General features: G+C 42.7%; 4 protein-coding genes across 5 annotated transcripts; 3 read left to right on the top strand and 1 right to left on the bottom strand.

Annotated features, from left to right (window-relative positions):
* The first annotated feature begins 27,682 nt into the window (after positions 1-27,682).
* On the top strand, positions 27,683-28,465 carry LRRC3C (leucine rich repeat containing 3C). The gene has a single exon (XM_065422789.1). It carries the CDS (start codon positions 27,683-27,685, stop codon positions 28,463-28,465), a length of 783 nt encoding a protein of 260 aa, XP_065278861.1.
* A 15,857-nt stretch (positions 28,466-44,322) lies between these two features.
* On the top strand, positions 44,323-59,185 carry LOC135894679 (gasdermin-A2-like). The gene is made up of 10 exons (XM_065422815.1): positions 44,323-44,533; positions 45,246-45,420; positions 47,519-47,687; positions 48,892-48,994; positions 50,100-50,129; positions 50,925-50,957; positions 51,515-51,654; positions 53,146-53,323; positions 55,359-55,432; positions 58,955-59,185. The coding sequence occupies exons 1-10, from the start codon at positions 44,323-44,325 to the stop codon at positions 59,183-59,185; spliced, it is 1,344 nt and encodes a 447-aa protein (XP_065278887.1).
* A 7,958-nt stretch (positions 59,186-67,143) lies between these two features.
* ZPBP2 (zona pellucida binding protein 2) lies at positions 67,144-78,966 on the bottom strand. The gene is made up of 6 exons (XM_065422767.1): positions 78,888-78,966; positions 77,602-77,763; positions 76,419-76,637; positions 71,613-71,698; positions 70,289-70,466; positions 67,144-67,241 (listed from the first exon to the last, which is right to left on the bottom strand). The coding sequence occupies exons 1-6, from the start codon at positions 78,964-78,966 to the stop codon at positions 67,144-67,146; spliced, it is 822 nt and encodes a 273-aa protein (XP_065278839.1).
* Positions 78,967-100,580: 21,614 nt separating this feature from the next.
* Positions 100,581-137,850, top strand: IKZF3 (IKAROS family zinc finger 3). Of its 2 annotated transcripts, XM_065422470.1 has the most exons (7): positions 100,581-100,620; positions 101,708-101,818; positions 117,720-117,980; positions 118,711-118,878; positions 121,410-121,530; positions 130,338-130,450; positions 136,715-137,850. In XM_065422470.1, exons 1-7 carry the CDS (start codon positions 100,581-100,583, stop codon positions 137,416-137,418), a joined length of 1,518 nt encoding a protein of 505 aa, XP_065278542.1. In that variant the 3' UTR covers positions 137,419-137,850. The 2 variants fall into 2 exon arrangements, with proteins under 2 accessions (XP_065278542.1, XP_065278543.1); XM_065422471.1 differs by lacking the exon at positions 100,581-100,620 and having other exon boundaries at positions 101,779-101,818; positions 121,410-121,526; positions 130,334-130,450.
* Positions 137,851-144,179: the final 6,329 nt, after the last annotated feature.

A 144,179-nucleotide genomic window follows, 5' to 3' on the forward strand; every position in this document is an offset into this window, starting at 1 on the left:
CACACTTCCCCATGTCCCCGTCCCCACCTCCTCCCCAGAGGTTGCCATTTCTGCCGCTGCTTGCAGTCTGGGTCAATAGGTTGCTATATTTAGCAGCGGCGCTGCAGCGAGAAGTCTCATCATCAGCTATTTTTAACCGGCTGCGGCCCCGTTTCTGTGCAGAGCGAAGGTCTGTGCTGGGATGGTATCGCCCGGCAGGCTCGCACCGGGGGCTGATTGATCTTCTGGCAGCTGCCGGGGGCTTCGTGGAGCCCGTAACGAGGCTGCCAAGTGGCCATCGAGGAAAATAAATAACTATAATGAACTGTGACTAGCGGAGTGAAAGCCCTCGGCACTAGCAGGGCCGTGTGGATGTACAGCAATGGCTAGTGCTCTCCAGGCCTCAGAGAGCCAGGGCTCCATGCTGCCATGCAGGACGCCGGGGTTCCGTGCTATTGTCTCTCCCTGTGCCGGGGTAACAGTGCCACAGAGTCCCCACGGAGAGGGCAGAAAGACAGCCGGTCTTGCATGGCAGCTCCCCCGGGGGGCAAGGCAGGAGCAGTGCTCCTGGGATGTAAAGGGAGCCCCATCTCTCCCTGGAGAAGGGGCGGGAGAGAAGGACAAACCCTCTGTTCAGGGCCAGGATCCATCGCCCTCAGTTTAAGGAGGGCTGGCCCGCACACAGCGATTGCCCCCTGCCCTGCAGGCTCCTGCATCGCTGCTGGCTGCCCAGTGCAGAGCAGAGGGATTCCCCACCGGACAGACGTCACCCTGGGGGAGGAATCGGGGCAGCGCTGAACTCTGACTCCCCCCTCCCCAGCCTGCCCAGGGCAGAGGAAGCAGCTGGCTCCCCAAGGCCTCCCCCTTTGCCAGGCTTAGCGCTCTGCACTCGATTGCATGAGAGAGCGGCATTAGCTCTGCCTCGCCAGCTTGCCTGCACTGGGGTCCAGGCCATCACACCTTGGGACTCATTCGGTGCGGCTGCTGCTGTCCTTAGCAGATCAAATTTTGGCTCCTGCTGCCCAGTGGGAACAGGGCCGGGGGCTGGGGGCCGGTTCTCGGGATGGTTCACTCCTTGCAGGCTGGAGATTAACTTCTTGGTCAGTAACAATAGGGCTGAGGAGGACAAAGGGGAGAGTGATGCAACACGTGGCCTGTAGCCGCACCAGCCCTCACACGCTAAGCTGGGCCAAGCGTGGTCAGCACTTGGATGGGAGCCCTGTGAGGGAATCCCAGCCATCTGCAGGAAGACATGGCAGGGGTCCGGCTCTGGATGCTCTTCCCGCTGAGCCCAGTGGGTGCCACCTCTCCAGTATGGTGTTAAATTGCGGTCCTGGCTACCTGCCCTGGCCTAGGGCAGTCCCCCCAAACCAGGGAGGGGTATGTGTTGTTCTGGTGCTCTGGCCTGATTCCAGCTGAGGTCATTGACATTGTATTCCGTGGTTTCAGTTGGGTATGGGATTCTTCCTCACTTCCTGTTCTAAACAGTAGTCGTTGCTGCATTCTCCCCAGAAGTGGCTGCATTCCAGTGGCAGATCCTTGTATCTTGGTCTGTCTATAACTAGATATCTCATCTGTCTGTCCCTAGCTCCCTGTGCTGCTCTGTCTTTAGCGATCTATCACGAGTATAATGCACCCATCACCATGGCATCTAGGCTCCCAGTTCTCCTAACTGCCCTAGGATCCCATCAGCTATGCTGCTGTCGTTTCCCCTAGGGCACTGAGCTGGATGAATTCTGTTAGCCAGCTGAAATGGAGGATATTGCTTTCGGGAGCCGTTCCCAGCCCCTCTCCATCTCGTCTGGAATGGCACCGGGGATCAACGTCAGCGTTTGGGTGCAGACGGGTGCCTAGCGACAACCAGGTCCCACAGCCACCCTTTGCCTTGGCTCGTTCATCTTGCAGGGGAATAATGTGAAAGATTGAGCCACTTGGTCCTTATATTTAGCAGGGGATTTGGGGCCCGGGGAATTGCTAAGCTAAACAAAGTTGTCTAATACCATCTCTCTGTCTCCATGGGTGATTCTCTGCCCTTGGACATATCAATCTAAGGGGCATGAGCTTCTCCTAGCAGTGCCGGTAGAAGGCATGGAGAAGCCTGCAGCAGTTGGATCTGTGGTGATACAAGATTGATTCTGCAGGTGCCTCGGTGTCAGGGTGAAGCCAGTCTTGGGTGATGGGCCCGGAACAAGAGTCAGCGGGAGGGGAGGCCCCTCCGGACCCACGATTGGGACAGACCCAGAAAGAGTGAGGCAAAGCTGCTCTTTGGAAACAGCAGCATGGTCAGGGAGCAGCATGATGCAGGGAACAAGGCACTGGACTGGGAGTCAGGACACTGGGGTTTTAGTTCCACCTCTGCCACCGACCTTGGGAGAGTCTCCGTACCTCAGTTTCTCCCTCTGTAAAATGTGGCTGAAGGCACTGAGCTCTGCCAATGACCAGTGTGTCCCTGCTGTAGGGAATAGCAGCCCGTGCCCTGCTGTGGTTTGACACTGGAGGAAACCCTTTGTCATGCTATGTGGGGTGGCACCATTGGCAGAAACCTACTTCCCTGGCTGCTGACATTAGCAACACCCAGAAACCAAGGAGGGATTTCTGCTTCCAGAATTAATTTTGTGCCTGTTTAGAAGACATGGGGGCTGGAGATCCCAGGTGCAGCAAGGGATGGAGAGAGGGTGAGGGAGGGGCCAGACTCGCCCCTTTTCCCTGAGCACAGGAACTCGGGTTGCTAATAAATGAGGAGCAATGAGTTCCCAGCAACCCCGCCCCCACTCCTAGCACCAGCCTTACGAGCACCATGAAATGAGATGCATTATTCTCTCTCCAGTGGGACAGACTGAAATGTCCCTAAGGCATCTTGCCTGCAGCTAGCGAATATTTCCCAGCAAAGGGGAAACGGAGCCAAAGCCCCTGGCTTTGACTGATCCCCCTGCTCCCGCCCAGCCCTCCCAGAACTTGAAGCTGCTCATATGGCAGACGGTTTTCCTCCTCCAGGACGAGGTGCAATTGATGGCTCCTTCTAATGGATACATGACCAGCCTGGGTCGTGCCAGTGCCTGGCTGGTAGTGTCCTGCGTCGGACTGGCCACGGTCAGCTTTATAGGGAGCTGCATTACACGGCGCAGTAGGGGGTGATGGGAGGACCCGCCTCCAGGGACAACTGTCCACAAATCAAATCTCAACACGGGACCTTCCCTGTGGGTCATTAGACAGGAGAGACTAATAAGGAGCCTGCAGGGAACGTCCCCATGCGGGGCCAGTGTGGCCAGGCCCACCTTCCTATGCCAGGACTAGGGGCATGAGGACACTGAATAGCAATAACGAAGGAGCTAGGGATTAGGGCTGAGGGGCATCCGTGCAGCTGTGTGTGGGGACTGAGCGAAGTCTGGGCAGTGCCGTCACTTTCACGGGCACCAACAATTTCCAGTTATTTCACTGAAAGGCCTTATTTGGAAGGGAAAAATCCCCAGGAAAGCAACCTAAGGGCTGGAAGGGTGCAGCCGTCCTGTCCAATTGGCAGTTAGGGCCTCCTGCAGGAATAGGGGTGGAGCAGAGAGTCCCCGGAGGCATCACGAAACCCAGGCCCTGCCTAACCCTGGGCACACGCAGGCTGGGGGTCACACTGTATTCGGTGCGCTACGCTGCCACAGATGCTGCTGCGGCATTCGAGCCCTCTCATGAGGCAGCAAGGCGACGGCGCTCAGGGATGCCCACGGGGGAGCCGTTCACTTGCTCCACGTGCACACGCTGCTCCTGCGATAGGGCCGCTTCCAGCTGGCTGCAGACCTGCTTGGAATAAACATTGCTCCTGAATGAGACAAACCCAGCGAGGGAGCGCGGGGAAGGTGACGGATGGCCGCCTCGCTTAACCGTCAAGGGCAGGTGGGGGTGGAGAGCGGGTCGGCACGGAGGCTGCTGCAAAGAAAGGTCGTTCAACCCCCCCCCCTTCTCTGGCTGGAACTAATGGGGCACTGGAGTGGTTGCAGGTGGAAGAAGAATGACCACAGAGAAATACCCCAAAGGTGCAGTGTGGTGCAACCGATAAAGCAGTGAGTGGGGCGTCAGGACTCCTGGCTTTTATTCCTGGCTCTGCCACCATCCTGCTAGGTGACCTTGGGCAAGTCCCTTCCCTTTGCTGTGCCTCAGTTTCTCCTCCCACCCTCTGTCTATTTAGACCATGAGCTCTCTCATTGCGTGTCTGTGCAGTGACCAGCTCAATGGGGTCTCTAGCTGCTGCCATAATCACAGTAGAGCAGCGGGTTTGCCAGGGGGTGAGAGAGAGTCTCAATCACAAGAACTCCCCCCCGTCTAGCAGCAAACACTCCCCAGTTCCCAGGCAACAGCAGCCCTGTGGCCCCCATGATGAGCTCTCAGCAGGGGAACTCTGGGCATCTCAGAAGCACACACTTTCGCCCGTTGCCAGGAGACCAGGGATTAGCATGGGGAGATCAAAAACTGTTTGTGCCTACTGACAGCCACCCCCCCTCCCCACTTCCCCACCTCCCTGGAAATGGGCCAAGCATGCTAAAAATAGCCAGGCTCTCAGTGGGACTGTGGGGAATAGAGGGAAATCCTAATGAGATTCTGCTGAGGAAACACCTGGGCCTTTAATTGCTCCATTTTTCATCTGTCTAAACAAAAAGAGAGTTGATTTGTATGATCCTGGACCCAGGCCACTGCCAGATGGAGCCTCTCTGCTCCGTATCCCAGGTATGTCCATGGAGATGCACCTGTATCACTGCTCTGTATCCCAGGTATGTCTGTGTAGATGTACCTGCCTCATTGCTTGTATCCCAGGTACCTCCCAAAGCACTTTGTTCTGAGGTATTCTCGAGTGGAGACTCCACTGCAGGGACATTTCCTTCCTCCAGTCCCTGGAGTCAGGGATATATTCTGACTCTGAAGCCCCTAAACTCCCTCCTCTCTGTCTTGGCTCAATTGTCCCAAGGCGCAAAGCCCTTCTCCTCTGCAGCTCTGGATTCCAGCCTGTTTGCTGACCACATGTTAGAGCAGCGACCTGTTCTGGCCTGCTCCTTTTGGCTGAGAAATCTAGACCCACCTTCATCGCCTCAGAGGCTGAAGGGTCGTTTATTTCTTCCAGGACAGCTTCTTGTGAACATTCCCAAATGCTCTTAGATCGCAAGGATCTTAAATGAACAAGGCTCATTAGGGAAGAGGAAGAGAGGTTTATATTGAAACAACACAGCTGACAGAGAGACTGGAGGGACCTCATCACCTTTTCTTCATACACAGCTGGGTTTTTTTGGTTTTTCTTGCAAGTGTCAGTTTTTGTTCTTCTTAACTGAGCCAAGATCCAGGCTGGTCACCTGGTAAATAGTTTATCGTTTTAGTGGAGCTAAAGGAAAGGAATATAAATACACAAAGCGTACAATGTGGTTTTGGAGCCGCATAAAGACAATCTAGTTACTGGGCTTCATTTCACCCCCAATCTACAGTGAATGTTCACCATGCCAGGCTCTGTAAGGGCATAGTCCAGGGAGCATTCTGCCGATGTCATCGCCCAGCTGCTGGGATTGTCCTGACAAGCTCCATAACATTTCCTTTTTGTCTTTTTCTCTGTGCGTGATGATTTGGGAGGGGAGGATGGTCTAGTGGTTACCGCAGGGGCCTGGGAATCAGGACTCCTACATTCCGTTCCTGGCTCTGGACAGGGAGTCGCATCTGGTGGTTAGCCCAAGGGGAATATGGGTCAGGACTCCTGAGTCCTATCTCTGGCTCTGGAGAGGAACCACGTCTGGTGGAGGAGTTCCCTGTAAGATTCCCTGGCTGTGTTTTCAGCTCTGGGAGGGGAGCTGTTGCTCTGGGCTTTGAAGGGCTTGCCCTATACATTTTGCAGGATGGAATATAACCTGACTGCAGGGACATATGTTTAATTCATTCCCTGATCTGCTTTATTTATAGCACAAAGTGGCCCAGCGACGCATCGAAATCATTCGCCGGTGGCATGGACAGATGGAGGAGCTGGGTTCACATTCCCCCGCAGTGACACTTCTGACAATGGGCAACGCTTCTGCAATTGGCTCTTTCTCCTTGGCAGAGGGGATGAGCAGGACGCTCGGTTCTCAGCAGCCTGGCTCCCATCAATGGCTGTCGTTCTCCAGGGTTCTGAAAACCGTGGTGCGTTGAGGGCTTGCACACTCACTGGGGTTCGGGGAGAAAATGCTTTGGGTTAGAATGGACTAGCTGTAAGTGAAGCCAGAGGGAGTGTTGCCTAGCAGTTACAGCAGCAGGACGACGCCTGGGTTCTACTCGTGTCTACGCTGCACACTCAGCTCGGGGCTGTGGGGCTTGGTGTTTCCCAGCCCACGCTTGGGCGTCCACACAGCATTGTAAACCTGTGTTAACCATGGCTGGACCTGGGCCTCACGGCCGTGCTCACACATCCTCACTGCACTACACAGAACTCCTGACTCGGGTCTGTGGCTTGAGCGGCGTCCACACTGCAGAATGACAGGGCTTGGACCTGAGTCAGGGCAGAACTCGGCTCTGACCACCCTCCCCCCCAGCAGGGTTCTAGACCTGCGTCCTTAGTGCTTGCTGACCCAAGCCTGACTGATTTGTGTGTGGATGGAAGGCGGTTTCAGATCTAGCTTGAGTCAGAGCCCAGGCTTAGTGTGCAGTGTAGCCATACCCTTGGTGACCTCGAGCAAGTCACATGCCTGCTTGGTGCCTCAGTTTCCCCACCTGTAAATCAGGGATAACAATACTGCCCTGTCTCAGAAGGGAGTTACTGAATCAATATGTGCAAAATGCTCCCAGACCCCGTGTGGGGCGGTGGGAAAGGAAAGTATTGTCACGACAGGTTCCTATTGAAAAGAGGAGATGTCACAACCGAACCTGGGGTGTCACATGATCTGGTGGGATTCACCCTCCCCTGGGCCAAGTCAAGGGATATCCTTGCCCAAACCATTCCCCGTGTGTCGCTACACAATGCATCCCTAAGGCCTGGCCTGGACTAGGAATTCCTGGAAGGGATTGTTGATGATGCTATAGTCACTTGTCTGCTGGTCATTTATTATTTGTATTACCATGTCACCTAGGGGACCTAGTCCTGGAGCACGACCCCATCGTGCAAGGTGCTGTACAAACACAGAACAAACAGATTGTAAGCCGCTTTGGGGCAGGGACCATCTAAATATTAGGCCTTATAGCTTTGTATTTGTTGGTCAGATTGGAAAGTTAATTGCCAATATGGGGGAGAATTCCCTTTCCAACACCTAATGGTCTCAGAAGAGCTCACATCTCACTGCTCAGACATGCACAAGTATGTGTCTATGTGTCACGCTGGCTCCTGTGCTAGAGCAGAGAAAACGCCTTGCAAAGGAGATACCACGCCCCTTCCGCTGCTGCATACGACCACGACTCTTCATGGGCAGCTGGGGCGGGGGGGGGACTGGCCCTTCAAGAGGGTTAGGGCTCAGCCTCACCTGATCCAGGTGTAGCCCAGCTCCCCCCGTGAAGGGCATGAGTCCAGGGGCCACGTGACGGGAGCATGCGACTCAGAACCAGGCCCTGCTGGGAGATATAAAGGGCAGCCTGAGATCAGCTAGACAGTGAGATCTGTGGGAGATGGGGTCTGGCCTAGTTGTTGGGTTTACGTTGAGCTGTTTTGATCTGGAGAAATCACTCACCCCTGAAGCAAAGGGACTGAAATCCTGCTGTCTGGGGAGTTGGCCCAGCTATCTTACACAGCCGTAAAGTCGGATTTACTGTAAAGGCCGTGCAATGAGAAGGATGGTCTATCAGCTGTATCTTAACTATGTTTATCCATAAACTCCAATAGACCCAATACCATGGACTGTAAAAGAAAACCCCTGTATTATTAAATGGGTGCACAGGGCGCTGGCTGTACCTTAGGTGACCTGCCACAGACAAATAGCCCACAGAGTCTGCCGTGGAAAGGCATACTAGGAGCAATACAATAGAGAACAAACACGGCCGCCGTGTTGCTGAATAGGGGCTGTATTATCAGCTGTATTTGGAGGAACAGGAGCTGCTCGCTGGGAGCAGGTGTATAATAACAAGGTACTTATTCAGAAAAAAATCACTCCCCTCCTTCCCACATGTCCACATTGTAAAGAGAGCTAAAACCCCTCAACTCCTCACATATGCTGAGACTTAGTTTCTGTTCTCAGCAGCCAAAACTCAGCCCTCGAGAGCTATTTAATGACGATGGGCTGGGTCCTCGGCTGGTGGAGACTGGTGCGGTGCTGTTGACTTTGGTGGAGCTGCGTGAGTTTACACCGGCCGGGGGTCTGTCCCCCTACATGTGCTGTATCCCTAAGTACAAAGAGCACCACATGCACATTCCTTTCTAATGCCTCTCTCATGGGAGATGAAGGAAAACAACCAAGAACCCACGTAAAGTCTCCAGACAGGAGCACTGTCACATATGGCTTCCTTGCAACAGGGAGCAGCGGCTGGAAGCCAGGGAGAGATCTGAGGGGTGGATGGAGATTCTCAGTCTTTTCCATACCAGGACTCCACCCCTTCTCCTGAGGATCCCCCCCTTCCCCCAGTAGCTGGGATCCCCATCCTATTAACAATCTGGAACCCACACAAGGGTTGTCTCTCCTCGACAGTTTAACCTTCCTGGGCTTAGAACCCATGATTTAGACTTTAGAGGGAATAGCTACATATGCTGAAATGCACAGCTCAGTCTATACCAGACTCCTAGGAGACAGCCCTTGATTATCCCCCCAAAGGTATTGGGCTAAATTCATTCCTGGTGTGTAACGCCATTGAAATCCGTGTGGATTCAGACACACGTGACCCAGTTTTGCCCACTCTTAGGCATACTCATAGGAGTGATGACTTGTCCACAAAAACCTTCCTGGAAAGTGAATGATTGGGGGTGAGTAGGAGCAGTTTATGCACTCAAGGTCATCAATCAGAGTGTCATATGATCCAGATGTCATCCAATGAGGGAGCAGAAGCCTTGCCACATGACTCAGCTGCGGTGAACTGCAAACAGGTCAATCATCAAATGCCGACGACTTCACTGCATTGCCTATAACTGCCTTTAAAAGAGAACTGGATAAATTCATGGTGGTTAAGTCCATTAATGGCTATTAGCCAGGATGGGTAAGGAATGGTGTCCCTAGCCTCTGTTTGTCAGAGGATGGAGATGGATGGCAGGAGAGAGATCACTTGATCATTGCCTGTTAGGTTCACTCCTCTGGGGCACCTGGCATTGGCCACTGTCGGTAGACAGGATACTGGGCTAGATGGACCTTTGGTCTGACCCGATATGGCCGTTCTTATGTTCTTATGAGTGCTGGCACCAAACAGTTTGTGGGAGACTCCGGAGCTGGAACGGATGTGTGACAATTATGCATCAGAAAAAGTGACCAGCGAACTAGCTGTGATCTGCGCACAAGAGCTGAAGACGATCTCATTTCCACCAGCTCTAACACTGAGCTATTCCTTCCTATTGCCTGTTTCCACTGGTGTAATTTATCGAGCGTTTAGGAGCAGGCAAATGAAGGCAATAAACCAAAGAACGCTTGTGATCATTTTTTATTTCCTCTCTGTTTATCACTAGGCTGGCGGATTTGGGAAGGGAGGGTGAGGCTGTTATTATTTCAACCCATTTTGATTTTACCAGCTGGGGGGTTTCTCTGTAGGGGATATGGCTGTGGCAGATGGAAAAAGAGAGCAGTAGGGGGAGGAAGGGATGGAAAAGTCTCTGGTAAATCCCTAAGGTAGGAAGGAGTGGTTGTTTTTTTTCTCTTCCAACAAGCAACAAGCTAATGAAACATTTGGATGCCTCACTGTGGAAGTGGGCCCTGAGGTCTCTCTTGAGTGGGACTTGGCATGTGATCCAGGCAGCAGCATCTTGGCTGGTTTTCTGTCTGTCAGACAGTGGAGCCAGCTCACGAGCCAGTGCATCAAAAAACTCCACCAGCAGCACCAGCAAGATTTCAGTCTCTTTTATTCAGGGATGAGTCTCAATTCTCCAAAACAGTTCAGCATAAGCCCGGTCCTTTCCCCTGCCCTTGGGTCTCCTATAGGAGACTATCAGCTCCCTGTATGGCTCAGTCCCAATTTGTGATCATTAAAATTGCTATGACACTTGCATCATTTTCTTAAGGAGCAGGGTTCTTATCTGATAAGATACCTACCCTGTTAATTACACCTGGCTCCCTAAATCCCTCTAAGTCATTTCAGCTGAGCTGGTTGGAAAACTTTCATCAAAAAGTTCTCTTTTCCATGCAAAAGAAAAAAAAAGAACCATTTTGCACAAAACTCTTCACAAAAGAAGATTTTGCCTGTGTTCCAACTGGCTACTTGCCGCCCCAAGCGGCGAAGCCAAAAACAAAACAAAACAAAAGATAAAGTCGCGATTGGCGGCACTTCGGCGGCAGCTCTACCGCGCCACTTCATTCTTTGGCGGCAATTCGGCGGCGGGTCCTTCCCTCCGAGAGGGAGTGAGGGACCCGCTGCCGAAGACCCGGATGTGCCGCCCCTTTCCATTGGCCGCCCCAAGCACCTGCTTCCTCTACTGGTGCCTGGAGCTGGCCCTGGCCATTTACATGCCAAACTAAGTGGCCAGATCTCCAAAAAAGCTCAGCAATTTGGATATTTTTAAGGGGATGGAGCGGGACCATTCCCCCACTTACATATGGAACTGCAAACCTGACCAGAAGTGAAATCTGGGCATGAGTGCTTCAGAATATCTGGCCCGAGGTGCCCAATTCGTCACTGCCCTCCACTTTGCATATTCACATACACCAGTGCAAAGCAGATGCTACATGCTACCAATCTGACTTGGTATAATTTTATACGCCCTTCACCCTGGTGTACATGGTAACACGAGTGGAAGGACATTGGAGAACTGGGCCCCTGACAATTTGAGTTGTGGACTGCTTCAACGCTGCCTTGTGGTGCTGGGGGAACCAATCCATCTCTCTCTCCATCTATAGCTATGCTGTCTCCATCCCTTCCCTGCAAGCAGGCTGTGGGCCGAGCTGGACCAAAACTTTGGAAATGGACCACTCAGGTCCCGATTCAGCAAAGCACTTGAGCACGAGCTATAATTCCCATTGAAAGCCTTAGGCTGATTCTCACATCACGGAGTATCCTGTGATTTCTACTCTGCAGGATAATGCCGATGACTTCACGGCATTGACTCCAAAAGAACACAAGAAAGGCCAGACTGGGTCAGACCAAAGGTCCATCTAGCCCAGTGTCCTGTCTACCGCCAGTGGCCAATGCCAGGTGCCCCAGAGGGAATGAACTGAACGGGGAATCATCAAGTGATCCATCCCCTGTCGCCCATTCCCAGCTTCTGGGAAGCCTAGATCTGAATCCTAAATCACCCTGCGTTTGGCTGGAGACCAAGCTCAGGTTTGTTGGAAAGCTTCCCAGGGTCAGATCTGTAAAGGTCGGGAGGTCCCCAAAGATGCAGATAGGCAACTTGAAAATCCCACCAGATACCTATCTGCTAAGGCTGTAGAGCAGCCTCATTAATCTCTAAGTGGTCTCGGTGCCACTAGACCTATCTGCATCTTTAGGGCACCTAAAAATAGTTTACAAATCTGGCTGATGGAGCCTGGCATGATGGCGAAGTCCGTCTTTCTGCCCTGGCTTTGTGTTTCTCTCCACTGCCTGGCTCCTTCCCTTCGCTGTAATGAAGCAGACAGGTTCACCGCCATTTGCTTTTCCTCTTTGGAGGCGCATCTACCTGACACCTCTCAGACTCAGAGCCCGGCGCATTGCTGTACCGACCCTGATCAGGTGGCCTGGCAAGGCTCGGGTTTCTTGCCGAGTAAATGATACGTGAACGCCAAGCTGCTGGAGGGGGGAGGGTTACAGATGTCACCCTGACCAGTTTCACAGCTTCGCCAGTTAGAGACAAGGGAATGGAGCCTGAAAGGGGCCTGGCTCTTGAGCCTGTTAGAGTGCAGCAGAGAACGTCCCTTCTTTCCCTACAACACGTATTCCAGTCGTGTTCCCACAGAGCTCTGCCAACACCCCTCAATCCTGCCCCATAGTCCCACCACTCTCCCAGCCTTGGGCTCCTGCCCCACAGCCCGCCCCCGCTCTCTCACCCCTGGGAGCTCCCCCACGCCACAGTTCTGTCAGCATCCCTCTGTCTGGACCTCTACAAACAAACCAAACCAACAAAAACGATATTTTATATATTAGGGCAAAATAGCATCAAAGATCGTGACGCTGCAGTAAGTATTGACCCGTGAATGTCCAGGCTGATTTACCGCCCAAGGGAAGAGTGCGGAGCTGGTTTTGAACGTCACATTTCACTGGGGCTCTCAGGCTGATAAGGCGGGGATCAGACCACTAGGGCAGAGTGAGGGGACTGCATGAGGGGCTCAGCCAGTCTCTCATGGCCCCCCGGCCACCAAAAGGCCTCTCCCTTCAGTAGCAGCATCCCCGAGTTGTGCTCGGGGATGGGCTGTGAGTTGGGAGGTGGACCCTACGGATGAACGTTCCCACACGCAGGGCAGTCACACTGTATTGCTTTCAGTGAGGGAGCCCAGGGTTGTGCTCTGTAGATGGATGGCTGTTCCCAGCAGAATGGCAGCACCCTCTGGGGGAGGAGTAGACTCCTTTACTGCCCTCACTTCGGCACACCTTCGGGTGTCCTTGGCAGTTTGGAAGGGACTGCGAGTGCGGTGTCTTCAGCTAAAGTAAACGACTCGGCATCCAGCTCCCTGCGGCTCCTGTGAAACCCCCAGCCAATGTTCTGAGGACTGGAGGCTGCAAAAGAGAAGTGGGGAGGATGCTAACCAGGGTAGGGGAGTCCAAGGCCATCCGTGGGGGCAATGGGGCAGTGTCAGGCACGCAGCAAAGCTACAAGCTCAGCACAGCAGATCTCCCTGGGCACCTGAGTTCTTGCAAAATGCTCCCCTCCGTGTGTAAACCCTGCTGCTCCCTTCGCTGGAATGCAGATAAAACCTTCCCACCCCAGCTGTTTCCTCACCCTGCCTGGCATGAGGCTGCCAAGGCCATGATTCCCACTGACATTGCTGAGCACACGGCCTGCCCCTGCCAGCAGGCTCTGGTGCTCAGGGCCTCGCTTTTACATAAGGCTGCTCTAAGCCCCTTCTTCCATAAGGGGCACTCCTCCACCCTGCTGCCCAAACCTGCCCCCATGCCAAGGGTAGCGTGGGGGGAGGCCCCCAGCCCAGGCATTGCCAGTGACGTGCCTGCCAGCTGGTGAGCACACACGGCATTGCTGTCGCCCCTCAGTGGAACCCACCTCGGCCGCCCCGATGGCACCTTGTGCTACCTGAGCAGCAGCTCAGTCAGGACCCAACAGGCTGGACCTAGGAGTCCGTATCTCTTCAGCTGCGCTGATGGGAACTGGTCCCGCTGCCCTGTGCATGAGGCCAGCTCAAGGCCCAGCCAAGAGGAAACGTTAGGAAACAATCAGGGGAGGCTTCATGTCGGCGAGTGTAGGAGCTACCTCGGTGGCCTGGAGCCAGGCAAAGACCGCAAGTGCTTCGCATTCAGTGGGGTTACACGCAGGGTGAATTTGGTCCCAAGGGAGACAGGAATGTGGTGGGTAACTCAGGGTGGAAGCTTATCTGTGTGCCTTGCTGGAAGCTGGGTGGGGTTATTTTAACTCAGTGCTTGCAGGGGAAGAGGGGACCCTGATTTCTGCTGATACCAGGACCTGCTGAGCTCATTTCTCCTTCTCTAGGGATCTCTGTTCGGGTCTTAAGCAACTTCCCACCCCACCCCAGAGCAAAGGGCAGGAAGGTGGGAAATGACAAGCCGTGGCGGGAGAGTTTAGAGCAGACACCATCACCATTTTAGAGACAAACATTGCTCAGATTGTGAGAAGGAAGGGTCTGCATCTCGTACAGCTCCAAGCACTCTGCCAGCACATCACAATCCATCTCTAGTAATCAAGAGATACTGGCTCGGTTAAAGGATGTTCAAAACAGAATGCAGGTCCCAGTGTGTCGCCAGCAGGTGGCTCAGCAGGGAGTGGTGTCAAGTCACTGCTTGGCATAATGCCCTGAGCAGGGCGGCCAAGCCAAGGCGTCTCGGCTGTTCCTGTGCAGGCTATGAAGCCCGTGCAGCAAAGTGGCTGTACAAAGCCGCCCCCAGGATCCGCTCTCTGTGTTTGAACCAACTAGGCCTTTGTCTACACTGGGGTTTTAACCTGTACTGTGCAAGCCCCCAGTGTAGACACAACTGAATCAGTTGCACCTTACAGCATGGCTACAAATCAGCAGTACGGGGGCTAAAATCCCAGCATAGACAAGGGGTAACTCACATTTCCAAAAAGCTTTTAGCTCTGATTTGCTGGGGCGGGTGGTGGCAGGGTTTGTAATATGCCCTTGTGAGTTTCACAGTCTCTGTTTCACACCCCATACTTGGGTTAATAACCACACGTTACCTTTCTGCAGTGACTGGTATCCATGCATTCCCAGGGAGCCCACAAACTCTCATTCATTGCCTTTGCAGCCCTTCTGCGAGGTGGGTATGATCACCCCACCCCACCCCTTTTACACATGGGAAAATTGAAGCAGGGAGAGACAAAATGGCTTCCCTGCAGCCACAAGTTGAGTTGGCACCAGAACCCATGAGTCTTGACTCCCAATTCTGCCTCCCCTTTCATACTAGACCCCACTTCTTTCCCAGAGCTGGGAATAGAACCCAGGAGTCCTGACTCCCAGTCTGCCCCCCTCAGCCCTAAACCTTCCCAGAGGTGAGTCGAGAACCCAGGAGTCCTGGATTCCCAGTCTGCCCCTCTGGCTCTCAGCACTAGACCTTCCCAGAGCTGGGAATAGAACCCAGGAGTCTTGACCCCCAATAACTGGGTAACACTCCCTCCATGCTGCGATGAATGCAGCAGGGGCCTCCAGGACAACTCGAGTAACCCTGGGGGAGAGCGTGACGACATCTGAGAGCATGTAGGAAAAAGCACCGTGGTGGCCTGGGAGCCAGTTTGCAGCAGCAGGCGACAATCCACCTGCCTCTGAGTCAGACTCCTCTGAGGAGCCTGCAGTGGAATAAACAGAGCACACCAGGCCGCCCGTTGCTACGTAGGAGAGCAGCCAGAATCACAGGAACAATGACGGCCTGGAGTCACCGCAATGCAACTAATGGGACCCGTAACACCCACCAGGCACCAGGAGGCTAATGAGGCTAATTAGCCCCATCATTAGATTTGGCTTCCGGTGCTAAATAAAACACCCAGGACTAGGCTGTCAGCATCATTACTGCTTTAATTCTGAGGCCAGAGCAGGCTGCACATGGCCGTGCATTTCCTCTGATGCTTAGGGGTGGGTCTGTTACCAAGCAGGCTGCTGGGCTCCGTCTGTCTCACCGTGCCTTGTCCTGTCTGCACTGCAGATCAGCCCCCCCAGGGAAAGAGGAGCCACAAGCAGATGAGACACTGCAGGGGGGGGGGGGGCAGTGCCAGTGACTTCTCCTCTCTAATGCACCTGGTTCCTGCCAGTGCCCAGGAGCCCAGAGTTTGCCCCCTCCTCTGTGCGATGGCCTCACATCCTTCTTTGGTGCCAACGGGACAGCTGTCGTAACAAGTCAGTGCCCACTAGCAACTGCATGGTTCTCACTGTGTCACATCCAGTGACTTCTTAGAGCTTTGCAGCAAGAGCAAGGCTAGAACTCAGCTCTTCTTGATCCAAAAGCACAATCCCCTAAAAGCTAAAGGAAAATCTCTGTTAGCCGTACAGGGCCTATGACACACAGGGGAGAGGTTCTGATTCCATCCAGTAGAGGGCAATGGGGGGACTAATGTTCAGAGCTGCTCAATGCAATGCAGCTCCCACTGCGTGTCTTTAAAATAAACATGCACTTTCTCTCTTTAGTTCTCTAGGCAGTCATGTTGCATCATCAGATGGTCCTGGCTGCAGGAGTTTTATTTTTTTTTTAGATGAGTTGGGGAGAATGGAAATGCATGATTAAATTTTTTTGCTCCCTGCAACGAAAGGCAAATGAAGAATTTAAGATCGTCCTTAAACCAAGCCAAGCTCACACAGCTCATCAAATGCCCCTCCCTTGCTCCCAGGAATGGGAAAGGATCTGGACAAGATTAGCAGTGACCTAAGGGAAGTCACTCCAGTGCCTTTCACTCTGAAGTTAAGGGACTTCAACTAGCAAAGCAGCCCACAGTGGCTGCAAATTCTGGGTGCTTGTAGTATCCCACATGGCCCTTAATTCCTTCTAATGAGAAGAGAGTTTTCTCCTAAATCAAAAGGGATGAGAAAAAAATCTGTATATCTGAACTTTACCAATAAGCATCATCTCAGTCCAAAGGTTTGGGGGGAAATTGAGAGTTCCCGGAATCCTTTTTTCACCAGCTAGTAAACATAATAAAATAATAATAAAAAATAACTCCAAGCAAATAGGTGGGATTTCATAATGATATTGATCAATAATGATCACACTCAGTAGTCAATTGCAGGATGCCTAGAGTAACTTCATTTTACCTAGGGAGGTGGTGGAATCTCCTTCCTTAGTGGTTTTTAAGGCCCGGCTTGACAAAGCCCTGGCTGGGATAATTTAGTTGGGGATTGGTCCTGCTTTGAGCAGGGGGTTGGACTAGATGACCTCCCGAGGTCCCTTCCAACCCTGATATTCTATGATTCTATGATGCAGGGCCTATTTGGGGTGGTACCAGGGATATAACCAGTCACACTGGCACCCAGTCCTATATGTGCAGACTTTTTTTTAAAGTCCCACAGGACTCTTGGGAGCTATATGGCCAGAGATCCATACTGGAGACTACTGATCTACCAGTCTCCCTCCACCCCCAGGTGTCCCTACACCTGGGCCATGTGGCCAAGCAAGTCCAAGCTCAGCAGTTTGTGTCAGAGGCTGTCAGCACATCAGGGACTGGAGAGCAACACAAAGGAAGGACCTTCCATGTGGAAGATAAAGAACAAACCTACAGGCACCGCAGAGGCCCTCGTGAGTGCAGGAGCTTCCCCAAGGGCTGACCCTGCACGCCTGGGTGTGTTTGCCAAACAAGAAATGACACTGAAGGGCTAAAAGGAAAATGCAGATGGACACAGGTGCAGTCTGCAAGGAGATGCTGGGCATGCATGGAGAAGCAGCTGGCTCCGTCATGGGGTTGTTATTCGGTCAAAGGTTAAGGATCTGCTGTAGCAATGTGACTATGCTTCACCTGGCAATGGCGCAGAGCTGCCTGTGGGATCACAAAGGAACTGGCAGGCAGGCCTCTCTCTAGCTGGAATGATTTATTTTTTATAGGTCTGTCTATTGACCTACCCGCCCACCCCATACGCATCCCTCTATCCCTCATGCACTCATCACTGTGATATCTGGGCACTTACACAAATATTTGAAGCTAAATTCAGTCTGAACAACTGCCTTCTCCACTTTCCCTTTGGTTGTGGCATTATGACATCAGCTGGGTCTGTGGATGTGCCCGGCATTTTGTGGTTCTTGTTGTTATCCTTTATTCCCATGGCTCAGCTCCAGGGAATTATACACTGGATGTTTTCTCCCAACATGGTTAGTGCAAGACGACTTTGGCAGAGAAGGAAATGTCTTGTCTTTCTTTCTGAAGGCGGGACAATCTGGGCTTGTTCTGTCTGCTAGTGGAATGGATTTCCATGGTGAGGTGGCCTCTTGCTGTGTCCACCCTGCTCCCAGAGCACTGCCCTCAGGTGATGAGATTTGATCACAGACAGCAAGTCAATGAAACCAGAGGCAGAGGAGGTCAATGGAGAAGATGGTGCACCAACCAGGGGCCAGACTGAAGGAAGGCATAGTGTGTGCTAGCTGAGTGTGGCTTATTCATTATGGTAGACTTCTTGCTTAGTGTGTAAATTGTCCTGGGGTCCAATGCCACGCAAGCCCTCATAGCACCTGTGAAGGTTATGGTTGTTATGTCCACAGCTTACACCCAGAGAGAAGTTAGATTAAAAACATAAAAGACTCTTGCTGAAAGCTTGCAATGTAACACCACTTCATTGCTTAGAATTCAGAACAATAACACAAGGGAACCCAAAACAGAAAGAGACAAAGCAGGCTACTCTTGAAAGCAGAGAGGCGCAGCTCACCCCACTGTTCTGTAGACTGACTATCTGATGACTGACTAATCTTAGGCTTCCTGCAAGCAGGACCAAGAAAACCCCCTGAAATTTGAAGTGATAGCCTACAATTTTAACAGTTTTAAACACACTACAATGGTACTGTTATCCCTTTGAGCTGAGTGAGGTTTTGCAGGGTTGCTGCCATTAGGATGAGAAATTGGTAGTATGAGTCTGGTCTACTCTTGGTGTAATTTTTTTTTATAAAAAACGTACACAAAGTCCTGTTTCCCTGAACACAATAGGAACAAACAGCAGCAGGCCATTTCCTAGTCCCCAAGTCTGCCCCTCCAGCAATCTCTGTGCCCAAGAAGCTCTGTCTTTCTGCTTCCTCTCAAGGGCATGCTCAGAACTCCTTGTCCCTGACTTTCTGCCTCCAGCACGTGCCAATTGCATCCAATATGCTACTGGCTGCGTTTGCAACTTTGGAAACCCTGCAGTTCACATGGCTTAGCTCTGACCTAATGTGGCTTAGTCTTTGGGCAGTCGCCTCCACTGTTTGCCACTCTCTTTGCTACATAAAGGGGCTTGATTGCGCCTTCTGTTGATCCTGAAAGAGAGTGCTCGACCACCCACTGGCTTTAATGAGATCTGGTTGTTTTTGGATCCAAGACTCCACTGGTAGCAGCTATTAGCACCTTCCAGCATCACACCAACTCCAAGGCTTGGCAGAGGGAGGACAGTCTTGTGGTTAAAGCACAGCACAGGCGCTAAGGACACCTGCATTCATTTCTAGGCTCTTCCCTACATTTCTTGCGTGACCCTGGTCAAGCCACTTATGGGCTGATTTTCAGAAGTTCTCAGCATTCATCAATGCCCTTGCAGTCTACGGGAGATGCAAGTACTCAGCACCTTTGAGAATGAGGCCAGTCGTTCTGAGCCCGAGTTCCCCATCTGTACAATGGCGAAAATAACATTTATTTTCTCCCACCCTTTGTCAGACTTGTGTGGACAGAGCACTAGGCCGGGACTCAGGTTACCTGGGACTCAGGAGACTCCCAGCTCTGCCACTGGCCTGCAGGGTGACCTTGAACAAGTCATTTCCCTGCTCTGTGCCTCGGTTTCCCCATCTCTAAAATGGTGATAATGACACTGAGCTCCTTTGCAAAGTGCTTGGAGATCTATGGATGAAAAGTGCTGCATAAGAGCTAGGTATTATCATTATCATGTAGGGCAGGGACTGTCTCTCACTGTGTGTCTGTGCAGCGCCCAGCCTACAGGTCCTCTAGGTGCTACCAGAACCCAACTAATAAATAATGGTGAGATGAGGGAACGAGGTGGAAACCGAGAGCTAAAAGTTTCACGAGATGGGATGGAGTGAGTCCTCGAAGGACCCCTAAAGCACGGAAGGAACCGAAACCCCTGGCCTTGAGGAAATCAAATACCAATATTATTTTAGTTATTTATATTGCAGGAGTGGCCAGGAGCCCCAGTCACAGACCAGGATCCAGTTGTGCTGGGTGCTGTACAAACACAGAACAAAAAGACAGTCCCTGCTGCCCTCAAAGATAGATTATATGAATCTAAGGCTATGTCTACCCTACACTACAGATTTCTGCCACCGTAGCTATGTCCGTCAAGGGTGTTAACGAGGCGTGTGCTCCAAATGTAGATGCAGTTATACCAGCAATACTGTGCTTTTCCCAATATAGCTTGTTTCATTCAGCGGGGGTGAAATAAACTACCAGTAAAAGCATCCACACTTACTGATATGGTAAACCTAAATATAGATGATCGGTAGGGAAACTTTTCTTTCTTTATTCTAAGAGCAGCTATATCAACACTGATATGAAGCCAGTTAAATCCACCATCCATCTTGGGTCTTTCCTGACTTCCCCACTTTAGAAAGGGTTGAAAGCAGATCTCCATAGCTGAATGGGAAAATAAGGAAGCAGACAAAGCCTGTTCTCTGCATCTTACAACAACTCCTCTGATCCTCAGGGTTACTCTGCATTGCTCTTGGTACAGATCTTTTTTTTTTTTTTTAAGAAATGTTTAACCCACCTAATCCTCTGCTACCTCTGCCTCCCATCATTGGAGGATAGGTAGCTAAAATCTCCATCTAATCCATTTGCCAGTATACAGGGGCCAGATATCTGGATAGATCTCTGAGAAAAGGGGTGTTGAGTTGACTCTGCTAAAATGAACCCTGCAGCTACTGTCTGAGTGCTTTGCTTCGCCAAAAACTAATGGGCTTTTCCCCCTGGTTGCATGGAGACACACACACTCTCTCTCTCTCTCCAGGCGGAGTTTTCAGTCCCCTGAGGACGGATAGCATTCTCCGGCGAGGAAAAATCCACCGGTTTTTCTCTCTCACACACATACAGAGTCTCAGATAGATACGCACACCCCCAGCATCTGGGCACCTGCTTCTTTCCCTCTAGCATCTGTAGCTTTGCCTGCGATTTCTTTATATAACGGTGCTGAGCCGGAAGGGTTATTTTTTTATCGCTCCTCTTTCTTTGCACATCTGGCTGCACCTTGCAGCCCCCACCCCCTCCTCATGAGCTGGAATAGAGACCTATTTCCAAAGATCAGGATCCCCCAGCTTTCAGCCTGCTTCCAGTTCGGAGACACCTAAGCCAAGGAGGGGTACCGTAAAAACAGGAGCTGCTGTGATGCCTGCTTTTGTCGAAATCGTAGCTGGTTTCTTTCTTTTTCTGTCTCTTTTCCCTCTCCAGTTCCAGGACTTTGAGTAGATGCAGAAAGATGCAACTGACAAAAGGTGAGTCAATTTCACTTGGCGCGGTTAATGCAATAGGGTAAGAGATGAGGCTTCGGGGTTGCCTCAGACATGCTCAAACCAAGAAGGAAAGAAAGAACGAGACAACATTAGATTGGTTCAGGAAAAAAGCGTGATGGCCAGATTCTGCTCTGGGTTGCACAGGTGTAAATCCGGAGTGACTTCCCTAACTTCCTAGTTACACTGATCAGAATCCGGCCCTGTGATCAGTCATCCGGCAGAACCCTCTCAAGATCTTATTTCACGAGTTCCTATACAAGGTAAAACCGAAGAATTAGGTAGAAACCTGCTTGGCTGCTTTGACCTTCTGAGAACGGCTTTGAAAATGAAAGGCGGCGGGAGGGGTGGGGAGTGGGGGGCAGGGAGAAACATGTTTCAAATCAAAAGCGAAAGGTAAAAAAAAGAGAAGGGGGGGGGAAGTCTGCTGATTGATACAAACAAATAACTGGACTCGGGGGAGGGAAGAAGTTGTGTGTGTTAAGTTTAGATCAGCTGCTCTCTGAGTCTCAGTATTCGGAAATCAGATGAAATCTTAGCTTACCCAAGAGAGGGGAGTTGAGTGTTGTACGTACATCCAGACCCCAGGAGGTGCAATTTTAAATATATCCCAGGTTAACCTGCTGGCGGATTTGCTTTCTCCTCACTGCAAGCAGGGAGGGGTCTTCCTCTTCTGCCCTAACTTTCATTGAGGGGGGGGGAGGGGGGGATCCCGTTCATACATTCTCAGGGTTTCTTTTCCCCAGAGCTTCAAGACTTCACTGTATTAGGTCCGGAGCAGATCTGACGCCCTCTTCTGGTGATGGGGAAAATGGCATCGTCTTTCCTGAGCAGCTAGAGGGCTTGAATAGTCAGGAAAGATGAGAGAGTAATTTTTCTTCTTGTCATTTATTCGAAAGGTGGAAAATCCCCAGATCACAGAGCTGTTGTGATTTATTCCAGCACCCATGCGTATGTTAGACACTCTCAGTACAGAAACACAATCCCTGCCCAAGAGAATTTGCAGTCTTTCTGTCTCCCTGTCTCCAGAGTAAATTGTGCCTTGTCAGGGTGCTGTCCCCCCTCAGCTGTATAGTCCAGCGATGCTCCCCACTCCCCCAACCATGCTCCCTGCGCTGCCGTTGTGTTTTCGGTCTAACTTTACATGGTAAGTCCCTGGAGGAGCCTCGACTTTCTGTTCCATGCACATCTAAGGCGGTAATAAATGCTGCTGATCATATGATAATAGTGGGACAGTTTCTTTCTCTCTCCTATTAGTGGGATTGACTGCTGGCAACGATCTGCTTGCTTGAAAGGCGGGAGGTGGGAGGGGCGGGGGACACAACTTCCCTGGTTCATCTCAGGAAATTCAAGAGCAAACTGCCTGATAAAACATACAGAAGTATTGTTCCACTTATCCTGCAGAAGGTTTTCTGATCTGCAAGGTGATTTCCACTGAATATCACTGGGTGGCTGTAGAAAAGCAATTTTCTTCCTGAAGGGCAGTGGAATATTAAGGCAGCAGGTATTGCAGTTATATTTGTTTTACATTAAATAATATTTTCTTTCTTTCTTTCTTTCTTTCTTTCTTTCTTTCTTTCTTTCTTTCTTTCTTTCTTTCTTTCTTTCTTTCTTTCTTTCTTTCTTTCTTTCTCTCAGCCAGAGAAGGGTTAATGCAAAAGTGATTCAGCATGTCTATTACACTACCCCTTTCTGCCTGTTTTCACTGCTCACAAGGGTGAGGGGGGGGGGAAGGATTTGACTTCATTTGAACACTGGACAGATTGGGGATTTCAGGAATAATTCACAGGTGCACCTCACTGCTGGATGTGCAGCGATACGCTTTGCAACTCATCGGAATATATGCCTTGTTTGGTCTCCGTGCTCTGTCTGGCTGCAGCTATCAGGAGATAAAGGGCTCCTCACCAACACGAGACAGTCAGTGTTTGGGGTTACCAGGTCTCCTCTATTTTCCATATTCACTTCACATTCCCCAGCTAAAATATCCCACTGGGCAGTATCCCCTTCTTCTACCAAAGACGTCTGGATGTGTCCCCTTCTGAACCTGTCAATGGTCCTCTGACCACTCGAATGATGCTGAATGCTCCTCTCCCGTGCAAACCTAGGAATGAGGGCCAAAGTTAGAGGGGAAGGATGGTGCAGTGGTTCAGATATTAGCCTAGGACTTTGAAAACCTGCATGCAAGTCCTTGCTCTGCCACAGACTTTCTGTGTGACCTTGGACAAGTCACTTAGCTTCTCTTGGCCTCCGTTCTCCCTCTGCAGAATGCAGATAATAGCCCTGCCCTCCCTCACAGAGATGTGATGAGACTAAATACATGAAAAATTGTGAGGTGCTGAGATGCCATGGTAATGAGGGCCAAAGAAGGCTCTTAGATGCTGTTGCTAGGTTGTTTGGTCAGTCCCAGAGAAGAGGGAGCTGCAGTCATATCATCAGAGATCATTAAATAGCAACTGGCTAAGTAAGAACTAATATGTCAAGAGATGAGTTTTCAATACTGGTATTTAAAAACACCTGCTGCTGCTTCGTGGCCTCCACCACTGCAAATAGTGCTGGTGCCTTTCTTCAGGGGAGCTGCCATTTTACAGAGGTTTCCCAGCAGGAGCCCCGTAAAGCTGCACTGCAGCCTGAGACAGGCACTGAGAAACCCAAACCCATCCAAACAGCATGTCTGTGGGGGATGATTATCAACATGCAGGTTTCAGATTCACATTTAAATGTAGAAGCTCAGAACTGGCGTGGGGTGTGGCTGGAAGATACCTAAGCATTGCCAGTTAATTATTAATCACCATCTTTGCCATCAGGAGGCATTGTACATCCACACAATGCTGTTTCCTTTAAGATTGCAGGAATGAAAACTGGGATGAAAGTTTCATTGATCATTGCTAAAAAAAAAAATCATGCAAGCAAAAAACAATGAAGCAGCATATAGGTGAATGCAAGTGCTGAATGTCTGTCGCCTACTTTGAGATCCCTTGGGCTAAGCTACTCTATAATATCTAGACATTTACATTTCATAGACGTTTAGACTTGGGTTGACAGCCCTGGAGACTAGTCATCCTAAAAACAGGAGAAGTCCAGGCAGAGAGTCTGCAAACTTCCACATGTGGCCCCATTACTGAGCTGGCGAACTTATCATGTCTAGATAATACGTAGTCCTGCCTCATTGCAGGGGGCTGGATCAGATAACCTATCGAGGTCCCTTCTAGTGCTACATTTCTATGATTCTATGATGGAAGTACCAGCAACACTGACAATTCTGATGATGGGGTTTGCTGTATAGACAACTCTCCAGGCAGAAATTGAGTCGAGAACCCCAGCTGGAACAATTCACCAAAGATTGTGGTGGATTCTCCATCACTGGCAATTTTTAAATCAAGACTGGAAGTTTTGCTAAAAGATCTGCTCTCGTTCTAACAGGAATTATTCTGGGGGAGTTTTCTGACCTGTGTTATACAGGAGATCAGACTAGATGATCACAGTGCTCCTGTCTGGCCTTAGAATCTCTGAATCTCTGCAGTGAAGAGAGTTGTTTGCACAGCCCATTCGTTCCTTGGCGTCCCTCCCGAGGCTGCCAATAAGGGGCCAGTTGTGGTGGTGGATTTCATAATGGGGACCCTCTGCCCAATGGGAACACCAAGCTGCTTTTGCACAAATCTCTGAGCAGGCATCAGGGGTTAAAAATCCTCACTCACGACCAAGCTGGGATGGATTCGAACCAGTGAAATTCTCTATAGCCCAACACCAGTTCACCGAGCCATCTGGTACCATGATAACAATAAACTGCTTGGATAGATTCTGTATCCCTTCCACGCGGCAATTAGCCCTCCGTGGGTGGGCAAGTGGGAAGAGGGAGCAGAGCTTACTGCTTAGTGTGAAGTGCGCAGCTACCACTAGACCGGGGAGCGAGGGCACTACGTTGGTTCATGGCAGGGCAAATCATGCAGAATAAAGGGTGGGAAGGAATGAGGTGAGAGTACAGGGCTAGCATCCGGTCTGCGTCTGCAACCTTTCAGGGATCAGAAATACCGTATGCCCCTCACCCCTCCACAAGCCCCTGTCTCCACTGGAAGTTCCAGATGGATTCTGGTTAATCAGCCAGAATTCTTCCAAGAGTTCGTTTAGTAACATGTCTTTTCCTCAGCCCCACCCCAGTACAGCCAGTGGCCTAGAAGCACTGGGCCCTTATCACCTAGGGAAATTTCTCAGCCTTAACACTGCCACTGTCCGCACAAACTCCTTGCTGAATACATCCCTGTCTGTAGCATTTGCTTCCAGCTTGGAAGTCTGGTTTGCATTTGTCTGCTTGTTTTTGCAGACCAGGTTTCCCCTTGCCATTCTGCTGCTGCAGGTTTTAGCAAAACCTCTGTAAAAGGCAGCCAGCTCTGGGAGCAGCAGGGTATAGATCTTGAGGGGCCTGTATCTGGAAGAGATCAACTCACCAGGCAGCCCACATCAGCTTTTCAAAGCGTGCCTCACTCCTTGCCCCATTTGAACCATTCTTGGGGGACCCCCCCCCGTGTTTTTAAATTCAGTGACTATGTGGGCACCCTTTCGTGTAGGTTCCTTTAATCATGGGATGAATCAGGCAACAGTTTCTGTGTCTCATTTGGATTGTTAGTGCTGGTGTGATATCGAAGTTGCTGTCAGGCTCAAAAATATGAGGGCTCTTTCTGTGCAGCGTGGAGGCTGGTGTTGACAGGCTGGTAGATTTCACAGAGCGACCCTTATCTGCTGTATCCACCCTGGGAACATATTTGCAAGTTCTGCTCAAGCAAGTTTCCTTTTTCTGTTTTTGTTTCTCCCTTGCTGACGTTCTTCCCTTTTGGAATAAAGAGCTGGATGGAGAATGCGATTACAGCACTTCGTGGGGGCCACCCAAACTTGGTGACACAACGGGATGTATTGGCCAAAAGCCAGCCTTCCCAGTGTGTGAACCAGCTGGGTTGGGGTCAAAGGCAACCTGGAAGCTAATTTTTGCTAGGACCAGGATCAAAAGCAAATGCACCCACCGAAGTATTTGCTTATGCTTGCATCTTCCTGGAGAGATGAATGGAAATTGCTTGTTTGAGTTTGTTGGCATTAAAAACCTCGGAAAGGTCAGCTGCAAGCTCCCCCAGCAGGGTGATAGCAGCCCTGTAGATGAATCTTTGTACCCCCAAATCAATTTGTAAGAGACCACATAATTAAAGAGCAACAGACAAATCCTGGACAACTCTGGGGGCCAATTTTGCTTCTGTCTCAAGTATTTCTGCATTCTGGTCCCCTTGTAGTCTCTATTAAGAGGATGATTGCCTGAACACAGGACTTTGCCGCTGCTGCTTATTCCCCACCTGGAGTCCCAGGGTGAAATCCTGGCCCCACTGACGCCAGTGGTAAAACTCACATTGATTTCAGTGGGGTCAGGATTTTACCCCGGCTTTGGCTCAGGCTTAATCCTGTAAATTCTTTGTAGCATCGGCAGCTTGTGAAGAGGAGATGTGCGTCCACTGAGCTGTGCAAATGTACTCAGCAGGGGGCTAATCCAATCTCGGTGAAGTTTTGCCATTGATTTCAATGGGAAGCATCATAAGAACATAAGAACGGCCGTTCTGGGTCAGACCAAAGGTCCATCCAGGCCAGTATCCTGTCTACCGACAGAGGCCAATGCCACGTGCCCCAGAGGGAGTGAACCTAACAGGTAATGATCAAGTGATCTCTCTCCTGCCATCCATCTCCACCCTCTGACAAACAGAGGCTAGGGACACCATTCCTTACCCATCCTGGCTAATAGCCATTAATGGACTTAACCTCCATGAATTTATCCAGTTCTCTTTTAATCCCTGTTATAGTCCTAGCCTTCACAACCTCCTCAGGCAAGGAGTTCCACAAGTTGTGCCCCTATGTGCAGATGCATTCAGTCACCATGCAGTGCAGTGCAAAGCACTATGCATGTAGGTTCACTAGACTCAGAAGGGGGTGTGCTGGAGGAGCAGACACTGGGCACGCCTGGGGCAACGGTGTTGAGCCTTTATCCATATTATGGAAATGAGAAATGAAATACCCATTTTTGGGCCAAAACTGGTGCTCTTCCTAGGGCCAGGAAGGAGTACAGCTCAGGAGCACTGGCCTTTCAGGGAGGTGAACAGCCCTGATTCTCCTGCCTCTCTCTGCTCCCAGGCATCACTGTCATTTCCACGGCAACCTGCTAGGATGTCCCAGTTCTGACCTGGTTCTGTGGATAGGGCATGGGACTAGGAGGGCAAGACGACCTTAGCTTCTAGAGTCAGCTCTGCCACTCATCTGCCTTTTGCGGGCCAGGACTGTCCTTTTGTTGTATGTTTGTACAATGCCTAGCACAAGGGGGTCTGGGCCAGCGACTGAGACTGCTCAGCATCACAGTAATACACATCGATAATAATAAATATGATCTTGGGCAAGTCGCGTCACTTCTCTGTGCTTCGGTGAGATGGGGATCTCCAGACAGAAGTTGCTGGGTGTGGCTGTTATTCAGGTAAAGGGCTTGGAAATGCAGACCACAGATCCAGGTTGGAGAGCCATGCCCTACAATACATGCACACGCTACTTTTTCAGTGGCTCGAGTTCTGGGCCTGGACACTTCTGATGTGTCAAGGACAGATCTCCATGTCGGAAGCCATAATTAATCTGTTGTGTAACAGGAAGGGGTGCTTGGGTACTACAGTGGTGGGTGCTGTTATGAGACACCAGTTGGAGAGAATAAAGGACTGGGATCACATAAAAGCCACACTGTTTCTCCCTGCCTAGCATGTTTTATATTTTCCCCTTGCTATCTCTTACTCAGATACGATGAATCCAGCGGCCCGCTTGAGAGAGAGACACAGCTGATAAGCAAGTGGCCATGTGATTATGCAGACACCCCACCATGCCTCTAGTAGACTGGTTCCTCCGCCACTCGGTTACCATGTGGCTGCTGCTCCAGAGCTTTGTTCTGATGACCTTTTGTTTCCATTCGGCCACTACCTTTCCCAAGGGCTGCTACCACGCAGAAGAGGACGGTTACAAAACCTTCCGGTGCAGCAACGCTCAACTCACAGAGGTCCCTAAGGACATACCCAACGACACTAACAAGCTCTACCTGGATTTCAACCAGATTGCCTTCCTCCCCGTTGACGCCTTTCGGAACTTGCCGGTCCTGCTGGAGCTGGATCTGTCTCACAATGCCATCATCAGGATAGAAAGTGGGGCTTTCCGGGGCTTGTCGGAGCACTTGCATTCCCTGGATTTGTCCTCAAACAAGCTGGTGTCAGTCAATAAGGATGTCTTTAGCAATCTGAAGGCCAAGGTCAATCTCTCCAGCAACCCTTGGCTGTGCGACTGCAGGCTCCAGGAGCTGATCAGGACAGTGGACCTGGTTGCTGGGTCCTCTGGGAGCATCGTCTGCGACTCCTCTGCTAAGGAGGAGCACGTTGGCAAGCCCTTCCTCCAAGTGGTCACAGACATGGACTTCTGCAGCGTTTACAAAAAGACCACGGACATAGCCATGCTGGTCACCATGTTCGGCTGGTTCGCCATGGTGATCTCGTACCTGGTCTACTATGTCCGGCAGAACCAAGAAGATGCCCGTCGGCACCTTGAGTACCTGAAGTCCTTGCCCAGCAAGCAGAGGAAGTCAGAAGAGTCCTCCACCATCAGCACCATGGTGTGACTGAAAAACCGCTCCCTCCTGCCCCAACCCCAGCAAACGTAGGACCCCTGGAGGAGTTCGTGGAAAGACCCCTGCTGAGTTTCATGGGTATTCAATCAGCTCCATAGACACACAAAGGCTGAAGAGGCTGTTAGTTAACAACAACAAAATTAGTTTTGCTCTTTGGAAAATAGACAGATAGTTTCAGGAGACCCAGATCCGCGTGTTCAGAACAAAACAGGAGCAAAGAAGGCTTGGGCTCTATCCACAATTCTGCAGAACAAGTGCCAACAGGGCTGTAATCTAGAGCAATTAGTGAGGGCTCAGCGGCGCCACAAGGGATTTGGGCATCTGTTTATTGTGTTGAACAACAGAGGGAAAAGAACAAAAAACCAGTGTGTCTCCTCAAGCATACAGTAATTACTCAGATGATTCCCCTTTCAGACGTTAAACTTAATTTAAAAATAATTTTATATACTTTACAGGAATCCATTAAGGTGTTAAAAAAATCAGTGGTTCAGACACTCTCTGTCTACTTCCTTCACTCTCAGGAAGGGATGTTTCCAGCAACCCCAAGAAGACACCGCAGAGTCTCAGAGAACAGTGTTGTACCCTTACTATATGGTCCTCCTGGCTTTTGAGGAATATTGGGAATACTGGGTATGACGTCAAACTAAAGAGATTAAAGCAAATCCCAACTGCTGGAGGGTGGTATGAGCAAATTCCCCCCATAGGATCTTGAGTTAAAGTTCTACCCAGAATACCTGCCCCTTCTTCCATCAAAGGACCAGTAAGGTCAGTGGGAGCTGAAGCTGCTCTGCACCTCATAAATTTGGTCCCTAACAGAGATATGAGGCAGAAAGGGATTTTATCATTAGAGATGGATGAGTCTGTGAGGATCAAATAAAATCCATCTCCCTGCCCCTAAAATATCCCCGTTTTAGAAACAAATCTGAAATGAGCTTTTTGAGGTTCTGAAATGTTTACTTCACTTCTGCTCGCCGGGACTAGAAATGTCAAAATGCCACCAGGCGAGCCATCCTCAGAGTTTTTCCAACCACAACAGCACATGCTGAGAGAGCCCGTCCCCATGAGATTGTCCACAGACCTGGAGGGTCCCCTGTGGGGTCTCAGTCATAGGTAGGATACAGAATATACACATAGCAGGTCCAGCCACTGGATGGAGGACTCTGTGAATTGGTAAAGTCCTGCTCCCGTGTGTCTCTCCTCCACTGGCACATGCAAAGGAAGGGACACACCTTGTGGCATGAGAGAATCTTTTCATTTGCAGTCAGGGTTCCAAACCAGAGATGTGACTAGCATTCAATGGCCGAGCCTCAAATCTTACTCCCCTGCCCCAACCACGTGAACTGATTTATAATGTATTTTGGGGGTAGGCTCTCTGTAGCTTAAACATTTACAAGACAGCCTGCTTCGGCCCAAACCACTCAGCTGGCTCCATATGTAGAACCCTTTGGGTCTCCCAGTGGATACTGGTCATGGCCAGAAGGCATTGCCTTGAAGTGGGGAGATTCCTCACCATCTTGTATCTAATTGCCTCCAGAAGAGAGGACTTTGGTCATCATGTTTACTTTAGGACTCACAAGTTTGTCGACCTATCACTGTGACATGTTGGGAGAAAAAAGGATGTGGTGGGTTAGAGTGAAGCCACAACTAAGTTTCTTTTTCTTTCTTTCTCTCTTTCTTTCTTTCCTCTGTTGGCAAGTGGCCTCATCCCTCACACTCAGAAAAAAAAACCCAACATCTCTTCTCTATGTTTCCAGTATTGGGGCATAGAACCCCCCCAGCCCCATGTTCAGAAACAATATTTGAATATCTAATAATTAGAGAGGGGCCTGATCCACTACGTTTTGGAACTTGATTGGACTATCTCCAAAGTTTGGGGCGGGGGTTTGGATCAGAGGTTTGGGATGGCCTTTGATGGAGGACAGCTGCAAAGTTTGAATCAAGATTCAGCTGCTGTTTAAAGAAAGAAAAGCCAACTGGAACCAGAATCTTAAAATTTAACAGCTGGATCTACCTCTGGCCCAGGAGGAAAAGGCTGTAAAGCTGTTTTGTTTTGTTGCATCCAGTCTAAACGGACTAAAGGTAAATTGCCTTAATCTGTCAAGGTCATGCAGGGCCACCCAGAGGATTCAGGGGGCCTGGGGCAAAGCAATTTTGGGGGCCCCTTCCATAAAAAAAAGTTGCAATACTATAGAATACTATATTCTCGTGGGGGCCCCTGTGGGACCCGGGGCAAATTGCCCCACTTGCCCCCCTCGGGCGGCCCTGAGGTCATGAACCAAAGCTCTTTGAACTCAATCTTTGCTTTGATTTGAGTGGGTTTTGGATCAGGCCCCAAGTCTCTCTCCTTGCTTGTGTAATGGTTCTGACAGCAACCAACCATTATATTATATATTAGAGATGACCCTACTGCAGCAAAACCTGGATTCAGATCCTAATGATGAACTGAACTCTCACAACATTTTGGGGGTGTTTAGATGTTGGGTCTAGGTTCAGGCCCCTCCCTGACAAGCATGAGACCAAATTATCCAGAATCATCAAAAATAACATTTGAGTACTGGGGAAGGGGAAGTTGGTGAAATCTCCAAATGATCTGAAAGAGATATAGATGTGGGAAGCAGCGAAAGTTCACTTGGTGCTCGTGAGAAAATCTGATGTCCCATGCACAAATGCCTTCAGAGCTGCTCAGATATATTCAGAAGTGCCTACTTTCCAAACATCTGCAGGGTTCCTGCATCACGCACAAACACCTTTTGACTCTGTCTGATGCCACTTTTGTGCATTGACAATAAAGATCGTTTAACAAGTTTTCCCTTTACAAATCTATCTGATGTGCTGGAAAATGGAAGGCTGAAAGCAGCTAATTCAATGACCTGGGTTGTCCAGATGTCCACATTAAAACCAAATGTGAATTAATGAACTGCATATTTCCCCCCCGCCATCAACCCCATGTGCCCCTGACATCTATGCTCTGTAACAAAAGTCCAGTAGAATTGTGATCTTCTGGGATGCCAGGTTTAAAACATGGTGGTCAGGGCATGCTCACTGTGTGGGATTATGTCTTGATAACATCTGACCAAATGATGTGCTTAAACAGACTGTTCATGTTCTTACTTTATATGAGAATAAAGTTGACTTTTACTTTGGAGGTTGTGTCCCTCATCTGAACGGTATGAAATGTTGCTCTCATGACAATTATTCCACCTGACCGGCTAGGCCAGGATTGGAGCTAGACATTTCAATGCTTTAGGTGCAGTGTAGACATAGTGCTGGGATCATCCCTAAAGGGGAAGACTTTCCCACTCCCCTGGATGGGGAGGAAAGTTGTGGGCTGGAGCTATCCCTAAAAAGTCACCGCCCTCGGTAGCTGCCTAAGTGGTTTGACCCTTATTGAGCAGAGAAAGAAATAATAAGAACCCATGGCTGGAAGCAGAAGCCAGACACATTGAAATTAGAAATAAGACAAATTTGGAACAAACTCTGAAGGGAAGTGGTGGATTCTCCATCTCTTGAAAGTCTTCAAATCAAGACCAGATGCCTTTCTGGAAGATGTTTAGCCAAACATAAGTTATTGGGCTCAATACAGTGTAACTGGGTAAAATTCTGTAGCCTGTGTTATACAGGTTGTCAGACTAAGTGAACTAATGGTACCTTCTGGCCTTAAACTCTATGAATCTGTGCATCTTACATCCAGTCCTGGTCTCAGCACTTTATCCCTATCAGGACAAAAGCAAAAGGTTCTTATGTTTTAACATCAGTGTCACAGTTTTGGTGACCGGAGGTCATTCCACTACCAACCCTTGAGAGCAAGACATGGTGATGGTGCCGTTTACAATTGTGATTTCCAGGAAAGACATGGCAAGATTTGTTAAATTTGCTTTTGTTGTTATTTCTGTTTTAAAGGAAAAAATGAAAACCTGCCTCGGGATGGAAGGAGATGTGGAAGTATGATCTGATCTACTATGGCAACTCCTACACTCCTTGGAGCTTCTCTTCCCAGGGCCACTATCTAACCCCATCCACTTCCTAAGAGGCATTACAATCCAGTGCAGGATTTGCATGTGGCCGGTGAAAAATCCCAGTGAGCAAGCCGTGCACTCATGTCAGACACTGAAAGGGAATTTTCTCAGTCAGTTCATCCATTTGACATAAATAGTAGAGGAAGTTGGACTGGATTTTTTTATGTCCTCATGGAATCCAGTCTGGTTAGAGCCCCTGGGAAGACAAAATCCTGAACTGCATTTCTTTGCCTGCCTGGAATGTACTAGATACTTCCCCTATATAGAAAGCTGGGGCAGGAAGCTCTAAGCATCCCTTGAAGTTGTTTACTGCCTATGTTTGCAATAACAAATGAGTCACTAATTTTTCCGTGATCTGGTGATGGAGATAAATGGAAACCTTTTCAATTACCTGGTGGTGTGTATGCCACAGCTGACTTTGTGACCTTAGAATTCACAGCTAATTGGCTTCTTTTTGAAGTGCCACACCTGCTGCTTCGGCGGCATTGTTGACAAAAGAAGGAAAAAAGATGAACAAGTCTACTAAAAGGCCCCGTAGAGATCGCAATGATTAACACACCCACAGGATTTCAGGGAGGCTGAACAACAGTCGTTGCTTTTACCATATCTTTTTATACACCACTGTACCTTTTGCGACACCATCGGGACCCATGGGCAACTTGCCACGAAGTCAAGGGCAACACCATTTACTTGTATATTGACATCATTTTAAGTACCACATATAAAATATATAAAATTATATTTGCTTGCACTTCTATCTTCCTTGGGAGGGCTGAAAAAGAGCTCTGTAGATCACTGTAAAGAATACCTTTCCCTCTAGAGTGTTTACACCTTTCCAGTAGCTATAGACATTTGCCACGTTTCCCCACCATTTAGCTGTTGTTTAGACAAGTCATAACTTCCTAACTTTTTAAATCTTTCCTCATTCAACTTTCCTAATCATTTCTGGAGCTCTTCTCTGAGCTCCTTCCATTTTTTTTGGTCAACGTTCTGTTTGGCACTGAAGCGCCCTGACTGAATACAAGATTCCAGGAACTTTCCCATTCAAAAGTGACGCTGTGAGTTAATGCTGCTGTAGAGGATTGTGTTTTGGGTGTGTGGGATAAACAGTAAGGATATAGTGGAAGCTGGGAAGAACCAGAGAGAGCTTAGTAGCATTTATACATGCCCAGTGGTTATTCCACAGCATATGCTGCACGGTATAAGCTGATAGCCTGCTGTGGGAATTGAGGAAGGAGCTTCCCCCCCAACTCATAATGGCCAGAACCAAAGTCAGTGGGAGTCTTTTCATCTGCTTCAATGACATTTGGATCCAGCCCAATTGACCTGGTGTATCTGGGGCCTGAAGAACTGTTTAATGCAGAATACTGGACTATGGGTATGTCTACATAACAAAAAAAACCCCTCCAAAACAACCCAGAGTCTCAGAGCCTGGGTTTGACCAGGCAATGCTCTGTCCCTGTTCTCAGATGCCCCAGAGACTGCTCAGACCCACTTTTTTTTAAGAGTTCAGTTTGTATTTTATTCTAAACCCTTCTACCACCACCAGTATAGTGCAACATCACAGTTTTACATCCATGCATCTTTCACCCCCTTTTTACTAGGGCCCTGGTAGAAAAGAGATCTCCCTAGGGAAGCTCTTTCATTCTAGACTCAGATAGCCCTGTCCTCCCCCATAATACTGCCTTCCTGGTTTTTATCAGGTTAGCCAGCTGAGGGCTAATTAGTTCATTACCTCCCCATCCTCTCCTTCTGATTACCTAATTATTCAATCAGCCCTCACTGGGAGAACTAATTGAGGCTACCCTGATCAGAGGGTGAACCCACCTGTCAGGTCTCAGCACTCTGCCACACCAGGTTAACTGACTTGGGCTCCCAGGGCTCATGCTACAAGGCTAAAAAGAGCAGTGTAGACTTGTACTATGCTGGAGCTGGGTTCTGAAAGCCAGTGAGTGGGGTGGGTCTGAGCATGGGAATGGCTACCCTGCAATTTTTAGCCTCAAAGAGCAAACCTGAGTCAGTTGTCCCAGCCTGGCAACTTGCTTCTGTGGGTTTTTTGTTTTTTTTGCAGTGTAGACTTACCATATACAGACAGCAGCATTCTCGGTCCCTGCCAGACCTTTGGAAGATGGAGGCCCAAATTCAGAAGATCTGTCCATATTTTAATAAACCCTCCTTCTATTCATTTAATTTAAAACTAGCAGCCAGAACTTGCTTGTGTGTGTGTGTGTGTGTGTGTGTGTGTGTGTATATATATATATATATATATATATATATATATATATATATATATATATTCTTATAGTTTAAGTATTTGGTTTATTGAAGTAGGTTTATAAATGTATATTAAAAATAAGTTGGTCTGTAATGCAAGAGACCTACAGGACATATCCTGTATGGTAAGCTAAAGCAAAGTTAGAATATCTATATTAAGACCTTTTACTCAGAAAGCAAAGTTAATCTTTATCTTGTTTATCCTATACCCAAATAGATAAAGTACCTATGCCCTTTTATTTAGACCAATAGACAATGGAGAATGGCATAGGGTTTTTTTCAGTGTTGTACCCACAAACTTAACAGATACCCCATAGGCTAGTATGTATGTGCGTATTGATGACAGGTATGTACGCACATCAGTCTCTTGTGGTGTAAGTGTACTCGAACACTTCTGTGGGTGAGGAATGAAATCTGGACATAAGAGGAAGGATTTCTGGCATTTGCCCTATAAAAGAGGTAACCCACCTCAATAAAGTACTCCGTTTCTCACTTTACTCCATCTCCATTCTCACTTTACTCTATTCTCACTTACTTCCTCCACTCTGTTTACGATGACTGCTATTATTAGTAGGCTATACTTGTTCTTCTTAAACTTTAAGTTTCAAAGGAACTAGGCTAAGCTTGGTTTCCCTAAGTTTTATTCTTAGTTTGTTTATTAGGTTTTGATTTAAGTTTGTTAGTCAAGTAAACCCTAATTTAGTTTTGATAGCTCTTAGCATTTTCTAAGCACTGCATCCCTCACTCAAGAATTGAAAAACCTGAACCGCAAGGCTGTTCCTGTGTCTCTTACCACCAGGTTATCAAGGAAGGGTGTAAGTATGTTAACCAAAGCTTTGTTGCATATAATACTATATTATCATATGTATCTTTTGAATAGCAGTAATGCAATTGTAACTTTGTAACTCTGGGTATTTTACCATTTACTTACTATTATTAATTTTAATAAAAAGTCTTTAAGGCTATATCTGTCTCAGTGTGAGCTTCCTGTCATACCCCCAAGGGTCCTTTATAAATTTTGTGGAGCCTGATTCAGGACAAGAACTTTTATCTTCTGATCAAACAGATTGGCAAGCCTAAAACCCATACTAATTAATATTGATGATTATAATTATTAATAGTATTATTAAAATCAAATAAAATTAAATTAATACATTAAATTTCCATATTATCCAAATTAATATTATCAGTACATCCTAAATCAGGCTACAGACTGCTGAGCCAGCCAGGAGTCTCGGAGTGCGTGACAGGATTTTTCAGGGATTCCAGGCATCCTTAGACCCCTGAGAATCTCACCTGAGACATAAGTAAAGAGTTAAAGTTACAGAGAGTTGAAGAGCAAGTTTTGTGTGTCTTGCTAACTCACTCTTAAGAACACAAGAACCTGATTTCCTGTGGCTGCAGCTTGGCAGCAAGCCCAGTTTTTCCATTCTGTATTGTCGTTTAACTTAAAGTTTTAACTTATAAGTTTTGAATTTAATCTTGCAAGATAAAGTAATGATATTATTTAATGGGGCTTTGTTGGAGGTTGAAGTTGTAACAAATGGTACCAATAAGATATAAGCAGTAGCATCGGGACAGATGACCCACACTAAGTGGTGGCGGGGGAGTTGATAAATATATGTATTAATTGCCGCCAAGAGGCCGCAATAACTCAGAACTTGTATAGTTCTTCAGTCCCCACAACTCTCCCGGGCTGCACCTCTGATCCATCTGCCTCAGTTCCCCAGCTGTTTGGCAGGTCCCGACAGAGGGAAAAGACCTCTCGATCAGCTACGAGCCATCAAGGGAAGAGAGGGGAACGCGCCCCCAACCCCTCTATCATTTACTTGGGACTTATTGAACTAGGTGGAAAACCAGTTTGGGGTATTATTTCCTGTTGTTTCTGTGAAGGGACGCCTTCAGTTACAAAGTAAAGCAACAAAGTGTTCATGATAGTTTATTACATAAGCTAGTGAAGTGTTAGAATTCAAATGAGTTCTATGTTATGTGTTAAGGTGAGTGGAGCAAGGGCAAGAGTAGAGTCTGTTGGACTTGCTCGCAGTATGGCTTTAGAAAACTTTGCCAGAAAATACATTCAGGAACATGGAGGAAATTTAGAACAGCTAAGGAATAGCAAGATGATATCTAAGCATTGTAACCCAGGCAGTTTTGTAAATGATGTATTTAATGTAGAAACGAAGCAGAAAAAAAAGAGAGGCTAAACTGGTGAAGAAAATAGCTGTTAAATGTCTGCTCGTAGCTTATACTTCATTGGGAAAGCAATTAAATAAAAAAAAATTAGTTACTCAGGAAAGCCCAGCAAACTTTGGATGCCAGCTTAAAATCGCTGGACGGCTATAAATCAGACCGTGGTCGGCTGTTAAAAAGAATTAGAGAGTTGAAAAAGATGTGTTAAAGGAGGATAAAGAATCGGTTCCCATCCCTATTCACATGGTGGAACCGACGGAGATAAAAAAAATCTGCAGGGCCAATTACTAGAAGTAGGGCAAGAGAGTTAGCTCAGGCTGATACAGTACCTTTAGGAGCGAAGTTGAAGATTGGGTCTGAGGACCCACCGGGAGAGTCAAAAGAGGAAGTTAGCAGTGCAGAAGCTACCAGCAGTCTGCTGGTAGAAAGGAAGTCTCAGGGTGGCACCACAGGAGGCGGAGTTGAGTGTCCTCATAGAGGAAGCAAGTAGTGAAGTAAAGGATGAGGTGAGCAGAGCAAAAGGGGAGAAATATCCTCTCCTCTGTTAGTGTCCGCCCCTGATAGTAAAGATGGAGTGCCTTTAGAAAATGTAATTGTTCAGGGACTAAAAAATGTGGTGTCACAAGTGACATGGGTAGCTAGTGCCTGTGATGTAGTAATCTCTAGGTTACAACAGAGATACAACAACCAAGGGTTACATGGCATCATATAGATCAGGAGATCCAGCCCCTTTGGGTGGACATTTATTAACATTTGGGCAATCATTAACATTGCCTAGGTTCCTAAAATTTCGTGAACCCTCTACACCCCCCAGGGTATTCCTGTTGCAATACTTCAGGAACCACAAGCTAATCGCACTGTGAGGATTGAGGAACCCCCAGGGTTAGGCCAAGGTGTTCCTAAATTCCCTAGGTACCATCGTTGGCAAAATAACCCTAACCCACGTAGTAACCCTGGACCTTTGAGTGGGTGTGCCCCTCGACAGGGGTTATGCGTTTGAATCCCATATAGGGGCCCGGGACCGTGTTCCTTTCTTTTCAGATGCTGCACAGAACAATTCACGCCTGCAGAGACCCAAGTCAAAGATGAGGACTCAGTTGTAATGACGTTTAAGCAGACGCTTAAGGCTCAATGATGGGATATTTGGAAACTCCGAGCCCGTGTGAATGAGCTAATGATGGAAGGTCAAGGCCCGGCACCCTTGAACCATCCAGTGGCCTCAGTTGACCCATTTCCTTCTCTCCGGTGGACAGCCTCCGGAGAGATAGAAGGAAAATCTGTAGATATTTGTCTGCATACTCTACAAATTACTTGGCATAATGCCAATTGGCCCCGAGTATTAGTCATAGCCCCTTTAGGCAGCGATGCAAGAGGGAGACCCACAGTATCTGCAGTGATAGGGAGCCGCCACAGGAATTTTATTATAGATACTGGGGCAGCAATTAGTATTATCCATGTTAAGGATCCTAGATCCTCAAAGCACTTGCAACTTTTGCAAGTAATCAGGTTGTTACCACACTTCCCAATCTGTACCCATTGAAGTACAGATAGGTCACCTAAGAAAGGTTCATACCTTTGTATTGATAAAATTAGCAAAGCCAAGGAATTGCCTATTGAAACGGATTTCCTATACAAACAGGGATGCGTTCTTGATTTGGGTGACCAATTGTTGTGTGTTACCGTAGAACAGGAAAAGGATGACTCAACAGTAATCATGCCTAAGTGTGGCATGGTATCTCCAGTGGAGAACTCTGAACCTGAGGGGTATGATTTAAACAAAATAGTGGCTAATCATCCAGACCAACCTGAGTTACAGGCGTTCCTTCACAAGCATGTAGATGCCTTTGCTAATGTATGGCAGTCACTATTGTTGTAAAAGGAGGAGATATATCAGCCCAAAAACAATATCCTTACCCAGAACAAGCAAACTCATACATAGAAAAGACTATCAAGTCTTTATTGACATAGGGAGTGCTGCGTAAATGTACTTCCACTGCCAATTCTCCTATTTGGCCTGTAAAGAAACCAAATGGTTCTTGGCATTTCACAATAAATTATAGACGCCTGAATCAGGTCACACCCACTTGTGCCCCTACAGTGGCCAGAATGCCAAATCTAATCAAGTCCTTTGATCCAAAGGCTGTGTGGTTTACTGTCCTTGACATCAGTAATCAGCTTTTGGACACTATCATTGGCACGCATTTCACGGTACCATTTTGCGTTTAGTTTCCAGGGAGTCTTGTAAAACTTTAACAAAAAACAGAGAGAGAATACTTGGAAAGTTAAAAACCAAGTAATGTTATTTATGTTGTTGTTGTATAAATCACCAGAACATGGGCTGTGTAACTGATGAATTGGACCCTTCCGAATCATCGATAAACTCAGTTTAATAGTGTATAAGATTAAAATAACTGGAGACAGAATCTCTACAGCCAGACTGAGCAACAGGCAGACAGCAATGGTGGCGATTTCAAATCCTCCCTTAGAAATAGGGTGACAAGATGTCCCGATTTTATAGGGACAGTCCTGATTTTTGGGTCTTTTTCTTATATAGGCTCCTATTACCCCCCATCCCGATTTTTCACATTTGCTGTCTGGTCGCCCTACTTAGAAAACATTGCCTCTGTCTGTTTCCAATGCCTCCCACAAAGCTGATAACATAACTTTAACATCATAGGCAGGAAAAGCTGGTTAGTTTCCTTTGGGGTAGTCCTCATGACATTTAGAGAATGCAAATACCCCTATCCTTCATGCTGGTAGAGCCCTGCTCCCTGGCCCAAAAACCCTACCTACCCTACTTTTCTGGATCATTGTTGGCATTCTGCTTTCTGTTAAGAGGATGGAGCTTTTAGAAATAAGATCCCCTAATCCCAGGTTGTCACCTAGTGGTAACCCTACCTTAGCTTTGAATTAATTAACACACAGCAGTTAAGTTTCTGCAGACAGGAAACCATGCGCAGGATCAGAATAATTCAGGTCACTTAGAGGTTTGAAATTAGATAGGCAGCTCTCGCAGAAGCAGGGGGTGGGAAGGTGAGCCAGACAGATCAGCAGCATTTGTTTAATTTGTTCTAATTGTAGTTGGCCTACAACAACTGGACTGAATAAATTCTATACCCTGGAGGGGACCATAGCTTGGGGGGACTCTCCCATGTGTTAACACCACACAGTGGCATGCTTGTTTATTTATTTATTGTTAGTAGTGCCCTAGCAACTATCACTGCAGTGATGTTGTTCACAGCAGAACTATTGGGCTACAGAAGGGGGAACTGGGATCCTCATTTTTAATGGGACTGAGGTGCATCTTCTGAAGCTGGATATAAGTGAGCATTGGCCCACAGAGGGGAGCCAGTCTCTGTGATGCTATTCTCCCTCTCTTTGCCTCTAAACACTTATACTATGCTCATCCGTGCAGTGGCATCTGAACTACCCACAGACAGAGTATGTGTATATATATATATATATATATATATATGGCTTCTTTCTTCAGTGTCTTTGACTTTGCCTCTAAGCAATTCTTCTCTCAGACTGGTGCCCACAGGCACTGCTGGACCCCAGGGAGGCAGCTGTAAGGTTACAGTCATTGATATTCCCCTCTCAGAAAGTGAGTATGCCAGCTATCACCAGCAGTTCCTCTGTACCGTACCTAGCTCTAGCTATGACATCTATTCAGAACTGTTAACTATAGGCCCAGGAAACCATTTGTTTTCCCCCTTTGCAATTTGTATACATAGAGGATTCATTCTGGTTTCAGCCACATATGCCCAATGCATTGCATGGGGCGGTGGGATAGCTCAGTGGTTTGGCATTGACCTGCTAAACCCAGGGTTGTGAGTTCAATCCTTGAGGGGGGCCATTTCGGGAACTGGGGTGAAAAAACAAAACAAAAACAACTATCTGGGGATTTGTCTTGCTTTGAGCAATGGGTTGGACTAGATGATCACCTGAGGTCCCTTCCAACCCTGATATTCTATGACTGCATCTGATCGGTATACAAAGGATGGAAAATGGGGCAGATTTTGAAAGGTATGCAGATAGCCACATAATGGGATATTCAAAGCTCCTAGGTACCTAATTCACATCCCAATCAATGGGAGTTAGGCCCTGACATTAGGGTTACCATAATCTGGTTTTTCCCGGACATGCCCGGCTTTTTGGTCCTCTAATCCCCATCCGGGGGGAATTTCCAAAAAGCCGAACATGTCCAGGAAAATACTCCCAGCTTTGCTGGCATCCCTGCCCCAGTCCCAGGCTTACCTTAGAGTGGGCTCCAGCAGGCTGCGAGCTGCAGGCGGATTCCCCCCAGCGGCAGCGGCTGCTGCTGCTCTGAGACGCCTCAGCTCTGTGCAGCTGAAGAGCCGAGCTGCCAGAGCGCTACCGGCTTCACGGTTTGCCGGGCAGCCTCCAGACCCTACGCCCCCAGCCAGGCGCTTCCCCAGCGCAGCAGCAGCCGGAGCCCGGGAGGGGAAGCGCCCGGCTGGGGGCGCAGGGTCTGGAGGTCTGGGGGCTGCCTGGCAAACCGTGAAGCCGGTAGCGCTCGGGCAGCTCGGCTCTTCAGCCGCACAGAGCTGAGGTGTCTGGGAGCACCATCATGGAGTTTCTCATTTATGTTTTCTCAGTGACTTTTCCAGCTCATGTTTGCTCAGCTTATAAGTCAAAATTCATTTTTCTCCTAGCTCCACAGATCCAACCTAGGCTGTGAAAATTTGTTCAATCTGCCTCATATGGTAGAACATGTAATAAAGATTCTGCAGGTGGAGTTTAGGTGAAAAGATTGTTGATGATCTGAACTAGGGTCTCCACAGGTTAAAAGCCAGTTCACTGTATCACTGAGTTCCCCTTTATTTATTGCTGTTGTCTCATTTCTTTAAACCAAAATCTCCTGGAGAGTTCTTGGGAATTGTTCTTTTAAAAACACATTTATGGCTAATGGTAAGTGGATGTGCATTTATCCTGCAGTGCAAACGCATGCTTCTGTAGTATCTTCGGTTCCTCTTGATATCTAATCCGCTTCTTTGGCAAAGTAAATAATAAGAGACACTCTTACAAATCAGATTAAGCTTCCAGTCCCTTTTTAAAAGGATGGGAGATCAATACCATTACCAAAGCCATTAAACAGTCCTTAACATTTCAGCTGTGCTCTGTGTACAGTAAGAGAGCAGAGAGGTACTTCTACTATTATACAGACCTACACCTTCACTGTACGGGCGTGCTATATGCTGCCTCCACCCGTCCCCCTCCGATGTGACTGACTGTGCCCAGTATCGGAGAAACAGGGTTGGTGATGAACTAAGAAGCCTTTCACCCTTTGGTTTCTGGTTCAGGTCACTAGTATTGTCCATTTTTAGGCTGAAACCTGTGAATATGGCACCAGGATGGCCTGAGAGAGCTCCAGGTTCAAGACAATGCTTTTGCCTTATTCAGAGTTAATTTTTTATCCCAGATCACACTAAATCAGGAAGAGAAGGAACTTGAACCTGGGTTTCCCACATCACAGGGCAGTGTTCTGTCTAAGCACCAGACTATGGTGCTTCCTATATGCATCCGAAGAAGTGGGTTGTAGCCCACGAAAGCTTATGCTCTAATAAATTTGTTAGTCTCTTAAATCTAAAGCAAGCAGCAGAGGTGACTTTTTCACTCTGTTAAGCTTGAAACTATAGTGACCAGAGCTGACCCCACAGTGGTGCAATACCATATTACAAAATTCACTTTAAATAAAATAAAAGGCTACAGTCACGTGGAGAAAATAACAAGTGAAGCAATCCAGTGCCAGTAAACTACTTCCCTTTGTGGGGAAGCACAGCCTAGAACGTAAAGCAAGTCACTGCTTGGTGATTTCAATTTCAGTGGCAGAAGTTCGCTGGTGGGAACGTATTGTACAGTCTGGTGCCATCACACGTCTCCTTTCCTCACAGTTAAGACCATTGGGAACTATCTCCATATAGAGGACAAGTGAGGCGTGAGAGTCCAGGTACGTCATATTTTTTAAACATACTGACAGAAATCTCCTTTTCATTCCCATTTTCAATATCTGTGTTTTCAGTCCTGGGACTCTCATCCACCTCTGCCAATGCATCTCAGTCCTGATTCCTTCCCACACTCCACCCTGCTATTCCAGTCCTGGGCTCTCTGCACAGCTCTCTGCTGGTGCTCCTCAATCCTTCCTGACTCACCTCTTCCTTGCTATTCCAGTCCTGGGCCCCCTACATACAGCCCTATCAATGCATCTCAATCCTGACCTGCAGCCCCTTGCTATTCCAGCTCTGGGCCCTGCTCCCGTATCAGTGTGCCTTGGTCCCAATCTGCAGCACCACCTACTTATTCCAACCTATGCCAGTCCCGGGCTTCTCCTGAGCAGGCACTGCCAGACATGCCACATTTTGCAGGAAATAGTTAATTTGCAGGAGGTGGACAAAAAAGAAAATCAACTATGGACTCCGACAAGACCACGATATACATTACTTGTATAGCTAGTCCAGCCTGAACCCAAATTTCCATAGGAAATCATGTGTCACGTATCGCTCTTCAAACAGCAGTGTTAACAACTCTCATTATATTTGGTGGGTTTTCTTTAAGGCTGCAGTTAAGTAACTACCTGAAAGGGGTTTCCAAAGAGGATGGAGCTCAGCTGTTCTCAGTGGTACCACATGACAGAACAAGGAGCTATGGTCTCAAGTTGCAGTGGGGGAGGTTTAGGTTGGATATTAGGAAACACTATTTCACTGGGAGGGTGGTGAAGCACTGGAATGGGTTACCTAGGGAGGTGGTGGAATCTCCTTCCTTAGAGGTTTTTAAGGCCCGGCTTGACAAAGCCTTGGCTGGGATGATTTAGTTGGGGTTGGTCCTGCTTTGAGTAGGGGTTGGACTAGATGACCTCCTGAGGTCTCTTCCAACCCTAATCTTCTATGATTTCAGAAGCTCTTCCTATGGAATGTAAGTAATAACAATGACAATAATAATAGATCACATTTATATTGAGCCTGTCAGACAAAGATTACAAACCACTATGTAGACATTAAATAACCTTCAGAACACTCCTGTGAGCGAGGTAATGTATTGATTATATTATCTATTTAGAATGTAAACTCCTTGGGCAGGGACTGTCTCTTACTATATGTATGTACAATGCCTAGCACAATGGAGTCTTGATCACAGCTGATGCCTTTAGGTCCTGCCATAATACAGACAATAACTAATAGCCTTCTTTGTAAAGTGCTTTGCAATCTACAGATCATAAGAGATGAGCAGGATTATTATGTTAATTTCATGTATTCCAATCATTTACCTTCAACAGATGGTCCATTGTTAACCCATCAGCTACCTCCTTCTGTCCCATCTTTAACCAGATTTGGCTACAAGTGGCTGGAAATGTTTGCTAGAGCGGCCAAGCAGCTCACAAAAGAGCTGGACTCTGACGGGAGGCTCATTCCTATATCCAGCTTGGCTAGTGCCAATAGTTACAGACCCTTCGCTTTGGTCATGAAGGAACAGTCCAGGCTGCCTTGGCAACCCAGAAAATATCTCGCCACCTCCTACAAACTTACAGACGTATTTAAAGAAGGAACAACTATGGATGCAGGTATGACTTGAATTCAGACGTAAAGGGCTGCCAAGTGATCACCAGTTATTTTGGGAAAGGGTCAACTAATCAGGGCTGCCCAGAGGATTCAGGGGGCCTGGGGCAAAGCAATTTCAGGGGCCCTTCCATAAAAAAAAAGTTGCAATACTATATTCTCGTGGGGGCCACTGTGGGGCCCCGGGCAAATTGCCCCACTTGCCCCCCCCAGGCGGCCCTGCGACTAATAACTGTGCCCCTCTATAGCATCTTCCATTCAAGGATCCCAAGTGCTTTACAAACAGTAGTTCATTAAGCCCTCGCAACCCTCCTGGGAGGTACACTAGGTAAGTATTTTTTATATTGTTTCCTCTGATGGGTAAACTAAGCCACAAGGAAACAAGCACAAGATCACACAGTGGGTTAATCTCAGAGCCTGGATTAGAACTCAGGAGATCCAAGCTCTTCAGTCTTATGTTCTGACTGACCACTAGACCTCACAGGTCACTCACAAATCCCTGCCTGGATTTTGGTGCTCACCTGCAGTGTACACTGGGTCGACTCCAACTTCCCTGGGAGAGACTAGTTTCCAGCCATCTAAGAAAGCAGTGGTTTTGTTGGGTATATTGAGGGTTCGTGGAAAGCCACCGGTGAGAGCATGAGGTAAAGCTTAAAGAAACAAGTACAAATAAGAGTTTCTGCAATAAACGAAACCTGATTAAGTTTGTTTCCCAAGAGGTGCAATATGATGATGTGTTACAATACTCCGAGACCACAGACTGGCAAGTAGGAGGAGAGGTCAGCCTTCCCTTTCAGATCACTGAGGTGGACGTTGGTGGCTCAGGGAAGAGTTCATTCTCTGTGTCTCAGATATCCGTGAGAAAAGCCTACGTGGTTGAAAAAGGGCAGTGGTGAGTATGGATTTTTATTTTACCTCTTCTGGGAGTGACTTGCCTTTGCATTCCTTGAGATCTACTTCCCACAGTCAGGCACTGTTACAATAATGGACTTGCAAACTGACTAATTGTGAGCTCAACGGTCAAAAGTGAGTGAAAGTTTATAAAATGTCACAATGACCTGTTGCAACAAATGTTGATGGGAAAGATACAAAAGGGAGACAGACAGACTGAATTATTACAAACAAAATGGCCTACTAATATAATTCAAGGAGTATGCAAATATTAAACCTGATAAACAACGGAAGTGTGAGACCAGAAATCAATAAACCAAAATGGGTGTGTAAAAAATTAGGCCTAATTATGAATGAAATAATGAGGGTGAGGGGCTATTCCACCCACCACTCCCATTTTGGGGTCCTTAAAAGACTTTGGGGGAAAATCTAAAGATGTTTCACAACTGCTGTCTGGGAGACGGGTGGACAGAAGAAGTGAGCTTTACCATCATGGTTGTCACCTCCACCATCTCCTGGGAACCCAGGATCCACTGTGACATCTTTGGGACTTTATTGTCCTAATCTCAAGAGACGTCCCAACCAGACTGGGCCAGAGAGAGGGACCCAGATGATAAATCCCAACGCCACCTGGGATGTGAGACTTGGTTATCCTCCCTCCCCGGACCCTGGTGTTCTTTTCTTTCCCCATCTTATTTCTTTTCTTCTCTCTCTCTCTCCTTTTTCCTTCTGTCTATTAAGAGCCTGGCTTAGCCAGCCTAGACTGCATATTCTGCAACGCTGCTGTAAACCTGCGATCAAAGAGGTAGTTAAAAGCAATGCCCCAAACAGGCCGAGGTTGGTATACGTTTGCCAGGTCTCGGAGTGGCTAATAAAATCATGTTCCACACCTGTGTTTCTTCAGCAGGAAGAGTGCAAATAAAAGTCAACACCAGAGGCAGAAGTGGCATTTTCTATCTTTGCTGTTGTTTTCTCTCCCGTCTTGTGAGTGTTTTGTCTTTCTTTTAGGAAACATGACCGGACTTTGACAACAGCACCAACAACAACACCAGCCCATTTAAACTCTTCTTCTCCTTTCCCCCCAAACAAGACCATTATTAGGCTATTGAATACCATCTAAAAGACTATAAGTAGGAGGGATTGCCTTCTAAAAATTCTCTCCAGACAAAGGGAAAGGGAATAAGGGAAACTATTGAAATGAAAGCCTTCCTTAATACTTTACATTTCAAATGCTTTACCTATTTTTCCTTTTTTCTGTGTCTTTAATAAAAGTTTCTAAAAAGTTAATATTGCTTTTGCCATGGTAATAAGCATGCGGAAGTCTCTATATTACCAAACCCCAAACCTGGTTTAAAACTGTTTAATGTTGGACAGTGACTAAGTCATGTTAACACCTTAAACCTTCTGGGCCCATATATCCCAACATGAATACAACAGTGCACAGCATTTAATCCCATTCCTAGCCCCTGGATACCCTGCATCACAGAAACCATCCTGCTAGCTGAGGAAGGTAAACCTCTGGCTGGAGCTCAGCAACCCTCTGGCAGGTGAAACAAATTCCTCGCTGGCCAGAGTGTTCTCTGTGGAGTGACTTATGACATTTCCTCTCCAACAAGGACTGAGGACAGCACTCCCAGTCCCTGTGGCCCTGGGAATCCTGCAGGGCTGTGCAGGTAGGAAGGAAGGCCTTGTGGTTAAACTGTGCACTAGAACTGCAGAGGCCTGGGCTCAATTTACTACTTTACCAAAGGCATCCTATGTGACCTTGGTCAACTCATTTAGCCTCTCTGTGCTTCAGTTCCCCATCTGTAAAATGGGGATAATAGCACTTCCCTGCCTCACAGGGATTTCATCAGGGTAAATACATTCATTATTGTTCGTCAACATAGTGTCTGAGTGCCTAGGCCCATGTATGTTTCTAAAATAGAGCATTAAGGTGTAAAGATTTCCTCCTGCTACACTAGGAACAACTTGCTCATAAATGTTTTTTTCCTAAGCAGATGCAGTTAGTATTTGGCAGATGCCCTGAAGCACAAGGGCTGAGACCCTTTGTAGTAAGAGCAGATGATGTTCTCATTGTTACTCTGTGTCCTCTGCAGGAAAATTGACACATCGCACAAGTTCATAAAAGAATTTTCAGGCTCCCGTAGGAGGAAGCTGTATGTCGTGACTGAGGCTTTTGAGATAAAGGAACCATTGCTCATTGAGAAGATGAGCCAGGGAGGAGGCAAAGTCATGATCACAGCAGGGGAAATAGGTAGAATACAGGTTTGTGCATTTGTACTGTGTCATTTCAATCGGATCTCCGACTCAGCTGTGGTTGGAGCCATTGTATTAACATCTGTGTTCCTACCAGCTTGCAAAGAGCATGATACTGGGATCACCTAGGAAGGCACCTGGAGCACTGAATTAGTGAAATATACAAATGAAATCAACAGTAAAAATAAATGTATCTTCCTTCTAATTCTATGTGCCCGCCAGAGGTGTTCAATTTCCAGGAACAGCCTCTTCCGTTAGTCACTCACTAGCAGCGTGGAGGAAGTGGCGGCTGGTGTCATCCGCACCCCACACACTGAAGCACATATTGCACAGAAGTGACACAACCGTAGAAAAAGTTCATGAGCGGGTGTCAGTACAACATTGGCACTCACTGCCATTGGTGGCAGTGTTCTGTATGGCCATCATGCATGAGATTCTGGTTTAATTTCCCATCGTGGTATCTTGCTGCCCAGTCTGGGAGTGCTGCCTGGCACCTCATGTCTCCTCTGGCCAATTAAAGGTCTCTGAAGGTCACAGAACCAGGGCTGTGCAGTAGATACGAATGCAGCAACAGCCACACCAGGCCTCATGGAGTGGGAAAAGACATGATTGTGGGGGAAAGGAAGGCAGGCTTCTCACTCCAGTTCTCAATGGACAGGTATTGTGAAAACCAACAACACAATTGGTTCTAACTGGCCCACTTACAGGCAGACTCCAAAGATAAGTCCATGGCTTGAATGAGAACTCCTCTCATTCCAAGGGACTGTCTCAATAGGTGAGGTTTGAGGCACACCAGCAGGGGGCAGTGTGGAAGCACAGCCCGGGATGCTGCTGGTGCTCATCATGTCCAAGGCTCTTGAGCTATCCACTGGCCATACTTTCGCCAACACTTAAAGTCACACAAAGATTACGAGGGGCGGGGGGAAGAGAAGAGACTAGGTTTACAGGGCATTTTGCTCTGCTGAAATCAGGCACGTAACAGGAGGCTATTTCCTGCAGCTTGTTCCTTCCTCCTGACAAACTTGCTCCAAAGCAACCTTGTCTAAAAGCCATAAATAATCAAAAGCCTGTTTTGGATGAAGGAGCTGGAGAATTGCCCCCTTCCCCCCATAGACTCTGCCAAGAATCAGTGCTTGTCAAGTACCCACTTAAGGATTTATTGACCTGCCTTAGGAATCTTACCAGAGTCCTGTGGCTGTGTTTGACTCCATAGGGGCGAGGCAAGAGCATTAAAAACAAGACTATGATGATTCCTAAGGACACGGTGCTGGCATATGTCGTACAGCCCCTGGATATCCAGTATGAAGAAATTCTCTGTAAACAGCCCCTGGATATCCAGTATGAAGCAATGCTCTGTAAGCGATCGAAGCTAAGTGTTGAAACCATTAAGTCACATGTGGCGTGGGGTAATGGGTCCAACTTTAATGCAGTTATATTCGTCTTGCTTTCTGCAGCCCAAACCACCGTGCATTTTCTCTTTCCTCACAACAATATGAAATGAAACATGGCAGTTGTATCTTGTGGCTAGAGTTGGGGGCTGAATGTCCCACCTGGACTAAAAGTATGATTCTCAGAAGCGCTGGAAAGGGATTGGTCTCTGTTTCCTGGCCCCGATTACATAACATGGGTCATGGTTACACAAGTCTATACCACTTCCATTTGGTAGGGGTCGAATGTCCTCTGACTTCAGATGCTACCAGGGCCGGCTCTAGGCACCAGCAAAACAAGCTGGTGCTTGGGGCGGCACATTTTTAGGGGCGGCATGGCCGGCGTCAGAATGCCGCCCCTAAAAATGTGCCCCGGCCGCCCTAGCTCACCTCCGCTGCTGCCACCGCTCGCGCACCGCTGCTCCCCCTCCCTCCCAGGCTCTCAAACCTGGGAGGGAGGGGGAGATCCTGAGCAGCCGCGGCGCGCGAAACAGCTGTTTCGCGCGCCGCTGCTCCCCCTCCCTCCCAGGCTTGAGAGCCTGGGAGTGAGGGGGAGAAGCGGCGCCCGCGCCGCGGCCACTCGGAGTCTCCCCCTCCCTCCCAGGTTTGAGAGCCTGGGGGGAGGAGGCAGGGCTGGGGATTTGGGGAAGGGGTGGAGTTGAGGCGGGGCCGGGGGTGGGGTAATTAAAAAACGGGGGGGGGGGGGGCAGCCAAAATTGTTTTTGCTTTGGGCGGCAAAAATCCTAGAGCCGGCCCTGGATGCTACCATTACAAGGACTCCTGGCTTGTATGCCACTGAGTTACTGTGACCTTGGGCGAGTCACTTACCCTCTCTGTTCCTCAGTTTCCTGATCTGTTGACATGAGAATAATAAAATTTACAAGGATTCCACATATGCTGAGGTCCTAATTAGTGAGTGATTGGAAAGCACTTTGAGATCCTAGCATGAGAAGGTCAAAATATCATTAATAATAACTTCTATTTTCTTCTCCAGGTGCCAGAGAGTGTTCATTTGTTTTTGATGGTAAGCAATTTATTTTATTGTCCTACTCTAGCTACATGTAACTTCTAGCTTTCTTAGCTCTCTTTTTTCATATCATTTATATTCCCCTCCTCTCCTCAGCATCTCTCAACTAGTGGTTCTCTGCAGCGCATCTCAGGCATGTCTCATAATGGCTGAAGTCAAAATGAGTCAGCATGGGTATTTTGTTGAGCCAGAAATTAATTTACCAGCCATGAGACATTCCAGAAAATGTTTCTGGGACAGGAAGAAAGGGAAATTTGGAGTGGAGACCTAGAGGGATAATAGAAAGACACTCTCAAATCAATCACTGTGGTTGAAAGAATGACATCTGGACTTGGGTTCTTAAGAGGGACTCTCATATGACAGCACCAATGGATGGAGGTAAATGATCAGTTAGTAGATTTACTATGAGTGAAGACCCCATAAAATACAGCTGTAGGATAAAGCTACCTGGAACATATCTGGACTGTCATTAGAGGGCAGGTCTAGTGGTTAGTGAAAAGGAAGGGGAGTCGAACTTCTGGGCTGTTCCTGGCTCTGCCATTGAGTTGGGTGGGTGGCCTTGAGCCACTTAACTTCTCTGGATTTTGGTAAACTCCGGCGTAAAATGGGTATAACCACAGTCCCCCGTGACTATTGCTAGCTCCTAGGGGGTTGTGAAGCTCAGTTAATGGTTGCTTGTAAAGTTCTCTGACAGTCTTGAGAAAGGGCCACAGAGAAGGACATATTATTGTTAAGCTTCTGTTTCAATTTAATTGTAGTACAATGATAAAACTGGTGTTTTTCTCATTTCAGGCTTCAAGGATTTGTTAAAGCCTTCACTAACAGGCAAGCAGCATGCTGTTAATTCCTTTCTCCATATTTTGCTTCTGATTTTCTGATCTCAGAGGGCTTGAAAAGGGGCTCTGCAGAAGTCATAATACTTTTAATATATCTAGCACCGCACAAAGTGATTAACATAGACCAGTTAGTCAACACAACACCGTTATGAAGAGGATATCAGCCTCCCCGTTTTACAGATGGAGGAACTGAAATGACTAGCCCAAGTTCCCCAAAATGAACCCATAACAGAGCTGGGAATGGAACCCAGGAGTCCTGTCTCCAAAGTCACAGGTGCTCAGCACTGCTCAGTATTTGGCTGTCTAGTATTAGCTCTGTTATTTTTATTTTACCGTGTTTTGATTTTAGTTCACTTTTTTTTTTCCAAATAGGTCAGCATCATTGCAATGAAAATATAATTGCTTGACTCCACTCTCTTGCTTTAGCACTAGACCACATTGATGTATGCATCACACCATTGCCAGACTTGGTAGAGTAGCTTATTGACACATTAGGTGAGTAGGTTGGCTGAGTGCTGATGCATGTTGCTTTTTACCCACCACCAGCATTTCAGGAAGCGAAGGACACCATCAAAGGAGAATGTGAGCCGCTGATGTCTCTGAGTCAGGATTTCAGGATCAAATTGCTGGGAACCTTTAAGAGCTTTCTGCAGGATGGTGATGTTATATCAGATGTTAAAACTGTGGTATGTGCTCTTTAAATTTCATTTGACAAGTTCACATTAAGCCAAGAAACACATTGATTGTGCATTTGTGAAATGAATGCATGCCAAGTGCCACTTAAATAGAGATTAGAGACACATTCGTCACTCCAACTGCTTGGCCACTACAGTACTCTGTAACCCACCACAGATATAACAGAGCTATGGGCTAGATCAGCGGTCCCCAACTTTTGAGAGTCACACCCCCCCTCAACCCTGTCCACGCACCCCGGAGCCTAGGCTGGGAGCAGGGCCATGGCTTGGGGGGGAACATGGACGTTTAAGGGGGCTGAGGCTGGGGCTACAATTGTGGTGTGTCTCGGGCCAGGAGCAGGACCAAGGCTGGGGGTGGGAGCAGACCCACAGCCAGGCTGTGGTGGGGGCCAGCAGCTGAGCCGCTCCCGGCCTTGCCCCCAGCCTCGGCCCCGGGCTAGGAACGGAGCTGCGGTCAGTGGCTGAGGCTGGGGGCTGGCACAGGGCTGGGAGCAGAGCCACGCTGAGGCTGGGAGCAGGGATGGGGTCGGGAGCTGGGGACACGTCTGGGGGCGTGACTGGAGCAGACCTGGGGGTGGGGAGGGGCTGGGTGGTGCTCCCTCCCCACCTCTGTGGAGGCTGGCCTGGGCCCCACTGCACCCTCCTGGACGATTCTCCATACCCCCGTAAGGGGGCGCTCCCCACACTTTGAGGACCTCTGGGCTAGATCATGGTGCGACATGGAAAATCCCTCACAGAGGTTAGGAGGCTGGGAGGAAAATATTTAAGCTGATGGGTGTGTCTACACTACAGCTGCTGTAGTGTCATAGTACAGACACTTCCTATATTGATGGAAGGGGGTTTTCTGGTAATGTCGTTAGTTAATACACCTATCTGAGAGGTGGTGACTAGGTCAATGGAAAAATTCTTAGCTGCACCTACACTGGGGGTTAAGTCAATTTAACCACTGCGCTCAGGGAGCAAAATTTTTCACAGCCCTGAGCGACATAGCTAAGTTGATCTAATTTTGAAGTGTAGACCAGGCTGTTAGACAGTTGTGAGCTACCAAAAGGAAGGGTTTAAAATATAGAGCCTGATTTGCATTTGCACTAAGACTCCTTTTACACCACGTTGGCAGTGTAAATATGCCTTAAAGTTGATGTAAATGAAAGGAACGTAAAGGGGCCTTAATGTCAATGAGAATCCAGGTCAAAAATACTTTAACCATTGCACTGACTGTGGGACTGGATGGTTCAGGAAATTAGTAATGGGATTTAGAGTCACAGTTTTGCATCCTGCCTGATGGCTAACGGCTGAGAGTTGTTCCCATTTGGCTAGTGGTCCCAGTACAGTGCTAAGGGGACAGGTATCTATGTCATACTTGTTTGCACACACGTGCGCACACACACACACAAAATGCCATTCTTCTAGGGGAAGGAACTAAACTTTGACTGACAGCCATCCCTTCCCCCCCCCCCCTTTTTTTATTCATTTTACTACCAGCTGGAGCTTTTCTTGGCGGGGGGTCAACCTAAGCACTCAATGCTGGACTCGTTGGATGAAATTCTCCGGCCTCAGGTGGAAAATTTGCTTCATGATTTAGGAGTTTTCTGTGAGGATCAGAGAGAAGAAGCCTCTTCATTATTGCAACCGGTACACTTCCTGTGTTCTTCTTTAGAAGGTACGGAGACGTCAATCAATGCAGAGACAGTTCCAAAGTTGCTTGAAAAACTTATGGCTTGGGGAAAGCATGAAGAACTAGGTTTTCCACATAGAGTTCTGTAATTTTATGTGTTGGATCAAAATAAGCATATACCCATCTGCTCATCTGAGCTTCCTGGGTTGATTTTTTTCAGTGGGATGTAGAATTTCTATTGGCCTTGTGTTTTCTCAAAATCAGGACTATCTTGTATTGAGAACTTGAGAAAACCCAACCTGAGATGTCTCTTCTACTGATTCTTTCAGCAACTGATATTGCTGTTCAGCCAGCACTGTCTATATTCAAGTAGTACACAAATCTGGCTGAGTTTCTGGGATATGCACAGAAGCACACGCAAGATATTCCAATCCATCTTGCAAAAAGTCCAGCCTATATGCTATCATGGAATCTTACTAGAAGTATCAAGTTCTATAGTGAGCAGTGTTCACCTTATCCCAGGAAACTAGGCTTTCACAGGTTGGAAGCAGCTGACTTTGCACTACTGTTACATCATGTCAGGAAAGTACAAACCCAGCATAATGAGGGAGTGGAAGGGTCGGCAGGATATTGAACATCAGAGCAAAATTGTAGAATCAGAGAAATGTTGGGCAGAAAAGGACCTCAAAGGGTAATCTAGCCCACCTCATTGCGCTGAGGCAGGATTAAGTATACCTAGACTATGCATGACAGATGTTCATCTAACCAGTTCTTAAAAACCTCCAGTGACAGGGATTCCACAACCTCCCTGGGTAACCTCTTCCAGTGCTTAACTTAAAATGCCAGGCCCTATTTGATGTTTTCTGCTTCATACCCCTGGAGTTATTACCCCTGCCGATGGCTAGTGGCCTATGTAAAATGTGTTTGGTGGGTCTCAGTCCAGTTCCTAGTGGACAGGAATACACATCACTAACACCACCATTTAATTATAACCAGACCTGAATGGACATTGGAGATTGAATTCCTCTCTTGTATCAAGTAGTGGTCCCTTCAGATCAGGGCTCATAGAATCATAGAATATCAGGGTTGGGAGGGACCTCAGGAGGTCATCTAGTCCAACCCCCTGCTCAAAGCAGGACCAATCCCCAACTAAATCATCCCAGCCAGGGCTTTGTCAAGCCTGACCTTAAAAACCTCTAAGGAAGGAGATTCCACCACCTCCCTAGGTAACCCATTCCAGTGCTTCACCACCCGCCTAGTGAAAAACTTTTTCCTAATATCCAACCTAACACTCCCCCACTGCAACTTGAGACTCTTTGTTCTGTCATCTGCCACCACTGAGAACAGTCTAGATCCATCCTCTTTGGAACCCCCTTTCAGGTAGGTGGAAGCAGCTATCAAATCCCCGCTCATTCTTCTCTTCTGCAGACTAAATAATCCCAGTTCCCCCAGGGTCTCCTCGTAAGTCATGTGCTCCAGCCCCCTAATCATTTTTGTTGTCCTCCGCTGGATTCTTTCCAATTTTACCACATCCTTCTTGTAGTGTGTAGGGCTGAGGCGCATCAGTGGGGACTGGGGAGATGTGCACAGAAGCTTGCACATTGCTGCCATTTGCACTCTACCTGTTCGAGAAACAAAGGGCGTTCTGAAGACCTGCTCTCTAGGCCACATGCTGAGGACGCTGGTTCCTCCAGGGCTCCCGAGCCCACCTAGGGGAAAGTCCCCAGACCCCGGGCAGAGAGTGCCGCTCGCTCCGCAGCGTGCAGTGACCTGCCTCGCCGGCTCACGTTCTCCCTGCCGAGAAGCCCCCCGGGCTGAGCGGGTGGGCGCGGGATGGGCTGCCTGTCACTCCCACAGGAACGCAGGTAGGACTCTCAGCCTCAAGGGCTGATAATCTGGCATTTTTCACCTGCACTGAACAATTGAGAAAAGAAGGTATTTTGCATTTTTAAAAGCATGAATCACATTAACGAATTATTACAATGCACCCAGAACTTTCAACAGCTCCACTCTAAAGCACACCACACCGAGCATTTTTCTTTTTCTGACTCTCCCTGAGGTTCTGATTTAATTTTCACAGATCTGGACTTTAGAGTGCTGCCCCTGCTTGTGACCTGCATAGAGAAGAACATGGTGGCCAAGCAGCTTGCACTGGTAAGATCCTCCCACACTCGTATCTTTGAATATTTAGTAGTTAACACTGCAATAAAGCTGATTGATACAGCCCAGGACAGCATCCAGCAGGATGTTTGGCAGGCATGGTACATCTGAGATTCACCAAGGTGCTATATGAGCTCAAGATGCTTCCTTTATAGTCAACACAAACTGCAGAGCAACCATGCCGAGCCATTTTGACCTATGTCCTCACAGCTGCCTCTTGTGTGGATCAATATGTAGGAGTGGATTTTTTAGCTGGAGGTTGAACAACTGTAGGAGGTGAATGTTTTAGTGAGAAAAAGGCCCCATTGTTCATTTTGTGGGGCCAGATTTTCAAAAAAGCTGGGCACCCAGCAGATCCCATGTGTCACACTGGTGGCTGGATTTTTCCATGAGCTCAGCCCTCAATGTGCTGACCCCTTCGAAAATGGGAACTGAGCTCTAGAAAGTCAGGCCCTTAATCTCCAGTTTATCCTTGCAGGAAGCCATGGACTAAGATGTGGACAGAGACTGTGATGGGTCAGAATCCACCAAACCATTGCCTCCACCTCCACTAAAATACTTCAGTTGATTTCTTCCCTACCCCCACCCCCAATGAGAGCCAGCAGCGTTTGCCAAGCATGTTAGCCAAGCCAGAGTTATAGGACACCCAGTCACTTCCATTTCCCCACCTCCAAACACACACCCATTCTTTTTCTAGGTGTATACCATGACATGACTCAAAGTGGCTTGGGACGCACTATGAATTCAGGCATTTCCTGTTCCCTAGATCTTAAAACAGTATCAGGTGGCTAGAAGGCGGTGATGATCTGTGTATCTGGCTGACTAATTCAGGGCTGCATTAGGTCTCCAATAACAGATCTCCTCAAAGATCTCCTCCCTCAATATTCCCAGTACAGGTTATAGACTGTTGCGAGTTGTAGCCTCTCCCACAGTATTTCAGGCATAAGGAAAAGACTTAATCTACCCACTTTGGAATCTGTCTCCATGTATCTTCTGCTAGAGATGGTTCCTTACATCCGTCACTACTCTATTGCTGACATATCTGCAGTAAAAAGTGATGGACTGAGAACATTCTTGATTTATGCTCCTCTCTGCATCTGTAGTGAGCCTGTTACTTAAAGAAACAAGAGTAAATACCTAGTCTGCTCAAGAATAGCACACAGCAGAGTACAAAAGTGTTGGCTGTCCCTTGCTTGGTTAGAAAATGTTTATCAATGCTGTTTGTGATAATATCTTTCACACTAGGGCTGCTAGCTAGCTTTTATTTATTGTTCTTTGGGATTCATTTAGTGCTGGCGAAAGGCATCAGATAAGCAGTCCTAGAGGCTGAAACTTTTAATTCTGTTCTGTGAATGGTAATACCTTAGAAATATCAAAGATCCAGGTAGATACACTGACAGATAAATAGTACAGTGGCAGTACAACCTTCCACACGCTCCAGTCTCACCATTATTCTGGTCATTGATACAGAGTTTGGTAAGCTGGACTCAAGCAAATTATATGCATTTATGGCTAAATGTAAATGTATGCATCTAGGAACCAAGAAAATAGGCCAGACTTACAGGCTGGGGGACTCTATCTCGGGAAGCAGTGACTCTGAAAAAGATTTGGGGGTCATGGTGGATAATCAGCTGAACATGAACTCCCAGTGCGATGCTGTGGCCAAAAGGGCTAAAGCAATCCTGGGACGCATAAACAGGGGAACCTTGAGTAGGAGGAGAGAGGTTATTTTATCTCTGTATTTGGCACTGGTGTGAGCTGCTGGAATACCGTGTCCAGTTCTGGTGTCCACAATTCAAGGATGTTGATAAATTGGAGAGAGTTCAGAGAAAAGCCACATGAAAGGGGGGAGGGATAGCTCAGTGGTTTGAGCATTGGCCTGCTAAACCTAGGGTTGTGAGTTCAATCCTTGAGGGGTCCATTTAGGGGTCTGGAGCAAAAATCTGTCTGGGGATTGGTCCTGCTTTGAGCAGGGGGTTGGACTAGATGATCTCCTGAGGTCCCTTCCAACCTTGATATCCTATAATCTATGAATGATTAAAAGATGAGAAGACATGCCTTATAGTGATAGACTCAAGGAGCTCCATCAATTTAACATAATAAAGAAAAGGTTAAAGGGTGACTTGATTATAATCTATAAGTATCTACATGGGGAACAAATATTTAATAAGGTCTTTTCAATCTAACAGAGAAAGGTATAACATGATCCAGCGGCTGAAAGTTGAAGCTAGACAAATTCAGACTGGAAAGAGAGGAATAGCTCAGTGGTTTGAGCATTGGCCTGCTAAACCCAGTGTTGTGAGCTCAATCCTTGAGGGGACCATTTAGGGCACTGGGGTAAAAATCTGTTTGGGGATTGGTCCTGCTTTGAGCAGGGGGTTGGACTAGATGACCCCCTTCCAGCCCTGATATTCTATGAAGGCATAAAGTTTTAACAGTGAGAATAATAACCCATTGGAACAAGGGTCGTGATGGATTCTCCCTCACTCGCAATTTTAAAATCAAGATTGGATGTTTTTCTAAAAGATCGGCTCTAGGAATTATTTGGGGGAAGTTCTATGACCTGTGTTACACAGGAGGTCAAACTAGATGATCACAGTGGTCCCTTCTGGGCTTAGAACCTATGAATCATGCTTTAAACCTGACTTGGACGTATCACCTTAGGAAAAATAGCCCATTCCGTCTTTGGCTTTTCTGCTGACACTGCCAACAAGGGGACCAATCAGTGCCAGGTGATGGTGCTATTTGTGGTGTGGATTATGAGCTCATTAGGAACTGGACTATTCCCACCAGCTCACTATTGTACAGGGGTGGGATTTTTGAAGGAGCCTAAGTGAATTAGATGCCTAAAACACATTGGAAATGAATGGGATTTGGGCACCTTACTCCCTTAAGCTTATCATACCTAAAAGAAGTAAATCCTACAGTCTTTTCTCAGATAAACCTCCTACTGAAATGAATGTAAGGAGTGCAGCATTTCCACAGGTTTGACAAAGGAAAAATATTTTTTTCCTAGTGATTCCAATCTAATAAGGTTATGCATGAAATGACACCTGACCTCACATGCATTAACTAAAGGAATTCTCACATACTTGTCATGAAAACCAATATACTAGCGAATGGTGCCCTACAGATCTGATAGATTTTCAAAAGCAACTAGTGATTTTGGTTGCTCAGCCTGAAACACCTTAAATGGTCCCAATTTTCAGAAAGCGCTGAGCACTCGCCCTCTGAAAATCAGAGCCTCTCGTGATTTTGAGTGCCCAGTTTTAAATCCCTTAATCACTTTTGAAAACTGTGGCCCATTGCTCTCTAAAGATCAATATAACTGCTTCTGCACTCCTCCTCTCCCTGCATATGTTATACAGTTACAGACTCCAAACCAGCAAGGTAGCCATTAGGTCAGTAAGCTGATGTACCAGCTTATGAAGAAACATTTCATTTGCCTTTTCAAGTCATTTTTACTGTCTTCCCTTACCCTTTGTTTCATGGTTCCTTTTGTGTGTGTGTGCAAAGATGGATGGCATCTTGGAGTGGATTCTTTCCAGTGACAAAGAAAGCATCTTCAGCCTGGCCTCTTCTCTGACAGAAGAAGAAAAGAACATAACTGCAGAAATGATGGATACCTGCGGACTGATTCCACAGACAGACAGACCCTCTCTCACCTACCCGTGGAATAAGGAAGCCAAATCAAACCTAACTGCACTGTATGCAGCCTTGTATGCTTTGCGGATTCTAAGTGGGTGATACCAGTTTAAGTGGGAGGATGTAAAAATAAAAAATGTGGATCAACAAATGGTAACAAACCATCATCCTAAAGCAGGGGTGCGCAAACTATGGCCCATGGGCCACATCGGGTCCGTCAGACCATTTAATCCGGCCCTCCCCCGCCACCAAGTCCCATACCCCCCTCGCCCAAAGTCCAAAGAAGGAGGGCTTGCCCTGCTCCCATGCTCCAGCTGGGGAGCAAGGTCGGGGGCTTGCGCTGCTCCATGCGGCTCCCAGGAAGCAGCTGGCAAGACCCCCCCTCCGACTCCTACATAGGATGTGCAAGCGTGGCCAGTCGGCTTTGCGCGCTGCTCCATCCCCAGCCGCTGCCCCCACAATTACCATTGGCCGCGGTTCCTGGATGGGCCAGCGCGCAGAGCTGCCTGGCTGCGCTATGGAGCCGGAGTGGGGACATGCTTCTGGGAGCTGCTTACGGTAAGCGCCGCCTGGAGCCTGCAACCATGAGCCCCCACGGCACCCCAATCCCCTGCCACAGCCCTGTTCCCCCTCCCACCCTCCAAACCCCTCGATACCAGCCCAGAGCCCCCTCTTGTACCCCAATCCCCTCATTCCCAGCCCCACCCCTATCCAGAGCCATAGTCTCCCCCCCCCCCCCCGTGCCCCAACAGTCTGCCCCATCCCTGAGCCTCCTCCTGCCCTCCAAAACCATTGGTCCCAGCCCAGAGCACCCTTCTGCACCACAAATCCCCAGCCCCACCCCTGAGCCCACACCCCCAGTAGGACCCCTCACACCCCTCCCCTGTACCCCAACCTCCCTGCCCCATCCCTGATCCCCCTCCTGCCCTTGAAACCCCTTGGTCCCAGCCTGGAGCCACCGCCTGCACCCCAAACCCTTCATCCCCAGCCCCACCCCAGAGCCCGCACTCTTCCCCCCCGCACTCCAACCCGGAGCCCCCTCCTGCACCCTGAACTCCTCATTTCTGGCCCCACCCCAGACCCTGCACATCCAGCCAGAGCCCTCAACCCTTCCCTCACCCCTACCCCCAATTTCGTGAGCCTTCATGGCCCGCCATACAATTTCCATACCCCGATATGGCCCTCAGGCCAAAAAGTTTGCCCACCCCTGATTTATATGGTAGTGCAACAGTGTGGAAGTTTAAAAAAAAGTTTCATGTAGAGTAGGCCAATGAAGGCTGGAAAGACAGTTTTTCTGTTTGTTTGTTTTTTGTTCTAGCCCATGAAAGCTTATGCCCAAATAAATTGGTTAGTCTCTAAGGTGCCACAAGGACTCCTCGTTGTTTTTGCTGATACAGACTAACAGGGCTACCACTCTGAACCTGTCACCATTCAAAGTACAGTGAGCCTGATTGACCACTGCCTTACACTTTTATGTAGTCATCTGTGCAAAATGGATGTGAAACACTACCATTCTGACTCAGTCCTGTTCTACACCCACATTGCCAATGGGTAAAGATGCAAGGCAATGAAAAACCAGGCCCAGCATCTCTTCTGCTGCACAGTTCATCCTCTTATTGTGCTTGGGCGTTGGCTCAATATTAATTCAGGAGAAAGAGTAGCACCTACTGAACAACCACCACTTCTTACAGCATCTAGAAGTTCCTTGGTGGGCACCCATCCAAGAACTGATTGGGATCAACCCAGTTTAGCTTATGCAGTTTGACAGGATCGCAGCAGGAAGTGGTATGGGTAGAAACCATACTTCAACCTTTTCATATTCATTACTTATTAAACACTGATGAATAAAATCTACTTTAACAAGAGCATTTCCCCCCCTTCTCTACCTGTATCTGTGAGTTGCTGTAGCCAACTATCTAAGGCCCTGATCCTGTAAACACATTCTAGTTTCTCACATGGATAAATGTTTGTGAGACTGGGCCTTAAAACATTCTCTCTCTAGTCTACCTCTCATTGTAAAGCTTTTGTGTTACTTTGTATAAAGGATACTATTTAAAACTATTACTTAGCAATTAATATCTTGAAAGTATTGATTAACTTCTCACAATTAATTAATCCTCACAAAACCCCTGTGGGGTAATAGAATGAGTATTAGCATCCTCAGTATACAGTTTGGGAAACTGAGACAGTGAGAGGTTAAATTATTTGCCCAATGCCACCCAGTAAATCACGGACAGAGCTGAGGCTAGAACTTAGAACTTCCTTCCATCCGTTCCTGAGTACGGACCATTAGATCAGACAGCCTCTCCTGTGCGTCAGTATAAATTGCACTCTGTGTGTGATTGTTTCATTCTTAAAAATATATGAATGCTACAAATAATTACGAAAGTCATACCCCTTGTTCTAATGTCAAAGCCATATTTTCCTAGGCTGAAATAAAAACAATACAATAGAACGTTAACAGAGACATTTTTGAGGCCTGGTCTACACTACGCGTTTATGTCGAATTTAGCGCCGTTACATCGACTTAACCCTGCACCCGTCCACACCACGAGGCTATTTAGTTCGACATAGAGGTCTCTTAAATTCGACTTCTGTACTCCTCCCCAACGAGGGGAGTAGCGCTAAATTCGACATGGCCATATCGAATTAGGCTTGGTGTGGATGGAAATCGACGCTAATAGCTCCGGGAGCTATCCCACAGTGCACCACTGTGTTGACGCTCTGGACAGCAGTCCGAGCTCGGATGCTCTGACCAGCCACACAGGAAAAGCCCCGGGAAAATTTGAATTCCTTTTCCTGTCTGGGCAGTTTGAATCTCATTTCCTGTGTGGACATCGTGGCGAGCTCAGCAGCACTGGCAACGATGCAGAGCTCTCCAGCAGAGATGGCCGTGCAATCTCAGAATAGAAAGAGGGCCCCAGCATGGACTGATCGGGAAGTCTTGGATCTGATCGCTGTGTGGGGCGATGAGTCCGTGCTTTCCAAGCTGCGCTCCAAAAGACGGAATGCAAAGATCTAGGAGAAGATCTCTAAAGCCATGGCAGAGAGAGGATACAGCCGGGATGCAACGCAGTGCCGCGTGAAAATCAAGGAGCTGAGACAAGGCTACCAGAAGACCAAAGAGGCAAACGGACGATCCGGATCCCAGCCCCACACATCCCGTTTCTACGAGGCACTGCATTCCATCCTAGGTGCGGCCGCCACCACTACCCCACCACTGACCGTGGACTCTGAGGATGGGATATTGTCCAGGGCCGGTTCCTCAGACATGTTAGCGGACGGGGAAGATGAGGAAGGAGATGAGGAGGACGAGGCAGTCGACAGCGCTTACCAAGCTGATTTCCCCGACAGCCAGGATCTCTTCATCACCCTTACAGAGATCCCCTACCAACCGTCCCCAGCATTTAACCCGGACACAGATTCAGGGGAAGGATCAAGCAGTAAGTGTTTGAAACATTTAAACATTTATTTTTAACAGAACTGGAATATTAACAATAAGAACAATGTGTTTTTCATGATTTGTTTGCTTAACTATTCAGTCCCAACTATTTTAAAAAAATCTAACAGTGTCCGGTTGTGCATGATTCTGCTGCCCAAGCCGCTCCACTCTTTAGTCCCTGCCAGTGCAGCTATATTAAAATGCGGTCTATATGTCCGGGGATAGAGCTGAAATCCTCCAGGGACATCTCGAGGAAGCTCTCCTGGAGGTAATTGGAAAGCCTGTTCATCAGGTTCCTGGGGAGAGCGGCCTTATTGGGTCCTCCGAAGTAGGAGACGTTTCCGCGCCAGGAGATCCTCAAGTACTCCGGGATCATAGCCTTGCACAGCATGGCGGCATACGGCCCTGGTCTTTGCAGGCTTTCCCGAAGCATCCTTTCTTTATCGCTGTCCGAGATCCTCATTATTGTGATGTCGCTCATGATGACCTGCTTTGAATTAGGTAGGGGACTGTTAGTATTGGGACTGCTTGCCCGTTCCTTTACAGAACTGTAACCGCCGGTTTACAGCAACGCGGTGGAGGCGTGAGAGGGGCAGCATACAGGGATCTTTCCCTGGGACAGCCGCGAGGGGGTGGGACAGGGGCAGAGTTCATGCTTGCCGGATTGCTGGCAGCAGAGACTGGCATTGCTTTCAATGTGAAAGGAGGCCAGTGCTACTATTAAAGTTTTAAGCAGCCACAAGTCTTATTTAGCAAATATTGTATGAGGATTTTTTAATATTTGTAAGTATCATCAGCTTTCTTACTTACCCAGATTTTTTGGATCAGAAATATATATTTGATGTCAGTAATATTCAAACAGAATGGAATGTTCAAGGTACTCAAGCTAGACTGTTTTATCACTTGTAAATGTCTCTAATTTAAAATTTACTCCATCCTTTGTAATTTAGGTAAGGGTTGGCATCTGAGTCAAATCTGAAACCAGCACGACTGGTACCGCGTGTAGCTAAATACAGGAAATTGCCAAACATACGGACAAACTTAATTCCAAGGTAAAATTATCAACCACGGTGATATAGTAAACACTTTTCTTTGAACAAGAACATATGTTAATCTATTTTAATATCATATGTCTCTGTAGTTTTATTTGCAATTATATTGTATATTTATCTGCTGGAATCAGTAACGAGAATTAGAAGCATGATCTCTGAATGTATCCTTTCATCACACAGTTAAATCTTGGTTATTAACTTCTAAAGAATTCTTCTTCACTCAGATGAGCGGGTAATCAGTTTGGCACACCCAATGGAAAGCAATTTTATTCTGTGGCTGAGGGAGAATGTATTATTGGAAAGAAATAAAAAATCATGACATGGCTAGCTGTGAGCTAAGCACCACCCTTGCAATCCTAGAATTCATGGCTTATATTATCCCCACAGATAAAAATCAATGTGGTTAGATGACTACTGCATATTGTGCAAGATCCTGAAATCCTTACTTAGGGTCCTTACTTATAGGGAAAACCTTCACAGGGAGAGGAAACTCTACAAGTTGAGGGAACTCAGATGGTGATTCTCGCCTGCAAAAGAAGTTGGGGGCTCCACTCCCATTAACCAATGGATCCCCCATGACCTGTGTAGATCCCTGGGATAAGCAGGAGCCTCCTGCCTGGATTGCCCTTGGTTTACTCTGTCACTCAGTCTCACTAGTTTCCAATGGCCCCAGAGTTGTGCTTCCAGGGACTACCTTTGTTATGGCTCCTCCCAGATCTCCCTAAAGGGGTTGGCTTTATAGCTGTAGAGTGAAACAGAGTATTTCTACCAGTGTACACATAATGTAGCAGTGTGACAACTTGAAAAGACTCATTTTAGAAGTGAAAATAAAACTATTTTAGTGTATCCCTGAGCTTAACATTTTTAAGGAAGCGGGAATTCCGCAAGATGTATGGAAAAAAACACTTAAATCTAAAAATTCAGGGTGTCGTGTCCCCCCTCCCCCAGAACTGTAAAGCTTCTAGTAAGATACAGGTCTGTCTCATCTTACGCTGGGGTTACGTTCCGCAGTCAGCGCCTAAAGCGAAAATCGCGTATAGTCAAAATTACATTGAGTGTAATGGCGGGTGGAATCGCCTGCACTACAGAAACAGTATTTAAATTGTTATTTTTCTCTTTTTTTGTTTTGTTTTTGCCGACTGCATAAAGCTGAAATCGCACATGGTAAATGCGCCTAAGATGCGACAGACCTGTATTAGGTTTACAAACCAAACCATTTTAAAATAAACATAGCTAAACCTATTTGGACTCAAGAAATATCTCAGGCCAATTTTTTCAGAGGCTTGCAAGGTACATACATATTGTGTATTATGAAATTACTAAAAACCAATGTTACTTGAAAAGCACTTGTATACCACAGTGTAGTATTAACACAGCTTCTATTTTATAGGTAATACAGTCTATCATTGTAGATATCTTCATTCTATAAGATAACATTGTTACCAAATTTGCTTTACTTTTGAAAGGTTAGACTCTTTCTGGGAATAAATAACTTTATCTTAATATTTTCACAATTTGTTCCTGGACTTGTTTACTGATCCAGTAAAATGATGAAGGGTTCAAAACTGCTGTGAAAAAAATAAGCTTCTGTTCATACAGCATGGCACCTGGGACCTCCAGCACATGCCACAGGTGATATGCAGAGAAGAAGAAATAGCTACAGAAGAAAGCAGATGGAGATCAAAATGCTCAGCACCTTTTTTGTTTGCTTATAATATAGTTTCTGAAAGCACGATGGAAGCAGCAGACAACATAAAAGTCATATAAACAGGCTCCTTATGTTTCCTGATTCCAGGACTGTGGAATTTGCCAACATATCTTGCCTTAGATATGTGATCTGGAATCTAAGCTTTTATTAAAAAACGAACAACCAGAAAAACTGTCTTACCAGCTGTCATTGACCTACTCTACATTAAACTTTTTTTTAAACTTCCACACTGTTGCACTACCATAGATCCCACTGGTGATGGCAATGGTGGAAGCTCAACTGGCTGCCAGTGTTTTTACCATCATACTGCCTAACTTTGCAGAGTAGGCTGGAATGGAAGGATTTCAGGCACAATATAAATGCTGAGATTTCACTTTGATAACATAAAGAAATGTGCAGGAACTTTCACAGTGAATTAAAGTTAAAAGAAAATAACCACTTTTATTCCTGGCAAATCTCTACTCTTACAAAAATTGTGATTTGATCTTTAATATCTACAGAGAACTTTGCTTTTTAGGAACTCCAAGAGACATGTCCATTACATTAAACAACACAAAACATAATTTGTCTGTCTCAGAAAGATGAAGAATGGAGATGATCCCCCTTGAATTTGGTACTGTGGTTGCAGGGAGACTTTTTCACATTGCTGATGAAAGCAGATGGTACTTTCTGGAATTTGTTTTGAGTTTCTTAGATGTGGTCTGGAAACCCTTTCTGTATAGCACTGTGAAATTTTCAGTATAGTAAATTAATATTTTAGCTACACAGAATCTGCCAGAGTTTTCATTGTAGATTCCGTGTTTAAAGGGGTTTATAATTGAGTTCTAACAACATGCTCTGAAACATTTAGCTTGCATGGCTAATAATATTGGTACACTATATCTCATAGCAAAACTCAGTACAATATATTAATATAAATTATTTCAACCTCCCTGACTTGAAAAGGAGTTCATATGCAAAGAGGAAAGTTGTAACAACCATGTTTTTTACAAAAAGGGACAAAAAGCAAAAGGAAATACAATAAATAGTTTTATTTTTACATTATAGAGGTTAAATATGTACTTCCAGCCTATAAGAGTAATTTCTAGCAAACATTAATGTACATGGACTTCTACTTAAAGCATTATAACACATTAATATGCTTCTACAATCATTCCGCTATACCAGGGGTAGGCAACCTATGGCACACGTGCCAAAGGTGGCACGCAAGCTGATTTTCAGTGGCACTCACACTGCCCGGGTCCTGGCCACCGGTCCGGGGGGCTCTGCATTTTAATTTAATTTTAAATAAAGCTTCTTAAACATTTTAAAAACCTTATTTACTTTACATACAACAATAGTTTAGTTATATTTTATAGACGTATAGAAAGAGACCTAAAAACGTTAAAATGTATTACTGGCACGTGAAACCTTAAATTAGAGTGAATAAGTGAAGACTCGGCACACCACTTCTGAAAGGTTGCCAACCCCTGCGCTATACTATATATCACTTCTCCATGAATTGTTTATGGCTCCTTCATTTATTTAAAGTACAGTGCTATGCTGTGTTCAGTGTCAATACCACAAACCAGAGACTTTTCTGTAAAAACCACATATTAATACTCATAATTTTCTTTGCATTCTTTGTTTTCCATTGAGTTACTCTCCCCGGTATGAACATTTTATACTAGACATTTTTTAGAATCCCTATCCACAAGTGGTTCCTGACTACAGAAAATGTAAAGCTATATAAATCTTAAGAGGATTGGCTATTGAAATATAAGAGCCCCAGGATTGGAGGTAAAAAAAGGGACATCACAAAAGAATAATAATGCTTTCACAAGTTTTCTTCAGTTTTCCAATTTCTATTTTAAGTTTATTAGCAAGATTTTGCTCCATAGTGTTTGATTCGAATGCTTGTACAAATCCGACATCTCACTTCATTGTTAGGACTGTATGTTCCAGGGTCACAAACCACTGCAACCAAACAAATATACAGTATTTCAGTCAGATGCCTTCCACCTTGGGCTGGGTTATACACATTATGGAATTTTCAAACGTGTATTAGGGACATTCAGCAGATCACTAAACTAGCTCCAGGTTATATTTTTGCATGCTGAATATTTCATATGGAGCTAAGTGATCATATAAAGGACAACTACATTCTTAATTTTAATATATTTTATATCAGTTACTTTTCATTTAATATTTTAGTGCTCCATTCCGACATACCCTGTAGGATAACTCTACCTGTATTATAGAATGCCTTTTTCAGTTTCTCTGAGATCAACACACTTAGCTTCACTTCATAACACAGTAGCCTGAACCAAAAGTCTGATCAGAAATTAAGGGCTCAATCCAGGGGCTGAGCACTTTGGCCCGATCCAGCAATGCACATTTACTTTGCTTAACATTGTGTAACATTGACTCTAGGTGGCTGCCTTGCAAATTTCAGTTGCCATGAGCAATAGATGTGACTGTTGGAAATGACTAGTGACATGTAAATACCCCCCAACCTCACTTTCCTGAAAAGTTTTTCTGGAGGGTTAGCTATTTATATTTTTAGGTATAAAACATATATGTATTGCATAGCCTTTGGGTAAACTCAGAATTTAAAAATACAACCTGTTCAAACTATAAGCTTGTTAAAAAAACAGTATCAGCCTAGTGGATGGTGTGAAACTACAGATGTGATATATCTTGATTTTAGTAAAGCTTTTGACACAATCCCACAGAACATTCTCATATGCAAACTAGGATCATATGGTCTAGATGAAATTACAATAAGATGGATGCAAAACTGGTTGAAAGACCATACTCATTCAGTAATTATCAATGGTTTGCTGTCAATCTGGGGGAACATATTTAGTAGGATCCTACGGCATTCTCTCTCCTGAGTCCAGTACTATTCAACATTATCATTAATTTCTTGGATAAGGAGTGGAGAGTATGCTTATAAAATCTGCGGATGACAGCAGGTTGGGAGGGGTTAACAGTTGATCTTTGGTCTGACCCAGTATGGCCATTTTTATGTTGCTAGCACTTTGGAGGTGAGGATTAGAATTCAAAACAACCTTGACAAATTGAAGAACTGGTCTAAAATCAAAAAGGTTAAATTAAATAAAGACAAGTGAAAAATACTACCCTTAGAAAGAAAAAATCAAATGCACAGCTACAAAATGGGAATAACTGGAGTTGAATACGAGCCAACAATGTGATACAGTTGTGAAACAGGCTAATATTCTGGGATATTTTAATAGGAGTGCTATATGTAAGACACGGGAGGTAATTGTCCCTCTCTACTTGGCACTGGTGAGGCCTCAGCTGCAGTAGTGTCCAGTTCTGGGCACCACACCTAGGGTTAAAAAGATATGGACAAATTGGAGAGCAACAAAAATAATAAAAAGTTTATAAAACCTGACCTATGAGGAAAGGTTAAAAAAGCTGGGCATGTTTAGTCTTGAGAAAAGCAGCATGAGAGGGGACCTGGTAAGTCTTCAAATGTGTTAAGAGCTGTTGTAAAGAGGACAATAATCAGTTGTTCCCTGTGTCCACAGAAGCTAAAACAAAAAGTAATCAGATTAATCTGCAGCAAGGGAGATTTAGGTTACATACTACGAAAAACTTTCTAATTATAAGTAAAGCTACGATTATGTCACGGAGGTCATGGAAATCACGGACTCCGAGACTTCCATTGACCTCTGTGACATTTTCTGCCCTGGGGCTGTAGCTCTCAGCCAGCCCCCTTGCAGCTCCCAGTACCCCCCCTGGTAGGGGAACCCCCCGTAGCTGCCCAGCTGCAGCGCACTCTCAGGCACTGCGGGGGGGGGGGGGGGCAAGAGGACCCAACAGCAGGCTAGCCCCCGTGAGGGGTGGGGAACCCCAGAGCTCCCACTTGCTGCAGGTGGCAGGGGACCCCAGAGCCTCAGCAGCAGTAGGTGCTTAGCTGAATCCACCTCCCCATTTTGTCAGGGATATTTTTAGTCGAAGTCAGGGACAGGCCACGGGCTGCCGTGAATTTTTGTCTATTGCCCGTGATCTGTCCCTGACTTCGACTAAAAATATCCCTGATAAAATTTTAGCCTTAATTATAGGACTTGTTAAGCACTGGAATAGGCTTCCAAGGAAAACTGTGGAATGCATGACATTGGAGGTTTTTAAGTACAGGTTAGACAAACACCAGTCCAGATGGTCTACATATATTTGGTCCTGCCTCAGCACATGGGGCTGGACTAGATGACCTCTCAAGGTCCCTTCCAATCCTACATTTCCATGATTCTATACCTCAATTCTAACTAACCGCTGTTTAAACAGACAGCCTTTGCACTGTGTACTGAAAGCCAACACAAACAGAGGCTATGTCTACACTGCACTTTCGTCAGTAAAACTTTTGCCAACAAAGCTACCGTCCCAGTTTGGGGGTGGTTTTATTTTGTGGGCAAGAGAGCCCACAAAGAGCGGCTACACTACGTACCTTACAGCGACGTGGCCGTAGCGGCACAGCTGGGCCGCTGTGAGGTGCATAGTGAAGACATAGCCTGAATGCAAGAACTAAAGACCTACTGAGAACGCCCTGCCTCCAGTAACCCTAAATTCAGAAATAGATACTGGTAGCAGGCGAACTCCTAGAACAGTTGAGCATTTATTTTAAAATAGCAGTACTATGAGAGTGACAATTTCTTATTGATCCTATGTCCTGAATCCTATAACTGATCTAAGAGCAAGAGGAGAAAGTCATTTAGCCATATTTCCAGATGGACTAATGACAGCAGTGGTAGCCTTTATTACAGTATGATATGCATCAAATACTATCAACACTTTTTTCTTGGCTGTTTCAATTCCTGCCAACTTTATCACCTAGAATCTCAATGCCTCTCCAAAAGATGAACAGCAGTACACTTACTTTTATCACCAATATTAAAAATATATATATATATGGTAGAAAAACTGTAAGCAGGGTTAATATGCAATAATCTTTATATTGCTTGCTAAAAAATATGGATACTTTATTTTTCTATAATTACCACAGCAACTAGCGCAGTCATTGTGGGTGTCATCATTTTTTCCAAAACCTGGACGACAGCTGTCAATGCGAGTAACTTCAAAACTATGGTCTATATAATGTATTGCAGGTACATTCCGAAACTCGTGCTTCAGAACATATGTTTGTTTATGGAAAAATTCTTCAATGAGATCTCTTGCCTAAAATTTAGGAACAATTAAATGATAAATATGACACTAGGATTTTGTTTTTTGTAGATTAGATATATCAATAAATATATTTTGTCCTAATTCAGCTTGAATATGTATGATATGCAATATGGGCCTGATCCTGGACCCACTGTACTGCATCCTGATCCAGAGTCTTTCCGTTGGCTTTAGTGGGCTTAGGATCAGGGCTTTATAATGTATATCATAAACAATCACCATGAAGCTAAATGAACTATATATAAAACAGAAGCTACACTTTTTTTTAAACTGTATTACAGCTACCAAATCATAATCCAAAGGTCTATGTTCTAGGAAAACTGAAATAAAAAAATACAGTACATGTTAACATATTGCTAATTTTCATAATTTCATATTTTAGAAAGTAAATGTATAAGAAACATTAACACTAGCCTCAGCAAATTTTGGATAAATATGACATTTAAATACAGTTTTCTATCTTGAGCTGAACTATTTAAAATCCAGACATAACATATACATTCCTGCTCTTTGCATAGGGTGGATTGCAACCAGTCAAAATCTGTAGATACTAATGGTGAAATTCACTGTAGCATGAAGGGACCATCAGAGCCTTCTAGAACACTTAAACCCTACTGATCCACTGAATACAATGGTGGACAGACTACCCTGAATACAAAGAAAAGTACTTAAGAGTGGGACGTCTGCATGGATATCTGCATGTCCTTTTAAATAAGGGGGGAAGAAACATTCCACAATGGTCCAAAATTGGTTACATAGGGGACCACTGGGGATGGATGTGCGGAGGGGCCTCTAGTTCCCGTTTACATGAATCCAATGGGCTAAAGTATCTGCATAGGAAACATGGAGTAGCAATGGCTACTATTCCCTACCACATCTAGAATAGCTGCACCAAAGCACCACGGTCTGCTTGTGGATTGATGGAATAAATTCCTTCTCCATGCTGCGCTTGCTCTTCGAGACTTCCCTGCACAAAGCCCAATTATCTAGGGTTTGTACAGGGAAAAGTAAATTTCACCTTTAACTAACTTTGTAGTCCACATTTTACAACCTCTCCCCTCCCCCCCGGCAGCGGCTCCTTCCCTCATTTTGAGTTCTAAAATAGTCACTCATTTATTGCTTGCATTAAAAAAATCCTACCTCCTGAACTCTTCTGTTGGTTACATCTTCACAGTCATAAGAAATCTGTTGGCAAACTGCTTCCCATCCTGGGGCAAAAGGATTTACTATAGAGAAAAGGAGAAAGGGTATAAAGGCAAAACTGTTTTGTAATAGCTCATCACAAATACCTTGAAAAATACATTACAAAGGAGCATCCTGAAATGAGTGTGTCATAACTATAAAGGGAAGGGTAACAGCTCTCCTGTGTACAGTACTAAAATCCCTCCTGGCCAGAGACTCCAAAATCCTTTTCCCTGTAAAGGGTTAAGAAGCTCGGGTAACCTGGCTGACACCTGACCCAAAGGACCAATAAGGGGACAAGATACTTTCAAATCTTGGGGGGGGGGGGAAGGCTTTGGTGTGCTCTTTGTTTAAGGTTGTTGTTCGCTCTTGGGACTGAGAGGGACCAGACATCAATCCAGGTTCTCCCCATCTTTCTAAACAAGTCTCTCATATTTCAAACTTGTAAGTAAAAAAGCCAGGCAAGGCGTCTTAGTTTTACTTTGTTTTCTCAACTTGTAAATGTACCTTTCACCAGAGTGTTTATCTTTGTTTGCTGTACTTTGAACCTAAGACAGAGGGGGGTCCTCTGAGCTCTTTAAGTTTGATTACCCTGTAAAGTTATTTTCCATACTGATTTTACAGAGATGATTTTTACCTTTTTCTTTAATTAAAAGCCTTCTTTTTAAGAACCTGATTGATTTCTCCTTGTTTTAAGATCCAAGGGGGTTTGGATCTGTATTCACCAGGAGTTGGTGAAAGGAAGGAGGGGGGAAGGGTCAATTTCTTCTTGTTTTAAGATCCAAGGAGTTTGGATCTGTATTCACCAGGGAATTGGTGAGAGGTTTCTAAAAGCTTCCCAGGGTAGGGAATGGTGGCAGCGGACCAGAACTAAGCTGGTAGTTAAGCTTAGAAGTCCTCATGCAGGCCCCCACACTTGTACCCTAAAGTTCAAAGTGGGGATACAGCCTTGACAGAGTGTCTTTCATTTGGAGATTTATTTTACAAAGCACTGGCATGCAAACGCCAGTCATCATACTGTTGCTGCTTCTTATCTTTATATTACATTAATTTTATGCAATTACAATACAACTCAAGAGCAGAGGCACTCTCTATTTTGCCTCAAATTTGTGAGGAAGAATCATTTTATTATATTCGTTTCTGTGGTCAAGATATTGTTTTCATAACCGCTGTTCTTGTGATCCAAGATACTTAACTGAGTTTTTAATAATAAAAATAAAGAGAAATGGATAATCAGAAAGGAAAGGCAACTTCAATTACCTCCAACTGATTAAAAGCAGGTAAGGAAATACTAAGAAAACATGAACATGTATAAATCAGTTAGTCTAGCTGGCTTGGCATTCTAGGATGTTAAAAGTATTAGCTAATGAACATTCTGAATGCTTAATAATTACTTCTAAAGGGTCACGGAGAACTGGAGAGATACAAAGTTCTGGAAAAAAACATGTGGTATCATTTATTAATAAGGGGGAAAAGGAGTGGGCCTGACGATTCCTATCCAGTGACGTTAGTGTCATTCACTAACAAAATAATTAAATGATAAGAGAAAAGATCTGGAAAATAGAGATGGGACAGACTCAAACCCCCATATATACATATAACTTCAAACTATGGAAAGGTCCAAATCCAGATTTGAACTTTGAGGCTTGGGTCCTATCTCCATTGTGAACATGGGTGGCGGGAGGGGGAGGTAATTCATTCACTCTGATGATGAAAAATTGCCACAAAGCAACTGCAGGTCCCATCGGATAAATTCTCCTCATGTAGGGCAGATACACAGTCAAGAGAAAATGTGTCCGAGGTGTCCCTGTACCTCATCAATTCCCCAGTGCCATGACACCTACAGAGAGCATTATGGGTCGGCTATCCCTATGGACTTCAAAATGTAGAAACCTTGGAAACACCTGAATCCCTGGGCACCAAAAAGGTCTAAGCATTGGAAACTTAAAGATGGGAATTAAAAAAATCTTCAAACAAGAAATAATCACAGACTTCCTGACTCACAAAGGGATTTGTTGAGGATATCTGGTACAAATTAAAGTTAACGTTGCTAGAAACAGCATATGAAGTGCTAGGATTGATTAAACCAGTGCCAAAAAGGATAAGAAGGAAGACTTGGTGGTGGAATCTTCAGGTTAAAAAATCTGTGGATAAGAAAGAGGTAACTTTTTTTAAATGGCAGGCCAGTAGCTTGAGCAATGATATGTATAAGGAGGTGAAAAAAGAGGCCATTAGAAGTGTTGTCACAGCTAAAAATTTGGCTTGTGACAACTATATAATCAACTAGGAGGATATGACAGAGAAAAGACTGTCCAAAAACTCGCTAAGGCAAGAAAGAAAATGTTCATGTGAGTTTGTACATACTAGAAATAAACATGGCATATTGCAAACAAATGGTGAATCAATCAAGAATGTCTGGAGTGATTATTTTGAAAAAGTGACAAATGAGAACTCACAGGAGGAACTAAGAACATGCAAGCAGAGCCAGGTCATAACAGATTTCATACAGGAGAAAGCGGTTGTAGAGGCACCGAGGAATATGAAAAAGAAGACAGCACGTAGGCTAGATGAAGTACTGGTGGACGCACTGAAGTAAATTAGAAGGGACAGCATCAAATATTTTACAAGTCTGTTCAATGATATCCTTAAGAAACAGAAAATGCTGGATGAATGCCATAAAAGCTTCGTGATGTCCATTTTTAAACACAAAGGAGATATTATACTGTATGCTAATTATGGCCCGATTAAGCTGACATCACATGCTATGAAAGTATGGGAGAAGATTATTGAAAAGCATCTGAGAAGAACACTTGAGATTTGGAGGGGTCAATATGGATTTATGCTGGGAAGGGGTACAACTGATACCATATTTGCTCTATGAATACTCATGGAGAAGTTCAGAGACAAGAGACAGCAACTGGGCGCAGCCTTGGAGAAGGTGTATGAATGTTTATCAAGAAAACTAGTTTGGTGGAATTTGCAATGGAGAGGTGTGCTAGAAGGATATGTTGCCTTATTCAGGATATTTTTGATGGAGTGACTACCATAGTAGTCTGCTACAGCAGTAAATGTTTAGCTGTACTGGGGGAGGAGGGGTCAGCGTTGAATCCTTCTTTGTTTGCAGTTGCCTTGGATGTGATAAGTGAGAATAAGAGAAGGGAGCTGCCTTGGAATATGCTGTTCGCTGATGACTCAGGCCTTGTCATTGGCCTTATTGGGGGTTCGATGTGCGGCAATCGATGCATCGGCAGGCAATTTAGCGGGTCTAGACCCGCTAAATCAACCACCGATCGCTCTCCCATCGACTCCTGTACTCCACCTGAATGAGAAGTGAAAGGGAAGTCAACGGGAAAGCATCTCCAGTCGATATTGCGTACTGTGGATCTAAGTACATCGACTTCAGCTAAGTTATTCATGTAGCTGAAGTTGCGTAACTTAGATCGATCTCCCCCCGTAGCGTAGACATGGCCTCAGTGATCTGTGCGAAAGATTGTGAGACCCTGAAATCCAACTTTGAACAGTGGCAACACAGAGCAGGCAGGACTTAGAGTGAATGTTAGCAAGACTGAGGTTATAACTGAGGGAGGAGGACACACCATCAAGGATATTACAGGCAGAGAGCTTAGACAAATGAAAGAATCTAAATACATAGGGTCACTGGTTGCTGATAATAGTGCCCTTCTGAGTGAAGTCCAGCACTATACCAAAGCTGCTTGGTGCAAATGATGGGAGCTGACCCCAGTCATCTGTGATAAAAGATGCCAATAAAATTAAAGGGTAGAGTGTAAAACTATAATTCTACCCATCCAAATGTGCAGAACAGAGACTTGGCCAGGCACAAGAAAATAAATCAGTATGCTCTCCACCACAGAATTGAAGATGCTGAGATGGTAAAACGGTTGCACACTCCATGATAGGAAATGAAATGAAGTTGTGAGGGGCATGATGCGGGTTGTCCCAAATGAAGACAAGTTGAGGGAGGCTAGGAAACATTGGTCGGGACATGTCCAGTGGAGACTTGAGAGTTATATTGATAGGCTGGCCCTTGCAATGATCATGGATGGAAGATGACCAAGGGGAAGGCCAAAGACTTGGTATATGGACCGGATAACAGTGGACATTAGAAAAACTAATTTGCATGACAACCAGGTGTACAATCATGAGTTTCGGAAAAAGACTATAAAAGTTGCCAACTCCGAATAAGGAAGTGGCAAGAAACAAGAAGAAGAAAATAGCAAGAAAGATAAATCTGATCATTTTTCTGACAGAATTACAACATTCATGAAGAATCATAAATGAACTATATCCGGACTTTGGTAAATGATCTTCTGGGAATGGGCAACAGGGATGGATCACTTCATGATTACCTGTTCTGTTCATTCCCTCTGAAGCACCTGGCATTGGCCACTATCAGAAAGCACAATACTGGGCTAGACAGACCTATGGTCTGACCCAGTATGGCCCTTCCTATGTTTCCCAAGGCCCTTTGCAAACAACACCCCTGTTAGAGAATAACCTTTGCCAGTAAGGTTGTAAAAAGTATAGTAGTATAAATTCAACTAACTCATAAGCTGCATTATAGCTCCATCTATGGGCTAACAAGAAAAAATACAGAAATTCTGAAGAAAAGCAGAGAAGCAACATACGAGGGAACATGACTCTGATATAATTGCAAATGTTATTTATATTGTCCTTAATTTAACTCTTTTGTTAATAAAGTAACAGTGTGACATTACCTCTTAAACAAATGCTTAAATCTGTTACCTTGAAAAGTAACAAATAGCTCATCCAGGAGGCCATGCTTTGGTATCTTGATGACATGACATTTGTATGATGGTTCTATAACATGACATGTCAAATCAGAGATTAAATCATTCAAGATTTTCTTCAGCTCTTCAAAGAATTGACCATTAGCTGCTAGTCTGCACTCTTTTGTAGTAAACCGAACAGATATCTGGTATGTGTAGTCAGGCTCCCTATATGCTTAAAAAAATTAGTATACACATAAGTACATGCAATATAATGTCTGTCCCACACATATTATATTTCCTATGCAGTACTATTCTTTGTACCTTATATCTTAAATAGACTTTTATTTAGAGGCAAACCAATTTGTTTACTTATTAAGCATGATGGGCCAAATGCATCCTTGATATAGCTTCCCTCACTTAAATGGTGTTACACTATTAATTTAGTTTGATATGCACAAGAATTTTTGTATGTGTACGCACTATATTTTTATATGACTATGTGCCTAAATATCAAACATGGGAAAATGTTATATGTCAAAATATCTACAGAACATGGCCATTTTTCAGCCTGTGCACTTGCTTCAAAAGTAGACATAACTGAAATGTGATGAGAAGTTGTTAAAGGAAGTACTTCATGTACCTGCATTTTAGGGTGGAGAGTTTTGAAGTATGACTGGAAAGAGAAATTACATCTGTTTCTTTCTCCTTTCATTTATTTTTTTATAATTGTTTTTGGGAGAATGATGGGGTTGCTAAACTGCACAATCTGTCACCCTTCCACCACTTGTAACACCTGTCATCAGCTAAGATCAGACCAGGACAGAGGCCCATCTTTGACACCTCTTTGGAACAAGATCACAGCCACACCAGAGCCTCCTCTTCTGACCTTGGGTACCTTTGGGGGATGGCAGGAAGAAGGCAATGACCTCATCTATTTTTCCCAAAGGTAAAGATTATTTCATTCTCAAGGACAGTCACCACATGCTCTTGGCAGTTGTGTTGATTTGATTGAAATCAAAGTTGTATTGAACTGACTTTTCAAAAATAGGTATTTAGAATAATAAAGATGTTTAACACCAAGGTGCTTGAAAATGTAATTTACATTCTGGAGTACAGTGATAACTAATTGTGTTTAATAAACCAATATTCAGAAAAATCACATGCACTAGTGTACCAGCAAATTTGTATGGTCTTACCATATACCATAAATTTATATGTCTTAAATTTCTCTCTCTCTTCTTGTATGTCAGTGTTGATGGTTTTATAAGAAAGAGTGCAAGTATAAGATCCAGACATAGACTCCTGAAAACCTCTCACCATCAGTTTTCCTGTTTCAGTGAGATTGACGTAACTTTGTCCTAAAATGGAAACAGGAAACTACCTGATTAATATTGGAAAAATATTGATGCATAATTTATGAAGTATGCTAACAGATGAGAGAAGATATACCTATGTAAAGGTAAATAATATATCAATTTACTTATAGATGTTGGTCTGAATCTAATGACCTTCAGAACTTGTTGCAAATCTCATTTTTTCCCTCAGGCATTTGAAAATTTGGAAGAGGGAATGTAACTGTAGGTGTCCAGAATTATTTGACAGAAAGGAGGATTTGCAGCAGGTTATCTTAAATTATTGCACTTAAGATGTATTTTTAAGTTATGTTAAGTGTGCTGAGAACATAAAGATGGGAGTGCTTTTAGCATTGCTACATATCAATTTATTGATATGTATTTATTTAATGTATTTATTTGGTGAGAATACTTCAGAGCATCAACTGTTTTGACAACTTAAGAACAGGTGAAAATATGCTCTTGATATGCTAATAAAGTGAATATCCAACTAATATTATATAAGTGAAAACTGCTTAGTTTTTTTTTAAGTAATTCATTTTTTTCATTTATGGTATTCATAATACCATTGTTGGTGTTCAAACTAGTGGAGTGGGGAATGTTTGTGTGTTTACATCTGTAAACTGATGGAGTGGGCCAACTGGATCAGCTACGAAGTCTTTTACCAAGTGAAACTTTTCTCCACAGTTTTATTCTTGATCCTGTTTTGAAGAGCTTCAAAACAAATTCTGACTAATCACACATTATTATTTCTTATGGAAAATGGCTTAAAGAAATGAAGGTTAATGAAAGCACTCATGAATAAATTCACATAGGATAATATGACCCACAAGTCACACCATCTCACTGATGATAGGGATCACCAAAAACTTAGAAATCGTGATCTCACATACAGGATAGTGAAATCTACTCAACCATTAGTGATGGAATTATTATTTTTCTGTAAAAGAGTAGAGAAACAGAAAACAAAGATCTATCTCAACAGAATTTTTCATTTTTGCCATTACATATGGATTGCTTCTAGTTATGTGATATTCATAAAAATCAGATTCTGTGGGTTAGTAGGTGATGGAATAAACATGGAACCAGTAAGACTGTATATAAACTGTAATGAGGAGAAAGTAACTTGCCTTTTAGATTCTTTCCATTTGGTCCAATCCATAAATAGTTTGGATCTATTACTTCTTTCTGAGAAAGTGCCAAATCCATGCATACTAGAAATGGACTATTTGTATACACTTTAACATAAATGTTCACTGCAATACAAGAGAATGAATTAAATAACCAGCAATGCTGAAAATAAATGAAATTACTAAATATCAATTTATATATACATATACATTATTTAATTCTTTACTTTTTTAGGTCCAACTTGCAAAATTAGTTCAGCGTAACACTAATCTCTTAATGGCCTTATTTATTATTATTATTCTTTAGTACTGTGGAACTGTCCACAATGTGCTTCATACTGTCCAGATATACTGGAAAACATGGTCCCAGTCCCAAAGATTTGACAGCCTAAGAATATCAGATCTCCAGTTTGCAGCTGAGGTGGTGAGAAGGCAAGAAGTTCCTGAACTCTTATTCTGACATTAAATGCTTACAAAATTCTATAGTGGGGAAAGGGGGAAAGTGTTTGTTAAACCACAGCTCTGCATCATGGGAATAGTATTGTTGGAATCGCCAGCAGCTCCTGTTGTTCCCATGGTGTATTCTGATAAAGGTTAATGCTTTAATATAATAAAGGCTCGTGCTAAAATACAATAAATTGACCACTGTCAGCCCTTAGATTTTACACCCCTGAAAAACAAAGATTCAAGGGCATTTTTCTAATATGATCTATTTAATTTCTCATTAAATAATAAATTGTGCTCCCATTGACTTTGGCTCACCTCCCACCCAAATTAAAGTTCTTCTTTAGAGTTTCCACTGTAACTTTAATAGGTAGTTGTAAACATGTGGTGTTAAACTTTTTGTAGAATAAATTTATTATATGAATTCTATTAACTGTGCTGACCAATCAGATACTTTATGGGTTCAATCTGGTAAATGAACAAAAAGGAAAGAAATGAACAAGTACAGACTGTATCCATATGGAAATGAATAAGCTATAGCCCTACTCTATATCCCAGGTACAGAATTTGTGGGATCTGTTACAATGGGTATGGAATAAATACATTTTCCACTGCTGTTGGGTGTGTAACAGGTTTCCATCAATGGTACTATGCCAGTAACTGTACTTGTTTCCCACCAGGCATGACCATTCGCCATCCCCAAATACTCTGCCACTCTAAGTTACCCACCATGTAGTAGCAAACAGGTATTTAGAGAGCAGTTTGGACACTCTGCACCTTGGCACAAAGGCTTTTTAAACACCGTTTACCTCAAAACAAGTTTTTTCTCAAACCCACCTCCATGTGTGTCAGAATGGGACCCTGATTAAGGAATTCACACCAGAACCATGTCTAATGTATACGCCGTCCTTTGATTAAAAATACATAATTATTCTCTTTTATCTTTCTTTTACTGTGATTCAGTTAAAAACATTATAGCCTAGGCCAAAACACAGTTCTACATACTTGACTTACAGTCCTTACTGAAAACAGACTCTCCAAGATTGTGCAATGTTGATAGCTTGTAGAATGAATTATCATTTTGCCAATACCTTTTTCATTTTATATAAAAACCCATTAAGTTCACATCCTACTGCTCCGTGCAATCACTTAATTCAAAGATCTTTCTGTTTACAATGTCCTTTATTGCACAGTGGCTATGATTTGTTGACAGCTTTCAGATTACAGTAATTGAATTGTTCCAGTTGGGAATAATTTGAAGTAAAAAATTTAGTTACCTATTTTATGATATCCATTTCCTGTTTATATGCTTGAAGAATTATGTAATTTTCTATATAATTAGGATTTGAAATTCTTGGTTTAATAACACAGCCACAGTCACCTACATATGTACATTAATTTATATGCTTTATTGCTATATTTATTATATTTGTATTAATATTGCATTCAAATGCTTACTTAGATCTTAACTGTAAAAATAATCACCTTGATGTTTGATGTTGCCATAAATGTAATTCTTTTTAATTACTTTAACAGAATATTGTTCTTCATCAATTGCAGCTTCCACTGTAGAGAAAATACAGTAATACTTAAAAAAACATTTTAAAAATCAAATTTAAATGTAGTTTGTTTCCCCTTTTATTTTATTCTTGCAGTTCCCCTCCCTTCCATCCTTTTCTTAAAAAAAGGATTCCTGTTTACTGTTCGAGTAGTAAACCTGTCTTGACTTTGGAGCCTCCAAACTGGCTAAATATTGAACTTTCAAAAAAAAAATGTAAGTAATTAAGGAAGCTGTTTAAAAATTTGCAGTTCTCAGCTACAAAACTTGTCAAGCTTGCATGAAATTTACAGAATGGGCATTACTTCCCTGATATAAATACATAATAAACAAAAACGTGGAATTTGGAGACAGAAGAGTTACCTACTGGTTTGAACCATTTTCTGCTGTTTAAAGTCCTGGGTTCAATTTCTAATCCCAGTCATTCACTACCCAGGTCAGAAAGTTCTGTGGAAACAGCACACTCTGCCCAAAAGGTGAAGGAAGTGCTTTGCACCGCTTAACTAATCAATAGCAGTGCTTGTGCTAATCCATTGGAGGTGCTAAACAGGAATATTTGGGGGGGCATCCCCATACAATATCTACTAATAATTAATGGGGGGGGGCATTGTGAGTTGCTCGGGGTCCTTAAGCAATTGCTTTGTCTGCTTATGCCAAGCACTGTCTTTGATCAACCCCAGCACCTCTGAATAGTTACAGATTTCAGTGAACAGGTTAGAGATTTCCATTAACAGTCTCTGAAAGGATTTTTTTTTTTTTTATAATTTGCTGGGGCCCCCAACTCCCAGACACCCCATCTGCCTTTGGGACAAAAGAATCCATAACTACCGTTATGTAACACCCACTTCAGAAGGGCATCTCACCTCAGCTGGGATTGCGTTAGGGGCGCACCCGCTGAGGTTGCAGGAGGCCCTGATTTCTCTGACAAAGGTGCGGTTCAGGGAAGCCACAGCATTAGTGACTTTGTGGAAAGTGTGAGGCCCATGTTTCTATGCTCCAGTTTCCATATCCACTGAGCAGTGTAAAGGGAGTCGGCCCCCCTTTTGATGAGCACTGGGGCCCCGTACCTGTGCGAGGGCTTCTCTCTCAGGAGAGCCCCAAATGGGTGTGAAGACCATTGTCCCAATATTTGGGGGGCCCTCAATGACTCCTGACCCAGGGTTTCACTGAAGGCCTCTGGCACAGTGGGATGGACCCTTCTGGTGTCTGGCTTCGCAAAGAGCGAGGCCAAGAGGTAAAGGGGTATTGGTGGTGACCCACACAGAACATGAAGCCTTGATGATTTCTGATCTCAGGGGATAAGGGGCTCTGGGAGGCTACAATGGCCCCTTATAATCTCTGATCTCAGAGTGAGGGCCACAGAGAGAACCTGGTGTGCCTCTGCCATCCACAGCCGCCGGGTAAGAGCTGGAGAGCCGGGAAGCCGCCACAGAGAGTGAGGACAACATGCTCCCCCGGTTACCTTGGGTCAAAGCAAACAAGGAGTTCAACAAAACCCCCAGGGTCAGGAGGGAGGCGCTGTAGAGCGGTGGGCTCAGTCCCCAGCCGCCCCCCTGCATGGTCAAGCGCAGGCCCCTCCCGCGCGATCCTCGCTCCCTGCCAAGGGGAGGGGGCGGGGCACGGCGCTCAAGCGCCCCTCGCAGCCCCGCCCCCGCCCCCGCCCGCAGCGGTCTAACCGCCGCGGCGCGTGACCAACAGCTCTGCGCTGCCCGCCTCTTTTTTTTTTCGCTTGTCGCGGCTACAGCGCGAGCCTAGCCGCCTTGCCCGCCTTTTTTCTGCCTGTGGCGTCCGCAGCGCGAGGCCCAATGCCCTTCCCGCCTTTTTTCCGCCTGTCCCGTCCGCAGCGCGAGACCAATCGCCCTTCCCGCCTTTTTTCCGCCTGTCCCGTCCGCAGCACGAGGCCAACTGCCCTTCCCGCCTTTTCTTTCGCCTGTCGCATCCGCAGCGCGAGGCCAACTGCCCTTCCCGCCTTTTTTCGCCTGTCGCGTCCGCAGCGCTAGACCAAATGCCCTTCCCGCCTTTTTTCCTCCTGTCCCGTCCGCAGCACGAGGCCAACTGCCCTTCCCGCCTTTTCTTTCGCCTGCCGGGGCCGCAGCGCGAGGCCCAATGCCATTCCCGCCTTTTTTCCGCCTGTCGCGTCCACAGCGCGAGGCCGAATGTCCTTCCCGCCTTTTTCTCGCCAATCGCGTCCGCAGCGCGAGACCAATCGCCCTACCCGCCTTTTTTCCGCCTGCCGGGGCCGCAGCGCGAGGCCCAATGCCCTTCCCGCCTTTTTTCCGCCTGTCGCGTCCGCAGCGCGAGGCCGAATGTTCTTCCCGCCTTTTTCTCGGCAATCGCGTCCGCAGCGCGAGACAAATCGCCCTACCCGCCTTTTTTCCGCCTGTCGCGTCCGCAGCGCGAGGCCGAATGTTCTTCCCGCCTTTTTCTCGGCAATCGCGTCCGCAGCGCGAGACCAAATGCCCTTCCCGTCTTTTTTCCGCCTGTCCCGTCCGCAGCACGAGGCCGAATGTTCTTCCCGCCTTTTTCTCGGCAATCGCGTCCGCAGCGCGAGACCAAATGCCCTTCCCGCCTTTTTTCCGCCTGTCCCGTCCGCAGCACGAGGCCAACTGCCCTTCCCGCCTTTTCTTTCGCCTGTCGCATCCGCAGCGCGAGGCCAAATGCCCTTCCCGCCTTTTTTTCGCCTGTCGCGTCCGCAGCGCGAGACCAAATGCCCATCCCGCCTTTTTTACGCCTGTTGCGGCGGATGCATGCGAAGCCTGCCAGCTTTTCCCGCCACCTTTCTGCTCCCATTTGCTACCTTTATTCTCCAGAGAGGCACCTCTTTCCTCCCTTAAGGGGAGTCCCTCTCTCATGGGGGGAGGGGCTATCTCAGTCAGCTGCCCACTTGAAAGGCCAGATGGGGCTGATAGATAGGAGATGTCCTTGCAGGAAATCTGCCTGGATAGGACAGCATCCCCCCTCTTTAATAAAACTACTGGGGGTCTCCCTTTCCACTCCCTACCCCATTCTGCACCCCAGCACAGTAAACCAAGTTGCAAAGTGCAAAAGCTGATCATTATAGCATAATTCTCCTTCCTTGGGCTTGAACCACCCAGAGCATCACTATGCCATCTATCCTCAACACCTCTGTGCCCCACACCAGTAGAAACTTTGTTATAACTACGCCCAGAAATTATTTCCAAATACCATAACAGTGCTCTATATCCTGGCTCACACAACTAGCAACAATATTAGAAAAACCTTCAGGGACCCTGGGAGAACTGGGACATAGTGATGTCTGCCCCTCCTTCGCACAGCTAGAAACAGCACTGCACTATAACCATGTTTATAAACCATTGCTAGACACAGTGACACTGTGGTTTGTGTCCCCATTCCGCTGTGTCAGCTTTCACAATTTAATTGTGAGCCTTGCAATGTTTAATGTTTTTCTTAAAGCCCCAGCTTTTGGAGGCATGTGATGAGTTGAGAATCTCAACTTTTTTTAATTTTAAGTAAATTTTTAGCACTGATTGTGGCAAAAAGATTGAAAATGTGATCTTGTATCAAAATTCAAACAAAAAGAACATCAGATTTATTGTTTTTTAAAAATCATAATTTTTAACCCAATCTCATGATTTTGGGGGGCCTGGATCAACTGTTTTGAAAATTTGGGGCTGGTAATACTGCATTTCTAAAAACGGTGTTAACATAACCATGTTCAGAAAATGTGCCTGGACATAGTATTCATATTTGACATTGTTAGAAACAGCCATATAACCGTGTTCGGAAAACATGCCCAAGACTTTAGCTAGCAGTATTAAGAAAGAAAGAAAAAAATAAATAAACCTCCCAAGGGGATAATATTGAATTATGAAAGGAAAATGTTGAGATAGAAAACACAATTATGGACTAAAACATTAGTGTTTTTAAACTATTTATTCTCCAATTTTCATGTTATTTAAAGTTTCCTGACTAAACATTGGTGCTGCTTTAGTTATTTCAGTTTACTCAAGTTAAAGAAGACTTAACGGTTATGTCTAGACTAGGTGGCTCAGGTGTAAGGAATATGTCAAAAGGGGTTCAGTTTTAGTTTCTACGAGTAGTTGATTAAAATTAGGACCATCTCAAAAAGGTCTAGCACTCCTCTGTGTCAAAGATTTTCAGTTTTACTCAAAGTTAACTTTTCACACTTATGTGATATCGGCAAAGTGATTCAGTTCTAATCTGTGTCCGTTATATACTAGTCATATCTCAGTCTGTTCCAGAGGATGTTTATGCCCAAATTTAATTTGACTGTCCCACACAAACTTTCATTATCCCACTTGTTAATTATTGTAAAATAAGAATCTCTCCATTATAAAGCTTTGTCTGCAGTTTTGGATCTCTGTAGATTGAGATTTATGATCTATGTCTCTAGCCAAATGACTCATTCCTTTCGAAGTCAGTATGATATTTCTGAGTTAGAAGCAGCTAGGTCATCTTCTTAATAGATCTGTGAACAGCATTTTCTTCTTTAAAAAGATTCTTTGTCAACCAACAAATAAGTGATATAGTTTGGTTTATTTCCTTAAACACTATTTATTTACTTATTATTCTTGTGATAGCGCCACTGGCTCCAATATGTTAGGTGCTGTACAAATACATAGAAAGGTCTTCTGAGAATGAAACAAAGCTACATTCATCTACTAAACAAAAATTCCTTAATATAGAGCATTAATATACAATAAACTTATTTGTGCATCTGTCTCTTGGTGTATTTTACTTTCTATAGTAAGAATTAAGTTGTATTTTAGAGTCAGTACACTAGCGTTCAGATAATGCTTCTCGTCTTACTGGTCCTTGATAGATCAATAAATATGTTATAATTCACAAACACCCAGGCTAAAAAGTCTCATCTTGGGTGTTTTCAATAATAATAATAAAAATTAATACTTGTAAAAGTACACAGAGATTTACAAAATACAAACTAAGCCAAAGTCCCTGCTCCAAAGAGTTTACAATTTCATTCAGACAGCAAAATGTGCATATGGAAAAAAGAGTTCAGGTGATGAAAGCACTTTTTTTAATGGCAGTCCCTTCTCAGTCCCCTGAAGAGACAACCCAATCCTTCCCTGTTTCCACTGAAGCCATCCTGTAACTTCTACTAGTTCCTACAGCTTTGACTTTTTTGTTGCAATGGGTGTTTCCAGGCGCAATGAGTCTAATTTCAAATTTAATACAGGTAAACTAAACATAACAATAGTTACCCCAAGACCCCAAAATACTGGCTAACTGCTTGGGTCAAAAGGAATAATAATAGTATTTTATTTTATAAAGTCTCTTGTACTTCCATCTGTTGTCAACATTCAGAGTTTTAATAATCCTTACAAAGATGGTTATTTCTATATTATCGATATTTTCTATTTTTTTCAGGGTTTTATACTGTCATCCAATACTGTAGTATCTCAGGACCTTTGACACCGAACAAACTGGGAACAGTGAGGTGCTCAGGGACTTTCATGGAGTGTCTATCTCTTCTCCAAAACTGGATGCAGTCAGAATGCAGTCTTCAGGATGTCACAAAAAATAACTCTTAGAATCACATCCCTGGGCTGTATTGTTATCACACAGCAGAGCCATGTTCAGTTTATGTCTTTTGAAAGATCTATTCAGTTCACCATTTCATTCACCAATACCTTCATCTCTCGATTTTGCAATCATTGCATGAGTACTCTCATTGACTTCAAAGGGACTACTTGCAGAAGTATGGGTTGCATGACTGGGCCTCCATAATCTTAGAGATATAATCGTTCCCATAAAATGTCAAGTAACAACGTAAATTAATTCTCAGTCCAGTTCTTACTCCAATGCTTTTATTTAATTTCTCAACTGTCAAATAAATAGATCATAAGCAAGCTGCAAGTCCTAAAAACACAAAAGCCGAATTAAGTAAAACATAGTTTTAAAAAAATTAAGTATTCCATATTGATAATAATCATAGAAGCCTTAATCTAAAGAATTAATTCCCCCCCCCCTTACTTTCGCTCTACACTATTTTTGTCTCATCAGAGCTTGAAGTTGCACATATAGATATAAGATGATGTCAAATCATGTCATGAGCTGATTGTTCTTGTGATGATGCTGGTTGCTGATGCGTAGATTGTAATATCTAGGCCATTTAAAATTTCATAAGGCCATTTCTTGGTAAATAATTCTGAACTCTGATAAACAAATTGCAAAACTATTTTTAGTTAACATGTGAATTCTTGCAGACTCAAAACTTCAGCTGATTTGGTTCCCAAGTGTTTATTAGACCCAGTTTCATGCTATTTTTTGTTGAGTTGTAGGAACAAAGATGATTCATCATTAGCAGTAAAGGTTTTTGAATGGAGTTAATCATTATTGGTGTTTATTAGGCATCTTTGTAATTTGTCATTTTTTAAACAGCTGAGTTATTTTTGCTTTCTTTTTAAAGCTAACAATCATTGACTTTCCTTTGTTAAGACTAAAGAGAGGCCTAGTGTTGTCTCAGCAATATCATGTTAATATATATGCAAACCTGTGAGGGTGAATAACACAGAGAAAACAGTGTTGATGCAAGTCTCTGACGACCATGTCACCATGTTTACATGATGTAAAAACAGTACCAGTCCAAGTTACACATAAAGGAAATTAAATATAAAGAAAGAAAATATTAGTTCATGTTGAGTGTGGGCATGCTGGCATGCTATTGCAACACTCATTCAAACAAAGTCCTAAACTACCCTCGCCAAATTGTAAGAAATGAGTCACAAACCCACCAAGGCAAAGTAGTTCTGAGTTACTCCTGTCAAATCCTTCTTAGCAATACAGTTGTTACTGTCTTTTGAGTAACTAATAGATGACTGAAACTAAGTAGTCCCCAAATGGCTTTTATGGGGTATTGTGGAAATGAATACTTGTAAAGGACTTCAAACATGAAAACCACTGTATAAATGATAAGCACCATTTTTAAAATGGAAAAATGTTTTAATGGATTATGGACCCATTAGATCACCTGCTTTACGGAAGGAGTGGTAATTTATTTTCACAAATGCGGGCTACAATGGCAAATTGCTTGAATGGAACACATTGCATCTGTCTTTTATGTTAATATGGAGACATATATCTTACAGACAACAGTAGTTCAACTGGACCAAGATGGGTCATGCATGCTGGAAACTGTAGTATCTGTTGACTTCCTGTTTGTATTAAAGATGAGGGCAGACATGGGACATGTGGAATTCCTTGAATGAACTTTGGCCATTCCTTTGAACGAACAATGTATTTTTAATCACGTTGTGCATGTGAAGAAACTTCCCTGGAACAAGTCACTGGGAACTAAGAAAGATACAGTATGTATGTGTCAAGACATGTGATGACTTAGGGCACCACATTTTAGGGGTGTTATAACATCCTCAGCAACTCAGAGCCCAGTTTCCCTTTCTGGTAATGGGATCATGGAGCGGGGCAGTCACTTAAGACCTTATTCCCTGTTTCACCAATGACACCTCCAGGATGGATCCCATGCTTTTGGGAGTCCTTCAGAAGCTTCTGGGGAGACAATGTAATCCAGGGAATAGGACATGGGTTTGGTAATCAGGATACCTGGCTTCTATTCCCAACTCTGCCACTGCTGTAGCTCCATGAATGCAAGGGTTGTTATTCTGTCTCATACACCTTGCTCCTCCCTCCGAGTAGTATCTGCATGTTTCTGGGGACCCTGCCATTGCTTCTTTACTTGGCAAGTCAGAAAGCCATCTCTGCAGACATGGAGATAAAGATCCATGATGTTTATTGTGACTCTTTTTCTAAGAGTAGGGTTTGCCATGGCACTTTTTGATCCACTGGTGCTTTGTGTGAGAATAGCAGCAGAGTGTCCTGTGACACCTTATAGACTAACAGACGTATAGGAGCATGAGCTTTCGTGGGTGAATACCCACTTCTTCGGATGTGTGAGAATAGGAGTTTGACCTTATATCCCTACCAAAAATCCCCCCTTCCTTTGCACTATTATTAAGCATCCTGCACACAGATTGGTGAGGCAGGACCCTATATCCCTCAGATATCTGCATTACAGTGCCTCTGCAGTGTAGGTTGTTTGCAAAGCACATTGGGATAAAGGATGCTGGAGAAAAGTAAAACGTTATGATGTTTATAAATCTGAGGTTACAGGACTATGAAGAAGCCTTTTAAAAAATCCTAATGACATTTTAAATGTTTATTTTATCACTAATCCAATTGCCTCCGCCTATCAAAATACATGGTCTTAAAAGTGTCACTCTCAAAAACACACCAATTTCCTCCCACTATAGATAACTTGCTGGTAACACATTTTAGCTGTCGAGGTGGCATTGTTTGTGCCTGGAATTAAACACATGTCAATCACATGAAACGAATGAATTTTTAAATTAGTTAATTAACCATCATACTTGCTAATTCTGAAATGGACCCATGTCTCCTGCCAGAGGTTGACATTTTGCACCCAGACTCATGAAAGGGATGACAGGGGCTGTGTGTTCTCGCAGACAGTTTTGCACGAGGTTTTCAAACCACCACCCGGCGCCGCTCTAATCACACAGACAATGAGTTCCTGTCCCTTTAAATGCCTGATGTCACAGTCTCCTATCCAGAGCGGAAGCCCAGTCGCTGGGAATCTCCCGCCTGCTGCAGTTGAGAATCCTAGAGCCCTGGACCAGCACGTGGAGCAGGGAGCACACGTGGAACAGCAGCATGGAAGGTGAGACGAGAGTCCACTGCTTTTACAAGGGTGTAGTGCACCGGTTTAGGGATCCCTGGGGGGTGGTGGTGGTTGTTTTTCTGGTTGCTTTAATCGTATTTAGTGGAGTATTTTATAAATCGTGATTGTCCTCGCAGTTAATTGAAAGTTTCTCCTTTTGCCATCTTTTCTGCAACCGGATTGCACTCCATAGAGGTGGAATCAAATCGTGTGTTGCACTAAAACAGGAAACGAGTCGAGCCTCTTTCTACATTTAATTTCAGAACCAGTGCAACATGTATGTTAAAGTTAGATTTAGAGCCCGGTTTGACTACAGCTCATCTTCTGGGTTTTAACGAATTAAGAGCGTGTGGGTTTCTTTGTGCTTATAAAAAGCGCACGCAACTTTCATATCCAGTTCAAACGAAGTTGCAGGTTAATTTAGGTTCTAGTATTTAAAACGAGGCAAAATACTTTGTTTCTTCATATTGTTAACAACCTTTGCAATTAGCCCCATTCACTAGTAGTTTGAGAGAGAGATTATGAATACATTGTTTCGATTCTTCATGTTAAAAAAGCCTGAGAGTAAAATCAGCCCTGCCTAATCTCACTCACTTGGAGGGGGAGACCCCCTTATTGTAGGTTACCTTAAAATTTTGTTTTAACAAAGTCTAGCCTTCTTGTGATGAAAGATTTTGAGATGTACATTTCTGGGAGACTCATAATTTAAATACAACCTGACTCAATTCAGGTAGCCACAGCTTGATAGCCGTGAATGCTTTGAAAGAATGGGTCTAATTGCAGTTTGCCTACTTGCGTGTGTCAGTTTCATTTTTCTTAGTTGATCAAGTTGTGATTACTTACTGTATGTTTTTATTCAGCAAATGAGAACAAAACAGTCTCTGAATAAGAAATGAGCAGGCCTCTACCTCTGTGAAATGTATATTTTTCTCCAAAAATTTGCTTATCTGTCTTTTAAAAACTCTTGCAAGTAAAATATATCTTGCTACTGATGGTTCAAGTTTTAATGCTGCCAGTGGGTCCTATGTGACATCCTACACTCTGAAATTCCCTTGATGCATTTGAAGTGTACTAAAGTTTCTTATGTTTTCGGATGCAATTTATGTGAAAGATGCTGTACGGAATAAAGTTACACTGTATTCTCTCTGGACACAATAACTGTAACTTTTTCTGTTATAATCCTAGTTTTACACTTTTAGGTGAAATCCTGACTCCGTTGAAGTCAATGGAGCTTTACCGTTGACTTCAGTGGGGCAAGGATGTCTTCCATTGTTTTTCTTGCCCTAAAAAAAGAACAAGTAATCCCACGGAAGTCAATGAGGTTTTACTCACATGGTTACTTGCAAGAGTAAGGGTTTTCAGATTGGGCCTGGTGTTTATGAGCTATATTCTGTAGTCCTTACTTTACCAAATGTTAGAGTTTAGTGGAAATTTATTTTATTAAGGAATGCAGAATTTGACCTTGTGTGATTAGCATTTTTGCATTTAATGTATTGGCATGAATAAACTGAGTAAAGATATCCCACATACCACACAAGGTCAATTTCTTAAGGTAGATAACAATGTAGATCGAAATTTAAAGTGAAAATCAAAATGTTGTCCATCACTGCATACTACTAGACATTATATTTTCCAACGTATGTCCAAGTCTAATTTAAAATACTGTATAGTCCATAAGACTGGCTTGATTTACGCCTCTTTATTCCATGAGGAACATAGGGCCTTCATCACAGCTTTCCAATATTGAGCCGAGAAGTAGTGTATATTTCTGTAACGGCTTTGTTTTTTACAGGAACAGATTGTTAGCCCTCTTCCAACCTCTTAGCAGGAGGACAGGTGGACTGCCTTTGGTCAGGCTGAAGGGTAGGAGCCAATCTGGCATGAGTGGCCCTACCAGTTATATTCCTGCCAGCATAGTTCTCAGGGTCATAGGATTACTCAAGCCTTTCCATCATGTTGAGGCACAGTCCATGGGGAAGGATGTAAGATTAGCACAATGTTATAGGACCAGATTAAAGTCCCATCGTGTTTATTTTGAGGGAGCTATAGACTAAAAAATCTGTAAACTGTTACGTTTTGAGTTTTCAAGGTCATTTTCTGGTTTTAGCAGAGAGCTAAGGTGGAAAAGAATCAGTTTAGTCTACTTAGGTTATGACATAATTTATTTCTAAAATTGAAATGTCTCAATTATTTAAAAAGGGAATTAAAATTACTAGGAAAAAGGGAATGCTTTAATGGGAAAGAGCTTTAATGCCGTATTAGCTGGACTCTCTGAGGCTATGAGAAAGATACTATTAGGGACCCAGATATAATCTAAAAAGTGAAAAGAAATAACTTTGTTTAATACAAGATGAAATAGGGCCAAGTGTTTTCTTCAGGAAGTTATTGAGGTTTGAAATGCCAAATAAGGCACTTCAACCTGAAAATTAAATAGGCTTTCCCTTGTTCACTTGTTAGAAGTATAACATGGTTTTGAATATGAAAAATATTGGAAATTATATGACAGTGGCAAAAGAAATTACATACTATATGTAACAAAGACTGATCTTGCATTAGGACTCTTGGTGGATTCAAAATTTAAACTGTAGATCTGATTGCAGACAGAGGCCTAGACTTGTATTTTTATTTCAGTTTCCTTCTGCCTATTAAGATTATATCAAGACAAAGTAAATAGTTTTAATTTCTCTACTACATGCAATAATAGCAGGGATAATTGTCTTTAGAAACTGAAAATACAAGAGAATGCAAATAGTAATCTGTGAAATAGATATTTGCAGTGAAATGCTGACTCCATTGAAGTCAATTGGAAAACTTCAGTTGACTTCAATGGGGATGAGATTTCATCCTTGATATGTGGAATGACAGTTGCACTGGAAAATGTAATATACTAATAGAAAAGGCAAAATCCTGCCCTTAACTGGTGGTGGCAAACAGAGATAAGAGAACATAACAGTGCCAGATTCACACTTGCCATTCTGCAGGTTAGAGCTGTGTGGCCAATAGAAAGATATTATTCACTTTATATTTAATTGAAAAAAAATCACAAGTCATTGAATACATGATTCATTACATATGTTCACAAGTTATTCAGCCATGTCTGTATGCTGGTCAAATAACAGAATAAAATGTTCATAAAATCATTTATCTTAAAATATAACAACATTCCTTGAATAAGTTTGTTGTTAAATATTATTTGACAGCTCTAATGCTGGCATAGAGTGAGTCTCACTATCTGTTGCACTTTACTTCTGTTTTGTAAATGAACATTGCGCACCAAATGCAACATACACTTTAGTCAGCTGCACCCTTCCCATATACCCTAGCCAGCAGTTCCTGCCTCCATTAAGTTTATGAGGACTAGCCGATATGTAAGTGAGCCCCTCCTTGCGCTTTTCTGAGCGCTAAGTAGAGATATTGTCTTACTGTTTTCATGGAGCACAGAGGCATCCTATGTCCATTTCTCCTTCTAGCACACCTGTATGGCACAAGGAAGGATTTAGCTCAAAATATTTTACTGAGAAGGGAGGTCTGAGGATATATGAAGAAAACATAAGGGCTTGAAGGAAGGTCCTTTAGAGAAGACTAATGTCTGATGAAATTCAAGTGCAGATGAATGGATATGGAGGCCTGAAAGTTATGCAAAGACTGTGGTATTAGTGAATGGGGAAAAAACATGATACATAATGTCATTATTTTTTTTATTTTAATTTATTTATTTATAGTGACGTATTTCCCAAAGCCCCAGTCATGACCAGGGTCCTATTGTGCAAAGCACTGTACAAATCCACATAAAGGGATAGTCCCTGCACTGAGAGCTTAAGGGCTGGTCTAAACACAGTTTTTGTACCACCATAACGAGCGGTTTAAAAACCGATATAGTTAAAATGGTACAGCTCCCTAGTATGGATGCAGTTATAACTTGAAAGATGCTTATATCGGTACAGTTTAGTGAATTAAAGTGGTATAGATTATTGAATACAATATAAAAGTTCTTATACTGGTATAGCTGATTGAATACCATACAAAGGTGCTTATATTATATTATATATAACTTATTTGAATAAGGTATACCTTTATGTGGTATAACTGTGTCCACTCTAGGGAGTTGTATTGATTTAGCTATATTGGTTTCTAAATCAATATAGTGGTACAAAAACTGTGTGGACATAGATCAGCCCTAATTTAAGATAGTCTCTAGGTAACTTTAATTTATATTTTACTTCCCAAGTCCATTTGTGGACCCTCAAGAGCAAATAGCTGCTGCAGTACAGTGCAGCCACGCCCCCAACATGTTCCTGATATACCCACTGTGTTTAGTTCTGGGAGTTTGGCCCCAGCCAGGTGCCCTCCCCCCACCCCATGCCCGCATAGGGAGCCTTTCCCACTCATTTTAAGGCCTCTTGATTCTGTCACAGTGGAATAAAAATATGATAGTGTAGCAAAATCAGGCTGTTTGGTACATACACTAGTTGTTTGTACAACTTAGAAGGTATAAACACACAAATAATTAGAATTGATATCAGTGGTCCCAATTGCACATCTACCTAGTTATTATCAGCTGGTAGTTTCCCATAAGTATCACAGTAGAAGCCTGTCATACACTGTTCTAGGCCTTCATATTTAGACATTATGGGGTAAGAAAATGACAAATCGAATGCCTTAGCTGTGAAACTCCTTGATTTCTAAGTCCAATATTTCTAGTAATATTTAATTTTTTTGCATTTAACTTTTTGACTGTGACTTTGGAACATGACAATGTAATGTGTTTATTTCTGATATAAGACAAATATGAAAAAAGTTACATTGCATAAACCAATGGACCTCTGCCTTTTTTGCTGAGCATTTTAACACCTTTTCTTTGGATATGATTTGAATATAATAAAATTAGGCTTTGGAAAAAAAACCAGATTATTGGAGAGTTAAGATTTGTAATAATTTGTTTTTATTCCCATGATTGATGGTTTCAGATAATATAGGCTTCTGAAGAGGATCTCTTATCACATGAAACTGGAAAGATAATTCACATTTCACAATTTATTATTACACTGAAAAAGTAACTGGAGGACACATTAATAATCAGAGAATTAGCTATTTTTTTCTTTTATTAATTGTGCTCATTGCCAATGGAGAGTATTTGAGGAGTTTGCATTGTCAGAAGGGAATACTACCCCTTTTACATTCCTGATTGGAAAAAAAACAGGGATAGTGCTTTTTTTTTTTTTTTAAAGAGAGAGAATTTCTGAAAAGGGCAAAGAAAGCCACAGGAAGGGCATATATATATCAGTGGACAGATATTCACTCATAGAGTGTCATGAGATACAGGAAGGGTGGATTTTGCATTTGGATTTCTTATTTAGTTTTATGGTGGGTAATATCACATGATGCCAGATGATTCCTTTTTGAGAACACTTCAAGAGATGCTTAGGATCTCAAGTTATTCCAAAAAGGTTATAGAACAGGATGTACTCCATAATTTGCCTAAAGATCAACCTGTTGTAGATAACTTTTAGATAACACATAAGCGACTTTTGTCTCTGGGTAAATTCACCCACTTTTGGTCAAAATATGTTATTTTCTAAGATTCTGCTGTCAAAAATGCAGAAGACATGCAGAACTGGAGATCTGTACTGCACATTTTTGTGAACATTAGAGTTAGAGCAGGTCTTCAAATTACGCACTATATGTTATAGTATATGAAATACAGCTTTCTTTATTTCTGAGATCTACATTGCAGATATCAGAGATGATTTTTTTTATCAATACTTCAAAAGCAAAAAATTAATGTATTGTTTAACATTTATATTGCGGTAGCACCTACATATCTCCAACAGGTTGGGTCCCATTGTGCTAGGCATTGTACAAACTTGTAGTGAATGACAGTCCCTGCCTTCTTAGAGGTGGATATTTTTATCTTCTTGGGATCAGGCCCATCAGGAGCTAAGAATGTATGTCATGTAGCTAAAACCAACATTTTATTTGTCCATTCAACTATGAAAGGATTAGAGATGAAACCAGAGCATGGAAAAATCAAAGCAATACATGCAGAACAAGTACAGTAAAAAATACTGCATGTGAACGATACCCATCAGATCAGCAAACAGTTGCCCAAGAAATCAGAGAGTAACACAGAAGGAAATTAACATTAATGGAACAAAACTACTTAGCCCTTCTATTTAGTTGATGATCAGCATATCAAGTGGTTATTTGATATCGGTGGGAAATGGGATTGAAGAAAAACATTAGCTTTCCCTGGTGGTTGTTCTTCAGAAGATGTCTTCTCTGAAAGTCTTTGACCAAAGGGATCTCTTTTTTTCATTACATAAGGTACCTGGTGAAATGTATGGGCAAGAAAACCAGTGGAAAATATGTACTAGCTACTTATGCTAAATAATCTGTTCCACCTTGCATTTTGCTGTGATGCCAGGAGTTCCTTTCCCAGACCTGAAGAGGAGCTCTGTGTAGCTCAAAAACTGTCTCTCTCACCAACAGAAGCTGGTTCAATAAAAAATGTTACCTTACTCACCTTGTCTCTCAGTGGAAAAAACTGTCATACAAAATGAAGTACCTTCAAGGCAACCTTCAGGACATTTATTGTAAAGCATTTAAAAGTATAACATTTTATAGAAATTAGCATGAACACCCAACCCCCCAAATTGCTTTCCTTCTAATTCAGGCCCCAATTCAGGAAAGCACTTAGAGACTCAAGCATGTGCTTAAGTTCTTTCTTGAATTGCACATTCAAACATTAACTTTGGAAGACTTTATTTTGCAACATGCAACACTATTCAGAAATCACAAAATCATAAATGAGTCAGAAGTGACAAGGAGGAGGTTATTTCCACAGTCCAAATATATATATTACTGAATTATCACACTTCATATAAATCTGGACATGGTATTAAATTATTAGATTTCAGAGCTGTGACATCCCATAGCAGTTAAATGAAAAATAAATGATTAAGAGAGGGAGAGAGATTACCTCTTTATGTTTAGGAATTACATTATGACATCTTTGTCTTTATGAATATCTCTGCTTTAGATCTTATATAGAGATCTCATGGTGACTTAGAAGGGATGAAGAGACATGAATAATGAAAGGCTGTCAAGCGATTAAAAAAATTAATCGCGCGATTAAAAAAATTAATTGCTCTGTTAAACAATAATAGAATACCATTTATTTAAATATTTTTGGATGGTTTCTACATTTTCAAATATATTGATTTCAATTACAACACAGAATACAAAGTGTCCAGTGCTCACTTTATATTTATTTTTGATTACAAGTATTTGTACTGTAAAAAAACAAAATAAATAGTTTTTTTCAATTCACCTAATACAAGTACTGTAGTGCAATCTCATTACCATGAAAGTTGAACTTACAAATGTAGAATTATGTAAAAAATATATATATATTTATTCAAAAATAAAACAACGTAAAATTTTAGAGCCTGCAAGTCCACTCAGTCCTACTTCTTGTTCAGCCAATCGCTCAGGCAAACAAGTTTGTTTACAGTTGCAGGAGATAATGCTGCCTGCTTCTTGTTTACATCACTTGAAAATGAGAACAGGGGTTCTCATGGCACTGTTGTAGCCGGCGTCGCAAGATATTTATGTGTCAGATGCGCTAAAGATTCATATGTCCCTTCATGCTTCAACCACAATTCCAGGGGACATGCGTCCATGCTGATGACAGGTTCTGCTCGATAAGACTCCAAAGCAGTGTGGACCGACACATGTTCATTTTCATTATTTGAGTCAGATGCCACCAGCAGAAGGTTGATTTTATTTTTGGTGGTTCGGATTCTGTAGTTTCCACATCGGAGTGTTGCTTTTTTAAGACTTCTGAAAGCATACTGCACACTTCGTCCCTCTCAGATTTTGGAAAGCACTTCAGATTCTTAAACCGTGGGTCGAGTGTTGTAGTTATCGTTAGAAATCTCACATTGGTACCTTCTTTGTGTTTTGTGAAATCTGCAGTGAAAGTGTTCTTAAAATGAACAACATGTGCTGGGTCATCATCCGAGACTGCTATAACGTGAAATATATGGCAGAATGCAGATAGAGCAGGGGATATACAATTCTCCCCCAAGGAGTTCAGTCACAAATTTAATTAACGCATTATTTTTTTAACAAGCATCATAAGCATGGAAGCATGTTCTCTGGAATGGTGGCCGAAGCATGAAGGGGCATAAGAATGTTTAGCATATCTGGCACGTAAATACCTTGCAATGCCAGTTACAAAAGTGCCATGCAAATGCCTGTTCTCACTTTCTGGTGACATTGTAAATAAGAAGAGGGCAGCATTATCTCCTGTAAATGTAAACAAACGTGTTTGTCTTAGCAATTGGCTGAACAAGAAGTAGGACTGAGTGGACTTGTAGGCTCTGAAGTTTTACATTGTTTTGTTTTAGAGTGCAGTTATGTAACAAAAAAAATCTACATTTGTAAATTGCACTTTCAGGACAAAAAGATTGCACTACAGTACTTGTAGAGGCGAATTGAAAAAATACTACACCTCTACCCCGATATAATGCAACCCGATATAACACAAATTTGGATATAACGCGGTAAAGCAGTGCTCCAGGGGGGCGGGGCTGCGCACTCCGGCGAATCAAAGCAAGTTCAATATAACACGGTTTCACCTATAACGCGGTAAGATTTTTTGGCTCCCGAGGACAGCGTTATATCGAGGTAGAGGTGTATTTCTTTTGTTTATAATTTTTACAGTGCAAATATTTGTAATAAATAATATACACATATTCAGTTACAACACAGAATACAATATATATGAAAATATAGAAAAACATCCAAAATATTTAATAAATTTCAATTGGTATTCTGTTGTTTAACAGTGCAATTAAAACACCAATTAATTGGTGTTTTATTTTTTAATCGCGATTAATTTTGAGTTAATCGTGTGAGTTAACTGCGATTAATCGACAGCCCTAGAATAAATATTATGGTCTAGTTTGAGAACCAGTACTTTTTGGTGCTGTTTTTGAGTCTGCCTCTGAGTTTGTTTGACCTCGAATGGATCTCTTAATTTTTCTATACCTAAATTTCCCCCCATCTGTAAAATGTGTTTAATAATATTTACCTAACTTACAGGGAGTTTCAGAGGCCTCATTAATGTCTGTAAAGCATTTTGGGATCCTTGGCTAATACACACTATGGAAATGCCATGTATAACTAAATGTGAGAGAAGATAGGGATTCTGATTTAATTTTAAGATGAGATTTTCATAAGTATTCAGTGTTGCCCTAAGTGCTCCCATTTAAGTTCAATGGGAGAAGAGTTAGGCCAGTGCTGAATACTTTTGACAATCCCACTCTTAAAAAAGATCAAATTTTTCTTGCTGTTTACTGCTAATTACTATTTAACCATAGTGGGAGCTACACACATACAATATTTGAGAAATTAAAGCTAAACATAAGCATTTAGGAGACCAAAATAGATCCAAAATTTTTAGCAACTTTATCAGGCAGGTAGGTACAAGACTTTTTTTTTTTTTTTTTTTTTTAACTTACTTTTACTATGCTGAACATGTCAGCAAGGTCACACTCGCCCAGAACTTTTAGGATAACCTCATACAGTGCCAGGCATCTTTACTTTTTAGTTAACAAAGCTTTACATTTTGATGTTGCAGAGACCACAAAAATGTTCCATAAACAGTGGTGGTAAAGAGAGATAATTATGGGGTAAATGTCAGTAGTGGTTAACACCTCACTGCCACAGTATGTGTATTTCTGTTATGTAACTGTCAGGAATGAGTTTTATGTGCTCTGGGTCTCCTGTTTGATTGTGTAAAGACAATTCAAGATTTTTTGACAAGTAAAGAAACAAAAATAGTGAAGGAAAGAGGAAATAAAGGAACAGGGAGCTATGGCACCATTAAAAAGGTGAATATTAATATCAGCCACATTTGTAAGTTGTCATGAAAGTACAGGCATCTAGAAAGTGCAATACATTGATCTACGCAGGCCGGGATTTAAAAAAAAATCAATGACTGCCTAAGCTACTAAGGTCACATTTAGACACCTAATTAAGTCATTGATTTCAAAGGGACCTGTTGGCTGCTCAGCACTTTAGAAAATCACATCACATAAACTGTCTGTACTGAGCCATCTTGATTATCACTTCAAAAGTTTTTTTTCTCTTACTTAATTGGCCTCTCAGAGTTGGTAAGACAACTCCCACCTGTTCATGCTGTCTGTATGTGTGTGTGTATATATATCTCCTCAATATATGTTTCACTCTATATGCATCCGAAGAAGTGGGTTAATTGAGAAGAAGTGGGTTGTAGCCCACGAAAGCTTATGCTCTAATAAATTTGTTAGTCTCTAAGGTGCCACAAGTACTCCTGTTCTTATCACATATACTGTATACGTTCCTAAATACAGACTTAGGAGTCTATCTTTAGTCTCCAATTTTTTTAAATCTCTGCCCCAGTATCCTTATGAGAATTCAGAAACAAAGTTAGTTTTGCACCCCTAGTTACACAAATTTGATGTAGCAAAATTAATAGGAGCTTTTTTCCTTTTTGTTAATAAGGGGATTTAGGAGCGTCTAGTACTCTGCTCCACAGAGATCCCCCCGATACATAGCTACTACCATCAAGCTGCATTCAGAATGAGGTCTTAAATGGAAAACATAGATGATTTGATTCAGTAATACTGAGAAACTATAAAAGGAAGAATGCTGTTTGCTTGTTTTGGACACCTAACACTAGTCGAGCTATAGAAAAAGAATGGGTATAAATTAATTATATTGTACAAATTCCACTTGATAAAAATAATTCTTTGATAGCTCTTTCTTTAGATTATTAATGTGTCAATTTTGCTGTTTAGGTTTATTCATAATAAATTATACTCTTATAGCTTTGTTAGAGCAGAGATAATTTAAAAAATATTATTATCAATTTAGATTGCTGCTAGCATTTACTTTGTCTGTGTCTTTTCCAGATTCACAGTCAGGTATGGACCTAAGTAATTCTCAGGAACAGTCAGTGGCTACAGGTACTGTACCCTTAAGCTTTCTCTCACCCTCCTCTTTAAAATCTTAGTAATTTTTAACTGGAAAAAAAAATGAAAGAATTGCACAGTCTGTTCAGATTAACAATGTACTAGATGATACATTACAAAACTGAAGATGGACATTACAGGACAGAAAATTAAACTCCGGAGTTGAAGTAAATGCATAAGAGGGCAATAGAATTTTAGAAAATAATGTGATAGAAGAGAAATCAAAAGAATGTATGATTGAGAATTATCATTGCTCATGGACAAAAGAAAAGGTTTTAGAGGTGAAGCTGGAGGTTTTGGTATCTGGTTAAGAGATTGTTGGGGCTTTTTCTGCCTGGGAGGCAATTTGGAATTGTGGGAGAAGCACAATAATTGCTGTTTCTGCCAAAATGATCATCAGTGAAGTAGTTAACAATTTTCATATTTAAGGGTGTGATTTTTCCAAAAGCACCTAAGTGATTTAGGAGCACAAATCCATTTACATCAATGAGACTACTCATATGGTTAAAGTTAAGCATGTGTTCAAGTACTTTGCTAGATGGGGGCCAGAGTTTTCAGCACCTTGCAGGATTGAGCTCCATATGAACAAAGTACATCTTGTGATCATTTTCTATGCTTTATTTAAAGTTCTTGTTTATTTATCTGCTAATTCATAAAATTAACTAATTTGCAATGGGTCTCCTAGTCAATAGGACACATTAGAAAGGTCCTGCAGCATATTACATATAATTACTTATACTTCAGTTTATCTCTGTTTTTAACCTGACTCAGAACAGTTCCAGACTATTTAAGTCTGAACAATAGATTAACACTCCTTTTAGATGTATATTCTATGGCATTGGTGATAGTTGTTGTTTTAGCACGGTGTGTGGTTTTGGGGATCTATTCCCAGTTCTATCAGTGACTCAGTGAATGACCATAAGCAAATCATTAAGCTATGTTGCAATGTTGTCCTTCCATAAAATGGGTACTGACACGAGAGTTGTGAAAATTATTTCGTTTGCAAAGTGCCTTGAGATAATTACATGGAAGGTGCTATTGAAGGGTTAATTATTATCATTTAACATTTTCCTTTCTTCAGAAGGACAGGAAGTTTTGAAAGACTGTAATGTGAACAAATTCCAGGAGATGGAAAACATGGATAGTAGGGAAGATATGAAAGAGCACAGTCAACCTCATGAAGAAACAGGAGGTAAACAGGGGTTGCATGATGAAAACCAATGGTTAAAGATCTTCTTATTCCTTTGATTGATTGTGTTATGTTCATGCCTAGAAGTTTTAATTAAGATCATGCTCCCGTGTGCTACGTGATGTACAAACATTGAAATATGAGTTTGAGGTCTGAACATTTTAACAGATTCCCAGGTGATATGGAGATTGGAGGAAGTACTACTAGTTCCCATCAAACAATCTCCATGTGCAGATTGCACATAGGTCATTTATACAGGACCCATGAAACATACACTATCAAGTTCATTATCAGATAAATGCTGTACATTTCAATCTTGGTTTTATGAATGAGTTCATAGATTAACTAACTTTATTATTTAGCAAGCTCTAATGGTGTGCTCAATGCTGTACAAAAGCTCAAGGAAAAATGGTCCCTGCCCCAGAGAACTTATAATGTATTACTTACACAGACAAAACAGATCATAAACATATAGTAAGTAATAATATATCAGATACGAAGACTGTAGAAGAAGGGAGTGTGGGTGCAATTTTGTTGGGAGCCATGACAGACTTTCAGATAATGAGAGGAAGGATAAGCAGGATTATTTGGGTAATGCACCTCATGCAGAATCATTCACTCAATGTTTTGTTGTTGAAAATCATACACTGAAATGTTTTGAAAAAAGTAGTTTGCATATAACAAGATATTCCTGCTAGCGGGGCACTGTGCATCAATATCACTTAGCCCTTTTGTTAGCTCGGAATATTTTAACAGCTTTCAGCTTCATTTTCTAAAGAAAGGGTAGATTATTCTAAACTCCTGGGACAAGGGTGCACTGTAGAATCTTAAACTGCTGCACACCGTAATCTTTTCCCTGTAACTGCTCAGTGAGGAAAAAGCTGAGCAACTCCAGGTTTTTATTGACAATGAATTCAAACAACAAACAATTTCTATATATCTCTCAAGGAAGATACAAGTATAAGCACAAGTATTACACCCATGTGCACCTATTTTTAATTGAAAAGATATCCTATGTACATTTATATGTCTATTTAACTCTTTCTATCTAGAAACTGGTATGGCTTCTTCTCTATAGTATCAAAGCACCTAATAGGCAAAAAAGATAAAAGATGCAGTCCTTGGACTCCCGACAATCTGTCATGGTGTGGCCTTTAGGATTGCAAAATTTGAGAGGGGGGCCTTCAAATAGGTCTCTGTATCTAGATGGTCATAAAGTGAAATCACAGCATTAATAAACATTCCAGCTACTCTGAGTAGAGCATGTTCATTTATGCCAGTTCTCAACCACAGACAGTGAAAAATACTGCTTGGCAGAGGATGTGGTAATATATACTGAGGAAAAGGCATGTGGTGTTTTACCAGTTTCATATTGCCTCTCAAATACAGCATGTCCATGAAAATACACTAGTATCAAGACAAATTATGTCTGTGGCTTCAGGTGACAGTTTTCTGAATCAGGATTTACTTAAATCATGCCATTTTAAAAAAATTGTCTCTGAATTGGTCACCTAAGTCAGGGATTCTCAAACTTCATTGCACCGCGACTCCCTTCTGACAACAACAAAAATTACTACACGACCCCAGGAGGGGGGAGCAAAGACTGAGCCCACTTGAGTTCTGCTGCCCTAGGTGTGCCAAAGCTGAAGACCAAAGGCTTCAGCCCCAGGCAGGGGGTCTATAACCTGAGCCCTGCCACCCAGGGCTAAAGCCCTGAGGCTTGGGCTTTGGCTCTGGACCCCAGCAAGTCTAAGCCAGCCCTGGTGACCCCATTAAAAAGGGGTCGTGACCCACTTTGGGGTCCCGACCCACAGTCTGAGAACTGCTGATCTAAGTGAATAAAGTTAGACATTATCTGTTTTTGCCATAACTTGGAAATAACAGTTTTACTTTGGTCTAAAATGAACTTTCACATCGAACCTTTGAGTAATTAAAAATAAAACTGCTTTAACAAAATCCAAAAGATACATAAAGTAAATTTAGTGCTAAACTGGTGAATGAGGCTAGAATGACCATATTGGAGATGGAAGTACTTTATTTCTCCACAAACTAGGTATAGCACAAGCAGCAGGAGTAGAAAGTGCTTCCATACCACATCCTGCAAAAGTGTTCAATTCTGGGAAAGAATGGGCTACTTAGGCTTTGGCCGCACTTGAAAGTTATTTTTGTATAACTACGTCAGTCAGGGACGTGAAAAAAACCATACCCCTGACCAATGTAGTTATCCTGACATAGCTGCATCTACACTGGAGGTTATGTCAATGGAAGAGTGTTTCCATTAATGTAGATAACGTTGTTTGGGGAGGTGGTGTTCCTACACTGGCAGAAAAACCACTTCTGTTAATTATCAGAGGGGTAGCCGTGTTAGTCTGAATCTGTAAAAAGCAACAGAGGGTCCTGTGGCACCTTTAAGACTAACAGAAGTATTGGAGCATAAGCTTTCGTGGGTGAATACCCACTTCATCAGACGCAAGACGTCTTGCATCTGATGAAGTGGGCATTGACCCACGAAAGCTTATGCTCCAAAACTTCTGTTAGTCTTAAAGGTGCCACAGGACCCTCTGTCACTTCTGTTAATGTATGCTGCGTTTACACTATGGGGTTATGCCAGCATAACCTATGCAGACATAGTTGTGCCAGTATCGTCTCCATAGTGTAGACATGCCCTTAGAGACTGAGGACCAGATTTTCAAAGGTGTTTAGTCACGTAAAGATGCATATAGATGCCTAATGGGATTTTTCAAAAGTGTGTAAGCTAGTTGCCTAACTTCCTTTGAAATCAATAGGATTTAAATGACAAAGCTGCTTAGGTGCTTTTGAAGAGCCCACTGGGCACTCCTTTGCATCTTTAGTCACGTACATATCTTTGAAAATCTGGCCTGAACCTACAATGTACCACCTGCCCAATATCCTGGCATCAATCAGGACATTAGTAGTTACTTGACTACCCCCTACCTTTAGCTCCTTCACAACATTTTCCCAGGCACTTCACCAATCTGCAATAGTATGGAAAGGAAAAGATATATCCAAATAATATATTTTATGTGCAGAGAAGAGAACATTTATGTTGACCCTGCTCTTGTACATATGTTACATTATTTTATATGGCAGCTGACCTGCTGCAAGCCTCTTTTGTGCAATAACTTTTATTCTTGAAAACAAAGGTTCTGTGAATTTTACACATCAAAGATACTGTTATTAATATCAATACATCATCAATTCACTCTTCAATAAACTACCTCACCATTATAACATCCATCCTTCATGAAACAACCCAGAATATAAACCCACTACAACACCACAATAATCCACTCCTCTGTGAAGATCCTCAACGTACAAATAAAGAGATTTTGAGAAATAGAAGGATGTCTTTATTATGTAAAAAGACATACTGCAGCTTCACAACATAAAATGACATTTACTACTTAAGAACATAACAATGGCTACAGTGGGTCAGACCAATTGTCCATCTAGCTCAGTGTCTTGTCTTCCACCAACGGCCAGTGCAAGATGCTTCAGAGGGAATGAACAGAACAGGATAATTATCGAGTGATAGGGAATATATAGTCCAGTTCCAGTTTCTAGCAGTCAGAGGTTTAGGGACACCCACAGCATGGGGTTGCATCCCTGACTATCTTGACATTGATTGACCTATCCTCCATAAACTTACCTAATTCTTTTTTGAACCAGTTATACTTTTGACCTTCACAACATCCCCTGGCAACGAGTTCCACAGGTTGACTGTGTTGTGTGAAGAAGTACTTCCTTATGTTTGTTTTAAACCTGCTGCCTGTTAATTTCATTGGGTGACTCCTGGTTCTTGTGTTATGGGACCTCTGGTTCTTGTATCTTGTGTTTGCTTCACATACAGTTCTGCACCATCAGTCTGATAGCATATGCACACAGTAGTTCTAATTTGTGCAGCATGCTGAGTGTAGGCTATGCTAACAGGCTCAAGCGCAGTTGCTTGTGTGACTGTGCATGGACTGATACCAATCCAGCTGCCTTCGCACTCCATTGTTAGGTTTGTTGTAACTATGAAAAGATTTATTAGCCATGGCAAAAATGGGTATGTAGAGTCATCCAGAATCACAGTGGTAACATGACAATGTTGTGGGTGGGAATACAGCTCCCCTTTCTCTGCTCTTCACAAGTCCGCTGTTTTTGAAAATTCTGGCATTATGCTCTTTGCTGGACCACCTTGTGTACACATTCATGAACATCCCTTGATGATCCACCAAAGCTTTCATCACCACTGCAGCTTTGAAGATTAAAAATAAATGTTTAAATGTAAAGAGTTTTAAATGGATTCAGTTAGTGTGACTCAAATGCTATGCTTTGTGGGTGGAGAAGGTCCCAGAGCACCAAAGCTGACACAGTCCACTCTTCTGGGTGGGGATGCCATGGAGGAGCTACACCGGGACCTCCACACCCCATGCAAACCACAGAACCCTATTCCACAATGTCATGGAGCTTGACTTACAGCAGGATGGGGGAAGGAGGCTGGGGTTCTGGTGTGTTCCAGGCCTAGGGAAGAGTTCAGTAGCAGAAAAGATGGTGCCATCATTGCGACTTTGGAAATGGAAGCGAGGAGTGCAGACTCAGGCTAAGCTGGGCTCTTTCCTTCTTTTCATCATCACCAATCCTAAAAGTTTTACAGGTCAAACCAGGCTTTGATGGCATCTGTGCAACCAGGGTTGTCCATATTCTGGCCCCTCCTGTGGCCTTTGTACTCTGTTCGATCACGCACCCTGCAACACATTCTGTATTGTCCTGCAAGCCTCCACAACATACCCTCCACTGACTTCCCATCATCAAACTTGTCCCTAAAAGACCAGGGTGGATAGTTTTCACAGGGAAGTCCAAAATCTCTTCCACATTGAAGCAGTGCTCTCATCCTTGTGGTCTGGTGCTTCACTATCAAGCTTAGCTCACCAAAGGCCTACCAAGAAGCCTCCTTTCCTATCCTGATGTTATACAGCCATGGATGCTCGTACCAGGTTTTGAGAAGAACTCAGTTCCACCAGCTTATGGTCATTGTCCATGCCCAAATGGTGTTCTCCATCTGCTTGGGTGGCGATCAGGCATTTGATAGTTTAGTATTTTTTTCAATTAAAAATATCTCCAACAATAATAATTTTCCTTTATTACTGCTGTAAGCCAGCATTTTCCCTGTTATATGATTAAATCATCCATACCTGGTAACAATAATCACTAGTTTCTTAGAGCTTGTTCACTTATTAATCTTGCATTATCAGTGGAGGTGGTCTCTATATAGAATAATGGAGACATGGCTTCAGGCTTTGTGCGAGGTGGGGACAACTGAAATCTGTATTTTGTCCAACTCTGGACTGGTTTGGTAGAAGTTTTGGGCTAACTTTGCAGATGGTGAGATTGGGAAGCATCAAGGAGACATTACAGAAAATTAATAATGGCAATAAATGAATTAATGTCAAAATATCTCATCAAAGCTAATATTCTTGTGGCATTTTCGTATCACTCTTCACTGTTCTCAATGGAAAACAAGAAGAAGCACCCAGGAACATTGCAAATCGGTTGTAAGAAAATCTGCAGTTGTAGCTCACGATTTCAAATTCACACAGTCCCTTGGCCACACAAACACACTGGGTAATATGATGCTCCCTCTGCCTGCATGCCACATGCTCAAAACATGCAATGGAAAGGTTACACACGGTGAGTGAAATTCAGCCTTTCACACACACAGCCCAAGTAAATGGGCTTCACCCTAGTCTGATCACTGAATATAGTGCAAGCAGTTAGACAGAGGACTATAGTATTAGGTTAATAAAAAGCTTGGTGAAGAACAACAACAACAAAAAAACCTTGCTGCCCCAAGGGAATTGAAGTTGTATGCTGTGGTGCACATGGTGTATGCCTGCCTGCAACTATGAAAAAAAACTGTTCCTATGGTGCTTCCTGTAACTAGTCAGAAAAGAGACAAGCAATGAGGCAGATATTGGGGGAAGGATTTAGACTTCCCTTTCCTTTTCATATCCCCCACCATGGTGGCCTTGAGTGGCAGATATGCTTAACTGAAGAGTCCTTACTTTAAAAATTAAATTAAAAATATTTGTTTCCATGGGAGACACAGGTCAAGCACAAGTATTGTAATTAAAGTCTCAATTCCGTCATTGGTTGAGGCAGACTACTTTTTCAGTGTTATGAATGTTAGCTAGCTTTCATGGTTGTGAAATGAAAAGAAATAGAAGCCACATTTGTGGTTTATGGATGCTAATTGCTGCTGCATTTAGGTGTGTGAAAGGGGGCGGTTAAAAGGCTGGAGTGAGACAGGAGAGGCTGACAAACCCTCGCTTAGGCGCTCACTGAGGTTCCAGTGGTGCTGTTTAGCACACGCACTTATCTGCTTGAAAAGGAAGTGCCGTTTTTTATCAGAATATTACATCTCCCAAGCCTAGATCGAGCCCTGCCGCTCATGGGACTCAGGGGTTATCTCACAAAATCAGCAGTACTTTGCTGCAGAAGTTCACTTAACAGGGGATTTCTGTAAGTGTTAAAACCAGGCAAGGAGTCTGTACTGGTTAACTGTGTCAAGTCTGTGAGCTTTGATAGCTAGGTATGAACTGAAAGTCACATCTCCCTAATGTTATCAACAAAAGATTCACTCTACTTTGTTTTAACTCTGCAGTACTGTACTGTCAACAAAAAGCAATACTGCCAAACATTTTTAAATGACATCAACAAAAATTTGTCAGTTTCATTACAATTTGTTTATGAATGACATACAGTTGCAGATTGTGTTGTACTGGGCACTTATAACAGGGCCCAATGTAATTAGGAATTAGAGGTATGAAAACTCAGTAATCTTGATTGCCTTAGCCAGAAATGTGCAGCCATTTCCTTAGTCTGTTTCATCCATTATCCTTACCTAGGAAAAAGAGACTAAATTTCTTTTGAGGTATGTGACTATCATATCTGGTCAGAGAAGGCAAAGCCAAGGAGAAAAAAGGTACATACTAATATTCAATAGATTCTGGAATTTTTTTCCAGTAACATTTTTAGTTCTTAAGGTAAATATATTCTGTACTCACTTTTCTATGTTCACACTGTATGTATCCCATAGATCCATACAATACAACTGAGAAATTAAAACAGGGACAATTATTGTTTCTTTTTGTACTGAAATGAAATCTAGACCAGGGGACCTATTTTTTCCCATGCAGTATACAACACATGAGAGGTGAAGATGAGAGAATGGCCCTGGAAATCAGATCACACGTCATATTAGACAAGAATCAGTTTACAGAAACATGGGCTAGTAGAGAATATCAATTAAGATAAATCACACTTTATCCCCGACCTATTTATGTGGCAAAAAAGAATGAGTTTAATAATGTTTGAGTCACTGGAAAGATGCTGGAATGCAGAAATTAACCCGGAGAGGTCAAAGCTAGATTAAAGTGCAAAAATAATTCATGGATTATATTATTGCAACAAAGTAACTCTGGAGGGGAAGCATTTGTGATCTAAAAATCTAGCTTCAAAACCTGGATTATCAAGAATTACAAATTCAAATCCTGGCTTGGTTGATTCACCTTTCATTCTTCCAAAATAGATAAATTAAGTTTCATGCAGTTTAATCTGTTTGGGTCTTTTGGGCAATACCTTAAAAATGAAGGTCCTGTCTTCTCTGCATGTTCATTAAATTTCCACTGGTACTTTGCCTTGCTTTTTTGGGCCAAAATTTGCCTTGCTTTTTTGGGCCAAAATTTCCCCCCTCTTTACGCATATGGTGTACTGGCTGCTAAACTCCACACAAGAGTGATTCCTCAATCCTGTATATTGTGCATAATTTTGAAAACATTTTGGAATCAAATTTGCTACATAAATGTCAGTTAGTATTATCTGGTGCTATTGGAATAAAGGACATTTGAAAATCTATTTGAGAGTGATTAGCAAGATTGTACTTTAAACATTTCAGATTTTGAAATGCATTTTAAAAACCAGATGACCAAAGAAAGTCAAGCTTGACTGATCACATTAGTAATATGTCTCTTAGTATAACCTTTAAACACTAACGAATGAGATTATCAGAATTTAACATGTAACTTCTTTCAGTCTGACTGTTATGTCCAGATGTTTTCTGATTCAACTGTCTTACTGAAGTGTGATTTAACGGTTGTGATTGTATCTGGCTTTCTGGACTTTAGGAATTGTAGTTTTAGAAGATGTCTTCTATGAGTGATGTTATCTAAATAGTAACAGAAGAAAACTCAGAGTTTAATCTTTTTTCTTTTCTTTTTTTTAAGAAAGGGAGATTTTAAAGGACACTAAAGTTCAGAAAACCAGCGCCAGAAAATCTTGTAAATTAAGCAACATTGGCATAGACAGGATTTGAATGGGAGAGCTCAAGATAAAATTCAGGCACTGCAGGTGATGCAGTACGAAGTGGTGTTCTCTCTGAGTCAATAGTAAACTCATATCCCCAAATAATGCCTGATGTTCTAGTCAAATTCCATCCAGGATGATTACATTCCGCTTCCCTAAATTCCTACCGCAGCTTTAGTTGGATATAATATATAGTTGCCATCTTTCAGTCCAGAGTTGATAGCACTTAGCTTTGGACAATGTAATTCCTATATCGATAGTTCATTCAGTAAAATTTGGTAAAGTGGTTTGGGATCTTTCTGAATGAAAGCACTATAAAGTGTAAGACCATTATTAAAGGGCAGACAATTGATAATACACGAAAGCTAACAGACAGTACTCTTTAAAATATTTGGGCATAGGATCCTTCATGAAATTATAGGTCTCCACAGGGGGAAAAAATCAGTATGTTAGTCTTTGATTAAAAAGCTCTAAGAAGCTGAGGGTTAGGATTAACTCTGAATTTCCTGGCTCACTTGATTTTTACAGCATAATTCTTATGATGTTTTATTTTGTTGTAATTAATTATATTTTAAGATACATCAGGTTCTATTTTGATGATAGGAGGACAGTTATTAAAAGGGAAATTGTTATAGATAGACGTTAAATATACAAATGCTAGGAAGAGTATTCCTGATTTTTCTACTATTTGAAATGCTGTATTTCAGTCTGATTTGCTTCTATTTTTGTCTGAAGTCTGAATAAAAATAAAGAGACTAATTAGCATAGAACATGCATTCCACAGAGAGGAATTATGAAAGTTTCTCTCCTATTTTTAGAAGTGAAATTTCTACCAGGTGCACACTACATTGGCTCATTTAGATATCACCCTTGAAATGTGCTGTATACAGTGTATAAGTTAAATGGGTGTTTATTTCCTTATCACTGTAAAATGTAGATGGTGAATTATAGTTGCAACAGACAAAAATAATATGACAGTAATAGAGGACAATAGAGCCAGATACTCACTGAAGTCAATGAAGCTTTGCTGATTTACACCAGATGAGGATCTGACCTATAGATCATAGAATCATAGAATATCAGGGTTGGAAGGGACCTCAGGAGGTCATCTAGTCCCACCCCCTGCTCAAAGCAGGACCAATTCCCAACTAAATCATCCCAGCCAGGGCTTTGTCAAGCCTGACCTTAAAAACCTCTAAGGAAGGAGATTCCACCACCTCCCTAGGTAACCCATTCCAGTGCTTCACCACCCTCCTAGTGAAAAAGTTTTTCCTAATATCCAACCTAAACCTCCCCCACTGCAACTTGAGACCATTGCTCCTTGTTCTGTCATCTGCTACCACTGAGAACAGCCGAGCTCCATCCTCTTTGGAACCCCTTTTCAGGTAGTTGAAAGCAGCTATCAAATCCCCCCTCATTCTTCTCTTCTGCAGACTAAACAATCCCAGTTCCCTCAGCCTCTCCTCATAAATCATGTGCTCCAGCCCCCTAATCATTTTTGTTGCCCTCCACTGGACTCTTTCCAATTTTTCCACATCCTTCTTGTAGTGTGGGGCCCAAAACTGGACACAGTACTCCAGATGAGGCCTCACCAATGTCGAATAGAGGGGAACGATCACGTCCCTCGATCTGCTGGCAATGCCCCTACTTATACAGCCCAAAATGCCATTAGCCTTCTTGGCAACAAGAGCACACTGTTGACTCATATCCAGATTAAATAATTATTTTGATAAGACAAAATCTCAGGCACACTGGCTCAATGCTTGGAACACCTATGGAGAGTGAAGCAAAGGTGGCTTTGTGCTGTTCCACCCGGTCCCTGGTGCAATGTAGTGCAGCCCCAACCTGCTGGTAAGCACATTGTCTTGTAATGGGGCTATAAGACCTACCGGGATTGCCAGAGTACAGTGAGTTCCAGCCATGCCTATTCTATCCCTAGGGCAGAAGGGGACATGGTTGGAGTCAACTGCTGGGGAATCATGAGTTTTGAAATTAAATGGACAATCAGGTGGAGAAATACAGAAAGGTTGCAGCTCTGACATGGTCTGGAGTAAAGGAGAAGGGCTGGCTCAGAGGACTGGTATTAGGCAGTAGAACCTTTTACTTCTACTTGCCCGTGAATCCAGTCCAGATTAGTAGAGCTCATCTGATGGTTGTTCAGGGGACTATGAAATGACTTGAGAATATAATTTCAGTGCCTAGTGGACAAATGATCTTCTCACAAAAATCACCACAGTCATCATTAATTGGCCTTATCACCATTTTCAGCAGAGAAGCCTCAAAGTCTGACTGGGCCAGGAGGACTTGAATTCCATTCTCATCCTTACAGTTGATACCTGCAGCCACATTGACATAATGGTGTGATGGAAAGATCCTCTGCATCTGTTTGTGTGGTCCCAGTCCTGTACCAGGCATAACTGTGTTGGTCAGAGATATGATGAGGTGTGATTTGTGACCGACATAGCTGTGTCGCAAAATCCCTTAGATGCAGTAAAACCAGCAAAAGTGTAGTTTTACTGGTAAAAGCTGCATCCACACTAGGAGCACTTTACAAGTATATGTATTTTCTAAATGGACAACTTACCCTAAATGCTCAATTACTGATGGACAATCTACACTCATTCCTATATTTGCTTTCTACAACCAACTCACTGTACAACTTTTCATAAGTGATGTACCCAAATACTTGGATGCTATTATTTAAACTGTATTGTTAAATTTATTCACCTAAATTTGGGTTATTGCTGATTATGCACTATATGTATCTTATGACTTTTAAACAAACTTTGTATTTGTGGATAATCTAAGCACTATACCCAGATGTACAGACACTCTTTTCTTAACCTGTGTATTATATAATTTTTAACATTAACTTTAATAAAATTTTTATATCTATACTGACAAAGTGCTTGTAGTTTAGACCTGGCCTAAATCGCAAGCTGCCTGCCTGGCACCTTTCTCCAGTACTAAATATACTGAAAAATATGTTTGTAATCTTTATTGACATTTTCAAAAAAGTGTTAAATTACATGTTCATTAAATCTTAAGAAAACATAGAAAGGAAAGGAAAGAAGTAATTTATCTAAGGTTTTGTAATTGGATGAACTGTGTGCATCTCCTCAAGTATTTGATTATGGATTTTTCTTCTTTGTTTACCCTTTCACTTGACATTATTGAAAATGGTTGCCATGTTATAGAATTACAGTATGTACACATTGCGTTATGTTCATTGCGTAGTGATTGCTGAGCTTTTCATAGACATTCAGGATTGTGAATTCTCTTTAATATGTAAACTCTTATGACTTCTTCAGTTTTGTGGTATACAACTGTGCTATTCTGCCAGCATAGGCTAGAAAATCTCACTTTCTGTGAGGTGGCAAAGCGTAGTTTTAGTACCTCACAATTCTCTCTTGTACTCACAATTCTAGGAACAGTTTGTGGAGACATTTGCATACTGTATGTAACAATTCATCAGTTAATATCAGTCAGATACAGGTAGTCACAAAACATTCTAATCCTTCAATATATATATATACTTAAATATATAGAGAGAGAGAGACTTCCTTTTTGTTCTTTAGTTCTCCAAGCTTCTGAATCCTATGAACAGCTGTCAAAATCTGGTAAACTATCTAGATGCTTTCACAATTTGTTTAATTGGATAGTTAGGAAATGGCATACAAGAAAAGCTTTTTCTTTTCTTTTTTTTTAAGTCTGGCTGAACATCTGTAGCATTAGGGGCTCATTATCTCAGAATTGGCATAGCAAATCAGTAGCATCATTAAAATGCCACATTAAGATGATTAAGTTTCTTTGTTATCCATTTGACTTTTTGCATGTGTTGAGGATTTCATTATTATGACCCCACTTCTCGTACAATACTTGAGCAACATCACCCTGTTGTGCTGTTGCCTTTAATGGCTTCTGATTCTTAATCTTTCTGTCTTCGGTAGCATCAGTAACAAACTTTGCTCAGTAACAGCACAAAACTTACATTCTTTTCCCTGTGTTTGATGTCAAGGAATTGGATTAAGCATGGCAATTGAAGGCTGTTCCCCTGAGAATTCTTCTTAGAGAGTATAGTCAAGACAACGCACTCGTTTTTCTTAATTATTTGCTGTTATTGACTTTTTATTATTATTCTTTAATTTACAGAGCATACATATGCAGAGTTTCTGTGGTGACTCAGTCTAATGTTGCCATCACAGCTTTATATTTTGGATCTTTTCCAGAACCCATTGTTTTTACAGTGTTTCAGGTGAAACAAAAATATTACTCTGGAGTATGTCTTTCATCTCATAATCATCACCCCAGGAAATGAAACCATGTGCATCAGCCCTAATGTATCACACCACCACTTTGCTGTGTAAAATCTACCAGATCCTTTCTGCTGTGTGTATTGTCTTCAGGAGGGGCCCCAAGAATGTAGTTACCCAGGCCAGGACAGATTAATTAATTCTTCTCTATTAACCTCTTCACTTTCCTGAACGCGGAAGGGACAATATGTATTTCAGTGAGCCCTTTGAGAATATCCTCATCTTTCCTCACTTTAATTCTCCTCCCCCATTCTGTGCATTCTCCTTTTGGCTGAGGAGGACTAGATTGGACATTCTCTGGAACCTGTCAAAATCTCTCTTTAAGCAACATGAAGCATCCCCACCCAACCACCAGTGTTATGCTTCCATAGGGCTCCCTATGCCTGCCAGCTTGCAAAGCAAAAAGGCCAGGACTAGAAATTGAATTTGTCTCCTGCATGGCAGTGCAGACCTCTACTACCACTTGATCAATTATTGACCTACTTTTCCTAGGCCATTTCTTTTCCTTGGGAAAATGGCATAAATATTGCCACTTGTTCTCTTCTCTTCTCCTATCACAAGCACACTGAGGGACTTTGGTAGTACTACTTTCCCCTTAATTATGGCCAACATCTTAAGGTCACATTTCTATTCCAACATTCACTCAAAATGAAATAACTCTTCCCTAATAGGTTCTGCTTTCTGCTATCTTTTAGTTGTCAGTAGCTGCAATTTTCCGTTGAGGTTCTTTTAACGCCTACATGCAAACTGAAAAGCACTCAAGCTTTGGTGGGATATCACCGACAGCTGGAGTGGTAGTGATGATTTAGGGGGGAGGGCCTTGATCAGAACTCAGGTGCATCCTTCTCATTTATCATCAGAAAACAAAAACATTGCAAACAGTGTGCAATAAGGAAAAAGCAAAACAGTTATTTTCCATGGTGGAACCGTAAGATATTGCCCAAACTATACCAGTCTGCATCATCTATCCCAGTGGAAATCAGGGACAAAACACATGTATATTATATACACGAACATTGGCATATTTCTCTAAAGAGTAAAAAGATGTGAACCATGAACTTGTGGTGGGAAACAGAAAGGATAAAACTATAGAGAAGTCTTCTACATCAGAGGTTAAGACCAGTTCTGTTCCCCTAAGCAGCTGCATTTAATACAGATGACAGGTAAAACATTAATTAGTAAGTGGAAATTTAAATGTATTTCTGAAGGTATCAGCAAGGTGCAGCTGCAGTGTGCACTTTCTTTTAACACACTGTACAGGACCTGATGAATTATTTTGTAAGAATTGTCTTATTTTATTAAAAAATAAATCTGTGTGGAAAAGAGTTTTGTTTAACATTCCCCCCAACAACTAGCAGTAAGTATTGTGCAAAGTTATACAACTAGAGGCTACACTAACTTTTGCTTGAGACCTGTCTGCTCTGGAGAATCCCCCACTTGGGGGCATGGGAATGGGCAGCAATAGCTTCAAGCAGGGAAACTCTGTCAATGGTGTGACTCCAAAGGAGATGCACTGTCCAGGAGATAGATAGGGAGGCAGGGTTACTCCTGAAACAGATAAGGCGAAATAAGGTACCTGTGTGGATGAACCTCTGGTGGACCATTACCCAAGACCGGTCTGAATCCTTGGGTGATCTGTGGGCTCTGAGTGCCAACCTCCCTGCACATAGAGAGGAAAGGGGAAAGAAACACACTTCTTGCTGACAGAATCATCTAAGGGAAAAACTGAGGGAGACCTGGAATTTTCCTCACGACCAGGACCCTCACAACCACTTGCTCCACGCTCTCCCCCACACCTTTAAGCCAGAAGTAAGGCCACAGGCAGAAAATTGCACCCTAGTGAGAAAGGGTTATATTCTTAGACAAAAGCATACTTGGTGCCCATATAAATGCCTGAGCTCACTGAAAGTCTGCAGGACATAGGAGTATTTTTCTTCCATACTTTAGCTGAGAAGTTTGACTTCATGAAAGGGTTTATTGCTTGGTTTTTATTTTTTCACTTTTTTTTTTGATGCTATCACTTCATTTTCACTGGCACCAATTGTTTTTTCTCTGCATCTGATGTGGTTTCTTTATCAGATCCAGAGATAATGCAGTTTTGATAGTCCATGTTCTACACATTAGAGAAAGGGCACGCACCTTGCTTAGCAGGAAAGCCATATTTAACTGTCTAACCCTCATTTCTGGAAAGGTGCAGGTGGCCAGGAGTGCAATACTTTCAAACAGGAAATTACATATTTTATCTCTAAGAGAATGGTCAGTCTCCTCATGTTTTTACTCCTGGAGCATCATCTCCCGAGTGAGGGGTTATTATTTGCAAATGGCTAACTACTTACACCACTGTCCCATCTTGCCAGTAGGGTCATTTTCTAACCAAAACCTAAGAGGTTGTCTTCATTAGCCACCCAGAAAAAATGGGAACTCAAAGGACCAGGAGCCTATCCAGGGACATTTAGGAGAAGGAGGCCAAGTATGGCCTAGCAATAGGGCAGTATGCTGATATTTAGGGATACCTGAATTCTTTGTCAGACACGTGCTATGTGACTGTGGGCAAATATCTTGGGGAGGAATTTGACCTCTGAGATCTCTTTGCAATTTTAATGGAAATTAATGGATGCTTCTAAAAGCTTTTGAGATCATTGGATAAAAGTTGCTATTTGAAGTGATAATTAGTGAAAATCCTGATGAGGATTGTTGAGAAGGGGTCTCGCCTCACACTACAATATAGGAACAGCAGAATTGCATACTGGATCACACCTGTGGTCCATCTAGTCAAGTGGCAAGCACCAAATGCTTCAGAGGAAGGGGCAAGATTCCCCTGTATTCTTGGCCTCAATGACACCCTGAGGCAATAATTTCTATAGTCTAATTATGTATTATGTGAACAAATATTTTCTTTTATATACTGTACAGTATGTATAATGTAATAACAATTTGATATATAGTGTATCATGTATTTATATAGCTTAGAAGTAAAATATCCCCAAATATAATTAATATATATAACTTTTGTAAAGGTAATTTCTTTAAGATTATCACTATAAATGCAAGATCCATGAGGACTGATGTCTTAACTGTATTTCATTATTTTTGTGGATTTACGTCAAACATGCAGAGTTATTTTAAACATTTTTATATTAAATTAGCTGATGTGGATTTGTTTTAGAGAGACATTATAGCTTCTAACATAATTTTTCATTTTGTGCTTTATTGTTCACCTGCAGATGACTTGGTTAAAGTGAAGGGTGAATACAATGAAAGAGAAGAGAGTGCTTTGAATTCAGAGCCTATGGAAAATACAGAAGAATCTGAAATACCTTACAGCTATCCAAGAGAATATAATGAATATGAGAGCATTAAACTGGAGAGACATTCTGGTTCATATGACAACATCAGGCCAACTAGTGGAAAGATGAACTGCGATGTCTGTGGATTAGCCTGCATTAGCCTCAATGTCTTGATGGTTCACAAGCGTAGCCACACTGGTAAATATCCGTATATTATCCTTAAAAGAGCTAAATTTTGATAGCATATGATTTGAGTGTGGTCTAGTGATTAAAAGGGTAGCAAGAATCACAGCTCTTTGTTCCATTCTTGAACCTGCAAATATGACCTTGGGCAAGTCACTTAATCTTTCTGTGCCTCTCTTTACCCATCTGCCTAATGAGTACAATAGTATTTACATATCGCATCAGGGTTGAATGTTTGTAAAAGCATGTTTGTGAAGTGTTTTGAGAATTTTGGATGAAAGGCACTAGCACTTCGTCATGTAAATACTTCTTAGTCAGTCAAAAACCAGGAGTCAAGCTGCTTTGCTGGTTGCTGCATCTTGCTTGTATGTCATGCTTCTCCTTATACCATACCTTAACACGAAGTCAATTATCATAATAGGTACAGACTGGGAAGAATTAAAAAGATTTTTTTTCCCTCCAAATTCTCAACATATTAGAATCAACTTCCTCAAGAAAATTTATTTCCAGTCCACAGAAAAACTATACATTTGGAATATTTCTCATAAACGGACACATTGTTCAAAATTCTGCCCCCAGCTTCACAAGTAACTTCCACTGAGGTTAACAGGAGCGGTGTGTGTGTCCCAGGGCAGAATTTGATCCAGTATCTCATTCTTTCCTCCTCCAACAAGGAAAGGGTGAGGGGCTGGAGGTGATATCCATATAAATATTTAATGTCCTTTTTTTTCAATGTCATTTTAAGGTGAACGGCCATTCCAGTGTAATCAGTGCGGAGCGTCCTTTACTCAGAAGGGTAACCTCCTCCGCCACATTAAACTACATACAGGGGAAAAACCTTTTAAATGTCATCTTTGCAGCTATGCCTGCCAAAGGAGAGATGCACTAACAGGTCACTTAAGGACACATTCTGGTAAGTGACTACAGAGACACTTAGGTGTTGTAAATGTGTGTCACTAGGACATCAGTTGTGGAAAATAGAAAGGGTTAATCAATAAGGTTTAATCTGCCAATCGGATTCTGGAGACCTAACAATTTGCAATGACCTCTAATTCTATATATGGTACGTTCCATATAGGGGCTCAGTTCTGCTCTTTGCTGCACGGATGTGCTAGTGAGGAAAAAGGCTGTAGGAAGCCTTTCTTTCAGGAGAGAATACTATGAGAGAGAGACCCAGTTACTCCACTTGTTTGCACTGCATAACATCTAGGTATGGCCTCTCCGTTAGGAGATGTGGCCATGCCATCAGACTCTCAGTTTTTATAGTTGCAGTAAACTATACTCCACTAGGGCTTTCTCTCATTCTTGTCTATTAGAGCTATCCTGTCCTGGATCATCAGAATGGCCCCGGGAGAATACCCAGGGCTGGTGTCATTCAACTACCAAATAAGACTTGCCCTTTTTAGTAACTTTCATCTGAATATCTTAAAGAGTTTAACAAATGTTAATTAATTTTTTCAACATCCCATTAACATATTATATCCATTTTACAGATTGGGAAATGGAGGCACAAAGCTGGGGGTGACTTGTCCCAACACTGCAAGTCACTCAGAAACCTAGGGATAGAACCCATATGTTCTAATTCCTAATCCTGCTCTTTAACAATCAGATCACACTTACTCCTTTTTATTTTTATATGTCCTTCATGTATTACATAGAGGTTTAGAAAAAAAGCATTTTGAATGACAGATACTATCTATGTACTACCGTATGCAGAAAAAAAGTTTAACCTTACAAAGAATCAAAGTTAAAAATGAGATTATCTTACATGGATAAACAAGGTTCTGATTTGACTTTGACCCAGATCAACAAAACTACATGTCCTCATCAAGACTCACATAAAAACATCATGCTTCAAACACATCTTCATCAACAATGCAGCAACCCTCTTTGGCACAGCTGCCAAACAATATGTGAACTAATAACCTTACAATCGGAAGCTGTTTGTGATTAAAATTGTTCTGAGAAGCCTGTTAGTGACTAATTAAAAGATGTTAAAATCTTTAAATAAATAAACAAAGGCCCTAATTATACAGGGTTTTGGGGTTGTTGTTGTTTTTTGTACTGGTATAGAGTGCAACCCCCCAATATATATGTGTTGTACTGATTCAAGAAGGGGTTTGCACCTATGTGCCTTTGAACTTATCTACACATAGAGTGGCACTAGTTTAACTTAAGGGATGCTTTAGACTAATTCAATTAAAGCAGTGTAAAGGCTGTATGGATACTTTTATTTCAGTTTAAACCAGGTTTATTTCAGCTTATCTTAAATTGATTAGGAACATGTTTAACCTACATTGAAATAAGCCACTCTGAAACTGAAATAAGAGCATCCATATGAGGGCTTCCACTGGTTTTACTAACCCTGTTTAAGTAAATCAGTACAAGGTTAAGTAACAATGATTCAAGTCCTGTTTCACACAAGTGTAGTGTCTCTATGTTAGGGGGTTATGCTAAGAGAAGCTAGTGCTTAAGAGTAGGGTACTAGGAATCAGAGCTCTTAGGTTTTGTTCCTGGTTCTGCAAATGTGGAGGCTAACTTATGAAAGTCTGATCCTAAGAGCACTGCCTCATGTAATCTTAGGATGTGAAATGCATTAAGGATAACTGAACAGTTCTGACATGCTAAGGATGAACAAAGGGAGACTCTTTATTCTTCCAAGAGGGAGAAGATAACATCTGAATAGATCTTTTAAAAGCAACATGCTAATTAAATGATAATAATTTACATTAGTGGTGTTAGCATGGTATCAACAGATATGTATCTATTGCATATTTATTTTATATTCTACCAGGAAAAGTCTACCATTCAAAGTGCTGTATTCATTTTGTTAAAACTGTGCCTAGTTAGAAAATATCAGACATATTTTAGCAATTATTTATAAATTTACTAACATAAAATTACTATCCTAAGGTGAATTCATATCCCATACACCATAAATTTGATTGATCTGCAGAGTTTGGGTGAGAACAGAATCTAGACCCTGACCTGTGAGCAGTCTGCAGGGTTCCAGTAATGCCTCTCTGCAGTTATGATATCAGAATTTGGGCTATATGAATCTGTAAATCCAGGTCCAGCAACCCCTTTGGTCTGCCCCTGTAGGCCCATTTTCCAGCCTACTTGACACAAATTTCAGCTGCATGCAGTGCAGAAGCTCTCTGACAGATATTCCATCACTGTAGTAGGGCACTGCTGGACTTAAGTAATGAAGAGGGCCATGTATGGACCCTCCATATCGGGGTGAATTTCACCCTTAGTTAACCTTGATTTCATAGTAATAATAATAATAATAATAATTAATAATAGTTATCAATTATATAGGAATTTAAGGCATTCCCCAAGTGTTAAATTGAGAGTTATCAGTAATTATGTGCTCATATGCCAGGAAGGCAGTGTTTCATCAGTCTCATGTGGTTATTTTATCCTGCCATCTTTTCTTTCTAGTGGAGAAGCCCTACAAATGTGAGTTTTGTGGAAGGAGTTACAAGCAGAGAAGCTCATTAGAGGAGCATAAAGAGCGATGTCGTACTTACTTGCAGAGCACTGGCATGTGTGAGGCTGGTAAGTTTATCAGATTACAGTGCTTGTCTTTGTATGTTACAGTGCCTTAAAAAGGGCATCTGGCAAACTTAATTTGCAGCCTGAAAACAGTTTTCATTACAATCATTTGTAGTAACCTAAGGGACTGCAGATCTTATAAAAAGGTCTAGTTTAATGCACCCCTCAGGCAGCTAGTTAAAGAACGCTTTTATTTTAATTACTTTTTCATTTCACTGTTACTTTCAATAAAACATCCAGAATTCTTCATACACAGCATTTCTGTAGGTGACACACACATTAAATTAAATTAGTCCTACACTAGTACTATTATGTGGTTTATTTCATTGGATGAGTTGCTGCTGGTATTTCATTACAGCAATTGTTTGCATGTGTTAGTCCATTCAGAGCTATTTTTCAGTAGATTAATATTTGCTGTTTGATACCATCATAATCAGTTAGAATTTGTTAGTGTTTCAAACTGCAAAAGTATAGGGCTAGGAGATGGAAATGGGGTGGGGATTCTGACACTCTTGATGGACCAGCCTCTAATGTAGAGAGAAGTTTAGATGGAAAATATTGAATAATAAACAAGGAGATAGAAATATGCATATTATGTGAACATAAAAAATCCATGTTCCATTTGCTCACTTTCAGGCACGCTGAAGGGGGCCCATATGTTATACTTGGCTTTTGAAGGAAAATGGGAAAATTGAGGTATAGGCAAAGGCACTGGGTATTAGTATTTGATTATGAGTTGCTACTTGGAGAAGAGGTCAACTGATTGAACTTAGTTTTGTAATTTTAAATAATTGACACAGCATTCAGAGCCAGAGTAGAGGTTCTTTTTATTGTTCTAAATTGAAACAAAATAAAATAAAAATAACTTTCTTATGATAGTGTCTAAGTAGTTTAATGACTGAAAACAACCTTTTGTGAATGCAGGCAAACTAATTTTACATTCATGTAGTCTCTATATTGGTCAGTGACTTGAATTCCTTTAGTTATTTTGAAGCGAAGTTTGTCACCTGATTTAAAAGTTAATTTCCAATAATAGTTTGGAACTTCTGTTTTCCTTTTCATTACCCCAATACTGGATTTCAGAAAATATTTCAGTGACAAAAGTAACAACAATAATACTCTCTCTTTCTATAGCTCTTTTCATCAGAGAATTTCAAAACATAAAATAAATTAAGCCTCACAACATCCCTAGGAGGTAGGAAAATATAATTATCCTCATTTTACACAGGCATAGAGAGATTGTGACATGCTGAAAGTTTACAGAACTAGTCAGTAGCAGATATGAGTCTAAAACCTCAGCATTCTGGCTCCCATTCTCCTGCTGTTATAGGTAGGAACTTCCTGCCTTGAAAAGTGAACGTAAAGTATCAAGCTTCTCATTTTTGGTTCTGAATTTGAAATAGATCTTTCTTTTCAAACAAAGAGTTTAAGTGCATGTTTTCCTCCGATAAAATATGAAAATTTTAAAATTTAAAATAAGGATTAAAATACTTCTTTTATGTGAATAATAATAATAATAATAATAATAATAAATAATAAAGTTATGGAATTAACATGGACACTTCAAACATAACAAAATTCTTGTCGGGATATGGCTATCAAGAAAAAATATTCAGCTATTTTAGACCCTATTTCTGCAAGCAGGACCACAAAGGTAAGCCCTTGCACTAACGGAGCCCCATTGATTTATTAGGACTCTGCAATGGGTGCAGGGATTCCTCCCCACCTTGCAGAGCTGCTTGCAAGTTTGTCCGTTAGTGTGCAAAAAAAAAAATTCAGGAAATGATGATTTATCAAAGTTAATTAGTGCTTCATAGAGTGTTTTCCTTTTTGCGCACAAAGAAATGTGTTAAGTATCAGTAAAAGTAAATGGTTAACTGAGTGTGTCAGCAAGTTGTGATTTTCATGAGAACCTGTACATACCATAACTGCAGTTTTATGTTACAAGGTACACTCACATGGTGGCAATCACATTGAGATGCCCACCACAGGGAAATTGAGGCACAGAAACTTTATACCTACTGTAGATTTCTGCTTTATAGTCGTTCCCATCATTTGTACTCACTTCAGAATGGCAATTTTTCACTTATCCATAATCTGTGAAATACAGTGCTAAAGTAGTACGGTAAGCCATAAATTGGTCATAGAGGAAATATAAATTTCCAGTACAGCATTATGTATCGGTATACTCTGCCTTTAAGGCCTCACACCTTAAAAAATATTGCAGCGTTTTTTAGTGGCATTGTAAGATTATGAAAAACAGGAACTCTAATCTTGCTGAGGCATTTCTATTCAATTCTCTGCTGTTAGGCACTGTATTAGATGGCATATTCTGCCCTCGTTCCACACGTGGAACGTGCATTGATCACAATGGCTGATATGCAAAAAGATTCACCTTACATTTGTCAACATTTCAGAAGTTTCCACCTCAATGTGGCATTTCCCCCCCACTGGTTGAGACAGCAAGAGCAAAATCTTGAAATGTCATATCATTGCTCCTCTTACCCGTAACTCTGCTGCTGCTATTGTGATTATTATTATTTATTACAGTGTTGTCCAGAAGGCCTAAGTAATACAAGGGTCTCATTATAATAGGTGCAAAAACACATAGTAAAAGACAGTCTCTATCCAGAAGAGCTTTACACCCTAATTTAAGACAAGATGCAGCAAAGGGTGTAATAAATAAATGGAGGAAACTGTGGGGGGAGGATGAGGATAATAGTAATAGGAACATATGATTATGTAGACCGGCCATGGGAACAATTATATGATTTCCATATGGTGCTTCAAGGAGATACATTACAGTGTTGCTCTGACATTTTTAGACATTCAGGATAATATTCAAAAATACCTAAGAGACGTTGGGCTCCTAAATCTCACTTTCAAAAGTGATTTTAGGTATTTAGGTGCCTTAGTCTCATCAAAAGGCAATGAGGTTTAGGTTCCTAAGTGCCTACGTCTCTTTTGAAAATGGGATTCAGGCTTCTACATCACTTCAGCCCTTTTGAAAATGTTATCCTTAGTCTAAGAACTGGATGAATATTGTGATTTGTACTTAAATGGATCCGATTTTTCTATTTACTCTCTTCTATGAAAACCAGAGCAGAGTAAGACCAAGACCTGTGTTCTCTGGAGTAAAAGCCAGAAATTCACTCTGGCTTGGAGAGGAACTAAATAGACTCCAGGAGCAGACAATATACTTCATAAAAATTTTCCTCAAGATAGATCCATGTTTTGATTACCAAGTCTATTCCCGCTGCTTTCAGGAGGATAAAATCTGCAGGCCGATCCCATTTTTTTCTCATCCTTCTCCAATAGTTGCATCTTGTTACTAACTTCTAAATGCAAATGTTAACCTTCTTTTATTAAAAAAATAAACTAAAAACAAACATATAAACATATAATTTCCCTGAGGCACACAGGCTCTCTACAAAGCTTGGAGAATATTTATTCTTTTTAATGACTCCTGGACAAAGTCCATATATCTAAAGTTGAATTCCAAAAGTTAAAAGTAATATCCGGGGACTGGGAGTCCTGTAAGTGTCTTACCCTCTTAATGCCTCAGTTTATCTCTAAAATAGCTATAAGATTTACTGCACCTATCTTTTCAGAAGATTGTGAGGCTTAATTATTGTTTGTAAAGCTCTTTGAGATCACTGGGGAAAAAACACAACACAGTAGTAATAATAGTAGCAGAAGCAGCAGCAACAGCAGAATACAAGGTGTATTATGGAAACCTAATGTATCCCTTAAAAGTTGTGTCAGACTGTTCATAGAACTACAATTGAAAGAAATGAACTGAAGAAAAAGGCAAATAAAAAAAAACAGAACTCTAGTTAAACAGAATTTTCAGCAATCTTCAGTTCATCCATTCTTTTAAAATTTTAAATAATTTCTCATTGCATTTTAGTATTCTACTTGCTCAGAATGTGGCATTGTAACAATATTGCTGAAAAAAGATTTTATGTAACAGTATTGTTAGAACTTAGCTCAGTCCTTGATAACAATCTGTGATCACACCATTTTCTTAGCACAATAACCCACCTCTATGTTCCACTCTCCATTATTTAGTGACCACACAGTAGATGTGACAGGAAGCAATGCCTCTAATTTGAGCTTCATTTAGCACTTCAGGGTTTGCTAACGATGCCCACATGCACTAAAAAGTATAGTCACAGTGTGACAGAAACCACATTGTGGAAACAATTCATTACAGGCCAAATGATAAAATATCAATGTTCATGACTGGAAGAAAAGGACCAACTCCCTCTATTTCTACAGCATGGTAGTAGACAGTAAAGCTTACTAGAGACAGTGCTCTCTTAAGAAATTAGTATAATGAGTCTCTGCTCTCTTAAGAAATTAGAATAACGAGTCTAATGGTTATAGCAAAAGTGGTAGTCAGTAATGAAAAATAGCTCACATGTATGTAATGCTTTTCATCCCAAAATGTTTTTTAAACAAAGGACTAACACTGAAATGCGCACACACTTACACCTGAAATGCAAACACTGATAGAGTGGACAACAGCATTTATAAGCACTAAACAGATGTCTAAGACATTAAGTGAAGAATGCCATAACCAGTTGTGACCTCAGGGAGAGTTTAATTGAAAATGGTCAGGACACTAGAGCTAACACTGTCCTACTCTTGGGTAGAAGACCACGATCAGAAACTTGGCTTTACATTTCACCTGAAAGACAGCTCCTCAGTGTTTGTAACACCATGCTAGGGCATTGATTAGTAAAGATTCAGAGGGAAAAATAATACCTAATGAATCTCCAACACTTCCTGCAGCACCCTTGGGAGTTTTTATGGTGCTGACCCATCCAAAGATGAACCATGGCCAACATTATTTGATTTGAATGACATATCAAGATCACAATCTAAAGTAGTATAACGTCATTAAGAGTCTAGGTTTTCGATCACGCTGTTCAGTTACTCTCTATGTAACCCTGGGCAAGTCATCTGCCATTTCCTTGTGCCTCTGTCAAGCCATCCAGAAAAGAGTTTTCAGATGGTTGCTGATTTAAATCTAGATCCTTCTGAGCCATCCTAGGTCAATAAGTGACAAAACAACAAAAACAAAAAAAGATTCATGGTGTATTTAGATTATATTATTAACTACATGTTGAAATGACACAGTTTCTACTTGGAACATCAAGTGAATAAAGTACCAGAGTAGGAGTCAGGAGATGTGGGTTCCAGTCCTAAAGACTGGCCAAAAACTGACCAACTGCAATTGCAGTCACTTTAGAAGACACGTTGCCTCTTTGAGCCTCAGTTTCTTCATCTATACAATGGACATAAAGATACTTACCTACCTTTGAGAAGTGTTTTGTGATCTTTGGATGAGGAAAAATGCTACATAACTGCTAAGTATTATTCTTTATTAATTAAATGGACAAGAATGAACAGGTAGATGGGATCATCTCAGGCCAGCCTTTAGACAGGGAGAGCTGCAATGATAAGGTGTGGGATAGCTGAGCCTATGCCTGTACGCCTCTGCTACAGAAACAAACATATTGTTTTTCTAGAACTACATTTTGAAGAGGTTGCAAATATATTTTGCAGCCCATATTTTGCAGTTTCTTAAAAACAAAGGGCTACTAGCATGTGGAAGAAAAACTTAAAATCATGAGACACAACAGTGTAGAAAACTGACATTTGCAGATGACCCAGAACATACTATGTAGGTCAATATTTAGTGTCTCTTCAGCAATCTCTTCTCTGCACAGAATATTAGTGTCACCCAGCAGGAAGCTGCATGTCTACCATTTTAGACTGTAGTGTAGTAAGGTTCCATCAGTGGTAAATAAATGGCATTGATAAAACCAATTTGACATCAAGATGCTAAGGATAACTCCCAATATAGGTCTTGGGCTGAGTAAAACATCTTGTATTCACCGTTTCTTGCTTCTAGAGTTCTACCAATAGATACATAAGGTAGATCTGAGAACGTATATTAAAAAACACCACCACCAAAAACTGATGAGAGGATACTAGGAAAGACTTAGAGGCATAGGAGGAATAAAAGAAAATAGAAAAAGCAAACAAACCAAGAGCTGTGAACAGGAAAGAAATAAACAAGTAAGCAATACTGTTATCACATATTTATTGTGCCCTCTTTTGCGTTGATATTTTTCATTCCCGTGAAAAGCTTCTGGGTATAAAAAGTGACCATAGTTTAAAACATAATCCTTAACTTGTTTTTGTTCAGGAGAGATGTGGGTAGCTGAGTTTCTTTTCGTTATTAATAGCAAACTGCCTTGTACAGTGATCCTGTCAAAATCAAAAGCTTACTGGGTTTAGGATGATTCAGAACTTGGATAGGAGACCTCCAAAGATAACCCAGGGTGCCATACGGAGTGGTGCTGGGGATTTAGTAGGGGGTGCTCTTCCCCCTGAATTAATATCAAACCAAATGCCCCAGCATGATGCTAAGGCGAATTGTGTTGCTGAATGTGACAGCATTTGGATGAGATGTAAGCTGACATTAAAGATCCCATTGCACTATTTGCAAGAGTTAACCCAAAGACCCTGGCCAAAATCCAACTAATTAATTAAATTTTGCCTACTTAACTTTCTCTTGCAGTTTCAACTGATTCTGGTATGCTTCTTCACTTCCCCACTTCAACTGCTATGTTGTGTTTGTATACTCTTTCACCCCAGAGGCAGCTGCATTTTAGCGGTTGATAAAGTGATCTCTGTTTATAGTATGTATATGTTTCTTAAGTTTGTTTAGCATGTTGTGATCCTTTGGATTAAAAATAATCACAATATAAAGGCACGGTATTATCATCTTTAAAACACTGTGAATGTGTTCACTTGTGGGCCTGATTTATCATGTAAATCAATGGAGGTACACTTACATAAAACCAGAGTAACACAATGGAGATACAGACCCTGTTATTCCATCCATTCTGAGTCATATATATAGCTAGATTTCATGGCAGGAGCAGTTTGATACTTAACACTTGTGAAGCACTTTACATTTTCAAAATGCTGTACAAACATTGACAAACTAAATAGTCATGGCTGAGGTTTGGTGAGTCATGGTTAGTACTGATTGAAATACATCCAATATCAATAACAGTAACAGTAAACATGTAAGGTTTAACTTATTTTTAAATGTCAGAAAAATACTGCACAATAGCTTAAAGGAGGATGATATTGCACTTTTGTTTTCACAGCCATATTTTACATTATTTCTACTGCTGTATTTTTAGCAAATAGATTAATTTAGGTCTAATACTTTATAAACTGCACTTAATTGGTCTGCAGTATCAAAATGTGTATGTATCCTCCATTTATGATAAGACTTCGCTCCTGTCTAGGCAAGGCGCCAAATCTTATGGTATCCATGTGAAATATTATAACATTTAAATTGTCCGTTTACAGTGAGGTCATCCCACAGCCCAAACTGCTGTGTGACCTTGGGCACGTTACTTCCCTTCCACCCTTTCTCCATCTTGTCCATTTAGATTGTAAGGTCTTTGGGGCACAGTCTGTCTCTAATATGTTTGTTTAGTTTCTACCCTGGTGTGGCCCTAATCTTGGTTAGTGCCTCTTAGTGGTGCTCTAATACATATCACCAGGGCCGGCACAACCCATTAGGCGACCTAGGCGGTCGCCTAGGGCGCTACGATTTGGGGGGCAGAGACCGCGGCGGTATTTCGGCGGCGGGACCTTCCGCTGCCTCTGTGGGGGGCGGCATTTCGGGGCGGGACCTTCTGCCGCCTATGGCGGCAGAAAAGCTGGCGGCGCTCCTGCATATCACTAATAATAATACCTGTCCCTGAGGAGAAAACAAGAATTTGGGGGCTAGAGCAGTTAAAATCAGAACGAGACTGGCAATACTGGGTTGAGGTGACAAACAGGTAGTCCTGGCTGGTCCAGTTCATAGTTCTGGAGAAATTTGATGAGGTTGAGAGCATCCACAGTGTGTGAATGTGTGACAGTGGGCACTGGTTAGTCTTACTCTGGAAAATGGTAAGTTTCTTAAAATGGCCAAGAGCCACAGCACTAGATGAACAGACACACACCGAGTATTCCCAAATTTCAGAAATTCTAGGCAGTTTAAATAGTTTTAAATAGATCTGAATAGCTAATGATAAAACTACAGGTGATGCATAGATGGAGGGTGCACAGTGAATTTCAGTTGTAACAAACAGAAAAAATGTAAGACTAGATAACAGACTTTTTCTAGAATCTGGAAAAAAATTGGGAATGGGAGACAGTATTGTAAAGCTATTTTAAAAAATGTAAAATTTATAGGAAGATTTTATGTTTCTTTGTTGCTAGCTTACTAATGACCCCAGTTTCTGAGCAGTATTATTAAAATACTTGCACTCTTTTGATAATATAACATAGGGACTGTATCTTTTTTTAAGCTGTCTTGAAGAATTTTGTTGGTCTGCAGCTGTCACATAGTGTTACTCAGAATCAAAAGGAAAGCCGAGCAGGGCTTATATCTCCATCTGTATTTTGTAACCAACCACGTCCAGCCTGTTTATTTTACACTTCCTCTTGCTAATGAAGATATTGGTTTTGTATGGGTTATGCTCTCCTGCACGAGCTTAAGACTGCAAGATTTGTGTGCGTTTCTGTGCTTGGTTCCACTGACCGCAACTGGTGCCCAAGACGCAAGGAACAAGAACAACAGAAAAACAACAAAACAAGTTTACATCAGATCTCCAGACTGTTTCCTTCCAGTTACTGTGGCAAACTCCGGAGATTAAACCATTCATCTCTTCCTTTTTTTTTTTTTTTAACCTACGTGTGTTTTCTTTTCACATTTTCCAAACTAGCAAGCGTGGAGGCAAGGCACATCAAAGCAGAGATGGGGACTGAAAGAGCACTCGTGCTGGACAGGTTAGCGAGCAACGTGGCAAAGCGAAAAAGTTCAATGCCTCAGAAATTTATTGGTAAGAATAAAAAGTCTTTTCACATGCAGCAGTTAACTGTGTGAGGGCTGGTAACCAACAGGTACAATAGCAGTACTTGTTATGAAGGGCCCTTTCTAGTCCATCATGTATTTAAATAAGGTAACTTCTGCTTTCCTGCTGTACTTCTACTTACTGATTATAGGTATTTGATAAACAAGAGAAATTGTCCAATTAGATAAATGACAAATAGATCTGAATTCATACTGTATTTTGTGTACTTGTTTGTGTTAGTGTTTGCATGGTTAATAAATATACATTTTGCAGGGGGGGGGGTGTTTTGGAGCTGTGTGTGTGTGTGAAAACCTTTGTACCAGGGTTTTACTGGGGAAGAATCAGAGGGCTTGATCCTGTTGGGGCGAGTACCTTGAACTCTCATCGTAGTGTAGTCAATGGAAGTCGAAAGTGCTTAGTACCTCCTTGCAGGAGGCATACGGCACTGCAGAATAGAGCCCAAAGACAGAAAATTACTGAATTTTTGAAAGTCATTTTTAAACATTTGAATCTGAATGATAGGGTCAACCCCTTTCTTGTTCTGGTTAAAAAAATATGGCCACAATACATTTCCATAGAATTTACTTTGGGTTTAATTTTATAAAATCAATGTTTGGCGAATTGGAAATCTTAAACAGCAAGGTCTCACATCAGTTGTTGTTTTCTTTAATGACTGTTTATAAAATTGCTTTTGTTTCATTTCAGTTTTACTGAATCTTGAGCTTTCAAAATGAGATTATAAACAAATGATCACAGAAAAATATTTGACTCTAATTTATACCACTGGTGTACTAAAATATCCCTGATGTTTTCTGCAGAAATCAAAATAAGTTTAAAACACATTTCTCTTTGCCAAGTAGCCTGCTGAACTGGGTATATAGTACTAGTAATAATACTTATCTCATAGGTAGCTAGATTTGTTTCAAGTTTAAATAAAAAAAATATGCACTGTGGTATTTTAATTAAAATAGCTAACCAATCAAAGGTATCGTTTTTAAATAATCCTGTATATCTGAGTTTGATGGCAGATCCTGTTTCTCAGCAGTGTTTGATGCTGTTATCTCTGTCTGTTGGTCATAGTTATTTATTTTGCACTATATGAAGTTGTGTTTGAGCTCAGGAGTTTAATTAGCCTGCAGTTATGCAACATTGCTACTAATAATGTCTTAATCATACATTTTCCAGAGGGATATATGTGGTACAGGATGCTTAATTTTCTTAATATACATTTTCTGTTGCAAATACTGGCCTCTGTGGTAATTTACATTCACACTCACAGAAGAGAAAGAAACAGGATAGTAATAGAAATCATCTGCCAGAACTTGAGCAATCCATTTTCATACAGTCTGATCTGTACCCTGCATAGAGGGGTACTAAGGATGTTTCTTGAAATTCTGGGCCCAAATTTTCAAATCTGGGTACCAAAGGGTAGGCTCCTAAGTAAAAATTTAGACATCTAAATAAAAGTGACCTGGTTTTCAAAGGTGCTGAGAACCTATAGCACCTATTGGTTTCAGTGGAAACTCGTGAACTTTCATCACCCCAGAAAAACAAGCCACTTTTACATAGGCACCTAAATATGGATTTAGGACCCTAACTTTAGGTACCCAGGTTTGAAAATATTGGCCTTGGGGATTAGGCCTTCCAGGCCATACTGTGATTCCTAAAATGCCATTCAAGTTCTTTAGCTCTTCTTTTTGGTATTGAGAGCAGCCTCAGATTTTTGTCATCATAATTCATTGGGGGTGTGATTTTGCAAGGTGCTAAACACTCTTGCCCAATGCAACAAAGAACTTAATCCTTGATTCAGTAAACCACTTCAGCACGTGTTGAACTTTTCATTAGAACTTAAGCACGTGGTTAAAGTTAAGCATGAGCTGAAGTGCTTTGCTCAGCACCTTGCAGGATGGAGCCCTTTTTATTCTATTGTAATGCTTCATTGATACAGTTTATTAACAGTGCAAGCTGACACAGTGGTATAAAGAAGTGTTTTGGGGGATAAAGTTGGGGGCACTGGGGACATTCTTTTAGTGATATAGAGTAATTGAGTTCTGAAACATGCTGTTTCTCTAGAACCTCTGCTACAGGCATGACGTTGTTGGGTAATAAGTGAAAAAAGCATGAGTCACTCACTCCCTTTTATTCTTGAGTGGCATGTTTGCAGCAGCAGTCTGTCCGACCTTGACTTGACTTTTGTGACTTCTTGAACTATATGTGCAGGAGGAAAAATCTGCCAGGACAGTTTTGTGATTTCTTGGGAAATCAAGTTCTCAGAAGGGTGCTGATTTTTCATTTCCTCAGGAAGGAGGGATAAGGAGATGTAAACCAACAGGCCAGCCTAGGCTCATTTCTATGAAAGAAGTCTACTAACAAGAAAAACTATTAAATTGTCTGTTGACTTCTCTTAAACATGGTGACACTGCAGACTCTCACCCTTTCTGTAGGCCAAATTCTGGCCCATCATGTACATGGCTCTAAAAGATTATGTATCACATTCTGACCAGCAGTGGCCCCATTGTGTCAATCAGTGGTTCTCAATCTATTTATCATTGTGGGCCGCATATGCGGCCCACAAAGTGTTATCTGGGCTGCAGGTTGAGAACCACAGTATCCCCCAACTAAACCCTCACACAAACCCCTATGCTCCACGCCCTCTGCCCAGAGACACCTCCACAGAGTGGGGCCAGGAGCGGAGAGCTGGGTGGGGGGCAGGGACCCCAATGCCCACCATGCAGGGCCCCAAGACCCGGACCTGCTGTGCGGGGCGCTGCCCGGACACTGAGCCCCACCATGTGGGGCTATGTGGCAGCTAGCTGCCTGGAGCTCACTGCGCAGCAGGGCAGCTGGGAGCCTGGAGCCCATGGCCTTTAGCACACAGCTGAGATGGGCCACAGCTGTGTGCTAATTGGCCCGCAGGTAGAGAACCACTGGTGCAAATAATTTGTGTGGGTATGTGCAGTTGCCAGGACATATATGAATATACATGAACAAACCATACCCCGGACTCCTAAAACTTACCTGAGACCTTCCCTTCATGGCTCCTGTTGCAGAGGTTCTGCCTTTGGCCTTTCCATGGGTTTTGGGAGAACAGTTGTTACACTCCCCATCTTCCTGACAGATTTCTAATGTGTACTTCTGTGCACCAAACTTGTAGTATTTAGCACCTTGTAATTACCATTTCAGTTAGCCATTTTTTCTAGTTGTATGTTAAGTGGAACTGATACCCAGGAATAGGAATATAGCTTGGTAGGCAAACCTTTCAATTAAACTTGCTCATCTTTTGAATAGAATATACATTGGAGTAGATCCTCAGCTGGTGTAAATCAGAGTAGCTCTATTGAAATCAATTAAGCTGTGCCAGTTTACACAACTGCCCATATGGCTCATTTTGTGCTACTTCTTTTTGAGAGCAGTATTAAAAATATCTTTCTCCCCAGTGGTAAATGTGCTAGTACAGTTTTGAAACTTCAGCAAATACCGCCAGCTCTCTGTGTGAAGTAACTAATGAAAAATGGCCTGCCTTGGTTAGCAGAGCAACAGGAAGCAGGTTCACTCCCTTTTTCCAGTGTCCACACCTCATCATGTCACAAAAATCTGCATACTGCTGTAGAGTAAGCATCACTGAGCAGCAACTGGCGATGTGTTTGCATTATATGATCGTGTGAATTCTGAAGGGGAAAGTTTTGCATTGCACTGAGGTGAAAAAGATAAACTGGGGAAAGATGTTTCTTAAATTGTGTAGTAGCTAGCTTTGTAAATCAACAGTAGAAGAGAATGTAGGCTTGGTTCTTAATTTGCTGTTTCACAGTAACTTTGTGGTACTTCCTTTGGGAGCAATAGCAATTTAACTCACAGTAATCTCTTGCATTGTCCCACAATGCTGCAATAAATAAAATTGTATCACTACTTTATGCCCTAATTAATCTTCTTCACTTTATTCCATGGCTCTTGTGCACTCTTGCCTTTTCCTAATCTACTCTTCTTTTCTTTCACCCCTGTCTTGTTGCTGTCTTAATGGGGCAAAGTCTGAGCTGCCCTTTGTCTCCTTTTAAGCAAAGGCTTGTTGACTTAGAACACAACAAAACCAGTGGAACTCCATCCGTTTGCCTATAATGTTTTGTTATCATTTGGTATGATGTAAATGCAATGAAGAATATACACTTATTAATTTTTCTGACATTTAGTGCCTTCAATAATGAGATCTAATAATAATTCAACTTACTATATTATTTAATATGTAACACCTTTCATCCCAAAGTGCTTAACAAACTTAATAACCTAATAAATACATGTAGGAATCATTCACTCACTACTGTTTATGGTGTGGAATATGGAAGCTTTTAAAAGGTGCACAACACATGACATCCCTATTTATGTCAGGGGAGTGAAGTGGGATATTCTATCTAATTGAACTATCATATGGAATTTTAGGGAAGCAGAATGGAATTAACTAAGTGGGAATTTGAACAGGGCCTGAGGGCTCGCATATCTATTGGGAAAAGTAGTGCCAGATCGTTAATGACCACAAGAGGGCAGGACATTTGTTTCAAGTCTTATTTCAATGACTGCTGAGCTTTTTAACAGGAGTTTCATAGTAAGGTTCTGTATATTTTTGCTCTTGTTATTTTTTTATTTCAGTTTTGATTAAACCTTTCATTTGTCTAGAACTGGTATTATGAGTCATTCAAATGTGTTATACCATTTTTGTTCCCTCTGAATAGAAGTTGGATCACAAGTTTTGCTGAGGGTTGGAAGCAGTTACATTCTTGTGGTTCACTAACCTTTTTTATAAAAGTGTTTTATAAAAGAAACGTGAGCTGCTGGTTTTGCTGTCTTTGCAGTGAAACCTGGTGAGTTTCATATACATTGAGTCATAGTGTCTACAGGTGACTGATAAACATCTGTACTATTCAAGTTACCGTAACTCAGAGATTAGTGGATCTGATGTTTGCAAGTCACTTGCATGTGAACATTCAGGCTTGTCCATTTTCTTAACTATGAAAGATTGTAAGTTTCATTTAACCACAGAATTCAGTTACTTATTTCTAGACATCCACAAAAGAGTTACTTCAGTCTTTTTTGGAGTGCAGCTTTCTTCCTTCTTTGCACCTGGCACACAAAGGGTCAGGACCATGGCTCCACCCACGCTAACCTTCCTTGTCCCATACCTTGCTAGCAGGTTGTGTAGCCCCTCTGCTCTCTCCCCATTCCCTTGATGCTTGGATGAGTACAATGTGTGCAGCATTAACATAGGACAGAGGCGGGCTTTGCTCCCCTGTGCAACTGCATTAGAGATAGTCATAATCTAGCCAGATGTAATGTAATGTTCCAAAAGAATACATTATCTCTACTTATATGGCTGCCAATACTGTATTATCTGAGAACCTTCACCGAGTTAAAAGGAAACAATTCCAGTCCAAGGAGAGCTATATTATGCCACAGTCTAGGTTGGGAATATGCATAAATTTTTGTTAATTTTAATGTATTAAAATACAATGGGCGTAATTCTCCAATGTAATTCTACAGTTTTACACCCAGGTAACATCATGAAGAATCAGACCCAATAAGAACAAACGAGCTGCAAAAAGAAAGCTTAAGTGAGGGTTCCCATGCAAAGAAATGTAAAAAGATTAAGTGCAATCGTCCCAGAATTATGCCTATGTAATCTTATTGAAGAGGCCTTCCAACTACTTAATTTAGATATAAAGCAATGAATGGTATAAGAACAGCCATACTGGGTCAGACCAAAAATCCATCTAGCCCAGTATTCTGTCTTCTGACAGTGGCCAGTTTACCCTCCCTGTCACAGAAGAGTACAATTTCTCAGGAGATGATTAAAGAGCTAGAGGGAATGTTCTCAGGACCTGCTGTGGATTTTGTTTATTGACTAATTGACTTTTTTGCCTGTTTTGTTTTTCATAAATCAATTTTCACATGATTTTATGTAAAGATGAAGGAAATAAATCCTTGACGATCTTTCCTAAAATCTTTACCTTAAATCCCAGAACCATCAAGCTCAGTGATGGATTGGCCAGCAAGTTGCTTAACTAACTTCTCTATTGCTCCATTTCCTATGGGCTTGTGCTTCAAAAAGTCAATTTACTTACATAAACAGCATCCCTGCCCCAAAGAGCATACAGCTAAATTCAAATCTGTTTCCTTTTCATCGACTACTGCTATTTAGAAAAGGATCCTAGAGTTTCAATACTTTTACAATCCACTCAGTAATTCAGTTTCTTTCCTCTCTTGTAGGTGAGAAGCGACATAGCTTTGACATTAATTACAATTCCAGTTTCTTGTATGAAAAGGAAAGCGAAATGATGCAAGGACGTATGATGGACCAGGCCATAAATAATGCGATCAGCTATCTTGGAGCAGAAGCACTGCGTCCCCTTGTACAAACCCCACCAGCTCCCACTTCTGAGATGGTCCCTGTCATCAGCAGCTTGTATCCCATACCACTCACCCGCTCTGAAATGTCAAATGGCAATCCACAAGACACAGAGAAGAGCCATGCCCACCTTAGAGACAAAAGTTTGTCTTCTGACAGAGGCCTTTCCCCAAACAACAGTGGCCAAGACTCCACAGATACTGATAGCAACCATGAGGAGCGCCAGAGTCACACCTACCATCAAAACCAAATGATCCCCTCCCAGGTCCGCAATGGCCTCCAATCTTTGAAGGAGCTCCCAAGGCCATATGACATAATCAAGCCACCAACCATATGCCCACGTGATGCCTTTAAGGTTATCAATAAGGAAGGTGACGTCATCGGGGTCTACAGATGTGACCATTGTCGTGTCTTGTTTTTGGATTATGTGATGTTCACCATTCATATGGGATGCCACGGATTCCGTGATCCTTTCGAATGCAACATGTGTGGGTACAGAAGCCAAGACAGATATGAGTTCTCCTCACATATAGCACGAGGAGAGCACAGAGTGGTCCTGAAGTAAAAGGATTGATTTTCCAAGAGACCAAAGGATCTGTTTTAGATTTGTTTGTTTTTTAAATTTGACTAAAAAAATTGCTTAAATATTTTTTGTGCCAGTTCTAAAAATGTTAGTGTCCCTCATAGTAGCAAAGTACTGATGGGGCTTTTTATTTGTTACTCGAAATGCAGTATTCTGTAGCATCTGTGCCTAGATACTGTGGTGACTGGCACTATATATAAATACCAAAGATTGGCAGATACAGATTTTGTATGAACTTTATTTTTGTGAAAATTAATAGCAACTTAAGATATGTTTTTAAATATTTTAACATGTATTTTTGTTAGAACATTGCTTCCAGTAATAGTAAAATGGCAATCTAGCTGTATTCTGAGTGAAATACAAAGTCAAATATTGATGTAATAATTCTTATAAAAAAAAGTTGAAATTCAGCACAAAAGATTGTCCATCCTTACTGCCCTTTCAGAACCACTGTATTCCAGCCAGTAACACACAAGAGACACTTTCTGTTAGTGTTTCAATTCCTGAGGTATTCCTAAAATGGCCAAATTATTGAAACAGGGAAAACACATATCTGGGCAGATCGTATCAAATAACTTTTAAATGTTTCCCCCAAAGTCTTAAAGAGTGTGTTGTCTCACCACACTTTGCTTTTGCTTACCCCACTCTGTTTACTTTCTTTAAAGTCTCTCCCCACTCACCTCTTACTCAGTAATATCAAAATAAGCCATGTGAGCTATTTGGGGTTTGGGTTTTTTTAACTGGGTACGCTTTTGGGATACCCATCGAGACCCTTTGTTGGCTTGCCTCTAAATTCTGGAGGAAATCCTGCTTTTCATTGATGGATCAAGTATGTGTCTTTCTAACAGAACAAAATTGCAATGAGACTAAGACCCGATTCTGCTTCCATTGACATCAATATCAAAACTCACACTGACTTCACCTGGTGCAGGAGCAGTCTCTAAAATAGCAACGGGCAGACAAAATGCTCATTAAGGCAAATGGGATTTTTGCTTATCTAAGGGCTGCAGGATTGGGCAGTATGAGGTTACTGTAACTCAGGGAGAGAACAGAGAAGATAACATATAGAACAAATAACACGGAAACTTTTTGATTTAGAAAGCAATTTTCTAATGAAAGTGTACTGAATGTGAAAATAAAGGTCCCGAGTCTCCTCTCACTTGTGTTACACCCGTGTGAGAGGAAAGCTAGGCTCAAAATGTATTGGATCAGATGCTACCCTCATTTATACCCATGTAACCTCACTGATGGCCATGAGGTTGCGTAGATGAGCATAGAATTTGACTCAATATATTTCGGATTTAGCGTTGCCAAGTAGAATCATAGTGTCCTGGCAGATATTAGCAGTAGCTACCGTGAGAATCTTCATGTAAGAATGTGTGGGAGCGGACAATTCAATCACACTTTCTGGTTTACATGGGGATATCCCTTGGAGTGAAATGTGCTGTTTTGCAAAATGAGTATTTACGATTACTTTGAAGACAGTTTTTAAAATAGTTCTTTTAATCTAATCATTGTTCTGCAGCTGTATTATTAGTCACTGTGCTGAAGATGTGAATATGATAATAATTTTGCTGAGTGTATGTTTATTTTTTTTAAATCTTTTATATAATGTAGAGTTAGATGTGTTCTGCTGGATTTTTTCATCCAGTGAGTATTTGGTCTGAGCACTTATTTTGTACTTTTTCAGTGTTGTGTCAACTGCTGTGTAATGTGTTTCACTTTTTTCCATGGAGCAAAAGTGGGAGCTAGTGTTCTGAATAGAGGACTGAGTGTCAGGAAATACGGAATTCTAATTCTGCCTCTGACACTGGCTCCTTCTGTGATCTTGGACAAATCACTTCACCTTTCCCTGACTTATTTTCCTCGTGTAAAAAGGGGATGATAATATTTTCTCTGCCTGATAGGGGTATGTGTGAAGATTAATAAAATTAATGTTTGTAAAATGCTATGAAGTTGAAAAGTACTATATAAGTGCTATATTTTTTGTGCAGAGTGGGGAAGATATTTTTGTCCATTTGTGTTCAATTTGTAGATACATAGTTGTAAAATACTTTTATGAATCCCTTTGTGGTAGAAAACTTCTTATTGCCAGGGACATTTTTAGTGAGCTGGGTGGATGCCCCTCCTACCCCAAGTATCAGGAGGTAGCCGTGTTAGTCTGTATCTACAAAAACAACAAGGAGTCTGGTGGCACCTTAAAGACTAACAAAACTGCTACCCCAAAATACCCGTGCCACAGCACTACTACAAAACCCTTCAGTTGAGTTACTCCTGACTTACAGAAGATATGTAAAATCAGATAGAGGACATTAGGTTCATGCTCAGTATATTTGGAAATACTTTGGAGGGGTCTCTTACAACAGGAGGTTGCCTAAAAAGGGTGGGGCAGAAACATACTGTATTCTTCTTTATTTCCTGTCCTAAATTACTATGAGCTGATAAACGGTTTCTACATTTCATTCCAAAGACGGCTGTATTTTCATGTACACCGTAGAAAAAATGTTTCTCATTAGGGTTAAACAAAATCATTTTTGTGTTGTGTAGAAAGATGAATAAGAAAAAGTACAAATAGTGAAGTGTTACCTAGTCATTAGCACAGGAAACACCTTGAATTACTGCATGTATATTACATCAAATACCACCAGCTTCTTTCTCACGCCACCATAGAATCCTTGAAGATTACTTTGCCCAGAATTTACTCTCCCACTCTTCACTTATTGTTCAGCTAGGCAGGGCTTCAACCACCTACCCACCCAGTATTTCCCAGATAAAGTGAGCAATCAACCACTGAGCCTGTGAAAAGTTCAATTTGAGCTACATTGACAGTTTTTTGAAAGAGACGTTTCACAGTATCTGCCCCTAGTAGGCAGACTTTTCCCACCACTACTCAGGCAAAGAAGTGTTGTTAAGATATACTGCACCAAAAGAAATTGTTCATAGCCGTTTTCTGGGCCCAATGAGCAGTGTATTTTAATGAGTACCTTTTATCTGTCATGTAAATCCTCATTGACTTCATGAGTGTGTGTTTGGCACTACTCTCACTTGGGCCCAGGACTGCGTTAATCACATATTGGCACTGAAGCTGGAGGAGTACATAAGGCCCACTCCTGCAAAGTGCCGAGCACCGCTGCTTTCCATTTAAATCAGGATTTGCCCCCTAATTGGCATAAAATTGAGCAGATTGAAGCTTACCTCATCTTTAATATGGAGGGGTAGCTCACAGACACTAAAGATCCCATCTTGCAATGCTCCATCTTGATCTCAGCAACCTTCCACTGGATCAAAAGGAAAGATTGCATGGTGAAGCAGGTAGTCTGTTTGGGCCATGTCTGTTTCTCAGAAAGAAGGTGGATCACATCGTTGGATACTGAGAGTCACATTTAGCTTGCAAGATACATTTTGCCAACCCCTGCAGCAAAGAGTTCAAACGCCAGAGTTGAAAAACCCATTGATGACTTTGCAAAATTACCTGAACTGCAAAATGAAAAACCTTTGCAAACTGTTGTTAGCCTAATTTGTTCTACTGGCCTATTTTAACACTGCTGGTTCAGTTGATTTCAGTATGAAAACACATTTTGCATAGACATTTTTCTGAAATGCAGCCTGATCAACAGTTTTCTTTGTGTCAGTCAATTCTTTGTTGTACTAACTGATAAATTGCACACATACAAAACATTGATGTGGTTTTTGAAATTTTATTGTCTCATTAAGGAATAAATGTTATTTTTTGTTTATCATTTTACTGAATTTTTGAAGGACAGGCCTACACAAAGAATATCTAATATTTATAATTGCTAAAGAAGTCTCAGCAGATATAACAAATAGATGTAATGCAATTCTGTGTTTGTAAAAGGCCTAGCATAATGGGGCCTTGATCCCTGATTGGTGCTTTTAGATGCTACAAAACTCAAGTAATAATAATGCTCTCTATGTTGAATAAATTTTTGTATTTAATTAAGACAAATTAAGTCAGATAGGCAGCCCCTAGATTCCAAATGTTGAGAATTTGTCTTATTAAGCTTTAATCTATCATATTTCATATTTATAAATCAAGAAATTGTGATGAAACCTCTGGTCAATATGCAGGTTATGTGTTATACCCTTATGCATGAGCTTAATGGCTATGGTTAACAGAATGTTAAATAGTTTCTTAATATAACTCTGTTAAACGTAGAGATTTAACTATAATTTAGGCTACTCTTCTTATTGTGGAAAAAATATACCAGTATTCAACTCTAGTTAATGTATATATTTTATACACCTCTACCTCGATATAACGCTGTCCTCGGGAGCCAAAAAATCTTACCGCGTTATAGGTGAAACCGCCTTATATCGAACTTGCTTTGATCCGCCGGAGTGCGCAAACCCCACCCCACCCCCCCGGAGCACTGCTTTACTGTGTTATATCTGAATTCGTGTTATATTGGGTCGCATTATATCGGGGTAGAGGTGTATATACAAAAAAAGGAGCCCTTGTTTGACCTTTTGGATTTATATTGTTCATTCCCTGTGTTCCAAGCAAATCAAGGATAGGCACATAAAGATGGATAACAGGCCAAATTCTGCCCTGGGATACACACAAGTAATTCCCACCAAATTCTCTGGGACTTTTGTGTGCATATTTCTGAAGGCAGAGTTTGGCCTTTAGTTTGTCACCCAGTATACATTCCCTTTTGGCTCTATATTACTGAAGCCAGGTTGGCCTTGGAGATAGTTCACAGGGAGCAAGAACCCCACTAGTTGATTTGCCAGTGGAAAATAAAGTATGCTGTAAATGTTAGCAGTGGATTTGAAGAATAGAAATTCCATTTATCTACATATACTGCCTGGTGAACTTAAGTGACTTTACATTGTTATAGGGTCAAAGGCTTTTCACCTTCACACTCTTCAGGCAAAGCCTAAATAAACAGGCATTGCACAGGCCTTTAAAAGCACTTGGCTACTAGAGTGCAGGGCAGTATAGAAATACCTAAAATGGAAAGGACTACTCTCCCCCTCAATCCAGTAGTGTGGAGTGGTTGGATGGCTAATCTGTTGCCACTATTACAGGTAAGGGCTGTAGTAACAGCTGGTGCCCCTGTGTGTGATGTTTAGGCCTGTAGATTCTTGTAGTGGTAGATCCATTATTTAGTCCGGTCCTGTGCCTGCCATGCCCCTGGCACCTCCCCCCGTATTGCTGGCACTGTAGAATAGAACTATGTAGTGAGCACATGGTGTAGAGTTCCGCATGACAACTAGTCCTTGGCTTGCTCCACCTCAGGAAGTGGAACTGTGTCAGTTCTACTACTGTTAGTGCTTTCTGCACCAAAAAAACAGTGGGGTGAAGGTTATATTCAGCCCTTAGTTCCCAGATTCTTTTTAAAAAGTGCTTTAAGAACAAACACTTATTTTAGTCTTCTATGCCACCGGGGAGTTCTGTGGAAGGCTCAAATATCCAGGAGTTTCTGTATGACCAGAGCACACCAGTTAGAGGGAAGCCTCGGTAACAAGTTGTGGAAGAAGTAGAGTTTCAAGCTAATACTATGACAGCCAGCAGGCCCTTTTTAGCACCTGTTTTAACAACTTCACACTTGTTCACACTTATTTCATTCCCTCCTGACACTTTTCACCACAATAAACTGGACCAGCTTAAAAAAAGAGAGAAAAGTCAATGCATTTTCTTTATAGTCACCTACTTACTTCGTACCGCCCAGTAAAACCTAAACAACTGTAAATTATTTCCCCCCCCCCCACACTTGCTGCAAAACTTTCACACTAAGCCTTAAAGAATTGTTTAAACAATTTCCAGTTTTTGAAATGTAGCAGTACTGACAGGTTTAGAACGGTGAACAAAATGTTAAGAAGCAAACTGTGTTTTAATTTTAATATATCTTTACTGTGGCTTTTCTTTTAATAAAAATAATTCTTTTGACAATGGAAAAAAATATTCATGTGCCTGGAACCAGAAACACTTTAAGCATAAGGTTTATAAAGGTGTTCAGTTGATGTTATGACAGAAAGATCCTTATCTTTTGATATACTGTAATTGTGATAGAACAGGGAGGAACTCATTTCCCCTGTTGTGTTGAAACATGCTTTATAACACATGAAAATCCTAAAAAAGTGTACACCGCATTAAATCTCATCATTTGAATGTTTTAATATGCTCATACTTTTTGCAAGACTGTCTCTACCCTACTTTGCAGAAGGTAACAGGGCTAGTGGTGACAGATGTTCTGTCCTTGGTCTCTGCAGAGACTGCCAGTGAGAAGGCCAATTAGTGAAACACTCACAGCTACTCACTGGAAACCGTACAGGGATCACCAAACTCATTCCATGTGGGCTACTGAATGGTCATCACATGGTAACTGGGTCACTCATTAATGTCCTGGGCTGGAGCTGAACCAGAACCCTAAAGGTAAAAGTCTCCTAGTCTATCACCAACCCCTTGAGCCATGCAGTCCCTCATCAAAGTCCTTTAATCCTCCATTTCTGAATTATCACCAGCTCCTCCAAATGAAGTTAGCAGCAGTACATTCCAAGGCCCTTGGACACCAAAACATTATTTACTTCCTTCAAGTAAATTTATGTTGCTTGCCTCTTCTGCTCTCTTAGGACCTGGTCAAAAGCCCATTGAAGTCAATGGGAGTCTTTCCATTTATTTCAGTGGACTTTGGATCAGGGCCACTATCTACAGCTGAGCAAAGGAGGTAGTTTGAGCTGCTTATGTACTGTAAATTAGTTCCCTCTCAAGCTATAAT

This window comes from Emys orbicularis, chromosome 25 (assembly GCF_028017835.1).
Source record: "Emys orbicularis isolate rEmyOrb1 chromosome 25, rEmyOrb1.hap1, whole genome shotgun sequence".
Taxonomy (NCBI): Eukaryota; Metazoa; Chordata; order Testudines; family Emydidae; genus Emys; species Emys orbicularis.

Excerpts from the sequence above, each read along its gene's own strand:
- LRRC3C (XM_065422789.1), top strand. The coding sequence starts at position 27,683 with ATGCCTCTAGTAGACTGGTTCCTCCGCCACTCGGTTACCATGTGGCTG.
- LOC135894679 (XM_065422815.1), top strand. The coding sequence starts at position 44,323 with ATGTTTGCTAGAGCGGCCAAGCAGCTCACAAAAGAGCTGGACTCTGAC. Across the intron at positions 44,534-45,245 it reads AGGAACAACTATGGATGCAG|AGGTGCAATATGATGATGTG; the intron begins GTATGACTTGAA and ends TTGTTTCCCAAG. Across the intron at positions 55,433-58,954 it reads TGGCCAAGCAGCTTGCACTG|ATGGATGGCATCTTGGAGTG; the intron begins GTAAGATCCTCC and ends GTGTGTGCAAAG.
- ZPBP2 (XM_065422767.1), bottom strand. The coding sequence starts at position 78,966 with ATGGATTTGGCACTTTCTCAGAAAGAAGTAATAGATCCAAACTATTTA. Across the intron at positions 71,699-76,418 it reads GCTATTTGTTACTTTTCAAG|TAAATCCTTTTGCCCCAGGA; the intron begins GTAACAGATTTA and ends TTTTCTCTATAG. Across the intron at positions 67,242-70,288 it reads TGACTGCGCTAGTTGCTGTG|TGGTTTGTGACCCTGGAACA; the intron begins GTAATTATAGAA and ends GTTTGGTTGCAG.
- IKZF3 (XM_065422470.1), top strand. The coding sequence starts at position 100,581 with ATGGACCTAAGTAATTCTCAGGAACAGTCAGTGGCTACAG. Across the intron at positions 118,879-121,409 it reads TCACTTAAGGACACATTCTG|TGGAGAAGCCCTACAAATGT; the intron begins GTAAGTGACTAC and ends TTTTCTTTCTAG. Across the intron at positions 121,531-130,337 it reads GGCATGTGTGAGGCTGGTAA|CGTGGAGGCAAGGCACATCA; the intron begins GTTTATCAGATT and ends CAAACTAGCAAG.